Source organism: Barbus barbus, assembly GCF_936440315.1.
Source record: "Barbus barbus genome assembly, chromosome: 24".
NCBI lineage: Eukaryota > Metazoa > Chordata > Actinopteri > Cypriniformes > Cyprinidae > Barbus > Barbus barbus.
Window position 1 is genome coordinate 20,736,836 of NC_136752.1, and position 113,271 is coordinate 20,850,106.

The window sequence follows — 113,271 nt, forward strand, 5'->3', positions numbered from 1 at the left end:
AATGTGAATTTATATCATTACATAAATGAAGAAGGTAAGATTTAGAGGTTTTATTACAATTAGCCTAATTTAATCAACCAATGGAAGTGTTTTACAGGCTCTTGTGATGAACATTAGACATATTAAATATATTAGATTTAAGATGTGCCATTTTAGCCTAGACATCCTTTAAAGAAATAAGAAAACGTATATTAGTAAAACGAAACACAACATTATTTTGTTTATATCTCCAAAACAGCCTTAAATTGCTTTGACATAACGTTACTTCCGGGTTTCCCCAGCCGTGTTTTCTGTCGTACCGCTTTGGCGTGGGCGTGGTTGTATTTTTGTATGGGCGTGGCTTATGACGTACCGCTTGGATGTGGGCGGGGTTGGATGTCCACCGCAGGATGCAGCGAGCCTTACTTGGCTCAAAGAAAACGGCGCGAAGTTGGTACTTGGGAGCGATACCAATTTCACTTTTATAGGGGGATTCGTAAGCGCTTTACTGTTATTGACCTACACTCGTAAAACGAATACAAACGTAATGAGGAAATTTGTATATTGTGTAGCGTTAAATAGATACAAATATCGCTTAGGACAGTCATCCAACAGGTTTTGTTTTCTTAAAGAAACCCCATGCAGTGCTGGCGAATGAAATCGCCCAGAAGAAGGAAATGTGGAGATCTCGAACAGAAGATGAAAATATGTATACAGGATCTCATTATTGCCCATAATTATCACAAGAACGCGTTTATTAATCGCCATTTCCCCCCAATTTGAGTGAGCCGGTAAGTTCTAAATAGATAATAGTTTTGAAAAATGTGTATGAAGCTAGTTGAGTTACGTTAGTTTAAGCTTAAGATTGAATGAATAAAAAACTGTCCCCTTTTAACGTTACTACGAAAACATGTTTGGACATTGATTTATTGGCGAGTTATTTGTTTCGTAAATATACAAAAGTTACAACTTTGTTGTCAGTGCAGGTGTGTTTTGAAAAAACGTGACCACAATGTCTCAAGTGACCCTTTTGGAAGAGGTTTCTCAGTGGAACCAGGAGACCTGTCAACAAGAGCTCAAAACAGTCCTGCCCAAACTAGTTATATCCTTTCCTGACGTCCTTCACAAATTCATTTCACTTGTAGTTTAAGGCAATGTATGAATGTACATACACATGTATTTGATTGTTTAGGACTACCGTAGTGTCATTAATGTAACCAAATGAGTAAGATTGGCCTTGACACTTAAACGCCATGCATCATGACACTGACAGCTGGGAAGAGCACACAAGTAAGTCTGACCTGGCATATCTCCCTACCTTTGGACCTCCAAACATAAGCTTTTTTATGTATGATATATATTAATCTCTAAGTTAATTTTGAGGCATATCTAAGCAATAAGTTAAAGCAAACGTATAAAATAAGATACCACATGACCATTTAATTCAATTATCTTCAACAGGCTCCTGTTTTTAAATTCTGGAAGCTTTCATTGCTTTTCTCAATAATGTTTTATTTTTATTACCTACTTTGTTGATTTATTTTAAATCTCCACAGATATTCTTCAAATAATCACAAGCAGGTTCCTCCCTCATCTTTCTTTACCTGAATTAGAGACAGCGTGTTTCTCCACTGTCTTACCCAAGGTTTGAGATTTAAATGTTGGTTTTATAGTTGGGCTGAGCTTTTTTTTCTTTTTGAGTCCTTGATAGCACATTTAAACAAGTATTTGAGTACACAAGGTATCATGATGATAATGAAACCGTTTTTAAAAACCTTACTGTTAATGGAAATATTATTATAATTTTTTTTAAATTACACCGCTGTAATTAATACTTTTTTTTAAAAATGCAACAGCTGAAAGGAATAAGGTTGTTTCATACAACACATTTGTAATGAATTATGTCACGTGTTGCATGAGCTAAAGCTGAAAAGTGATTAAACACCGGTAAAAAAACTACAGAAGATATTCTATAGCCTGAAATATTTAACAGGAAGCCTGTTTATATGTGTTGTCATGTATGATACACAGGTGGTAAAAGTGTTTGCCAGTCTTTTGGAAGAAATCAGCAAGCAAACTGGAGGCCTCTCTAGTCAGAACACAGAGCTGCATGGGTTTTTGAGAAATATCTTGAAGGTTTGAATATGGCATATTGAAATTGAAATCAAAATTTCTTCATTTGCTGGTCAAAGTGATTTCTGCTCTTGTGTTTTTGCCAGATGATGGTCCAGACCCTGGAGTCTCTCTCTGGCTTTGTGCGTCGTGTCTGTTCCTTTGAAGAGCCTGTCTCATTTGATGCCATTCGCTCTTTGCCCTCATGCATTCTCAGCATCCTAAAGGACACCTTCCAGCACTGCAAGGTACCACATTTTTTATATAGTGCACTGGACATACTTTTACACCATCAACCATTGATTGTGAGCACACCTTTATAGGGTTTTGCTGATAAGACGAATATATCATGTATCGACAATAGTCAGAGATATCGCCTGTGGCTGATGCCTTTGACAATATCAAGATTATTGTTATTAGGTTAGTATTATTATCTAATTATTATTAGGGCTTATTTGTCCCATCATATTTATTTTTATGTGTTTTTACTGTGTTGTGCATTATAGCCAATAGGGTTGTGACAGTGAAGAAAATTTCCCACGGTTAATTGGCTGTGAGAACACCAGTAATACAGGTGTCATGGTGGTGGTGGTGGGGGTCGAGTTTTCCCTCTTTTCCTTGATTTCCATCGCTTTTAAATAACTTGATAAAGCATTGTGTGCATTTTACTTTCACTTTTAAATTAGTGGCAATTCTGCAACAACAAACATTCCATTCAAGCAACAACAAAAGACAACATAGAACTTTTATTAACAAAACGAATAAAAATACACATGCTATATGCCTAATATAAAATAACAAATAACTTACACAGTCTAAATAGGTAGCCTATACAAAACTGAAAGTTAGTAAACAACGTGGAACCAAATAAATAAGAAACTTAGAACGTTTATAAAAACGTTTAGAAAAAATGTATTTCGTTACCACTTGTAGTACACCTGAACCCATCTTTCATACACTAGTTCACTCAAGTCACGTGTACTACAAGTGGTAACGAAATACATATTTTAAATTGTATGTTAAAAGCGCATTTTAGTTCATATTCATGGTGTCCCAAAAATAGCACAGTTGAATACACTTAGTTGATCTTGAGTTTATCTTAAGAAGTACTAAAGAATAATTTTTTGTATATTAAGTACAAAATTAGTGCGTGAAAAAATAGAGCACTTTAAGTACATTATGGAAGTGTACTTTTTTTTTTTTTTTTTTTTTTTTTTTTTTTTTTTACCTGGGCATCATGTTATAGGGACTACTGAACAGACATTTAGAAGTTGATTTTAAAATTCAAGGTATTTAAAATAAAAATAAGGCTATGCAAACCCTTTCTTTACAACACGTTTACCACACTATAAGTGTGTCCCATCAGGTAATGAAAAGTTTCGCACACATTTGTGGTCTTCATCCTCACTTGAACACTTGAACGTCAAATACAGGAAATATGTCATATAAGTGGTCAAGTGCAAAGACCGCAAGTGTGGGTATTTGGACAAGGCATTTGTAAATAAATAATTAAACAAATTAGCACAATGATATCGTGTATCAGTGATCTCACAGGCTGACTGTAGGACGATATATCACCCAACACTACTGCTTTAGTGTGTTTGTGAACTGCAATAGTGGTTATGTAGAGAATTTTATTTTATTGAATTTTATTACAAATTTCAGTTTGATGTTTATGTGTTTGTAGGACAGTGAGGTCATGTACAGTGGAAGGCTGTCATTGGTAGGTGATCTGCTTCAGGGCCTGTTTAAAGAGGCCTATTCCTTGCAGAAGGGCTTGATGGACCTGTTGGACAAAATTAACTTGGAGGACACTGCTTCTGAGGAGGAAGTGTTGGATATTGTCACAGGTTTGTGGTATCTGTGCGAGCAATCTCAAGTGAAAAGTTGGATGCACTATTATTTTCAATAGTTATTTTAAATTTTGCAGTGATTCACAGTCTGCTGGACATATGCTCAATCATATCCAGATTGGACATTGCGCTACATGCTAACACATGGAAATTTATCATAAAGTGAGTATAATGTGCATCATGAAACCTTAAATCTGCTTTTAATAGAAACAGATATTTTATGGCCACGTTGCATTATAAAGAGGAATTCTATGTGCTGAAGTAAAAGGGAAAATATCACTTTTGCTGCATGATTTAAATGCCAGTAACAAGAGTCCAGTGTTTTTTATTAACTAGAAAGTTACAAGGCCAAAAAAACGTTGTGTCCCAAACTTTAGCCTTAGAAATGATCAGACATTATAAATTGCACATAATACTTAATTATTCAATTTAAAATCTCTATGAAAAAAAATAATATAAATGTATGTACTGACAGTTTGTGTTTGATTTCAGACAGAGTGTGAAATACCAGTCTCTTGTAGAAGATCGGCTTCGCCACACTGACATAGCCTTCTCGTTGTGCGAAGACCTATGTACATCTGTCCAGAACTGTCTTGAGCTAGCTCAACAGATCCAACAGGCAGCCCTACAGGTAGAATCATCAGTTCACATTTTTAACAGAATAGGGTATGTTTTTTTTAATTAATTTATTTTTATTTCCGTTCAGAGATGGTGATTGTTTTTATCGCTTGCTGTGGTATTTTTTTTATTGCAATAATGGTGACCGAGATTAATTTATCAGGGACTTTTTGATGGACAAGTAAAAATAAGAAAGAATTTTTATATAAAAGGTCAGCTCATATCTGACTTCCTCCTTTTGTTTCTCATAGGAAGTTGTGCACTGTCCAGAATACAAGCTTTTCCAAAGAGCAACAAAGATGTGTAGGTTTTTTGCCAACACATTAGTCCACTACACAAAGGTAACTGAAGGGAAAGTGAAAGTTAAAAAACCTCAAAACTTGTTGAAATGTAACAGTCTGAAATAGTTATGTTCTGTTTTTTTGTCATGCGATAGGAATTTAAACCATTTCTTGCCAAGTCATGCTGTCAATTTCACCAGTTGTATCTCCAAATCCACAGGTAAATGAAAGATATATTGCAAGGTCAACATTCATAACATGGGGATTTCAAGCAACATGATTTTAAAATCATGTCAAAGTTTCATATTTTTCCCCTCTCAGTTTTATCTATTATGTCTAATTAAGCTTGTGGTTTTTCCCTCCTCAGCAAGTTCCCTCCCTCTGTGTGTGCCCCTTCTGTGCCCTCTGCCCTCAGTGAGGAGTTGAGAGTGGCGGTTCTGGTTCCCATGGATGTCATGCTGACACAGCTGCTCTCCTTCCGACCCTTTGCAGAATCTGTCCTGGACCTAGATCACCGTGAGCTTCTTCTTGCAAACTATTATAACAACTTCCAGGGTCCTCTTGAACCCTGGAACATTCCTTTAACATTTCCTTCAAGAAAAAAACTATTGGCTTGTACATTGTAGGTTCATAGATCACTTAACCTGGTCATTGACGTTTTTGTTCTGTTTGTAATCTGAGTGGTGGCTCAATGTCTGCAAAATCACAGGAGGGTGAAAAGAATTGTTGATGAATTTATTTCTTTCATGTCAAGGACATAGTTACATAAAAATGCAGAGAGACTGACAGTCCATGACACATTGCTGACTGTATATCCTGTGCATTTCCAGGTCACTTAAACTGAATTAGTGCCCTTTCATTATTACAGGCAGTTCATCCAACATTGCAACATGTGGAGTTGCACTCTCTGTCTGACAGGTTTTGGATTTTTGCCTGATTCAATGAAGCTTTCGAGAGCCACTTTAAAGACTATACTAATGTTAACTAGTTAACAGTTATTAGGAAAATGCAGTTTGATGGTTTCAGATTAATTACAGGCTCATAGATAAGGGAACATCATTCAGTATACATTTCGTGCTGTACACTCTAGAGCCGATCACATGAAATGTGGGGGGGATAAAAACAAAAATGTATTCCCACTAGGGGTGTGCGATATGACGATTTTTGATCGTGGACGATAAAAATGTCTCCACGATCTGCTTTTGAAGAAATATCGTAGTATCGCGCTACCGCGCACATTGTCAAATACAGTTCTGGCGCCGCCGTCTCTATGTACTGTACAACACGACATACAGCAGTAGAGTTACTCTGACAGGACACTGCACTTATTCGCGATCGCAAAAGTACATTATTTGCACACAAGCCTTGCTGGTTAAATGTTTAATTCGCGCGCTGGTCTGACGTGCGCTTGTTCTGAGCGCATACACCTGAAGCACGCGCACTAAAACGCCTGTCTAACAGCGCCTGATTACTCAACTAAGTTATATTTTGCGCTAATACTGTCAAAACACACAAGGTTTACATACAGACTGAGTTGGTTATCTCTAAAATGAAAGTAAATAGTTAAGAGAGAAACGGATGCGTGCCTGAACTGTATATTAGATGCGTGCAGCTCTTAAAGGGACAGGACACTAAACATGCTGTCGACTGTCATTAAAGGGATAGTTCACCCTAAAATTGAATTTCTGTCATTATTTACTCAGTGGAAAACCAAACAGTTGCTGGTCTACATTGACTTTGATAGTAGGAAAGAAAAATCCTATGGAAGTCACTGAGGACCAGCAACTGTTTGGTTTTCCACCTTCTTCAAAATGGCATTTATAAATGTTCAGCAGAAGAAAGAAACTCCTTCCGGTTTAAAACAACTTTTGAGTAAATGATGATATAAAAATACAACATTATGACAGAATTGACAGACAGATGACAGAATATTAATTTGTGGGGGAACTATTCATTTAACGTTAACAAAACAACAAAACACAGAGAAAAATCCCTCACTATTCTTGACTGAAAAACTTTAATACAGTTGCTTTAGGAATCAGTCTATCTAGTGTTTTATTTTTATATTTGTTCATTCAATTTCATTGAATGCTCTGCTAAATACACCTATTGTACCTGGAAATAAAGCACTGTTTGTTTTATTTGTATATTATGTGTATTTGTAATGTGTATCTTTGTTCTTATTTTTTAATAAGAAAAATAAAATAATGACAAAGATTTTTTATCTTCACCCACTTTGGCCTAAATATCTGCCATGCATCTTTGTCTTTCTAGTTTGGCTGTAATGCTCAGACAACTTGTAAAACCAAAATAGTAAAACTAACAAAGAATCGGGATAAAAATCGTGAATCGTGATATTTCTATAAAAAATCGTGATATGATATTTTTCCCATATCGCCCACCCCTAATTCCCACAACATTTTAATTTGTTTCCTTGTTTTAGGTAAATTATTGCCATCTTGTACTAATTCATTCCGTTGTTTTAGTAAAATCATGCCTAAAATGTAACTAAATTACAATTAAAGAACAAATTAATAAAACATGACCACAGTTCAAACGAGGTAGCTAATAAATGTTTGGAAAAATTTTAAATTTAGATTTATTAATTTAACTTTTTTTTTTTTTTATTTCCTTTTTTTTTTTTTTTGTTGCTTGTGCATTTTAGAGTACAGTACAGAGCTTTGTCTACCACAGTGTCTGCTACTGGTGAATGTTCTGGGTAAACTCTCCTCTCAACCAGAAGAGGTGCTGCCGCTGTGGAGTGATGGCAGCCAGTTTTCGGAGGAAACCCCCAGGTACTTTACACTTGTGTAATTTAGCAAGATGAAATTGGCAAACTAGTCAACAGTGATGCAGTTGAGCATCATTTTGAGTTTTAGTATCATTAATTATACAATATTCCCTGAATTGTCTTTGCGTTTATTGATAACACTGGTGCCTACTTAAATTGGGATTTAGTTATTTCTAGGTGCAGCATTTTTGGCTCAAGTGCATAATGCCAGCTAAAACTGTCTTTCTACAGATTGTCCGTCTTTGAGGCAGTGTTGCAGAGTTTTCGGCGGTGTATGTTGGAGCGTGCCGTGCCAGTGTGGTTGCCGGGGGTAATGCTGCGAGGGCAGGCTCAGGGTAGAGTCAGTCTGCACCAGCATGTGTGTGTGCATATGTGTGCTTTTGTGGCTGTTCTGCCCATTCAGCACTTCGCTCCATTGGTCAGTCATCCCTTTTATTGAGTTTGTTGAATTCTACTCGTGTTTGTTTTTTTTCTCTCTGAATGTTGTGAAAAATAAAATGTACTTAAAATCATGTTTTGAAAAGACAAGTTGCATTTGAGCTTGACACAAATCTTGACATAATTATATTCTTATGCTATTCTTGTGATTACTAAGATTAACATGATTCTCTCAAAGAAAACATTGAAAGAAGTTATTAATCATTACTTTCATTATTAGCTTTTAAATAAATTTTTATGCTCAGAGTTGCGTTAGAAATTGAATGCTGAAATTCTGACTAAGTGACAAATAGCTTGTACATTTCATCAGAAAAAAGGAAAAAACATATTATCTTGCTGTCCTCTGTTTCCTTCTTTCAGGAGCAGTCACTATTAGCCGCCGTATTGCAGGCAGACACGCAGACGGCTGTCTTGGCCACAGATGTCTGGTGCTTCCTGGCACGGTAAATGTAGATACACACCCATGAGTGTAGACAATCGGACTTCTATGACTACTACTTTCCAAAGCTGTCACAGACCATACCAAGCATGAACAATCAGGGGACATTCCTGTTTTTAATCTTTTTAGAAGTATACATTTCCAAAGTTTTGTCATTGTGGTTTAGGAGTCATTCAATAATTTCTAAAACCCCCTAAATAATATTGATAACCATGCTCTGCTTAGACACGTGTCTATACAAGTTGGAAAACATCTACTGCTCTAAAGAATGCAAGAAAAGCATGCTTATACACAATATCAGAGTTGTTCTTTTGGTCTCTCTTCAGGTATGGCACGGCCGAGTTGTGTTTTCATCATGTTGTCCTTATTGCTCACCTGGTGAGTGGAATGTGCAGGGAATGTGACCTTTTTAGTGCTCTTGTGGTTTTCTGGAAACCTGTCTGGAATGAGGGACCACAGGGGGCCCTTTTTCTTTCTTACACCCTGACTGAGCTGACAATTGGTGTCAAAATGAGCATGGGGAGTAACACACCTGTCAATCACAACAGTCTTGTTCTATTTTTCTTGTGTGCTTGGTATTTTTGTAAATGTTGTTAAGTGTTAGTTAACAACTTATTCTATGGGTTCTATATACAGTATGTGTATGGAGAAATGCACACAAATGCACAAAGTTCTCATATGCTTCCCAGGTCTCCATTTGGTTGATCAAAAATTACAGTAAAAACAATCATGTTTACTTAAACTTTTTTTTTAATGATTTTGAAAAAAGTCTTGTTTACCAAGGCTGCATTTATTTAATCAAAAATGCAATGAAACAGTAATGCTGAACAGTAATGCCTTTTAAAAATATAGTTCAAAGTATAATCTCTTTCATGAATAGAAAATTGAAAAGAACAGCATTTATTTGAAATAGAAATCTTTTGTATTGTTAAAACTGGTTTTACTGTCTTTTTTTAATCAATTTAATGCATCTTTGTTGAAGAAAAGTATTATTTTCTTGAAAAAATTAAGTCTATACATTTGTGTATGTGTGATCTTTACATTTGACAATTACAGAAAGTCCAAATACGCTTGTCTTCATTTAAACCATATATCTACGTTTTGCTTCAAGACTGTATTAATTTTTCTGTTAAACATGTCCAAATACTCTTCTAACCCATTGTAATTCAATTTTTGGACCGTGTTTAGAATTCCTTTTTTAAGTTCTCTTGGTTTGAACATTTTGTCTGAACAAATTTCTAGAAAATCTCAGGTTTTTAGTAGTCCACTAATTGCTTCCATGACCTGTATTGTTGTTGTACTTCCAAGATAAGGTCATGTCCTGGTGAGGGTTATCAGCTGTTTCACTTGGCCCTGCTGCTTAGACGTCTGCTATTTCTCATGACACCAAAACACCAGGTTAGTTTCTTTTTCTCTAGTTCAGATAAAGAATATTAACACAACTCTGCAGAAAAAAAACTTCCTCAGAGCATTGATGAGTTTGTAAAATAGTTTATTTCTGTTCCCACAGTTGTTTTGGTTTTGTAGGTAGCAAATTGGTACATTTTAAAAATGTGATGGAGTGTTTCTTGTGACAGGTGGAGTTTGTGGAGCACTTCCCTCCTGCTCAGGAGAATAACCTGTGTGTGTGGCGCCACATTCTGCTGAGGTGTCTGTGCACAGAGGGACGTATGCGGGTGGAGAAAGAGGTGCTTTCCGGGGCTTCTGTTGTGCTGCAGGAATGGCAGAATAACAGCTACAGGATGGGCGATATACTGAGACTTGTGAGAGAAATAAAGTGACATTGGCGCCACTGAACACACAAACTTTATACTTAACAGAATGTTTGCCATCTTTTTGAATTACACAAGGCCTTGATTTTTAAAAACATCAAAAATGTTGGCATATTATAAAAACAACTTCACCACTAACAGTTCATTACCCAAGACATAATTGGGTAATGAAGAGGAAACAGGCAGTCTTCGATAGGGGTGGCTCGATACCACTTTTTCAGAAACAATCCCGATCCGATACCAAAAATTCTGAATATCGGCCGATATCGATCCAATACCGGCGCAGTTTTTTTTTAATCGGTGTAGAATTTCTATACCTCAGTGTGTGTTGAACTGATCATCAATCTTTTGTGTGTTACACACAATATTCTAAATATAGACAACTTTCTTATAAAAAAAATAAAATAACAAATGTAAAAAATATATATATAATCATAATCTGACTATTATAAACTTGGTTAGTGGATAATTCATTAGCAAAAGTTACTCTAGAAAAATCATGAGTGCACAATTTTATAAAATCTAAACTTTTAGTGAAAAAAATATTTAGTGGGGAACAAATAAAAGGGAATAAGTGTTGGTCTAAATCTGGTAAAATGTTACACATTGCTCTTTGTATGGTTGTAAAATACATTCATTAGAAATGTAATATATATTAATATATAGAGCCTACTATAAAATTAAAATACATTTCTTTTAAATGTATAGCACATTATTGAGGTAGCAACGTAATAGATAAGATGAACAAGAAAGGCTATTAATAATTAACTAAATCTGTCATTAATAATTAACTAATCATTCATTGTGCAAAATATTATAATACGACAAGCATACATTCAGAGCATCTCTTATGCAGAATGATGCGCTTGAAGCAACACGGAGTCACAGCACTCTGAAATCTCAGTAACTTTTAAATCTCAGTTACTGTGCTCGTGAAGAACAATTCATAGTGTTCTCTACTCCAGTGTTGTGATCTAACATGGTAGAAATTAACACGATTTAGAAACAAAACGAAACTCCAGCAAGAAAGCCCTTTTATGCAAAACCATTTACCTTTATTTGCAGATCAAGTATAATATTATGAACATTGAATCATCTTGGAGAGAGTTTCATCGTCTTGACTCATAATTTAACGCGACACACCGTTTGAATGCTGAATGGAGGATGACAGACAGCTACAGCGGAGAGAAGAGTTTACGTGAACTTGACTTAAATATTCATCTGTAGCCTACCTCACATTAAACTGGAACAGCTTCAGAACACTTGGAATATAGTGCACAAAAACGTTATGGTGCTTTATGATGTTGTTGTGATTTTCGTGGGGCTTAACTATAACACAGAATAGTATACGCAGAATATCGGATATGGATCGGTCTCTTCTGACCGATACCCTGATCTGGCAGAAAATGCCAGATACTCAGTATCGATACTGATACTGAATATCGGATCGGAGGACCCCTAGTTTGATCCACATTCAAGTTCCCAAGGCTATGAATGTGTTTTATGACTCAGTCTCACCCTGAACAAATTCTGGTGAGGGTTGTTGTAGATTAAGGTTTTGATTATGGACACAAAACAAACCATGCACTTATTGTTTGACCATGGAAAACTTTGGGGGGTTTCCTTGTTATTTAAAGACTTCAGATTTTATTGTTGTAGATTGACATATCAACAGTGTGTAAACTCTATCTGGTACACTGCCTCTAAAAACCAGACTGGCCTTTATAAATATCTAATATTTAAAATAAATATCTTGCCCAGGCTTTGTTTTAAACTTTGTTTTTTTCCCCTTGTGATTCAGAACCGGATACTAGGCTGTGTGCTGATGTTGATGGGAGGAAGCAACCTACAGGCTGAGTGTGTGATCTCTTCTGTGAAGATCATCTCTCAGCTATGGAGTCGCATGAGTAGCAACCAGGTGATCAGATTTCACATACGCATAACTGTTCAAAGTGTTTCTGACAGTACAGGGGACATCAGATGCAAAATTCACGTTTACATAGTGTTTGAACATAATGTGTGTTGGCAGAGTGTATACACAACCACCCTATAATGATTAAAAAAAAATCCACCTAGTGTTTTTTTTTTTTTTTTCCCAAAAATCATAAGAACTGTCTCAGATCAAGCCATTCACAGATTCTTGGCAACCTCCCATGAGTATTGACGAACACTGCCATTTTAGCATTGACCCGCCCTGAGTGAGCTGGAAACAGTCCGCCATTGTTTTGATGCCAGAGCAGGTGTAGACAAGAATGTCTTCTAAGCAATTTAGATGTTCTGTTGTTGGTTGTAATAATGAACATAGCCGTCATCATTTATTCCCGACATCATGATTGTTTTTGAAGGGAATGCCCCCCCGATCTACCTAAATACATTTGTTTGTGCAAATCATTCCTGATCCAGCTTCACCTACAGAAGAAGTGATTGTTTTTTTTTACAAATCTTTGCAAATCACCTTTCCTAATAATGTGCTAGTTACAGGGTTTCCGCAGGGTCCTAAAAAGTCTTAAATTTAGTTGTCAAATTTAAGGCCTTAAAAAGTCTTAAATTCTACAAGAAAGTCTTAATTATAATTTCAAGAGGTCTTAAATTTGGGGGAGGAAAGACCAGAATTGCGATTATGGCTGAATGTGACGATTAAACTTCAAAAGGCTATGAAACATGAGCGCTGCACGTTCAAAGTCCGGTGCTGCGCTGCTTTGTGTACAGCGTTACCGGAGAAACAGTTATATTTCTACCAAACGCGCTACCTGCTGGCAGAGAATGAATGTGCAAGTTTCAATAAAACTGTTGTTTTGATCAGAGTTCAGACAAATGTGAAAATCCACCCCATGTTACACTGCAAACACGCAGAGCTTTAAGTGTGAACTAGAGGATCGATAAGAAAACAATACATTTTAAAAATCTATAGGGGTGTGCGATATGTATGGTCTGCGATAATAATATTGTAGTTTTAGCGATGTGCATTTTGACAGAGTATATTGTAAAAAGCAAACAAAACACACCTACAGAGTGCACACGTACATTACGTGATGAAGTCTAGTAAGTTAACATAGGTTAAACTAGTGCACGTACGCATTTAGAGACTTTCACTGCATGATTCGGTCTATTAAAATGCATTTAGAATTATCACAGAACTCAAGATATGGGGGCAGAAAATGTATATATTTGTCATTTCATAGTTAATATCACATGAAGAGTGACGATTTTTTTTTCTCAAAGTCAGCATGCTTACAAATGTGATATTGATTTTATACAACAGATCAATAAACAAGAAGTTAATATTAAGAGACTTACGTTTTAGACCCTATATTGCCTGCATGTCCTCTATTTCGCCAACAAAAATAATTCCAGACAAAGCCACAGCACTGTTTTGTGTCTCTGAGCAACATGAAGGTGTTTCATTCCTGAATGAATCAACCGTTTAAATTAAATGATTTGGTTCAATCGCAATGACTCACTTATTAACTGTGACTTGCTGCCACCTGCTGGCGCTTTTACTTTCACATTTAAAGTATCTTTTAATTTTTTAAATAATTACAAACATCAGTTTTGAATGTATTATGTTTAAAATATCAAAACATTATTTATGCATTTGTAACTGCAGGTTAAAAATATTGCATGTCCCTCATAGCTGCATTTAACAGTGTAAATGTATCTAAATACCACTTCTGTGTTTTCTCTGCAATGCAAAGATGAATTCTGTTGATACTGATTTAATTTGCTTGGTAAATGCAAATATTTTACTCAAAAATGATGCACACTTTTAGAAATGCCCATAAAACTCGTTGGAAAATATTCATTTCTATCACCGCTGTGAACTGACCACACAGAATTTGAAGAATATCAAAAATTCAGGAATTAGCTGAATTTTGAAATTATCGTTATCGATAAAATCCCAGAAAATAGAATTTTTTGTCAGTATCGCACACCCCTAATTTATAATAATTTATATAACAATTTATTCATAATAATTGTTTAAATTAACATAATTAATACTTTTGACTCATCCATTTTCTTAAAAATGGTTTAAAGGCTAAAATGTAAAGTTTATCATTTGTAAAACATTTTTTGTTTTTGTGAAAACTTGTATCTGAACTGTAAATTATGCTTTTTACAGGAATTTGACAGTTTAATATGGTACTATAGACATTGCCCTACCCCGCTCATATGGTATTACATTTATTTGTGCAGGCCTTAAAGGTCTTAAAGTCTTAAATTTGAGCTTAAAAATCCTGCAGAAACCCTGTAGTTAGCAAGTTTCACGACAAATGTGGCTAAAGTTTACAGTCTCGTGAGAATGGCTTGTCACCCCACGGAAGAGAGGTGCGGGGTGCGCAGAGCTCATTAGCTTTTAAAGAGACATGCACGGAAACGGCTCACTGTGAATAGAGCCGTTTTTGTTAAAAGGGTGTTGTTCTACTCTACCATTGAGAAATTTTAACCAAAGTATGTTATAGACTTTTTCATGAAGACCCTAAAGAATCATATCAACTTGTGGAAAATGGGCATCTGATGTCCCCAAATGTTTTTGAGCAACAAATAAGCATATTAAAATGCTTTCTGAAGGGTCATGTGACACTGAAGACTGCCAACTCATAAATTAATTTTAACATTCACAAAATTGAAAACAGTTATTTTTAATTTAATAATATTTTGCAGTATTACTGTTTTTACTGTATTTTTGATCAAATAAATGCAACCTTGGTGAACACAATATACTTTTCAGAAACATTTCTTAAGAGGCTTACTGACTCCAAACGTTTGAGTAGTACCACTTAAAGGGGTGACACATTAAAGTAAAGAATCTCATTCACATGTAAGCTGGTTATTTTTTTTATTATTATTTCTTTTTTTTCCCCCTCTATTCATCTACTATTAGGTGCAGGTTCATCGTCCTCTCCAGTGCACTGTAAAGTTACTCCTTTCAATATCAGCTGTTCTGATCAAAAGTATAGAGCCACATGTCATTGTTCAGGTGATATTTTAACATTTACTGTTTTCTTAGGGCCTTCATAATTCTATTTCTTTTAAAGCTTTTTAGATCTTAGTTCATTTTGATGCAAGTTGTTTTTTTTTGTTTTTTTTTTTAAATAGGCTGTTTCCTGTTTGAGTGGGTTGACTATCCAGAAATGCCCTGATGACCTTCTTTTAGCTGCTTTGGAGTTCCTTGCTTCCATCGGAAGAGTATTTATTTCTCCCAGTATTCAGGTAGAAGTGGAATATGAGTCAAATTTTTTTTTAAAAAGACTGGAAATTAGCTCTCTCATTGGTAATTTCATTGTGTCTGCATATGTATATGTATGTGTATGACTGCAGTGCCAGGTTTTGCCAAGAATCAGCGGTCTGTTTACTGGTCTCCTGACTCACCCATCCTGGCTGATCCTCCATCATGTCCTGGAGGCCTTTGGCCTCTTTGCAGAGGTTGGAATTTCCCCATTATATAACAGTTTTTAATTTTTTTTTTTTATTAAATAACAGACAATATCTTCAATTGTTAAATTTGTATTTGAGTAATTCAGAAGTTAATGTATAAGTTCTTGAACGAAAAAACTGACTCAAAATAAATACTAATAATTCTGATTATAAAGGGTGCATTTAATTTAAGTATAGGTGAGTCCTATAATGTAAACCTAAGTTATATTTTTCTCTATCAACTATTTTTTATTATTATATTTATTTGGTAAAAAATAAATCTCAAATCACATCCCTCTTTATCAATGTTTTTAATCAACGGTTTTGTAATCTAGCTCAAATGTCTCTTTTGTAACTGAAGATAACCAACCATGAGGAAGTGATTTCTCAGACATTGACATCAGAGGAGATCAAAACCAAAGTGTTAAACTTCCTCAGTAAGGTATGGAATGAGAGATACACAGACTTCAAAAAAGAAGTGTAATTGTCATATTTAAGTGCTTGTTATATCGATTTATGTAAACTTTCTACAGACCATCTCACACCAGGAGTCTGAGGAAGCAAGACTAGAGCGTCTGAAGGAGTGGAGGAGTATAATAGAGAAACACTGTGAGCAAATGGAACGTGAGACCATCTCACCTGTACACACAACACTTACTGAGGAGGTAAGTGAGAGGATGGCTTTCATTATTGTCTGACACACCTATGGAACAAATTTTTACAAATTCTACAATTCTTTACCTGTTCAGCCATGTCCGAAGAGGGCAAGACAGGAGACGGAAGTAGAGGAGGAGTTCGAGCGATACCTCCAGACAGCAGAAAGTGCCTTGAAATCCCTTCGGGCAATAGTGGGGCCAGACCACAACCTGTCCCCGCCACAGTGGGTCAGGACCAGACTTGAGGGCTTACAGACACTGATAACTCAAATCAACACCACTGCAATAGAGCAGCCCTGATTCAGCTACAACACCTCTACCTATGGCTGCTTTTAACACAATGCTGTCTTTGTTCCATGTCACTACATTTATTAGTCACCCAAGATATTTGTATAAAAGTTGTATTTTTTAAGTTTGTATGCAAAAGAGTCACTCCAAAGACCATTAAAGTTCATTAAAATGTGTTTTGTGGATTTTTTTAGTCAGTGGCTTTATTGTGAGTGATTGACACTGAAAACTTAAGTCTAAAGCTCTGCTTTTAATGGTGCATTATTGTCATAATTGCTGTAATTCCAAGATTCCAAGTATGTTCAATAGTTACAGCCCTGATGTTTCTGAGACCTCCAACTTGAGCTTGCAATTGTGGTAATTCCAACATGGAGCACTGACTCACAAGTTCTTCAACAGAACACACTATATTAATGCCAACATCCTATTATGCCAATTACGAAGTAGCATTTTTATTTTTGGGGGGTTGTGCATGAAAATGAAAAAAGTAGGGTGCAGACTTGAATCTATCCAATGGTTGTTGAGATGTGGGTGTAACTCTTAATGCATGCAGAAATAGAAAATGTTTGTTGTTGATTGTAGATGGGTGGCCTTTAGGGCAACAAAATGTTAGGGACATTTTCACTGGAAGATCATGATGTTTTGATTAAACATAATGGAGTCCAAATAAAACCACAAGCATGAATTGTTTACAATAAGATGTATAAATTGCATTTACAAAAAAAGAGTGAATTCTCATCTCATGCCAACTTGATAAAAAAAGCCCCATTTTTATTTGGTATGCAAATAAATGCATTAAAAAGACTCCATTGCAGTTAATTCTTTAAATATTACAATGGCATCATGGCTGCCCATTAGATTTTGAATTGGGAACGTTCTAAAAGCTAATTCACACTGCACCAACAGACACCAGCAATTACCAGGTTACATCAGTTTGTTAGAAAATCATAACATACTGTCCAGACATTCCTGACTTGACAAACGCTGATTAAATGTTCAGTCGGTAAAAACAAACATCGACCAATGGCAACAGGCCTAACACACAGTTCTGAAATCCATCAAACATGTCTGCTGGCCTCAGTTAGTGTCTGTTGATGCCATGTGACCTAGCCTCAAGTCAATGGGAGATTTTTTAACCAAATTTCAGTCAGTATTAAACCAAAAATGAACAAGCAGGTCAAATACCATAAAACCATTTTATTTAATCAGCAGCTGATAATACAAATAAATTATGTCGGGCTCTCACCCAATCTAATGAACAAATTAGAGTCTATATATTTCTTCTCAAGTTGAGGCTGTCTGTCCTCTAAGGCTCACTACAAAAACAAAAGCTGTATGGCACAAATAAAAACTGACAAGTGGATGTATTTCCAGGTTATGTACCCCTCCTCGGTGCAACATGACTGAAGGACTCCTAATAGGATTTGGCATGTTTAGGTCCATCATACCATCTTGAAAAATCTAAACAAGACGGAACCTTTTTCTGTAGCCGATCAATTTCTATGGCGACAGTAGACTGATTATCTCATTGGACTGGGTGGGGGAATCTTAAAATACAAACTACTCTTTTCACATTTTTATGTTGGTCTTTAGTGATAATATCATGATGGCATATGTAACAGTGTTCTTGTAATGGAATCTCTCATATAGCTTTCTGTAGAGGACCACACTGATCACCAGGCGTTCTCATCTTCCCAGTTGAGGTCATCGCCCCATCCTTCTGCCTCCATCTGTGAAGGCAAAACAAAAGTACATCTCATCAGTTCATATAATTACAAAGCCATGAAACAGATGCTTGGTTGCATAGATAAACTTACCTCAGTCAAGTCAGCAGCAAACTTGGTAGTGAGGCTCAGTGTATCTATTGATGGGTCTGATGTTGTGTGTCCTGTGATGGGTTCTCTGACCGAACTCTCCACAGGGAGCAGAAGAGATGAGGAAGACAGTTTTATATCTGGGACCATGTCTGCAAAGAAGTCTAGTTCTGGATCTGGCTCTGGCTTCTTCTTCACTGCAATTGTGAACTCCTCCCCGAGACATCCAACTTCAGAGCTTTTGATTGTGCTTTTTGGCTTGGGCTCTAATGCTAAACTTGTTTTGCTGGGTTTGAGGGTGTCTGTTGCCTGGTTCCAACCAGTGTCCCATGATGAGGTATGGTTATGATCTGGAGCGCTTTTGACACTAGAGTTCAGTTTGAGTGATTTTGACTGCCTTGAAGATCCGGCGCTAGATTCAGTTGGAGATAACACCTTGCTTTTTGTTGATGTCTTTGGTACAGAGACTGGTAAAGGAGTCGAGGGTGACTGGTCTGAGGTCACTTCTGAGTCCTCAAAATCATCCCAGGGTTCCTCGCTTTCATCCTCATTGTCAGCAGAGTTTCTCTGACCTGGGACATCTGCTGATCGAATGCTAATCTGGACTGACTGGGTCTTGTCCTTTTCTGCTTCCTCTGTGTCACTCCAGTTAGGCCAGTCTTCGTCAGATCTCACCGCTCCGTTAGTTTTCGTGTTGTCTGCAGCTTGTGTGCCCATTCTGTACCCATTCAACGGGAATGACATCTCGCTGCTAAATACTAAAGAGACCACTTGATTCAGAAGGGTTGTACATTCAGACACCAAGTAGGGGCAAATAAATGCAATTCAAGAAAACTTCAGCCTTTCTTTTCAAATTATTGCTCCAAAATAAACAGTTAAAAATGTTACTGTTAAGAGTGACTTAAAAAATCAGTTGTGGTATACCTGCTCTCTCTGCTGTGGTGTGCTGGGCACTGGTCTTTTCAGTTGCTTGGGAGGAGTACATATTTTCTAAAACCACCTTTTTGTCCTCTGAGCCCTTAGAGAACAGATTTAGAACCTTTGGTGGTTGTGAGACATGGGGATGTGATGGCCCAACAATATGCACAGGTGATGCTGCAGAGGAAAAGAGGTTTGGGATCGGTAAGATTTTTTTAATGGTTGGTTTTAATTAGTGCTGTCAAATGATTAATAGCGATTACAAAATAAAAGTTTTTGTTTGCATAATATGTGTGTGTGTCCTGTGTATATTTATTATGTATATATACATACACACATACAGTATATATTTTGAAAATATTTACATGTATGTACATATCTATATTTATAATTATATATATATATATATATATATATATATATATATATATATATATATATATATATATATATATATATATATACACACACACACACACACACATTTTTCTGAAATATATACATGCATGTGTGTGTATTTATATATACATAAACACAGCACATACATATATTATGCAAACAAAAACTTATTTCGAATGCGATTAATCGCCATTAATCATTTGACAGCACTAGTTTTAATGGATATTTGATGAAAAATGGAAGTAATATTGCAAAATATTATTACAATTTAATATAACCGTTTTCTTTTTGAATGTATTTGAAAATGTAATTTATTCCTGAGTCTTCAGTGTCACATGATCCTTCAGAAAATATGCTGATTTGATGCTCAAAAAACATTTCTTATAGTTATTGAATGCTTAAATCAGTTCTGCTGCTTAATATTTTTGTGAAAACTGTGGTATATTATCCTCCTGGATTTTTTTCTTTGATGAATAGAAATTGTTCAAAAGAAGAGCGTTTATTTTAAACAGAAATCAATGTGTGAATAAATGTCTCCACATTAGTAGATGATTAATAGACAAATAATTATCTTTGTCAGTGTGGTTAATTTTAAATATTTTGTTTAATATATATTAGCATAGAGTTACTTTCCCTAAAAGAGGAACTGAATGCACTAATAGAAAACAAATATATCAATTGTATATAAAATGATGCAGCAGCGTCCTCCAGTGGCCTCAAAACATAACATTTACATTGAATACAGGTTAATATACCAACTTAAGCAGCCTAAATGTTTTTTTTTTAAATAGAAATTAATCTTAGTTAAATTTAGTGAGTGTCAATCAAGCTAACTTCTTATGGTCATTAATAACTTATTTAGTAAAATAAGCAGAGAATTAGTAAACTCATTATAAAAGTGCATTAACAGACAGTGTCTTACTCTCTGGGGTGACCTCTGTGGACTTGGTGAAGTTTGGTGTAGTCCGTTTAAAGACTTTGGTCCTCTCCCCACCAACAACCACTTGGGCTCCCAGCAACGGGACAAGCACAGCCAAACTCTGTAGTGTCATAGCGACGAGCGAGTCATTTGTATCTCTCATTCCCAGCAAAACCTGCATGATAAAGTGTGAGAAATAACTGACACAATCCCAGTATCGACTTAAAAACATCCTCACTTTACTCAAAAGAATTCAGTATTACTAGGCTGTTGATACAAACCCAAACATTGTCACAGTACCTGAGGAAGAATCTGATTTTTCAGTTCTTCACGGGGAAAGAACTCAGCATAGATATGAATGTGGGACAGAAGCACGATTCTGACGTGCTCCTCGTTCACCTTATAGAGCTTAAGGAGCAGAGGAACCACGTATCTCCCATACAAAGACAAAGACAGAAGACACTGCTCACCAGCGCTCACACTCGAGTCTGGACATCAGAAAACAGTCAGTCAACATCATAACTGAGACTAATGCTACTAAACAAGTGTACAATAAGCATCTCCTAAAGCTTTACTGACTAGTTATACCTTGCCTAGGCCGTAAGAGGTGAGGAAGGAAGCTTTTGACAGCCATGGGCTCAGCAAACACCAAAGAATTGAGCAGTTTTGGAGCCAGACGTGTAGCAATTAACTCCTCTGGGAGGTTCTGAACTCGGTCCAAGAGAAACCTACAGAAGCGGACTTAGTTATTTAAGCACATCACCCTTCTAGAGTAATAAAATAATGTGTTTGAAAGGGAAACTTACTTGAAGAATTCATTCTTCTCCTCTTCATTTTTCAGGGTCAAACTCTTCAGAAAGTTCATGATATCTAAGAAGTCAATTCTATAAGAATTAAATGTTGCAAAGTTTATTGAAATTAAAATGGATTTCAAAAGACCACTATTGATCAGAAAAATTTGAACAAAAAAGTTTTTAAAAGCCAACCTGAAGAACTTGTGAGTCAGCAAACTGCTGAGAGATGGGCGAGACATGGGGTCAGGGGTCAAGAGGCTGGCCTGCAGCATGTTCTTTAGACTCTCCAATAAATCATCTGAGACTGAGACAGAAAGTTTGGGTGGAGGAGAACGTGGAGGTTACAAAGATGGGGAGTGGACATGGAAAAATAAATAAAAACGTGGAAGACACAGGGAATGGAAAAACATACCACAATTTAGTGAGTGAGACTAAAAGAAAAAAAAGATAGCACAAAAACAACAGAGCATATGTTTTCAGTGAGGTCCTGTTCCAAAAAACACAACAACATAAAAGCCAAAAGGTTGCATCACCATTACAGTGCTCATATGGATCATTTTGTTCTTTGAAGACATCCGGCATGTAAAATTGTTTTGCACGCGGTTGTCAGCCCATTAACAATTATGTCACAATGTCTATGCAGTAAGGGCTTAGCAACTGCCACAACAGGATGAATCCTAGACACACTCAGCCTGCTTTACATGCGTCTGTTGAATTAAGAGTGTTACTAACCATGTCCCGTCAGAAGGGGAAGAAGGGCCTCCACCATCACCCCGAATGAAAAAGCGTCTCGGGAGTGGGCATGCTTGTCGGGAAGACTTTTAAATCCTTCAAGCTAAAAAAAAAAAAACATTATTATATTGCTGAGACATAATGATCAGGACTGTCGTCAGCCTTTAATTTTGTCCCAGGCCTGGTAAATTCTGGCAACAAATCTGAATATAATTATATATAGACACTACCATTAAATTAATGTTTGGGCTTGGAAGGATTTTTATAATGTTTTTCAAAGAAGTCTCTTATGTTCACCAAGGCTGCATTTATTTAATTAACAAAATACAGTAAAAACAGTAATATTGTGAAATATTACTACATTTAAAACAGCTATTTTCTATTTGAATATATTTGAAGATATAATTTGTTCATACGATGGCAAAATTGAATTTTCACTTTATGTTGTTTTGATACATAAGTTACATATCTTTTTATCAATGTTTTTGCTTACATAAAACAGTTATGCTGCTTTGTTGTGCATTTGTTTTCTCAGGATTTTTTGATAAATATAATGTTTACAAGATTAGAATTTATTTGAAACAGAAGTCTTTGTAACATTATAAATCTTTAATGTCAATGTCTTTATTTCTTAAAAAAATACAAATATGGTTCCTACCTTCTCCTCAGGAGGAATGGCCCCATTTTCCCTTACATTCTGGATACTTTTGAGAAACTGTAGAGGAAGTGGCACATAAATAGAGTTACAGTACTTAACTCTGTATATATTTGTTATTAATGGTATTTAACCAATTGTAACAGAACCATGCCATTAAAAATGTCATTTCCCTTCATCTTTTGAAACATCCCAGAGGGTAAAAAAAGATTTGCACTCACTTTAATGTATGTATAAGGCATAAATCAAAACATAAGCAGTTACGGATTTGTCACCTCTGGTGTTGCCTCTGAAAACTTGCAGACAGTTTCCATCCCCGCAAGTTTCCAATGGCCATCTTCACTGACAAACACTGAGGATATGCACACATTGTTGTGACTTGATTTGCCCTAAGAGACAAGAGAAATTATTTAGTTGAAGTGCCTAAATATTATTAAACATATTTAAAACAATAATTAAATGCATCTTACCCTATCATGTAGAAAGACTAGTGCTTGCAGCAGGTCATAGAGGCCTGCACAGATCTCCTCTGGAGTAAGATTGTCTAGCAGCCGTTTTAATGGTTGAACTGGTTCTGTCACTAAATGTATACCTCCATCCTGCACTGAGCATGACAGGAAGTGAAGAAGACAAGGGTGCCTTAATGTCTTCAAATGCTGTAAAAGAATCAGGTAAATTTATGACAAATAGCTGAGACATTTGGAGATTTAAGTGTGTGTGTTTTTTATATAATTTGTATTAAGTGACTTTACTATTATATACAGGTATATAGAGAATTATGAGTAGGTGTGTCCAAAGCTTTTACATACAATGTATGTCATTGGTGGGGTTACATATCAACTGTTTACTTTTACCTTGGCAGCTTTATTGACTTTATCTTCATTGTCTTGCTTATGCACAAAGACGGAGGCAGGTTTGCCATCCCGGAGGAGGGCAGAGTACATGGTAAGACCAGACGGCAGTGTCAGCAACGGCTCTTCCAGCACACAGCTTGGCAGGGCACTGCTCTCAGCACCCATCCTTACACTGAGGTGGTACGGTCTGCCTATCACACAGTCAGTGAAAAACATGAGTATATGTCTGCACAACAAAAAACACCCACATCTAGAATATCTCCTTGACATGTACGCTGATGATAGACAATGTCAATCAAGACCAATGTAATAACCTTTCACTTTTGAAAATGGGTAACTGAGTATTCATTGACATGATATGACAAGCAGCTGAATGTTAGTTATAATTTTAATTCAATGCTCTAACCTGGCTTTCAAGTAACTTACAATCAGACTAAGATGTCACAGTTAATGACTGACATATGGTTGCAATCACATGCAATTTTTCCAATCAACGTGTCATTTTAGGGATTCTCGAGAGAGCTGTATATACTGTTTATACTGTATCAACCCTTCAGAATCACACTGGACAAGCTCTCATCGTCATTAGATTGATTTGCTTCGCTGGTTGATTGTTACTCGGTATTCGGGAGAAATATTTTGTGCGCCGATCTATTCCTTATACAGGACAGCTGTACAGCGAGCAGACTAACGTTACCTGTATGGCGGTGTCACCTCGCAGGAAGCGAATAGCCTAAAAAAAACTGTTTTCCTTTCCAGCAGACACCATTATTGCAAAAAAAAAACTCAGCGTTTGCTTTCCGTTAACTTCGACCAAGACTTTGCGCCGCAGACAAACACTTTAAACTCATTTTTTCTACAACAAATCAGTCGATTTGACAGACTGCATCGATTATAGCACGACGCACAACTTCCTGTTCTCAAACGGTAAACACCGGCTCTTCCTGTTATAGATTTGGACGAAACCATCTCGCTGTATAGGGGTGACACTGTCTCTTAATAACGAAAGGGGAAACATCTTTTAGGACTGCTTTTTCTTTCAGCTCAGCATTTTACTCTCAAAATTCCATATTTTAAAAAGCAGTTTTCCACTCTCTTACATATGAAGGTGTTTAAAGTGCACTGTATGTATTTAGTCGATGCGCATCCACCGAAATACTGTCAATGGTTTTCCCCGTCGGTGGTGTGAGACAACGCAGGTTGAGGAAAGTGGGCATGAGCGATTTTATTGCTGAATGGTTTTTATTTGCTTATTTGCTTAAATGTGTTATTTATAAGTAGTTATAGTTGTAGTAGTAGTAGTAATACTAATAATAAATAAATAATAATAAAACTGGTCTGGAAGATGGATTAAGGAAAGAAATAGTAATAAAAGTGTGAGTGCAATGTAAACACGATAATTTTTATATAACAAAAAAGGAAAATATTTAAATGTAAGGAATGTTTATTAACTGCAAATAAATAAATAATCACAAACAGTTAATAGGCTAAATAAACAAACAAATAAATAAAAAATGATCAAAAACTAGTCTTTAAATAGTAGGCTAGTAGTTAAATGTCTAAATATATTCAATCTGGCATTTCAAGAATTTTGTTTGATTTCTGTTTCGATATTTATTGCTAGAAAAACAAAATGACATAAATCAGGAGCAGCTGAGGAAGAGGGAAAAAAGACTGGAGGGTTCCCCCTCGTAAAAAATAAAAATAAAATAAAACATGTCCCAGGACTCCTCGCTTAAATCTTCCTAACCTCCAGCTACAATTTACAGTGCTCCTGGACGAGGACATTACAGGTGCATCTCGATAAATTAGTATGTCGTGGAAAAGTTCATCATTTCAGTAATTCAACTCAAAATGTGAAACTCGTGTATTAAATAAATTCACTGCACACAGACTGAAGTAGTTTAAGTCTTTGGTTCTTTTAATTGTGATGATTTAGGCTCACATTTAACAAAAACCCACCAATTTACTATCTCAACAAATTAGAATACTTCATAAGACCAATTAAAAAAAACAGTTTTAGTTAATTGTTGGCCTTCTGAAAAGTATGTTAATTTACTGTATATGTACTCAATAGTTGGTAGGGGCTCCTTTTGCTTTAATTACTGCCTCAATTCGGCGTGGCATGGAGGTGATCAGTTTGTGGCACTGCTCAGATGTAATGGAAGCCCAGGTTGCTTTGATAGTGGCCTTCAGGTCATCTATATTGTTGGGTCTGGTGTCTCTCATCTTCCTCTTGACAATACCCCATAGATTCTCTATGGGGTTCAGGTCAGGCGAGTTTGCTGGCCAGTCAAGCACAGTAACACCATGGTCATTGAACCAGCTTTTGGGACCTTTGGCACTGTGGGCAGGTGTCAAGTCCTGCTGGAAAATGAAATCAGCATCTCCATAAAGCTTGGAAGCAGAAGGAAGCATGAAGTGCTCTAAAATCTCCTGGTAGATGGCTGCGTTGACTGTGGACTTCAGAAAACACAGTGGACCAACACCAGCAGATGACATGGCAGATCATCACTGACTGTGGAAACTTCACACTGGACTTCAAGCAACATGGATTCTGTGCCTCTCCACTCTTCCTCCAGACTCTGGGACCTTGATTTCCAAATGAAATGCAAAATTTACTTTCATCTGAAAAGAGGACTTTGGACAACTGAGCAACAGTCCAGTTCTTTTTGTCCACAGCCCAGGTAAGACGCTTCTGACGTTGTCTCTGGTTCAGAAGTGGCTTCTCCAGCTTCAGTCCACTCCTTGTAAAGCTCTCACAAGTGTTTGAATCAGCTTTGCTTGACAGTATTCTCAAGCTTGCAGTCATTCCTGTTGCTTGTGCACCTTTTCCTACCCAAATTCTTCCTTCCAGTCAACTTTGCATTTAATATGCTTTGATACAGCACTCTGTAAACAGCCACACCTTTCAGTAATGACCCTCTGTGACTTACCCTCTTTGTGGAGGGCGTCAATGTTCGTCTTCTGGATCATTGCCAAGTCAGCAATCTTCACCATTATTGTGGTTTCAAAGAACAAGAGATACCTGGAATTTATACTGTAGGGATGGTCATTAATTGAAACTCAAATGTAAATATTCTAATATTTTGAGATACTGATTTTTGACTTTCATGATCATCAAAATAAAAATAAAAAAATAAAAAAACTTTTGAAATGTTTTACTTTACATGCAATGAATCTAATATATATGAAAGTTTCACTTTTTGAAATAACTTACAAGAAGAAAATGAACTTTTTCACGACATTCTAATTTATTGAGATGCACCTGTACATTGACAAAACATAAATAGCCTAGGCTGTTACCATTATCACTGTATTTATGCATTAACTATGCATTATATATCGCATGTATATCGCAGCAGCTTTCTCGAAAGCTTTGCAGTATTTGAGATTATTTGGATAGAGACGAAAAATGCACCAAGAAAATCTTATTGACAGAAAAACATTTCCTAAAAATGTTGATAACGATGTATTTTTATGTCTAACGTTTATTTGTCCTCCTGGAAGTTGGAACATTTTACTTGAAATAGTCTGTGATGTCACCCAGCGAACTTTGTAAATGTTCTCGACATGCTCACAGTGAGGGGGAATGTGCAAGTCTGTTTGCTCATGTGAATCACCGCACCCTTGCGAACGAGACGATTACTAATTCAGCACTGACTGTATAATTGGACCGACAGGGGAACACCAACGCATTCTGCCTCTATATAAATGTGAAGATTACTGCAGGTGAAAAAACAGAGGCTCTCTTAGGTGATTCCAACAGTGAACAACCGAGATGGCCACATATCTGTCCTTACTGCTGCTGTTTGCATGTGCCTCCACAGGCTCTTCAGATCCAAGTAAGTCAGCAGAATATTGCTTAATATACACTGCCAGTCAAATGTCTGAAATATTTTTTTTTTAATAAAAACAAAAACGTAATTATTCCAAAATTTGTCTGTCTATCCATCTATCCATCTATCCATCTATCTATCTATCTATCTATCTATCTATCTATCTATCTATCTATCTATCTATCTATCTATCTATCTATCTATCTAATTCTGTAAATATAACTGTTTTTCTCATGCACTGATTTGTTGACTATAAATAATTAACCCTCCTCTTGTTGTTTTTGCCTGTGTCCAGATGTGTTTCTCAACATACTGAATTCTCAGTCAAAGTCTGTTCTCTGTAAAGTAAACACTGTTCTCTGTCCAGGTAGCTGTAGGGGTCGTTGTGGAGAAGGCTATTACAGAGGAAGTTTGTGCCAGTGTGACTACGAGTGTCTGAGCTTAAATGAGTGCTGTACAGACTTTGCACAGTTGTGTACTACAAGTAAGGTTTCATATGAACTGTCATCTGTGGCTTTCTTTTCAAATTGGTGTTGCATTTGATGTGAATGTCGTAAGCACTGGTGTAGTCTATATTCTTTGTAAGAGTCTGTAGAATCATTTTGGTGAGACTACACTGCTATTATTTCTGATCACAGAGGACTCATGCAAAGGACGCTGTGGGGAGCCTTTTCATAGAAGCAATCCATGTCACTGTGATATTGACTGTGTCTCATTCAATCAGTGCTGCCCTGATTATGAGAACATGTGCTTGGTGGAAGGTAATAATGTAAACTACAAAGAGTTTTTGTGTGTAGTAGATAAAGGAACTACAGCATATTTGAATCAAATAATACCTAAATAAATTATCATTGATAATGCTGCAAATGCATGTGTGGTTGTAAATAGATTTGCAATAACTGATACTAATTGTATCTTTTGATGTGACTAACATACACTGATTGCAAAAACACTTTGGGGTCAGTAAAATTTTGATTTTGCACAATAAGATTTTTGTTTTTGAAAGAAGTCTCTTATGCTCACCAGGGCTTCATTTATTTGATCAAAATACAGTAAGGACAGTAATATTGTATTTAATATTATGATTTATTATTACAATAAATTTTTTCAATAACAGCATCATTCCTCCAGTCTTCTGTCACATGATTCCTCAGATGAGAATGTTGAAAAGGGTTTTGCTGTTTAATATTAGCATTTTTGTTTTACAATAGCAATCTTTTATAACAATGTAGAAGTCGTTACTGTCACTTTTGATCAATTTAATGCTTCTTTGCAGAATAAAAGTCTTAGTTTCTTTAAAAAAAGAAACTCATACCGACCCCAAACATTCATTCAAATAATTAACAACAGAAATGTGGAATTATGTATCCTTTCATTTGCATGCATCTAATTTTGCCCTGACTTTACGCTTATATCTCTGTGACTGTCACAGATACTGCCTTAAAATCACAAAAAACTGCCACCGCAGCTCAGAGGACTGCTAACTTATGCCTAAACATAAAGAATAAAAAGTCTACAGGTATCATTGCTGTAGCTTTGTCACAAATAACCAAATCAAAGTGTACTGATCTTTTGCTTCATGTGACTTGATTTTGTAGTAACATTACTCTTCAAGTATAGCTGTGACATCTTTTTTTTTTTTTTTTGGTAGAAACCTCTAATGAGGAGATGACCAATGATGAAGGGATTGGAGGTGAGTCTTTCTCTTTGACTCTCTTTATCTTTTTTCCTGTAGGGCTCTTGTTGAAATGGGAATCATAATCTAGGTTACTTTGACATTTGATTATGACAATAGAGAAAGCAGATGACTACACAACAGACAACATTTTTTATACTTTTGGCAATTTGGCAAGACACACCTCAGTTTTAGCCAATACGGTTTTGTGACCACAGGCAAAACCATTGTACCCAGTTGAAATCACTTTGTTTTCTTATGCCGAGGCAGAAGAGTTAACAATCCCTGAGGAAGAAAGTGAGTCCACACCTTCTGAGGGCCTTGGTGAGCAATAATAATTATAAGCTTTATTTTTCAAGTATGCAAAACACCACAAAAAGCAACATTTGTTCACAAAGATATGTTGATGATTACAAAATTAAACATTTAACTTTTATTTTGTTAAATATTTTAAATATAAATTTGTCCCAGCGTAGACAATTTTTCTTGTGCATTTAGTAGTTTTGTCCTCTACAGATGCAAGCAGCATGCTCCCTGGTGATGAGAACCCAACAGAAGGTCCATCAAGCGCAGAACCAACAGAGGGTCCTACTAGTACAGCGCAAACAGAAGGTCCATCAAGCGCAGCACCAACAGAGGGTCCTACTAGTACAGCGCAAACAGAAGGTCCATCAAGCGCAGAACCAACAGAGGGTCCTACTAGTACAGCGCAAACAGAAGGTCCATCAAGCGCAGCACCAACAGAGGGTCCTACTAGCACAGAACCAACAGAAGTTCCTCCGAGCACAGCACCAACAGAAGTTCCATTAAGCACAAAACCAACAGAGGGTCTGTCAAGTGCAGCACAAACAGAGGGTCCTCCAAGCGCAGAACCAACAGAAGTTCCATTAAGCTCAGAACCAACAGAGGGTCCGTCAAGTGCAGCACAAACAGAGGGTCCTCCAAGCACAGCACCAACAGAAGGTCAATCAAGCACAGAACCAACAGAAGTTCCTCCGAGCACAGCACCAACAGAAGTTCCATTAAGCGCAGAACCAACAGAGGGTCCGTCAAGTGCAGCACAAACAGAGGGTCCTCCAAGCACAGAACCAACAGAGGGTCCGTCAAGTGCAGCACAAACAGAGGGTCCTCCAAGCACAGCACCAACAGAAGGTCCATTGAGCACAGAACCAACAGAAGTTCCATTAAGCTCAGAACCAACAGAGGGTCCGTCAAGTGCAGTACAAACAGAGGGTCCTCCAAGCACAGCACCAACAGAAGGTCCATCAAGCGCAGAACCAACAGAAGTTCCATTAAGCTCAGAACCAACAGAGGGTCCGACAAGTGCAGCACAAACAGGGGGTCCTCCAAGCACAGCACCAACAGAAGATCCATCAAGCGCAGCACAAACAGAAGGTCATCCAAGCACAGCACCAACAGAAGTTTCTTCAAGTGCAGTACCAACAGAACATTCCGTCACTGAAATTACTACCAAGGCACAGAGTGAAGACCCAAAGGAATTGTCATCTCTCAAGGATCCTAGAGCTACCCCTGTCCCAAAGAAGACGCCATCCGCTCCTGCTCCAGTGAAACCAACAAAAAAACCCATTAAACCTAGCATAGACAACAATGACAAATCCGAACCAAAGGAACCTCTCAAGGATCTTAGTGGCATTGTTCCAATCAAACCAGCGGAAAAAAACCCTAGCTCAGACAATAATGGCAAACCACATAGTATTAAAGATTATCAAGCTGGTAAGAGCTTTCATGCTTTATAATTATTGTATATTTATTGTTCATGCTCAATATTTATTGTTATTTTGTTTCCACTAAGAGCCTTCATGCTTCACATCTGAACACTGTGCCGACACTCTAATGCTAGCATGAATATTTCAAATTCTAGTTATGCTTCGATTCTTAAATAATTTTATTACTTTGTTTTTTTTAAATAATTAAAACGCTTTTTTTCTTTTGCAGATGATTATGACACTAACCTCTGCAGTGGGCGTCCAGTTAGTGCTTTGACTACTCTCAGAAATGGTACCATTGTGGTGTTCAGAGGTCAGTACCAGATGCACGCTCGCTTTATAGCAACACTTCATTTATTTTGGTTCAAAGCATTTTCTTCTCCATTTTCAGCTCTTAAACATTAGAACAGTGTACAAGGGGAAAAAAAACACATTTCATTAATACAAAATTAAAATGGAAAGATTATGTAGGGTAATGAAGGGCACTGTGAAACCAAATGTTATTTGTGAATAAAATGCCACTTTCCCTTTCTTATTTACAGGACATTATTTTTGGACACTGGACAAACAGAGAAATCCTGATCCTCCTCAGTTAATTACAAAGGTGTGGGGAATCCCATCTCCCATCGACACGGTTTACACCCGCTGCAACTGCCAGGGCAAAACCTACTTCTTCAAGGTCGATACATAGTCATTAGGACAAAACACTTCAATTCACTACAGATTGGCAATCACAGAAAATTATAGCAGAAGTGCTGCTCGACAACATCTGATATATCCAGTTTGTGCTTATTTCACAGGGAAGGAACTACTGGAGGTTTGAGAACGGTATGATGGATCCTGGCTTTCCCAAACCCATCAGCCAGGGCTTCGGACAGATTGGCCATATCACAGCTGCTTTATCTATACCGGAGTACAGAAGCAGAAAAGAGTCTGTAATCTTCTTCAAAAGAGGTGAGAACTGAAAGTAAAATGTACATGTACATTCTGTAAGCAGGCTATGGGTGCCCATTTTTATTAGGTGGGTGTCAGGGTCTGTCGCTCCAAGACTTTCCAGTCTCTGACTTTAAAATTTATTTCTGCAGGTGGAATGGCACAAAAGTACACATACCAGGTTACTCCAAGCTGTGGGAAAAAGCCAAGAATTTCTGTCTTTACACGGAGGACGAGAGCCAGACGACAAGCTGGTAAAGAATCACAAGTTTTAATAGAAAATAAGTCCATTTCAAACAATACAGCATTAGGTTTAAGAGATGAATCACATTTAAATGACAAAATACTAGGGAATTAGATATAATTAATAATTAGATATAGGGAGAGGGGAAGGTTGTGTGTAGCCAAGCATTTATGCAAACATGCAGAAACGTGGAAATACCACATATAGTACTTCCTAGAACAGATGTTTCACCAAGGCCTCAAACAAAACATTTTGTTCCAGGTGAGGCCTAACAGACCAGATAAATGACCTTAAACAGTTTAACTGAAACAGACCTCTGAGCATTTTGGTTCATTTTAGGATTTCTTCTTTTCACAGGTGCAGCTCTGGGGGAAGTGATCAGAATCTCAACGACCTGGAGAGGATTTCCGACCATGGTGACCTCAGCCGTGTCTGTACCCTCAAGGGTGAAAGAGGGATACAAGTATTACGTATTCTCTCAAAGTGAGTATTTTGTCATTCATTAAAGCTGCTACTGGACTCAGTCCCAGCACTGTTTCAGGTTACAGCTGAGTTCTTAACCAAGGTGGAGCTTTGTAGATGTCTGAATGTAGCTAAATTTGTCATGGATTGACAATTGAAAGCATGGCTAATCGCTCAACCAGTATTTTAGTATTATTTATATACTATTATAGTATTTATTAATATTTTGAATTAGCTTTTATTTTATGTATTTCCAATGTAATTGGAAAAATGTAATTTTTCAGTCAGTTGCCAATGCAACATTTCTAATTTTCTTAAATATTTAATCTGATATTTGTTTTATTTACCAATAATATCTTTAACAAAAACACTGCTCTCAATGTTTATCTAATTATATCAAGAGCTGATAAAATGTAAAAACTTTAACTTGAATGCAATGTAAGTCGCTTTGGATAAAAGCGTCTGCTAAATGCATAAAAATGTAAATGTTGCATTTCTGTTCCTTTCTTTCACAGACAAGTATTACAGCATGAAAATGGAAAGAGAAAAACCAGTTATCCTAAAACCTGCTACTGGTCCAAAGGAAAACTCCGTAACCAGCTTCTTTAAATGCCCAGAAACCCAGAAAAACTGAGTCATTCATGTCTTTCCCTCATGCCATATATTGTAAATCTATATTTCTAGTGATGCACTTGTCTTAGGTTCAGTGGAAAACAACATTTCATGGTAAAGCTGCATCTTTGGAGACAAAAGATCTTTTGGACAAAGAAAGATTTCCTTCAAAACAATTTTATTGTACTGATGTAAAATCATCCAAATAACATCGATGGACTGCTCAGAGCATTAAACTAACAACCAAAAACTTATAATACATAGCCTTAAAGTAGAGCAAAGGTATGGCTGTGTTCTTCTAGAGAGAATGAGTTGCTTCAGAGCTGCTTCACCTGGCAAACCGTCCCCTCACACCCGTGACGCCATCTACAGCAAGAAAGTCAAGAAAGCTGTCAAATCCACTTGATGATGACTAAAAACTAAGTGTATAAAAAAATAAAGATATTTGCCACAGTTGGAGAAAATTGTACATATTCTTACCCCTCCTTACAAAGCTCCTAGAACCACGACCACTTGTCCACTGTCTCACAGATCCCGTTCTGACTTTAGGAGGCTGAGAACTGCTTGTGTCTGAGAGAGAGAGAAAAGACACAGAGTTTGTGAAACCGATAAGAGATATTGGAGGTTAGTGTAATTTTAGTGTTTATTTTTACCTGCAGAACTAGATGAAGGTTCCTGGCTTGTGGAAGGCAGACTGGCCTCATCTGAAGGCTGGGCTGGTTCCTCCACCTCAGTCTGAGACACAGCCTCAAGTGAAGCCTCAGCACTGCAGAAATATTTATCAGACACAGTTATCTTAATATACACACATACTGCACCTTCTGCTCCATTATGGAGTCCATAATCTCTCAATAAAATAGAAAACTTCTTGTACAACAATGGAAGTAAATTGTGATGCCAGTGTCTCGTGTGGGTATATTTAAGGGCTCATGTTTACCTGTCTCCTGCGTCCATGAACATGTCATCTCTCTCTTCCACTCCACTGGGGCCTGTACTAAGGCCGGGTGTGGAGGTGCTCACCATGGGCACAGACTGAGAAGCATGCTCAATTGCTTCAGATGCCACGGTTTCTGATAAAATTGTCACTGAATGGATTAAAAAAAAAAGATTTAACTGATTGTAAAATGGTAGAGGAGAATTAGGTATAAAATGGGATACTAAAACTATTTTGAAATAGCTAGTCATCTCTCTATGTGTCTCTCTCTGCCGTTTTGGAGGGGCATTTGAATTCTCAGTAAATTAAATTGCACAAGTGGCCACTGCATTATCCTGCACTCTTCCAAGATTATCTTTGACTATTAGGATGCATGGTTTTGTTCGTACCAGGAGCTGCAATCTGTAGTGGGGTTGTGGGCACACTGCGGCCACCTGACTCCTCCTCATGAGCTCCAAGGTAAACAGAACTCTCATACATGCCTAAACCTGCAGAACACACAGAAGACAGCATTAAAAAGTGAACCAACCAACATCTGACAGAAAGAGCAGTTAATGAACAGTCATTAGTCTGAAAAAGAAAGTAAGGTAATGTGCTACCTTGTGATGGCAGCTGGCCAAGATCTGAGTAAGAGGAGCTGGTTTGCGGGAGATCATCTGAAGGACCGAATCGAAATCGTGACACACCTGCCACCTGTGGAGAACTTCATACAACAAAGAATAAATCAGTTATTTGGCTAAATAAAAAAAATTACAACCACAGCAATGTGTAAAGGCAAAAACACATACTGGATTGCTTCAGCAAATCCGTCTGATCGAGGAGGAAGAAGTGTAGGGGTACTAGGAACCATCCTGTCATCATCCTCATAGAAATGATGCTGTTGGAAAACCAATAAAAAAAAAAATAAAAATAAAGACTGACACTGATTGACAAGCATTCAAGCTCAGACGCAAACACACCACACAACCAAACAGCGACTCACTGCACTACTGGCCACTCCAGAAGAAAGCTGGAGGCCTCGTCCCATTGACGGCCGTCGAACCGGGAGCCGCTGCAGACACATGCAAGTTATTTTTTTAAACACACATTCCAAGCAATGCCAAACAACAGCAAACTAAGAAAAAGCTCCTCAGGGTGTTCCACTCAGTATACTGAGACCTTTGCACACACCTGGACTTGAGCAGGGGGTCCCAACTCCTGAGCAGGTGGGGCCAAGATGTTTAGACGATGTGGAAGAGGATGCTGAGGTCTCCTGGGTGATTGGGGGTGAGGTCGAGGGGCAGAACTGGTGACAGGTGCTTCAAAAACATCCAATGTGCTAGTTTCAACTGAGATGTCACAAAGATGAAAGGAAAGGGGAAAGTATTTTAAAACACCAACAACTGACTTCATGAAGCTTGAAAGCCTCAATTCTATTCATTGTAAATACACGGAAAGATCAACATGATGGGCGGTACCGCCACAGTCACCATACGTCCTTTCAGACAGATGGTTAGGTCACGCTCACTTACAGCCTTGAGAATCTGCCATGCGTTGGGTGGAGTCTGTCGCTCCAAGACTTTCCTCTGTCTCGGTGCCTGGATCTGTGGGATCAGGGCCCTTGGAAAGGATGGTGTGGAAGAGAGGTAGAGCGGGAATTAGCAGGAAGAACATTTCTATTTAATTTCATGGGCATTACATTTTGATTCATACATAAACCGGGAATGTTTGTCTGAAGCTACTTGAAGCAGAATGGATTTTAATGACTTATCATAAATCGTGTGTAAAGGCTGTTGCAACAGCTATTCATAAATACATTGCATAATGGCAAGTTGCGGTTTGATCATTAAAATGGCATGAGACAGCTCACATTGGAAACTTGTGCTTACGTAAACATCTCTGATGTTCAGTCCAAATGTATGTGTTTATGCTGCACAAAAACCACTCATGTCTACTAGGGTTGGGCAAACTGAATTGAAGAACTGACTCACTTTCAATTCAATGGCCGCATCTCAAAAGATGTTTAATTGGAATGATGGGAAAGAGAACTTACTGAACAACACTTCATTCACATCTATTCACATGAAGGAAATTTCATTAATCCAGCACAAGCTTTGCAACAAAAACCGGGAGAGAACATGCAGAGAACCTAATTTTAGACTGATTATCTATCTGTTCAAAAGTATTTAAGAATAATTAGTACTTTTATTCAATTCTTGATCAAAGTGACAGAAAAGACATTTATAAAAGGTACAAAATATTTCTGTTCGTTTGAACTTTTATTTCTTTTGTTCAAAGAATCAGTGTAACATTTCCACAAAAATTAAACTGATAAGAACATGTATAAGAAATATTTCCTGAGCACCAAATCAGCATATTAAAAAGATTTCTGAAAGATAATATGACACCGAAGACTGGAGTAATGGCTGTTGAAAATGCAACTTTGCCATGACAGGAATAAATTACATGTTAAAATTCAAGATCTTTTCAATTTTACTACATCTCACAATATTGCAGTAATTATAGAAACTTTTTATTCAATGAATTGGTAAGACAGTGCAAGTTCAGACTTCAAGCATCTGAGGAGACTGGCCGGTGCCTGGAGCCTGCTGGATCTCGAGTGCAGATGTGTCACCGAGTTTGATGGGTCTGATCTCTTCATGGTGAAGGAAAGTACTTTTTTTTTCGTTTTTACTGCTGGTTTTTAAGCTGTAGCCTGATGTTTTAGAGGCGGCTGGCCTTGATTTTAACTTTTTTACCCGCAGCATTGCTTCACTTGCCGGGATTCCTGTTTACGAGTGAAGACACGCAATATCATCGGTCGCCGCGGATAACCCGTACTGGATTTTTCCGTCGCTGACCTGGACTGTTATCATACCTAGGCCTGTTTTTTTTTTTTTTTTTTGCGATGGGCATGGAGAGAAAGAAGTGGTTGCTCCTTGCCTTTCTCCGTTTTATTTTTTATTTGTCCTTATTTATTCCTGGGGGCACCAACTACTGGAATGGCTACTCCAGTCCAGTGCTCCCAATACCAGTTTGAATCAGTTAAAGGCACGTGCGCATTTGGCTGTACACTTAATGTCGCATCATTTCCTCTGCCCCTATTTTTCCCTTCTGATACTGTTGACTTGGTCTGTCTGTCTAGTATCATGACGTTATGTGACAACTTTACCACTATCTCTTGTGTGCTCCAAGACTCCAATTTTGGTCGGAGAAGCAATGAATCGTACAAGAAATCACCTAAGCTAAAATATTGAATTGCTTTATTACTGTTGATGTCAGGAAATGTGCAGCCAAACCCAGGCCCAGACACCTCTATAGGTTTTAACACCCCAGCAGGTCTGGTCTTGGTTTCTTTCATTTGAATGTACACAGTCTTGTTCCTAAAATGGACATGTTGCGTATTTGGGCTCACTCTACAGATACTGATGTAATTGTCTTGTCTGAAACATGGTTAAGTAAATTGGTTTCAGATAAAGAAATTAATATAAGTGGTTATAATGTTTTTAGGACTTACCGCCCTAATAGAGGTGGGGGTGTAGCAATCTACATCAAAAACCAGTATCAAGTTAATGTATTACGATCAATATCATTAGTTAAACAGTTTGAATTTTTAGCCTTGGAGCTCAAAGTCTCTAATTCACTATAACGGTCGTTGGTTGTTATAGGACACCTTCAGCTGTTAGCGGTGCTTTGCCCTCCTTAATGCAACTCCTGTCTGATTTTAACTAAGGAATTAGTAGCCTTTGGAGACCTAAATTGGAACTGGTTACAACCAGTATCTGATGTTTCAGAGCTTATTGTGATTCATTAAATCTTTTTCAGATTGTTGACAGTCCCACACGGCCAAACTTTAAAAACCCGGTAAAAATCATCGCTAATAGATGTGATTTTAACTAACGCTCCTCATAAGTACTCAACCGCTTCTATATTTGCAAACGACATCAGTGACCACTGTGTCGTAACAACAGTTAGAAATACTAAAATACCTAAAATTAAACCACGCATTATAGTCAAACGTAACATGAACCACTTCTCAGAACAAGAATTCCTCCATGATTTATCTAATTACGACTGGGGAAAAATGTATATTAGTGCAGATGTTGATAGTGCCTGGAACCTCTTTTATGAGGGGTTTACCAATATAATTAATAAGTATGCTCGATTAAAGAAGCACAGAGTTAAAGGCCGAAACAATGCTTGGTTTTCTCCTGATTTAGCCAATATCCTTCATGAGCGCAACGTGACATGGGTAAAAGCCAGAAAATCAAATCAGAACTCTGACTGGCTGGTTTTCAGGCAACTACATAATGCTTGTACTCTAAAAATTAGAAAAGCCAAAGCTAATCATTTTCTTTCTCAAACCACTCATAACCTGAATAATAATCCATCAAAATCTTGGAAAACTATTAAATCATTATCAGAAAACAGTAAGGGCTAGGAGCTTCCTTCAAGCATTGTGATAGATTCTCAAAAAATTACTGATAAAACCAAAATACTTTACTGTTTCAATGAACATTTCATAGCCTCAGGATTTTTATCTGAGTCACTCAACATGAGTGTTCCTCTACACTGTGTAGACTGTTGGTTTGGATTCTTCTAGTCAGTCTTTTAGTTTCAGTCCTATTACAGTTTCAGATGTAAATAAAGCCCTCAAGCAATTTGGCACGACAAAATCTGCAGGCCCTGATAAACTGGATCCCCACTTTTTAAAGTTAGCAGCAAATTTTATTGCCGTGCCTTTAATATTTTAAATCTGTGCTTGAACACAAATGTTATTTCTTCCATTTGGAAATCAGCCTTTGTGGTTCCCCTGTTAAAAGGTGGTGACCCTTCTATCTTAAATAATTACAGACCGATCTCTAAATTATCTGTTCTGGTCAAGGTTTTAGAGTCCCTAGTTAGAGATCAATTAAAGGATTTTTTTTAACAATAAAAAATGTTTTATCTAACTTCCAATCGGGTTTTTGAAAAAGGCATAGCTTTTGATAATGCTTTTCGGTAGCTTTTAAATGACTTTATTGAATCTATAGATAACAAGCAGCTTTGTGCAGCCCTTTTTATTGACCTTTCTAAGGCATTTGATACAGTGGACCACACAGTGCTTAAGCACAGACTGTGGTTGGACTCTCTGAACAAACTGTCAGCTGGTTTGATAATTATCTTACAGACAGAACTCAATGTGTGCAGGCGGATGGCAACACCTCTCGCTATCTCAAAATAAAAAAAGGTGTGCCCCAGGGGTCAGTCTTGGGGCCTTTGCTCTTTACATAAATAAAGGAAAATTTCATTTTTATGCAGATGACACTGTACTGTTCAGCACCCACCGCAGACCAGGCCCTCTCCCAATTACAACTTGATTTTAACACGCTTCAACAGAATCTTTATGATTTAAAACTTGTTCTAAATGCTAAAAAAACAAAAGTCATACTTTTTTCAAATTTGAAGTCCAAATCAAATCTGTCTTCAATCCTCACTCTACAGGGTACGAGTATTGAATGGGTTTCGAAATACAGATATCCTGGTATTTTAATACTTTCTTTGACCTTTCATATTCAGCAGCTAGCAAAAAGATTAAAACTTAAACTAGGGTTTTATTTCAGAATCAAATCCTGCCTTTCATTCATTTAGTCATTTGGCAGACGCTTTTCTAATCTAGAAAGAGGCTGGTTGCTGCCACTTTTATGTCTATACTTGACTATGGTGATGTTTTATATATGCATTTACATTTATTCATTTAGCTGACGCTTTTATCCAAAGCGACTTACAATTGCTATACATGTCAGAGGTCGCACGCCTCTGGAGCAACTAGGGGTTAAGTGTCTTGCTCAGGGACACATTGGTGTCACACAGTGGATTCGAACCCGGGTCTCTCACACCAAAGGCATGTGTCTTATCCACTGCGCCATCACCACCCCATATGCACGCTTCGTCTCAAAGTTTATATTTATTGGACACTGTATACCATGGAGCTCTGAGGTTCATCACTGGTTTTAAAGTCCTCATTCACCATTGTGAACTGTATGAATGTGTTGGATGGCCTTCTCTATCAACGCGGAGACTTCAACACTGGTATATCTTCATATACAAGGTTATTTTAGGTCTACTTCCATCTTACCTTCTGACCTACATCAATGTAAATAATATCTGGTCTTACAATCTTCGTTCACAGGATCTTTTCCTTCTGTCTGTTCCTAAGGTTAGAACTGAATTGGGAAAAAAGGCGTTTAAGTATGCTTCTCCCTCTACATGGAACAAGTTACAGAAATCCATGAATCTTAATAAGCTGGTCTCATTGGTCCCTTTTAAGAGGATGTTGGCTGACTTGGAGGCAGCCACATCTAGCTGTAGATGTTTTGCCTGATGTGTTATGGATTGTGGTTGACTTTAAAGGATTTGCTTTTTCAGTTGTTTTATGTTATTATTATTTTTGTGTATTTTGTGTCTGTATGTACGTTTGTACTCTGCCTATCTTGGACAGGACACTCTTGAAAAAGAGATGTTTAATCTCAATGAGTTTCTTCCTGGTTAAATAAAGGTAATAAAAAAATCTTGCCAACCCTAAACTTTTTTTACTGTAAATAATCAAGAACTAATTTCAATAGATGCCATTTTTATTATTGATCAATAATATCTAAAATGTTATGCTTTATGGGTAATTCAGACAAAAACAAATGTATTAAAAATATACCTACAGCAGTTTCTTTTAATTTTACTTCTTAAAATTCAAAAAATATATCTGCATTAGGTTTTCTACCTCAATTTAAATTCAGGAATTTACATTCTCAGTGTAATTCTTAATGGTGCACATATCTAGTGTGTACCTCTGTGTCGTCCCCCTCGTAGGCCTCATTGCCATCTCTGCTGCCGCTCCCTTCATTGCTTTCTTCTCCCTCTTCCCCAATACCGCCATCCTCCTCTTCGTCATCATCTTCCTCCTCCTCTTCCTCATCCTCCTCCTCGTAATCCTAAAGTGGTAAAAAACAGTTTATAATATGATAGTATTAAACATCACTGAATTTCAGCTGTGATGCAACTACATACCTGCTCCTCTTCCTCCTCCTCCTCCTCAGATTCCTCTTCATGGTCTCCCTCACTATCTGTGTCACTAACAATGACTATGACATGATGATCAGGCTCCTCTGGGCTTCGATGGGTCAGAAGTCGGTCTACAGGGACAGACTGAGACGGTCCTGGTTCCTCATCCATCTCCTCCAAAGTAGCGTAGCTCTCCAACTCCTTCATACAGGTATGAATAGAAAACACCCATTTCTATTGGTTTCACACTTCTGCTGTCAGAATACAAACAGAAAGTTCCTATCCACATCCTCTTGCCATTACCTGTCCAGCGTCAGGGGCCTCTTGGCTCTCACCCGGTACAACGCTCTCAGCCTCAGTACTGTCTTCAGCCAACATCTCTTCCTGCAATGTATAATTTTGTTTTATGTTGCGCACTGATTTAATTATTCTTTAAAGCAAGAAAAAAAAAGATGCAATCTTGACTTACCTCCAGACCTACTCTATGAATGCGAACCCTCTTGCAAATGGGAGTGTCATTGGGCTCATCCTGGGACTGCGTGTCAGCAGACATGCTCTCTTGTTCCTCTTCACGGGGGCGTTTGCTCAAGGCACTACTAGGAGATGCAGACACTATAGGAGGAGGACACATAAGAGATCATCTTTAGAGTGAGGTGCCGTAAACCTGTTCAGCTAATCTGGCTGGGTATAAACGATATTACCTGCACTGGCACTGCTTGTGCTAGCGGTGGCACTCCATATCCCTGTGGATGTAGAAAGAGGCCTGTCTAACTGTGAGTTTGGGAGCATTACAGCAGCTGGAGGTTCCTGATTGGATAAATCAGCAGGGGGTTGGGTTTGTTGCTGGGTGGGCTGAATGAACGCAGTGGCCTGGTTCTGCTGTTGAACGTTCAGCAGAGATTGAGCCAGGGTGCTCTGAACATTAGGGCTCGTAGACCGCACTGAACCGCTGGCACTGCCATACACAGTCACGTGCTCAAGCGGGCCCTCAGACGACTGCATAGCTGCAAGGTCAAAGGGGAAAGAAAAAATTAATTTGTTTGCACAGTGTTATTGTTAAGTAAAACTATTAAATTATCCTTTTTATTAAATGAAATGAATCCAAAATTAAATATTAAATGAAAACAGATTTAGAATATTTTTTTCTTTGTAATTAACCGAAACATTTAAGTAACTAAAATTACTGAAGTTACAACTGTAACAAACAACAACAAAAAACAACTAAAATATAAATAATGATCTATTATGAATAATGATTAATATATAAAACTGCATAAATAAAAACTATTAATGCCAAGCACATAAAATGGCAAAAAAATAAAATTAAAACAAACTGAAAAAACTAAAAAAAACAAATTCAGAATATTAACAAATACTGAAATTAGCACTATATTTATAATTTTTTTCATCACAAATATTTCATTTCAGCAAATGTTTAATTCAAAAATGTTTTTATGGTTTAAGTTTTAGTAGTTAATGATAGTTTTAGTTTTAGTTAATGATAATAACCCTGGTCAAAATCCTAAGCCAACACTTACGCTCTTGACTCTCCACCTGCGTGGTGGGCATGACTGTGGCAGTGGGTGTAGGGGTGGGCACTGGGGCAGGCGTGATCATGGGTTTAATGCTGGCCCTTGGGGTGGATTTGTTTCCTGGAATGGCTGGAGGCTTGCTGGGCGTTGCTGCCAGTGGCGTGGGCTTTATGTTAGCCGTTGGAGGTTCTGAGGTGCTTGCACTATAAAAGCAACAATGTAAAGAGGCTTGACTTGAAGAGAGGCTATTTTTAAATTTGCCAGACAATGATTACAAGTTAACGGTGTAGGTGAATGTGAAGTGCCCCCTCTAAAAATACTGTACCTTCCTCTTTCTGTCACTGGTGTGGACTTCAGAGAGATCTGTCGCTGTTCTGTTGTCCTTTGCGGTTCCTGGGTCTAAAAAGAGAATAAAATCTAGATAAACACTTCAACTTGTTCAGCTATAGGTTTACAATGCATGTCTATGTGGTGTTACCTTGCTGGAGCCCTGCTCCGGAGGCTCATCTCTCTGTTCTCCATGTCTCTCCTGCTGCTCGCGGAGGTCTCGCAACTCCCTTTCCTGTCTGCTCAGACGCCCCTCATACTGAGACTTTAATGCACTCACTCGCACTTCCAATTCCTCTTTTTGTTGCTTCAGCTCCTCATTTTCTTTCTGGAGCTGGCCTTTTACACCTGGAAGTAGGGCAAAGTGTCAAATATCAAAAGGAAAGAGCAAACATGGACCAAAAACCTCAGTGTCAAAGCAACTAGTAGAGAAAAACTATTAATTTTAAAACGGGGTCAATTCTTACCAGTAAGCTGGCTGATCTTCTGCTTGGCCATTACTATTGCCTTCTTGGTCCTCTCCTCCTTTTCAGTCAGCTGCTGTTTGAGTCGCTCCTCCTGAGAAGATTTCTCCTGAAGCTCCTGCCTGAGACGTGTCAGCTCCATTTGTAGACGAGAGGCCTGTTCCTGTGCATTGCGTGCCTCCGTTTCCCGCTCACCTACAGTCTGCAAAGGACAAAAGAAAACTCACACCATGAGAATCATTTTTCTAAAAGGTACCCAATCATTTTAGTCTGACCTTAAAAAGGGGTCATATAAAAACTTAAAGGGGACCTATTATGTAAAATTCACTTTTACATGTTGTTTTCGTTTAAATGTGTGTTGGCAGTGTGTGTACACAACCACCCTATAATGATAAAAATCCACCCGTTCTTTTTTTTTTTTTAATCTCTATAAATCATGAGCAGTCTCAGAGCTTACTGATCACAGAATCCATAAAGTGTGACATCACACTTTACCAGCCCCACCCACGATAGTTGACTGACACAGCCGTATTAGCAGTGACCCCGCCCTGAGTGAGCCGCACACACACTATCTGCCCTGTTGATCTTTACTCCAGAGCATTTAAGCAGCATTCAAGTAAGAAATGTCTTCTTATTAGAGCTATAGAAGTTGTTCAGTCCAGAACTTTGATTTTCAGCTTTTATTTTATTGTTTGGGTCATATTAACAGGGTAGACCCAAACAGTGGCCAGTATAGGTTCTGTGTATTTTGCTGCAACACAATATACATGTTAATCAAAATCAAGTTTCTGCTTCCACTAAAAATAGCCATTTTCAAAATGATATAATAAATGACCTGTGGGGTATTTTGAGCTGAAACTTCACAAACACATTCTGAGGACAACTGAGATTTATAATACATCTTGTAAAGAGGGACATAATAGGTGCCCTTTAAACTAGGCAGTGAACTTACCCTATTGAGATTCTCCAGATGGCCTTCCAGTTCTCTTGTCCTGTTCTCTGATTGGTTGAGGGACTCCTTGAGGGCCTGAAGTTCTTGAGCTGATGCCTGCTGTGCCTCTTGATCCTGAGCTGGTGCAGATGCTGCTGCAGTTACCAACTGCACAAAAACCCAAATAAATCAGACGTCTACTCCAAACACACCTTTGCAATTTCAAACCACTTTCTTAGTCATAAACCCTGACACACCTTGTCATATTCAACCTTGAGCTCTTCGTACTGGGTTTTGTAACGTCGACCAATCTTTTTAACTTGTGTGATGGTTTTTAGTTTCTCCAGGATGTCCAGATTTTTGGCCTCCTGGTCTTTCTTCAGGTTGTCCCTCTCCACAATCACCTTCCCCAAGTTCTCCTTTAGGTTCTGCACCTGAGACTGCATTATAGTCAAAGAGCCACTGTTCCTGCAGAGAGCAAGAAAAAAGGGATATGCATAAAGTAGCCAAGACAAGAATGAAAAGATGGTTTTTGCCAGTGAAACTTTGGTGCATCCAATGAAGGTAGAGAACTCCTTTAACCTGGAAGCTTCAGCTTTGAGCCGACTAGTTTCCTCAACAAGCTGCTGGATGCGTTTAAGATGCGCTTCCCTCTCCGAGTGCAGTCGCTTGTACTCTTCTGGGTCGGTGTCCTTCTGCTGGCTCACCAGGTGCTAAACACCATAAGAAAGTGATGACCCAGTAATTTTCACCAATGACAAATACATAGTTTTTGAAGGCAACACCTCAAGATACACACAAACTTCTGACCTGAGTGCGAGCTTTCCAGCGTTTGATATCTTCTTCCAGAAGCTTCTTCTCTGCCTGTAGCATACCACTCTTCTCACTCAGCTCTGCATTGGACTCCTGCATAGGCAAGTTGTCTGACTCCAGTTTACGCACCTGTGAAGCAAATCAGATATTATGACTAGGAGTATGTTATTTTCCCCTTTAAGCATATACATGTTACCTTTTATTAAATTTAAGTGTAGGCCTATATCAATTTCTTATAATAAAATTTATAAAAATTATCAATACACAATCAAGTATTATTTCTTTTTTTTTAAGCTGTATTTAAACTAGCAAATATAATTGTTGACTATTTTTTTGGTGGCTTGCCTTGGCTTGAGTATCCTGCAGCTCCTGTTCCAGTTTCTTTTTCTCCTCCCTCAGCAGCTTATTGGTCTCCATTAGCACATTCATGGTCTCTGTCTTCTTCATCAGCTCATCATGCTGGGCCAGAGTCTTTGCAGTCACCTTTAAACAAAAATTAAACAGGCTGAGTAACAGGTACAGGAAAATGGAAAGTACAGGGCTGGTAACTACTACAGTTGATCAGTAATAAAATAGTATGCATCTGGGTTCTCCAAACCAACCTGCATCTTCTCTCTCTCTGCATTCAGACTCTCCTGCACATCCTTCAGCTCTCTCTCTAGATGTTCCTCTCTCAGCCTGTGCCTCAGACTCTCACCCTGGATCACCTCAAACCGAGACTCTGCGATCTCCTTCTCCCGTCGCACAAATCTGCAAACCATGAAGAAATGAGAGACTGCTGTGAATAAGGAAACTTTCTCCTTGACACATTTTCTTTGCAAAGTTATAAATCACTTAAATTGATAACATAAGGGGAAAAAAAAGACCTTAGGATCTCCAGGAGCTGCTCCTGAGACTTGCCCTCCTCTGTCAGAGAGACGTTGAGTGGACTCTCGCTGGTGGCTCGCTGCAGTTGACAGGCCATTTGTCCACTCAGAGTCTGTATCTGCTCGTGAAGGATTGTGTTCTGCCTCTGCAGATTCTCACAGCGAGACTCCAACTTAGACTGCTCCTCCTGATGTGGAGAGAGAAACAAAAAGACTGAAAATGCTATTACTACTTCCAAACAGCAATTTGTTTCACAATTTCTTTACCTTGAGAATCTTCTCTTGCTCCTCCCAAGAGACACGAGCCTCTAGAAGCTGTGCACTGGTGCTCTGAACTTTCTCTTCCAGCTGCTGTCTGAGATGAGCTGCCTGCAGAGCCTGTGCTTTGACAGCCTGCAGTGCTTCCACATCAGCTGCATGCAGCAACATCTCCCTCTCATACTTGTCCTGCGCCTCAGTTGCCATCTTAGCCTGCTCCTGACTGTCCAGGATGGCCTGCTGCTCCTGTGCAGCAGCAACAGCAGCTCTCTCCAGGGTGCTCTGGTGCTCCGCCTGCAGACTACTTAGAGATTTCTTCAGCTCGTTCAGCTGGGATAAAGGATCAAGAAATGTCAAATTCACAATACTGCATAAATCACAATACTGCTCTATTAGAATGGATAAAAAACATGATTATAGAAATGAACACAATATGACAGAGAAAACAGAATGAGTTACATTAACACCCATTCCCACCTAGGTAAACAACACTGTAAACTACTGTGATGGTATGCCATGAACCTCCAAATATGATCATCCTTATGCAATGGACCTCCATCTTACAATTTAAAAGGCATGTTATTTATTTATACCTATAACTTACAGTATAAAAATTCTTTATTTACATTGTTTTTACTCACTATAACACTCCGTTTGATGCATTTGTTGTTGTTTTTCTTAAATTTAATTTTGATAATTTTATTCATTTAGTTTATCTTTGTATTTATTTTTTACATTGTTTTTGACTAAAATTTTCCATAGATCCTCTAGAACTCCTTTGTGGCCCCCAAAGAACCCACTTTGAAAACCCAAACTATTTTAGTGCAAGATATCTTGAATAACATTTGTGGACTTTAGGAAAACGTAAAAGAAAAGAAAGTGTAGAGTGTGCTCTTTAAATCAGAAAGGTCAAAGATCTAGTGACCAAAGATAGTAATCAGAGGAAATTCAATACCTCTTGCTCCACAGCAGCAACAGCTTTGCTTTTCTCTTCTAGCAAGCTCTGCTTCTCCTTGTCTGCTTCCAGAAGTTTCTGCTCCAGCTGTTTATACTGTTCCTGAGCCGCCTCCACTTGGGTTTGCACAGATGATCGCACCTGCTCAGTTACCTAAATGTGGAAAGACAGACAAAAAAACTATTTTACAAAATAAATGAAAATATCAAAATTAACTCCATTTACTTCCTTAAACGTTCATTGTTGTCTTTATTTTATGGCATGTAATGGGTGTTAGAGTAAAGCATATTATAGTGATTTTCATCATGCCACAAACCTGTTTCTCTTTATCCAGGGACTCCTCTAAGCTAAGACTCGTGGACTTGTACTGTTCCATGCTTGCAGTAGAGTTCTTCAGTCGTTCAGCCAGCTCTTCTACCTTGCTCTCAGCCTGCTTCAGCTGGGCACGCAGAGCCTCCATGTCACTTTCAGTGCCCTGCAGGCCTGGAGAGAAAAAACAGCAACAACTTCACAGATAGCCTTTTCCATCAACAATGCTCTGGCCTTTATAGCTAATGAGGTTGAGCAACCAAACATGAACAAATAACTTAAGGAATGTTAGATAAAACAAGCAAAAATAAAATATTAGAAGTGCTATGATACCATGAGGGCTTAATCATGAGCAGTCTCACCTGTATGTACTGTGGGTGATACCAGTCGGCTCTCCCTGCTACTCATATGCAGCTTTAGGCTGTTAAGCTCAAGTTGGGCAGCACTAAGCTGCTCTCTTGTTCTGTGGTACTGGGAAGTCTGTGTTTCCAGCTGCTTCTTAACATCCATCAGCTGCATCTATAATGCAAAGGAACGTCAAAGAGAAATAAATGAGCACAAGTACCAAACAGGGGAAATAAGAGAGAGATTGCAAAAGGAATGTGGCCCTTACGTCTTGATTGCGTGCCAGCAGATGCTTCTGTTCCACCTCATTCTCGAGTCTCTTCTGGAGCTGAGCAATCTCTCGCTCCTGCTTCTCAGTCTGAACAGTCAGCCGCTGTATGGTCTCGGTCTCAGATCGCTCTAGAGTTGCCTGGAAAATTAATTTACAGACACACTAAGTTCTCAAAACATCCTTTTGGGAGGCTTAGATTGTTTGTTATTTTGTAAAAGCACTTGTCACCTGTATTGATTTGAGGTTGGTCAGCAGCATGTTTTGGCCAAGATGTTGGGCCTGGAAGGACTCTTTCTCCTGGATCAGTCTGATCTCCACCATCTTCAACATGTCTCTCTCTTTACGCAGGTTCTCTGCTTCAGACTGAAAGAGAGACATAGATGATTAATTCAATTTAGACTGAACTCTTGAACTGAACAGAGACACCTGCACTTGAGTGAATGGATCAATTAGACACCTCGGCAATGGAGAGTTTCTCAGCTGCTGCTCGGAGGTCCTGGGTGAGGGTGTGTATGGTCTTTTCACCCTGTTGAATTGCTGCAGCCTGTTTCTGACTCTTCTCATTCAGAGAGGCAATCTCCTTACGATAGCCCTCCACGTTATCCTGGAGCATCTCATACCTGACATACACACCACATAAAATTAATTAAGGATTCTATATTTGAGAAAACCATGAGGACCAAAGGAACCGTATGACTGGATACCGTTTGGAGGTGAACTCCAGCTGTGTGGAGATCTTGGTGTTTTCAGAGCGGAGTTCAGTCACTTGATCCTGGAGTTTCTCACTTTGCTCAGTCAGGGCTTTTTCAGCCTCAGTTTTTTCCTTCTTATAGACCACAAAGACTTCCTGAAGCTGATCAAACACACAGGAATAATACATTATATTTTCAAATACATCTAATAGATAAAAATATTTGCAGGAAAAAAAAAAGTAATAATTTACAATTTTACTGTTTTTAGTGCATTAAGCAAATGAATGAATTCTTAAACATACATAAACTTTTTTTTATTAATGAAGCTCTTAGTCTCAATGTCACTGATGGAAAAAATGCTACAAATGCACAGCCTGCTCTGCCTACCTGCTTCAGTGCAGCCTTGGCCTCTACTGACTCAGTGGATTCTATCGTAGTGGCAACCAGTCCTGTAGGGGTGCCTGCTGTGGGTGTGACGGCTGGAGAACGACGGGGGGTGGAGGTCAGCATAAGCTCCTCATTACCAGCACCTGCCACAGTAAGTTTATAAAACTGTTCAATCATCATCATGAAATTTTCTATTAAGGTGTCTCATAAAACCTGGCAATACAGACTAGAATAACAGACTAAATATAATTACCCTGTGGGAAGGTAACTCCAGTGGCCTGGGTCAGAAGCATGCGGAACATATCCCTTTGTCGTGCCACAGCATCAACCTTCTGCAGATCCTGAGCTCTCTTTTCCTTTAGCTGCTCCAACTCACGCTGAAGCTCCTTGAGATATTTCTCCACCTCACTCCGTCTAAACACAATGAGCATTCTGCTTTTTCAGTCCATATTTAATCTGACATTAGGTTGACAGATCCACTTAAATCTCTCTCACACACACACGTTGGTTTTTGTGGTTTATGGGGACTCTCCATAGGCGTAATGGTTTTTATACTGAACAAACTGTGTGTGCTATTGCCCTACACCAACCCTACACCTAAACTTAGCCCTCACAGGAGACTTTGTGCATTTTTAGATAAAAAAAAACAAAAAACACCATTTAGTATGTTTTTTAAGCCTTTTGAATTACGGAGACATAGGCAGTGTCCTCAAACCACCTTCATATTGTAATACCTCTGTCATACCCATGTCATTATACAAATTTGTGTCCTCATAAACCACATAAACATGCACACACACTCACTTCATGGTGTCTCCCTCCAACTCATCCTTTTCCTTTTCCTCACTGAGGTCTCTGAGTGCCACTAGGAGTCGCTGGTTCTGCTGCTGCAGTTCTTCAACACTGCGGAAGGTGACCAGGTGTTGAGAAATCACCTCTGATGTGCTGCTCACATCAGTAGAACACACCTCATCCTCCTCACGCATCACATGGTTACCACGCGCTTCCTCTAGCTCAATAAGGAGAACCCGCACCTGAGATAGTTATGTTAAAGGAACAGGATATCAGATTCATTTTTCTCTCCCGTAAGAGACTGAAGCCTCAGTTGTGCCATCTGGTCTCACCTGTTGAGACATGTCAGCCAGCTGCACTTCAAACCTCTGGTTATCTCTCTCCAACACAGATGCACGTTTATTGCTTTCATCTGCTTCTTTCTGAAAGCGGTAGACCTCCTGAAAAACCCAAGAATAATAATTTCTAGATTTGTTATGCAAATAGCCATTAGGCAGCATGCACTGGAAGTGGGACATGCAATGAGGCTTTGTATATCTGCAAGACTCTTCGCTCCTCACCGTGACAGCTTGCTCTAATTTAGCAGAGAGACTGGAAACAGACTTCTGCATGCGCTCATACTCCTCTCTCTGTCTCTTCAGGATGGGTGTCTTTGCTTCCATCTCCTGCACAATGTCATCCAGGTACTTGTGCAGTCGCTTGTTCTCTAATTTCTCTCGTTGTAGCTGTTCTTGGGTCTCAACATAAGCTGTATATATCTACACAAAAAAAGGTGGTATAATAAAACTGAAAAAGTTTCTGTGAATATGTACAATGCACTTGCATCACAAATCAGAATGCAGGTCAGTACCTCTGTAAGTTTCATGCCTGGCTTGATGATTTTTGCAACTGCAGCTGCTGTGGGAGACATTGTGGTCACCTGCTCCTCTGATAGAATTGAAGCAGCTCCTGGAAAGGCAAAAAAGCATAAAATTTACAAGTACTAATTCACAAGCTAGAGGCTAAGGAAATAAGGTGATGCTAACCTCTGTGTTTGGTGTCAGACAGCAGCTCATTTGCATTATCCAGCTCTTTCTCCTGGCTGCTTATTTTCTCTTTCAGTTGAGCGATTTCTTTATCCTTACAACTCTCCAGCTCTGCCATCTTCACTTCTAGAGCTTTATGTGCTGCTCAGAGTAGACAAGATGTTATCACAGAAATATGTAAATACACAAAGCATGTTAGTTTTCTTAAATGGTACTCATGACTGTCAACATGCATGTGTCTGACCAGGAGTGTGGCTTACCCTCTCCAGCCTCTTTAAGCAGCCTGTGAAGCTCATCAACAGCTCTACCGAGCTCCTCACTCTTGGCCTCTGCATCAGCTGCAGCTCCCTGTGAATCATCAAAAGGATTTAGAACTAACACAAATTCTTAGAGATAACAAAAAATTATACTTGAATGATTATTATAATATTCTATTTTATGCTTCCCTTTAATTATATACTTCAATTCATAAAGTAATTAAAGCTTACCTTATACAGATTTGAGAGTTTGATGTTGGCATTGAGCTCATTACTGAACTTCTCCTCCAAACTGGCTTGCTGTTCCTTTGCCTATAAGCACGGCACATGATTATAAAGCATTATGAAACACTATTCAGCTGATAACTTCAGCGATGGATTACAATGGCTAACCTCTCTCATCTTGGTGATCATCTCCTCTGCTTGCCTCTGAAGGTTCTCATTGGATGCCTTCAGACTGGTGACCTGATCTTGGAGACGAGTGATCTACAAAGGTACAGAGATTAGCACATGGACTAAGAATTTAAATAACACATTTCAAAGCAGATCAGACATTATTCATGATGACTTAAAATACATATAATACATAGAAAAAGGTTTAGGCAGTACTTCATCCTCCTTGTTATTAAGGTTGCACTGGAGCTCCAGGATCTCACTGCCTTTCTGCCGGGAAAGAGACAGCAGCTCTTCAGTCTTTGCCTTAAGCTCAGTATTCAGCCAGGTCACCTGATTCTGGAGTAGATCTTTCTCCTGCTCCATTCGTTTCTCTTTATACTGGAAAATGAACAGCATATCAAAAAACAGTGTTTAGGGGCCTAATATAAAACTGCAAGTGTGTTATAAATAAAGAATCTGTGGATGACAAATGCATCAAGATAAAAGGTCAATATTGAATTAAATTAAAAGGTCAATACTGGTGCAGATAATGATACAGGTATCAGATCAATGCATTCCTATGAAAATAGTTTGATTTCACTCAATTTTACCTTGATTGAGACTTCGGTGGCTTCTGACTCATCCAGCTTTAGCTGAAGCTGCATCTTCTCTGAACTGACTTCCACCAATCTATCATTAAGACGCTTCAGGTCCTCTAAAAATAAATAAATAAAATAAGAAAATTTGAATATTATACACTACCATTAAAAAGTTTGGGTTCAGTACATTTTTTGTACAATTCACCTGAGGACTTGTTCAGAAAAACATACTGAATTTACCAAAAGTGACAGCAAATACATTTCTAACAATACAAAAGATTAATTCCAAATAAATGCTGTTTTATTAAACTTCCTTTTCATCAGCAAACCCTGAAATAAAAATTTTATGAAGATATTTGGCAGCACAATGACCACTTTTCTTTTTTACTGTATTTTTGTTCAAACAGTATAGGTAAACAAGCTGGTCAAAGCACAACCTGGAAATTCCAAATAATCCATGAAAAATTAGTTTTCAATGATCATAAAAGAATGCTTATTAAATACCGCTTTGTTGTTCCATCTCATGGGATCTTCTTTCCAATGTCCGAACAAGCTCTCGTTTTTCGGCTTCAAGCTCATCTTTGGCTTTGGAAAGTTCATTCTGCATAAAGGCGGCACAATTTTACCTTTTCAATATGACAAAATTCAAGACAAGACACAGATGTTCTCCTCTATCAAACTGTTAAATGATCTGTCATTACCTGATGTGATTCTAGTTTGGTGTTTGAAGACACTTGCTCCTTATTTTTCTCTCGTAAGCACTTCAGCTCATCCTCTATAAAAAGACGAGTACAGATACAACATTAACTTTGTTATTTTTAATCAAATAAGAGGTGTTTGACTCCCACAACCTTACCCAGTTTGCAGTACTTTTCTTTCAGTGTCTGATGCTCTTGAGTCTGGGACACAAACTGAGCCTGACTCTCTGCAAACTTCTTCTCGATGTCAAAATACTGTTGTTCTATATGAGAGAGAGAGAGAGAGTAAAAACATAATATAACGCCTAAAAATCCATACAAACAAGCCTATGATAATTATAATACAGAAATAAACAAAACGTTTTCTGTTAAACTGAAAATTTATTAAATAATTATTACATATGTTCACTACATACAGTTTGCAGAATCATATGCCCAAGGGGAAAACTAAAGTTTAAAACCGATAATGAAACCCAGGCCTCGTTCGTGGCTATAAACAGTTTACAGTTTATCTATTAAAACCGCAAACCTTACCATTATCCACACGATATTGCTCCTGTTGTGCCTTCAGACAATCAACTTCACATTGCTGTTCAGAAATATACTTCTCTAATTTAGTCAAGACAGTTTTTGGGAGTTTTGATATCTCCGACCGCTCCAATATCTGCTGCAACACAGCCGCCATTTTTTCGTTGCAATAACTCCGCCTCCTGTGCGTCAAACGTAAACGTGCTTATTACTATTTCCTGTTATTAAAATCCGCCCCGCCAGGTGGCGCTGAGCGGCTCAATGAGCCGCTTTCGAAATTCAAGTCATTTTAGAGATATTTGGACGCTATAACTTTATAATCATTCAAACGTCTACTGATTCCAAAAGGTGTATTAATAAAATACAAAAGAAAATCGATCTCGTAAGTTCTCTAAAATGTGTACATAAAACGCACCTAGTAATCACAAACGACTGTGATTGGTCAAGGCTGACCAGCGATGAAAAAAGTAACGTGAAAACCGCGTCCAAGTCACAGAAATAGGTCTGTCTGGAAGATAATTAAACTTAAACAAGACACAGTTAAGAGTTAAAATAGTAAAAATCTTAATAAAATCAACAGTGATGGCAATCAAGCTGATCTAAAATACATTTATTAATTTGAAAGATGTTCTGCGATAATGACACTGATAACCCCCAGATTATGTACATTCATGGAAACAAAACAAAATGCTATAAAGTATGATGTATATTCATCAAGTGGCAGCTTGGTTCATTCAAATAAATCAGAATCAGAATGAGCTTTATTGGCCAAGCACATACGAGGAATTTGTTTTAGTGACAGAAGCTCCACAGTGCAACAGAAAGACAGCAACAGGACAGGACACAGATAATAAAATAATAATATACAAATAGGCAATGTACAAAACAGCAAAAACACAATATATAATATAGACAATTATGTGTGTACAGGTCTGATATGTGCACATTTGAAATGAAAAAAAAATAAATAAATAAGTGTGTTGAATAAATAATGTATAATAGCTGATCAGCACAGGTTTTCAGCACAGGTTTTTAGGCAGGCTGGTGACACACTGTCTGGGCCTGGTGCTTTCCTTCTTTTGTTCTTTCTGAAGACCTTTTCTTCTTCACTTATCTGAATTGTAGGTGTGGGGGAGAGGGGGGTTGCTGGAGGTGTGAATGGTTGTGTGGAGAGGTGTTCGGGGCAGGTGTGGGGTGATTTTTCAAACCGGCAATAAAACTTGTTCAAGTCGCCTGCTAGTTGTTGATTCTCCAAAGTGCTGGGGGTTGGTGTCTTGTAACTGGTGATATCTTTCATACCTTTCCACACTGAAGCAGAATCACTGGAAGAGAATTTGTTCCTTAGCTTGTCAGAATAATTCCTCTTTGCCACTCTGATCTCCTTTTCCAGTGTGTATTTGACCTGTTTGTACAAGACTTTTTCCTCCTTTCTGTGAGCATCTTCTTTGGCCTGACGGAGCTGTCTGAGTTTTGCAGTGAACCATGGTTTGTCATTATTGTAGGTTAAATGAGTCCTGGAAGGAATACACATATCCTCATAGAAACTGATATAAGATGTTACAGTCTCTGTGAGCTTGTCCAGATCGGTGGCAGCAGCTTCAAAAACAGTCCAATCAGAGAGAGAGGATCAGGCTTGTAAATCCCACTCTGTTTCATTAGTCCAATTTTAACAGTTCTTAATACAAGTTTTGCAGACTTAAGTTTCTGCCTGTAGCTTGGAATAAGATGAACCAAACAGTGATCAGAGAGTCCTAAAGCTGCTCGTGGAACAGAGTGATATGCGTCCTTTATTGTTGTGTCCTTAACAGTGATCCAATATATTACTGTCTCTGGTGGGACATGTGATGTGCTGTCTGTATTTTGGCAGGTCTAAATAAAGTGAACACAAGAGGGAGATGTCGTATCATACATGCACTGATAATTCAAGGTCAATCACATAAACAGAGTGAGATGGGTGGTTGAATAATAGTTTGTCAACCTTTTTCATTAGTTTGCCATTTTTTTTGTTATCTTTGTTATATCACAATAGCTTAAACATTTTTAATGCGGTAAAATCTACATAAACGTGCTTTTAGTAGCTACTACTCTGTCTGAATTACATTTTCATCTTTTTTATTCTTCTTAATACTCTGATCACTTTCCATTAATTTGGATGATTATCATGTTAAAACATTCCAAAAGTATAACGTTTTTCTTGCTGATTTATGGATTGATTTAAGGTAATAGGAATAATGTGTACAGTTATAATTAGCCTATTCATTTTTTATTTGTAATTATGTTGTTACATACCTTCTTTTATTGTTTTTGTTTTTTTGTCATTCATACTTCAATGGCCTTATGTTACACATCCTGTTTAAAAAAATAGTTGATAAGAGATAACTGAAACATATGTGTTGTGTTACCTTTTTCTCATTTCTACTTGGCTCATCTTATCCTATACAGTCTTGGTATTCATTTGATGAACAGCATTACCTGCCTTTGCTTTCTCTTTCTTGCTTTTATTCTTTAGCAGTTTTCCATTCCTTAGACCAGTCATAACACATATCAGTATGACCACAGATGAATAATCAATATGGAATTTTCAAATGGAAGCAAAAAACCATATAATAGTTGTTAATGCCGTTAGTTGCCCCTTAGGCACTGGATAATATTTACAGTAAGACTGTCTGTATGGAGAGATAGTGTAACCTCGCCTCTCTTTGCTATGCAGCCTTAAGCTTGAATAAACCAAGCAATGCTCTCTTTTTCACCTCTTCCAAACATCAACACACTCTAAAAAACAAAGACCTATGGGAATGTCTCAAACCTCACACACCTCATTTCATGTTTTGAAAATGCTTTGTCATTTTGTTACTTGCTTAGTCTATAGGGTCGATGCATTAATAATCACTGCATCACAAAAGAATTAATGTAAAGTCTTGCTTTTTTAATGATCTAATCAGTGTTTATGAGACATTGATGGTTAAACGTGGAGTCTAGTTTCCTGTTTTCAACATCCAAAGGAGGTAATAGTTGAGCCCGAATAAGTGCATGTGTGGTTAATGGAAATTTTTATGTGTATGGAATTTTTATTCTGTGATTTATTGTGGGGTTTTTTTTATCCCCAAATCCTGGTTTCCATAGTGACATATGGGGAAAATAAACTTGACTACTACTTCACCTTTGCGTGACAAAGCTACATAAGATGTTGAGTAAGAGGAGGGTAGGAAGTTTTCAAGTATGTGTTTGTGTGTGTGGGTGGTGAATGCTGCTGTAATTTTCACACAAAGCAGTGTTAAAAAGCCCTGTGACCTCATATCTCCTCGATGTCAACCCCTGACCCCACCTCCATCCAGCCCTTCACTATATGATCTCATTTACACTTGAAATTCACATCCATCGTGTCTGTCCACCCACTACTTCTCCTGTGCCCAACGTCACTCTCAGAAGGCCTTTGCCACCATTATATGCAAAGTTCAGGAAACCCTTCAATGGACAGAGTCGTTTAGTTTACCATTTTCTGGACATTTTGCCTTCTTTGAAACTGTATTATACTCTCTTCTATAATTCATCACACATTTGTTTTCTTTCTGGTCCAATTCTACACTATTTTGTTTTACTGTGCCATTATTTGTTTCATTCACATGCATGATTCATTTTGTGAGAGGTTGCTCCTGTGGAATTCCTGGGTTTTGTCTGAGTTCAATTATTGCGTACCTCACAGGCTATTTACACAAAGCTTTACGTTTTTAATTAGACCACAATGATGATAGAAATACTGCTATATATCATATGTTATCTTGAGGAGCCATCTATTGTATTATTTAATTTCATTGTTATGTTTGATTTGAATACCATTTATTGCACCTTATTGTTTACTATAAAATATCATCATGGATCATCTGCATTAAATGGAAGGAGTAAAATGTTTACAAATGTTCTTTAAGCTATAAATGTAACCAATAAACCAGTGCTTTAAACTTAATAGCTAGAAAAACAATCCTGGATCAGATTAAAAACAACAAATTAATAACAAAACTGATTTTTGACTGTCGTCAGCAACTCTAAATGTTTTTATATTTTCAAACCACTTACAGCTTTGGCTAACATAATAATAACAGATTCACATCCCATGAAAGCCTGTAACATATTAGCCACGTAGTTTATTGATTATGTGTTTATTTTTTAAGTACAAAACACTTCTTATATTACAGTACAACATGACTAAAGTCCTTCCTAAAGATCTCCAAGCTTTATGGTTGGGTTTTTACATCAGCTAAATGAGAGAGGTCTTTATGTGTGATGTTCCTTGTGAAAACAGAAGAAAATGAACAGAACTGAACTGTGAACTCACCGCTAACATCTTGTCACTGTCCAGCAGTGGTCAGTAAATTCACTCCCCTTCACTCCTCTCCCATCTGGGAGACGTTATAGGAGTCTTCGCTGTTGCACCAGCAGACTCAGAAACAGTTTCTTTCCCTCAGCTGTCAGCCTACTGAACTGCAATCTCAAGCGCTGAACACTACATCCAAGATAGACCACCTAATGAAAAAAAAAAAAAAACTGCACTGTTCAATAACCTGTCTGCACTCCTCACTCACAATGTTCGTATTGTTTCCTCTGTTATTTTGCACATTTCTGATATTTTGCACATTTCTACCTCCAGATGCCGTTAAGGTCATTGGCCATATATAAACATATGCTACTTACATACCTCACTTTATAATGCACCTTCTGTTTATACTTCCTTGCAACATAAGTTGTATGTACAGTCATTTGCACTGAGCTAGTCTCTCCCCCTCCACCTCATAACTTGCACTATATGTCATAAAACTTAATGTATATACACATTTTTATATTTATATACTTTGTTATTTGCACTTCTGGTTAGATGCTAACTGCATTTCATTGGCTCTGTACTTGTACTCTGCACAGTGACAATAAAGTTGAATCTAATCTAATCTATCTAAATATTTGTTTCAGATCGAAGCACTGCAGTCTAAATGAAAGTGTATTAATTTAGATATGATTAAAATCCATACAAACCATATGTAAGATACTGTAGATATAAGTTACTTCTCAGGCCAGTTGCTTAAGAACTAGTCTGACCAACTAGCAGTTGATGGAATGAATTTGGAGTAATCTATGTTTTTATGTAACCGAATTTAAAAATAAAAATACGATTAGTCTTAAAGAAACAATTTATGAAAAACTTGTAAGAGTAGTCTAAGCCTGTTATATACTGTATATATTTTTTGTTTTTATCAAATACTTTTGAACATTTTTATTATATTTTGTTTTTATATTTAATTTTTTAATACTATAGGGGACAACATACCTTTATATATATATATATATATATATATATATATATATATATGTATACGTATATAGCTCATATATATATATATATATATATATATATATATATATATTAATACTTTACTGTCTTACAATACAGTATCCATAAAGTTTTTAATCTGTCTGAGCTATGAACCCGTGACAACTTGTCTTAGGAATTAAGTCCAGACGAGGACTTGGCTTTTTGGGCTACTCCTTCACGCATGCAGAGAGGATGGAGGCAAATGTGGTATCAGGTGCAGATTTTGTCAGAACATGTTCGCGTGAAGCGAGACGACCTCGTCGCACGATATATCTAGAGCTCGGCGTGAGACACACAAAACATTACCACAAAATCACCAAACCCTGCAGGCCCTCAGTGGGTGTGCCTGCATGGCTTGGCCCTCAAGAGAAAATATGTTACTTTCAATTTGGTTTGCATGTCTTTTTCAAATATGGAACAGATGAAAACAATTGCGTCACGACCCCACAAGCTGATGCAGTTTTGTTGCAATTGCTGTTGAATTTATTCTGAACTATGGTAAGATTAAAAACTTAGTTCTGGGTAAAGTAACAATCAGGGCCCAATTATAGGATTCAAGCATACAGTAATATAGCCTGTATTCATCAGTACTGCATGTTCAAATTAAATAGGTCATTTAAAATAATTACTCTATAATAGTTTTTCAAAAACACTAATTGTTGGATTAGAGTGAAAGTGTCCTGCATGATGACAAAGTCTCCACTCAGGGCAGCCTGTATTTTGACACTAAACAAAATAAGATTTTGGATTTAAATCCAGTAGATTTAGATTCCAGACTAAGCTGATCAGAAAAAGATCACATACGCAGCTCATAAAAGCATGACAACATGGGCATATAGCCACTTACTGCACTGATTAAGCTTGCTGATGACACGATAGAGCTATGTTGACCTATATTTGTTTGTTTGTTGACTTTACACCAGCTATTTCAAGACAGCAGCAGATTTTAATCCTTCAATATGCAACTCAACTCAAAGGAAGATTCCCATAAATACATAATTATAACATGTCAAGTTATAGGAAAATGATTGGGAAAATGCACAAATGTGCAATATCTATTCTTTTCATATAAATGGAACTTTTGAACCTGCAGGTCACGGTAAAGTCAGATGCAGAGATTGTGTTTCAGCAAGTGCCGTCTCGCTTCTCAAACCACATTAAAGGAAGGCACAAATTCTCTGGAATTTCACTTTATTGCTCTCTTGATTGATTCTGTTCTTCAAATGCTTTCTTCAGGGGTGACATGTAATTTGTGTGCAAGTGGAGCATGTGTATATATAATAGCTTTAAAAAAAAAAAAAAAAAAAAAAAACTAAATCTACAGAACAGGCATGAAAAGTGTTTCCATTTGCATTTATTTATGTATGCCTAAAAATACAGTTTACATAAAATCTCCTGGTTTATGCTAAATTCCAGCCAAACCATCTCATCATGTTAGCTGGAAGAATAATGAAACTTATTCTTGTCATATTCAGAAAAACATTCCTCCCATTAATTTCATCCATTCTTATTCTCTGCCATCTTTTGTCACTCCACATCTGCTTCATCCTCATCAGCTCCAGGGCCACATTCCTTCTCTGGAAGCAGTCCATACTCATTGAGGAAGGCCTCTACATCGGTAGCAAAGAACTCCTCACTGAAATGCTGCGTAACAGCCAGGAAGTTTCCCAGAAGCTCTCCAGCCTTGTACACTAATAAGGCAGGCAGCACATCATCTGAGAAACGCTCGCCAGCTCCAGTGGCGGCGGCGCTAATGCGGCAGAATTTAACGCTGGGATATTCTGAGGCCAGGCAATTCATGCAACTGTGAAGCGCATCACACCCCTGCACTCCATCTTTGAAGATGTGCACCACCACCACTGTGACCCGGTGCTCCTTCTCAATGACCTCCAGGAAGGCCTCGCCACTGTCGAGGTCATACACGCCCTCAAATTTGGGCCCGAAGCTCAGGCGCTCGTGTATCTCCTGCATGCACTGCTTGCGGTACTTACGCAGACTTTTCTCATCATCTTCCTTTATCAGCTCATACTCCTGAGCGCTCATCTGAGAAGTGAAAAATAAGCAGGAAAATTCAAAGCTTTTAAGGCCAATGCAGATTTTTGGGAGAGACAACTGAATTTAAGTTTGGAAGTTAATCCATTAAATCATGTTTTGATGTAAAAGACCAACCAAATATGATGACCTCTTTTAAGGAACCCCCTGCTAGCATAAAGTGTAAAAAACCATTTATACTGTGTGAGAAACATATTATGCATGATATAAAGAAAATATACTGTTTCTGAAATAAAACGACTGGCTTTTATATGGTCATCGTACTGAATATTCGATAAATATTTTAACACAAATTTTTACCTTTTTTTTTTTTTTTAAATCTCATTTTATACATTTTTTTGTCATCCCTATGTAGCCCATAGGGGATCCCTGGTCCTCAGTTTGCAACCTCTAAATTCTTTATGTGCATACAGAATACATGAATTAATTAATTAAAACGACCAACACAATAACTAGAGCAATGCTTTAGTATAGTTTGGTGTTAGTTACTTTTGACCAAAGTAACATAATAGATACAGAATTATCATCCATTTTTAGAATGCACTTTTTACAGCCTAATTTAGAAAAGCATTGTTTTTCTTCAAAGAGCTCATTTTTATTTTGAAATCATGGTCAAAAGAGGCAACCTTGCGATTGAATCCACCCACACAGGAGTCTCTGGGTTTGTGGGGGGAGGACATCTGTCTAAGCAGCTCTCTCTTGTTGGGAGGCAGAGCCTCCTGGTCCATGCTCTCCAGTTTAAATTTACGCCAGTCATTGATGACACCCTTTGGTCCTAGAGATACCATAAGTGAATGAATAGATGAGTGAATTACGTCAATACATATACTGTAAAAAAATGATTGCTGCGATTAATCACAACTTAAAATTCGACATTAGAATAAGTAATGATGTTTTGTTTGAAGTTTGTGCTTTACTTAAAATTATAAGTTTAGGTTAGTTAAGTTGGATATTTAAGTTGAACAAATTTAAGCTTAACAAATTTAAGTTGTTATAACTAATTGCAGCAAGCCAACTATAAATCAAAAGACAAGCAATAGCCTACACTGTAAAAAATAAGTGCAATTTTAACTGTACAATTTTGTAAAAACGCTACTGAAAAAACTGTTAATAGGTTAACAGTAAGTTCCAGTACTATATACAGGGAAAAACTGTAAAATATCTAACCAGACATTTCATATAATTTTACAGTAAAATGCTGTTAATTGTACAGTTTTTAGAAGTAAAAATAACAAATCAATGTATAATTTACAGTCAAAAATTGTAAACTGATATTCCCAGAATTCACTGCGTGACACGCCATATGTGAAAGTATTTTGATTAAATAATCATGTTTTTAAATAGTTTAAATAATCATGTTAAATAGTTTTTGTTATCAGTTATGTACATTTGGGCTTTATGTTACATCTTCTGTTGTTTACTGAAAGTTTATTGCATTATTTAAGTATCATGTGTGTTACCATGATGGTGTTTTGTGTTTGCATTAATGACTCTGTGCACCTTCTATATATTAGTATATACTTCTACTTGTGGTGAAGCTGCCTGTGATGAGCTTTGATTCTCCATGTGGCTTTCTCTTTTACCACCTGCATTATTATGCTGGTTGTCAGTATGTTAAAGGTTAAAAACAGATTTTAATAGCTGAGTGTGTTGTTGAATTTAGTGGTTTACATTCAAATTTCCTTGTTTGTAAATTACAGTTTTATACTGTAAATTTTACAGTTTTGTTCTGTAAACGTGTTTACAGTTTTTCCTGTATTTTTTATTTTTTTACAAAACTATTCTGGCAACCACAGCCGCCAAAATTATTTTGTAAAAACTACTGAATTTTTTTTTACAGTGTACCATAGTCAGTTCACTTTCAGCGATGGATGATATCAGTTCAATTCAGGTCAGACATATTTTATAGAAATTGATTTTATCTCAAATATCCACACACTGATGTTGTTTCTTCAAAATTTGTTCAATAATTAAAATTACAATCGGGCCTCAAAATTTCCTGGTTCCTATCTCAGGGTTGAATGTGTTTCTTTAATTTCTTCACAAGAACCCCAAGTTGTTCACATTGGGAAGCTGGCAACCATAACGCAAGGATTCAGGCTTTGACCAACTCCTTTGACCTAAAATATTTCCTTGAAGAACCCCTTAATTAATTTCAGTCATCCAGCAACACATTCATAAGTTCATGCACATGGTTCGCTGATGTTGGTAATGTTCATGTGGCATGCAGGCAAACAAATACAATTTTTATTGTTTTCTAGTAATTTTATGATTTAATCAATTAATTCCTTTTCATCAATTTGCAAACTCTGTTTCATTATGCATGCACTTAATACATTAGATCAGTTTCCCTATATGACCCATTAATTTTACAGTCTCACAAAACAATAAGAACCATACTGACCTGTGTGAGTGACAACCGCTGGTTCTTCATCTACGATTCTGTCAGACATTTTTATTTGTTGATTATCTGTGGAAAAAGTTCAAACCTTCATCTCACATATATATGTCAAAATAAATAAAATTCTCTTATTGGTTTCAGCAAAAGTAACAAAAGCTGTATCTATGTCTCTGAACGACTATCCAGTTTCAAACAAAGAAAACAAAAGAGTTTTTTTTTAATTAAATTTTCAGGAAGGCAAGATACATTCAGTCGAACAAGGTATAGCATCAAATCTTCATTGAAATGTTGGCACGTGGACAGTGTCTCTGTGTTACTCGATCGCTCTTTCTTGGAAGATATTAGGTTTATTAAGAGTAAGAAGATCAGATTACTCCTTGATCCAATTTATTTGCACAAGTGGGCGTCATCGATATGATGTCATGGAATGACAAATGAACTGTCCTCAAATAATTTACAATATGCAGAAATTCCCATTTCAACCCAGATACTTTAAATCGGCTTAAGTCAGTTGAATTTTCATTCTTTTTAATGCACATTTCTTTGATTCTATTTGATTCTACAAGCAATACCATTGCAAATGCATAAAACTTTATCACCTTAATGCCAACATTAAAATCAACAATGCAGACCATATTTGGTTGCGTTCAGGTCAGTCATTTAACTGATCTTTTTCATATGAGGTTGAGGCCGAGATCAGATAAAGTCCATGCTGCAGCAGATTATCAGTTTAATACTAGAGCTCAGAGTCTTCACTTTGCCCCGCTAGCCTCTGGCCTCAAACCTCCTCCATTGTACCTCTCACTACTCTCAGTAAATCACTGATCGCTAATTGAGATTACAGCTATGATGCAATGCCTCAGCTCAGATGGCAACCAATGAAATCCTATATGACAGCTTTGGGGGTTGCCTCAGTTTTCTTTGGTATTTCTTTACAATTCTGATGCTTGGTTTGTGCACACAGAGAAAAAATACTCTATTAAAAGCATGGTATTATGAACTATGACTATTATGAATAGTCTTCCATTTCAGTTTGCTTCTTGAAAAGTGGTGTTTTACGATTTGTATTTTTATAATGATGCAGTTACATGATTATGGCTTTGCTTTACTGTTTTTAGCTCCGTTGAGTCTTTATTCATTTGTCAAAGTCTTTTTGAATGTTTTTCATTCAGTCTGATCTGAATCTTGAAGTCTTGTTGAATCATGCAAAATAATAAACATGGCATGAACGTTTGCATAGTTTGCTGAGATAAATATACCGTAGACAACACTACCGCTATCTACAGTACATCAAAGTATCTGAACAAACCACTTAAATATGCAAGCTCCAAGGTTTGCTTTAGAGAAAAACAGGAATTATGCTGTTACTTTAGTATGCAAATCAAATTATAGTAGACTTTGTTTCATGCAATCCATTCATCTGTAACATCACAGCTCATCAAAAGTATAATCAGGCCTATGATTACATAGGCTTTAGTTAAATAACACTGCGACTCACTTAAAGCTGTAAAACAGAACGAACAGGAAAAGATGCATTAAAGCATGAATCTGAATAGACTTTAGGCTTTCGTTAAATAACCCTGTGACTCACTTAAAGTTGTAAAACAGAAAAAACAGGAAAAGATGCATTTAAGCATGAACCTGAAATATTTTTTTACAGCATGAGTAAATCAGTCTGGTCCTACAGAAACCTGTTAAATCAAACAGTTGCCTGCTCACCTTTTTTACGGTCCGAATATGTCCCTTCAGTGAGCTGTTACGTGGTCACTATCACCATTAGCTTGTCCTTCATGCTTTTTTGAGTGTGCATGGGGAGGGCACAAAGAAGCTTTCTTAAGTCAAGACACATTGGACAACTCTGTGCTCCAACACAGAAATAGCACAGGGCACTTAAGAGGATTTAAGTGCAGTAATTAGACACTATTCAGAACACAACCAAAGACAAAGGTAACATAGCTGTGAGAGGAGAGTGGTATACAAGATATTGAGGACATGTAGACGGGGATAATAGTTGAAAAATGTATGCTAACATGGAAGAAAAAAGTTTTGGTTTCTTACATGACAAGCTTCATCAGATCTTCTGCTTGCAGAATCATTTATGCGCAGAGATTTGAGCAATGTGAAATTGCTAACAGTAAACAAAATCTTTAGACTGCATGGCTAATGAATTAAGTGTTTATCTGTGCACAAGTTTAAAGTTCAGACTGATTCAGCATGTAACTCTGTACAGTTGGTAAAAAGAATATCACTGGCATCTGATGGATGCCATTACAGGAGTAGATTACATTTTAAAATACAAAGTAGAAAACAGTTATTTTAAATTATAATATTGAACAATATTACTGTATTTTTACTGTATTTTGAGCAGGCTTGGTATGCAAAAGAGACTTCTTCCAAAAAATATATAAAAATTTTACCGAACCTTTTCTGGAATGGTATCAAGAAAATATATTTACATTTATACATTTCAGTTTTTATTGAAATATGCATTGTAGTTACTAAAGACTGGGGGGTGGAGAGATGGATAGATAAATTAAGAGAATCTGGGTAAGGCAAAGAGAGACAGAGACAGCAGCACTGACCGTTCTGGCTCAGTGAATGTAAATGCACAGATGGTACATAAACAGGATTGACCTCATTAGTGTGAAAACACTCATCTTTTCAGTCGAACTATTCCTCGCTGTATCCTTCCTATGTTATATCCTGACAACACAAACACAAACAAAAATGATTTACTTAAATTAACCCGTCACTAATATGACATCTTTTTACTGTTCTTAAAAAAAATAAAAAAAATAAATAAAAGATTTTGTCCATAAACCTAAAATGATATGTACGTTTTCAAATGATGTTTTAATATTTTAAGAATTTAGTCAAATATGCAGATTTAATAAAATATGAGAATTGTGTTCTGGCATTATTTTGAAAAATGACAAGTCATGAATTTACATGTTGCTCAAAAACTTGAAACATTTCAGTCTAAAACAGTGATTTTGGCCATAACAATCTTTCAAATGGGTGAAGAAGAACGGTATATTTCTCATTTATTGGAACCTAATGCTTACTTTCTAGGAAGATAAAGTGGAAGTTGTGGTTAGGTTTTTATTATGGTGTAGTATGACATAGCATTATGACTTTATACATTGTATGACTCAAGCTTTGTATTTATAACATTCTTTGAAATTAAACAATACAGTTTATTGCAAAATCCTTACTGGAACTACAGTTAAGAGTTTCTTTCATTTTCCATTCCTTTAGTTTTTGCACTGAATATCACAATGTTCCATGGAGGTATATGATTTGGAATAACTGTATGAATGTACAGCGTGAGTCAACAGAGAAATAGGATTCTGTTTTAATCAAAAATGGTGCCATGCAATGGTGATACTATATGTACTTGCCGTTCTATATCTGATTTTTACAGCTGATCAAAGAGTGGTTTGACAAACCTGAGGTGTGGGAGGTGAACTGTCAGTTATTAGTCATGTGAGGTAAAAAAAGCGGATTTATTTGTCCTGCTCATGGATACACACCCATATTGGGATCACCAGCAGGTGAGTGTGCGCCTGCCACCCCCTCTCTGTAGTTCAAACGAATTGTCATTAGAACTGGGTGTGGTGCAAATGTAGGTAAACCCCATTAGGATTCCAATCAGAGGTTGCCATGGCACCATCATAACAACAGAGAGTTGTGACCACAGGTTTCAGGTGATAGCTACCTACATTATTTTGCAAAGCTATTCTAGGCTTCTGCTTTTGAACTGATTTTAGTTAACATACAGTCTTTTCTACACAGGCAAGACATTGCATGACATTGCATTCAGTCACAATTATTTCCTTAACAGGACTCCAGATTAAGGAATATACAAATTAATCTAAATATATAGCATGTTGATTACCACAAAATATTATATTGACTCGTTTCCCTTTTTTTCATTTTTGAGAGAACTATCCCTTTAAAAATGATTAAGAATGTGTTCTCTTTTGAAACAATGGACAGGAAACACTCCCATAGCCTTTCTACACGTATCTACATGCAAACTAAAGGCAGTATGTGCTTCAAAACATAGACTTGTTTTGAGACTATGATGATCCACTTTATGAAAACCACTGACTCAGGGCTTGATGACCACAGTGGAGTTTCTATTTTTGACCTTTCATATGAATGAAGCTGCATCACAATGATCCACAAAAGATTTAGTTACACCTCTCTGTCCCATCATACGCCCACGTTTCAATTTACAGTGAACAGGACATATCTGAAAGTCCGAGATTGCTTTAAAGTAAAGTGGCCAGAATTCCTCAAGAGCTTTTCATTTCCACTGGTCAGACTGAGATAACACTCATTTATGCACGTTAGTATGTGTCTGATAATACGTGTCTAGCAGACCCATGCTGGCTGAACACTGTTTTACAAACCTCAACTCTACCAGGAAATTATGTGCACTAACTCACCATCTCTCTATTAGTTTTCCATGGCTCATAGACAAGCAGAACTTTATTGATGAGAAAGTGTTTTATTTTATTTTCTGTCTGGGACTAATTCCGGCTCCTCTACTAATTTCTGCATTATTATGTTGCAACAAGAGGAAAATATGCATAACATGAACTTTTGAACCATCTGTAGATTTAGTAAAATATGCAGATCATGGTTTGAAGGGAGGTGATGCTCTGTGGACATAAAATATTTATAATAATAAATAAAAATTCTAAATAATTCCTTTGTTGTCATTGTAGAAATTAATTTCCTTGAATTTCATTCCATATGAATTTTGAAATACATTTAGGTAAATTAATAATAAAATAATAAAAAGACATTTTGCTTTATATTTACATTTAGTCATTTCGCTGACGCTTTTATCCAAAGCGACCTTCAAACACATATTCAACTGTACATTACACACAACATACAGTAAACATGATTTCTTGATTATGCCTTAAATTTGATGTATTTGCTAATTTTATGCAGCTTTCAGTAGATTGTATCTTATTACTTTTATATTTAATCTTTATCAAATAATGAAACAATTGAAAAAGTTTTCTTATGCTTATTAAAAAAACAAACAAACAAAAAAAAACAGCTCTTATCTTTGCTACTATATAATCAGTCACCATTGTGTGTCTGATCACAACCATACAACAGTACAACAGTACGTTGAGGCTCAAACTACAGGTGCTGGTCATAAAATTAGAATATCATGAAAAAGTTGATTTATTTCAGTAATACCATTCAAAAAGTGAAACTTGTATATTAGATTCATTCATTACACACAGACTGATAGATTTCAAATGTTTATTTCCTTTCATTTTGATGATTATAACTGACAGCTAATGAAAGTCCCAAATTCAGTATCTCAGAAAATTAGAATATCAATTAAGACCAATGCAAAAAAAATGATTTTTAGAAATGTTGGCCAACTGAAAAGTATGAACATGAAAAGTATGAGCATGTACAGCACTCAATATTTAGTTGGGGCTCCTTTGGCCTGGATTACTGCAGCAATGCGGCGTGGCATGGAGTCGATCAGTCTGTGGCACTGCTCAGGTGTTATGAGAGCCCATGTTGCTCTGATAGTGGCCTTCAGCTCTTCTGAATTGTTGGGTCTGGCGTATTGCATCTTCCTCTTCACAATACCCCATAGGTTTTCTATGGGGTTAAGGTCAGGCGAGTTTGCTGGCCAATCAAGAACAGGGATACCATGGTCCTTAAACCAGGTACTGGTAGCTTTGGCAGTGTGTGCAGGTGCCAAGTCCTGTTGGAAAATGAAATCTGCATCTCCATAAAGTTGGTCAGCAGCAGGAAGCATGAAGTGCTCTAAAACTTCCTGGTAGACAGCTGCGTTGACCTTGGACCTCAGAAAACACAATGGACCAACACCAGCAGATGACATGGCACCCCAAACCATCAATGACTGTGGAAACTTTACACTGGACCTCAAGCAACGTGGATTATGTGCCTCTCCTCTCTTCCTCCAGACTCTGGGACCTTGATTTCCAAAGGAAATGCAAAATTTACTTTCATCAGAGAACATAACTTTGGACCACTCAGCAGCAGTCCAGTCCTTTTTGTCTTTAGTCCAGTCAAGATGCTTCTGACGCTGTCTCTTGTTCAAGAGTGGCTTGACACAAGGAATGCGACAGCTGAAACCCATGTCTTGCATACGTCTGTGCGTGGTGGTTCTTGAAGCACTGACTCCAGCTGCAGTCCACTCTTTGTGAATCTCCCCCACATTTTTCAATGGGTTTTGTTTCACAATACTCTCCAGGGTGCGGTTATCCCTATTGCTTGCACACTTTTTTCTACCACATCTTGTCCTTCCCTTCGCCTCTCTATTAATATGCTTGGACACAGAGCTCTGTGAACAGCCAGCCTCTTTAGCAATGACCTTTTGTGTCTTGCCCTCCTTGTGCAAGGTGTCAATGGTCGTCTTTTGGACAACTGTCAAGTCAGCAGTCTTCCCCATGGTTGTGTAGCCTACAGAACTAGACTGAGGCCGTTTCTCAATACCAAGTTCGCAGAGTCTGGACTTCCGTCCTTTCGAGTTTGGACTTGCCAAGTTCGACTCAGAAGAACGAACTCTCGAGGACGGGAGGACGAACTGAATTCTGGGTTATGGCCCGTATCAAGTCCGCACAAGTCACCTCTCGATGCATCCTCGGTAAAAGGGGCGGATCAAGAACACATCCGGGGATTTGAACTGGACTTGGCTAGATGTGAACTTTGAATTGGAACAGTACTTCGGCAGCGACTGATGACGTTTCACAAGTCCACAAGAACACAAGTACAGACAAGTACGCATATTGAGAAACGGCCTGAGAGACCATTTAAAGGCTTTTGCAGGTGTTTTGAGTTAATTAGCTGATTAGAGTGTGGCACCAGGTGTCTTCAATATTGAACATTTTCACAATATTCTAATTTTCTGAGATACTGAATTTGGGACTTTCATTAGTTGTCAGTTATAATCATCAAAATTAAAGGAAATAAACATTTGAAATATATCAGTCTGTGTGTAATGAATTAATCTAATATACAAGTTTCACTTTTTGAATGGTATTACTGAAATAAATCAACTTTTTCATGATATTCTAATTTTATGACCAGCACCTGTATGTGCGGATGTGCATGTGTGTGTATTGTGCAATCCCAACCTGTGCCTCAATGGGCCTGTGCTTACGCAGGGGACCAGTGGGGATTTCGACTGCAAGACTGCAAGGGAAGCTCGGCTTCCCCTATAATGTCAAAAATAAACAAGAGGATTTTCACATTATTTTGAAGCAAAAATTCTAGGCTACAAGATCCAGTTCTCAGAAGTCTTGTGAACAAATGTTCTGTATGGTTTTTTATGGCCTTATTTCAGTGACTTCAAAATGTTAGTTTTTCACTAACCATGCATAAACGTTGTTTTCTCAAAAACAAAATCAAGTACATAAGTGCTGCTAACATATTATTGTAGCCCTGTTTTTGCTGTTTACAGTGTTATTAGACTTTAGCCATTTATATATTTATAAGCAACTGAAAAAAGCACAAATGTCAGGGCATGTCAAAACTTCTCCAGGCCCCCAAAACACCCTCAGACCCCAGAGGGTTAAAGACATGGAGTTGGACAGTGCAATGCCTCAGCTTTACAAACTGTTCTCATTAGTGGCAACAATTGGAGCTACATCTGCAGGTGTAGAAAGGAGCTTCTCCTGTTTAAAGCGGCTCAAGTCCTACACCCGTAACACAGTGGGCCAAGACTGTTTAAGCAGCCTAGCTCTGCTGGCCATTGAGAGGACACTGGTCAAGTCACTGGAAAAGACGCCTAGTTGGTACGACAGCGTCACAGAGCATTTTCTTGAAAATAAATTTTTCAAGAAAACAATTTTTATGATGTAGGCCAAAAATGAGCTTCCCCTCTTTGAAAGACCAGCAGCCGCCACTGCAGGGGTCGTGCTATGGCTCTCTCTTTCCATTCATTTATTTTCATAGATTACTAATGCTCATTCATAAGCATTTTTTTCCCCTTCTCTGTGGCCCCTTTTCTCCCACTGCAAGAGAAACGATGACTCACGTAGGTTCTCCTCACAGCCACCAGGTGATGGTACATACACAGTAACCACTTCCTGTTTCCTCCTAAACATAAGAACACAAATAATGACACCATAAGAAGTAATTTTTCAGTTCTTTGTGACATATATTTGTTAGAAAAATAAATACTGTCATTATGTACTTAACCCTCATATTGCTCCAAACTCATACTACTTTATTTCTTTCGTACAGCACAAAATCAGAGGTTAAAGAGTTAAATATCTTTATTGCTACTTTTGTGCAAAGACTAGGCCTAAATGTAAGTCGTTATTCACCGAAAATTGACAGCTTGACATCAGCTCAAGCGCTCCTTGGAGCGTTAAGAGAACTTGTGAAGTTGGATTCCTTTAGTGAATCGCTTGATCCAGTTCACAAACAACTCTGAATGATTCTTAGGAGAAATTAGAGTTGCTTAGTTCGCACAATGATTCACTGTAAATGCAACGTGAACAGCCCAAACGTGCATAAAGACAAAGGAAGTGTAATCTACAAATCATTAAATCAGTCATTCTTGAGAAGTGGGACAAAACAGGGTGAAAAATTTAAAAAATAAAACTTTGTACTCAGACAAATTAAACTACATTTATGTATCTTATATGTACTAAGCTACTGAGCTATGCTTTGATTCAACCTACCAACTTTTCTCTTTTTTTAACAAAATGTGCTTTTTACCTTGGACTGTGTAATATAATTTCAACTTTATCTTTAACAGCATTCAAAATGTTTTTAACATTTCAAAACACATTCTCATGTGACCAACCATTCCACAAAAAACATCATAAAATATCATAATGAAATATTATCAAAATATTCATCTGACGGAGGTGACACATCTGACGGTGGTGACGAAAACCTGAATTTGTAGTCACTTTAAATATCTAATACATTGGATCAATCAATTACTGTGCTAAAACAAACAGTGAGTATGTTATTGTTCATAAAGCTTTTATTCAAGAGTCACATTGAAGTATTTTTGGAACACCAAATCTTATGGTGGTGACATCTGACGGTCATGTAGTAGCCATTTAGTTGGAACCTGCTTCAGGAGAATAAAATGATCTAAATATTTCAAAAAATTTCCTCAGAAATTGGAAGATGGTGTTGACATATCATGGTTGTGACCAGGAAATATTAACATTATTGTCAAATATTCTAAAACTATAAAACTTAGCAGAGCCTGTCTGACAGTGATGTATGCTGCAGAGGATGATGATGCAAGGGGGTCCTTTAGAGTGACAGCTGCCCCTGATATTCCCTGATTTTATTACATTTTAATAAATGTCTTATAAAAAAGTGGGGACACAACTTTGAAACCTTATGAAACATGCATGTGTCACCGAAAAACAACATTGCTTTGATATGAGACATTATTTAAGTGTTGCTTTTCATAAGACAAGCTCTTTTTTATCATTAAAAAACATTATCCATTTTATAGCATATGACTGATTGAACCCTTCTCTGTGGACACACTGTTTTAGATGTAGTGAGAAAAATAAGGGGCTAAATTGAAGGGGATAATTGTGTTAAATACATTCTATTATTAATCCCATAACATTTACAATTGAAAATATTTTTTATTTTTAAACCTAATAGCAGTTACAATTGCTGGACATGTTTTGTCATAGAATGACTGACATACCATTTAATATGAAGTGTCTGTATAATTTGTCATATCATTATTAATTTGCAGTGCTTGTTTTCTGCGTTTTTCAAAACTTAAAAATTAATTAAAAAAATTTATTAAAATGTAACCACATTACAAAACTGACCCGAGATCAATTAAAACCAGACACATTTTCATGAGTTTACTAACCATTAAAATGTATGATGTAAAGAAACCTCATTTGCTGACATCACATGATCTGGCCAATTTGATTGGCATTCCAAAATTCTGATAAAAAAAAAAAAAAGATTCCCAAAGGTTACTAAGCTTGATAAAGCAGTGTTTAGAGAGTGCCCATCACTACATTCTTTGTACAGACCACCGTTTTGTACTTTTATGGTCCTTTTGTGTCCTTTAAACATGAATACTCCTCGTCGTTCATGGAATGAAAAAGAGCAATTTGGGTGAACTATTCTTGAACTATCAGTGCTTAAGGGCACAATGGTGACACCTCATGTCTCACCCTGTTTGGGTTTCAAACCTACAACTTTTTAGCTTCCAGCCTAGATCATTAACCAATACCATGCATTACTAGAGCATCACTGTCATGAAAGTATGACAACACTTCCAAAATGATGCACTTTCACAGGTATTTAATGCCTGATTTACCCTTTTCCACCACACCCTCAGGGGAGACATGAGAAAATGCAGCAATTAGACAGCTGTCACTTACACTTCTAGAGCTGTGCAATAATATTTCAAAAACATCCCTGTCATATCCACCTGTTAATATCATGGTAAGGTCTTACTGCTATTTTTAAAATCAACTAAATGAATAGCTGTAAGTAAAGAAAAGTATATATATATATACACATACTTTTATAACTTTATATATATATATATATATATATATATATATATATATATATATATATATATATAATATGATTTTTTTATGGAAGATTGATCTTGAGCCACACCCAGTCACTTTCATTAGTTTATACTTAGTCTCTCATGATCTTAACAGGATAAGAAAAATCTTATCACTAAAAACAATATGTCATGCTTGGAAGAGAGCTGTGTGACGTAGGCTCCTGTTTATGTGTACTTGTGTTTACATGAGCACAAATGTGTGTGTGTGTGTTGACCTTTAAGAAGTCTTCACAACATACTAGGGTTGTTTTAGTGTTTTGTGCACATCTTTGGTTGTGTTTGCAATGATAAATAGACAAAATAAATCAAATTTGGCCAACCATTTGCTTCAAAATGTCTTCACGCCACCTGCTAAACATATCGCTATCTCTCCTTTAAGTCTCCTCAAAATGTTTACATAGTCAAAATCAGGTTAGTCACCTTGTTTGGTGTAAACAAGTGAGTTTAACCTGCTTACCTGATCATAGTTCAGTTTTACAGACATATTAAAACAAAAATTACCAACATTTTCAATTAAAGTAAATATTAAATTAGTAGGCTAACTGAATATTGCTGTATTATAAGGAGGAGAGCTACAATTTGAAATATTTACTTTCCAGAATTTGGTTCTGATAACCTCAAATGCTATTGTAGGCCTACATTGTTATTTTTTTGCACTCCAACACCTGCTATTTAGAGAACATGCCTGTTGACACGCATTTTTATATGGAAGCTCAAGTTATGACTATGTTAGGATGGTATGTTAACCTGTGTATAAGTGTCATGGAAACATTCCCCTCATACAAACAGAGTGCAGGAAGTATCAAGGATGTTAGAGCTATCATTGGGTCTCAAACAAACCTTTCTGTTTGAGGGTTTCCTCTCTATAAATAAGATATTGGTTGTATCAGAGATGCAGTATGTGGGAAATCTCCCAAATTACTCAATTAAGGTATTTGTGGCACTTTACAGAAGAGGGGACCAAACAGGGTGTGAAACTTTTTTTTCCCTTCAGAAATGGTCACTGAAAGGAGTTCAACCTTCAGAAATTGTTGATTGTCAACCTCAGGAGGTTGAACTAAATATTCTGGCAAATACTTTCTGATAATTTGTTAATGGTGTTCTTTTAAAAAATATGATTCAAATGGCTGCAAATGGCTGCACATTCTGGTTAAGGGGAATTTAATGAGGGGACGGCTGTGTTCTATCCATTTGTTGTTAACTGGATGGAGGAAGATCTGAATGTAAAGTTGATTTTTAAGAAAGGGACAGAGTTTATGTGGATTAAATGATTGGAGAAATTCGGCATACGTCATCACTCATCAGAGAGAAGTGTGGAATTTTACTGAAAGATCAAGTTATGATATTTTAATTGAGGATTACAAGATCAAAAACAGGATCAATGACGTGGATTTAAAAATATAATATTATTTTACACTGATTTTAAAATTCTGATTTGTGATATGTGGGTGCTAGTTTGAGTTGTTTTTTTAGTTACAGTTACTGCATATTCCCCATTAATTATACAAAAATATTTTTGTGTTTAGCTGTTTTACAAGCTTGTTTGTGCTTGACAAATGCGGTCAATACAACATGCAGAACTAAATATATGTGTTGACCTAAAATGAATGTGACATGATTGTTCTCCCAGTGACTTCTTTTCCAAATTGATGTATGAATGGGGATTTCCTTCTCTTTGTTTTAGTCTAGAGATCAAAAATTCCAGTTTCAGGTGACTGATCACAAAATTGGAGATACGAGCCAACTGTTAGCAATTAAACAGTCACAATCAGATCTGAGTTTGTGTGTGTGTTGGAGGGTGTGTGTATGTATAATGGTTTGAATGAAAAACCCAGTACAAGAACATTTTAAATTCTAATTAACAGTTTTTTTTTTCTGTACAGTCATCTAAGGTTCTGAGCTGATCTGCCAGATCTGTTCAATTGTTCCATGAGAACAGACTGCAATTAGACAGAAAGTTTCTTATTAGATTGAAAGGAATTCATTTGTTTTATTAATATACATATATCTGAATGCACTGATCATCAAAACTGTTATATTTGAGAATACTGCACTATCTTTATGTTTTCCATAGTAAATACTCATTTGAAGTTGGTGAAGACAGAAGGCTTTTCTGTTATGTTTAGTTTAATTTAGTTTTATTTAAAGTTTGACATGACAGGATATTGCAGCACAAATCCTGAAATGTGTCAACATACTCCAAGGCAATCATTTACCTAGTGTACAACGAGTAAAAAATAGCTGATATGCAAGCATAATACATTAATATACAAGCAAAATAAATAATGATTAAAAAAACTAAAATATATAACACAGACACACAGAAAAGGCATCCTAATCAAGCACCTATTAAGTTATATATACAACAGTTTTAGAGCACAGGAATAAAGGAGAGTTCGTGACGTTTAGTTTTACTCCTGGAACAGCAAATGTCTTGTGCCGCTGAAGAGAATAAGTAGGTGTTGGAGCCATATAGGCAGGAAACAATCCCGGAGCATGGCCAAACATCACCACCACGTTGCGGAGGTCCTGAAACGCCTGAGGGAATACCACCTCTTCCTCAAGGCCGAAAAATGCTCATTCCATCAAACCTCAGTGCAGTTCCTTGGTTATAACATCGACCAAAATGGTATCCAAATGGACGAGGGGAAGGTAGCAGCCATTAAAAACTGGCCCATTCCTACCACAATTAAAGAACTCCAGCGCTTCCTAGGTTTCTCCAACTTTCACAGGAGATTCATCCATGGTTACAGCACCATTACCAGGCCTCTCAATAATCGTCTGAAGAACAAATCACTGTCCTGGGCACCATCTGCCACTGAGGTCTTCCACAAACTCAAAGACGCCTTCATCAGTGCTCCGCTCCTCATTCATCCTGATCCCAACAAACCATTCATCAAAGTCGATGCTTCTACTACCGGAGTAAGAGCTGTTTTATCTCAGCAGCAGGGGACTCCAGCCAGACTCCATCCATGTGCCTTCTTCTCCCGTAAACTCAGCCTGGCGGAGAGAAACTATGACATTGGATATCGAGAGCTTCTCGCCATAAAACTAGCTCTTGAAGAGTGGAGACACTGGTTGGAGGGTGCCCAACATCCCTTTACAGTCCTTACTGACCATAAGAACTTAGAGTACATCCGAGAGGCCAAAAGACTCAATGCACGTCAAGCCAAGTGGGCTCTATTTTTTTACCCGCTTCAACTTCTCCATCTCATACCGACCAGGGTCAAAGAATATCAAAGCGGATACTTTATCCTGTCTCCACGCTCCAGAAGATAACAATGACCAACCAGAGCCCATCTAGCTTCTGGTGGCCCAACATGGCCCGGGATGTATGAAGGTTCGTACAAGGATGCTCGGATTGCTCCATCTCCAAGAGCCCTCGCCACCTACCATCTGGCAAGCTCCACCTGCTGCCCGTTCCAAATCGCCCCTGGTCACACCTAGGAGTGGACTTCATCGCCGATCTTCCACCTTCAGACGGTAATACCTGCATACTGGTAACTGTTGACCGATTCTCAAAATCCTGTCGTCTTCTCCCTCTCAAGGGACTTCCAGCTGCTTTGGAGACAGCCAAGCTCTTATTTAACCACGTGTTCCAATATTATGGAATCCCAGAGGACATCGTATCGGACCGTGGACCTCAGTTCATATCCCTGGTATGGAAAGCATTCTTCTCCCTCCTAGGTGTGTCAGTCAGTCTCTCCTCAGGATACCACCCTCAGTCGAACGGGCAGACGGAGAGGAAGATCTAGGAGATTGGTCGTTTTTTACGAACCTTCTGCCATGGCCACCAGAACTCTTGGAACCAGTTCCTGGGCAAACCAGTTCAGAGAGAGCGAGAGGGTCTGGGACGCAGCTCACCACCAACTACACAAGACAGCCTGATCCACATCCCGGCCAATCTCAGTGCACCTCATCACCAGAATACTGATTACCCACACCTGTCACTCATTTATTAATTCATCAAGCCGTCTTCATAAGCACTCATAGCACCTCACTCCAGTGTCCGGTCTTGTTTACATGTATTGAACTCCTACCTGACGCAAGTTGATTAATCCAAGCTATCTTCTTCAAGTGTTATCTCCTGTACTTACCTCCTGTGTTTTCTCCAGAGTGTCCTTCTCGTCTTTGTCCTCCTCCATCTCCTGTTCATCCTTGTCTCCGATCTTGACACTGGTGTACTCTCTTATTCATCCACGATCTCCATCTCCTGTAAGACAAGTCATACCATCACTTACCACATCAAGAAACCAAAAGTATCATTGCCCTGGTTACTCACCTGATTCTCCTGCTCATATTGCTGCGTTTCAATAAACCATCTAACCGTCTTCTCTGTGTCCTGGCATACTTCCGTAACACTTGGTGGGCCAATTTCCTGAATTTGGCAAGATAGTCTGATGGTCAGAAGAGCCAACAGGAGGCAATTGCTCTGGTGACTGATACATGGAGGAAATATTGGTAAATATTGAGTCTAGTTAACTAGCCTTTCTTGTTGCTCCAGCCACGATTTGTTTCAAACCATGTCTGCTGCAGATGGTTTCAGACTTGTACTTATTTGTATCACCAAGTATGACAATTGCAGCCTGCTGGTAGTTACATTCAATATATCTGAGGCAACTATCCAAAATACTGTGTAATTAGTAAATCAGGTTGGGCTGTTGCAGAAGAGCACGGTGGAAAATATAGCACAGCAACAATAATATAACTTAAACCTTGAGGAAGAAGACTGGGATGTAATCAGATCCACAAAGCTTCATGCTCATCCTCTCCTAGATGAGTCAGTCGAATTTGTTTGATGGTGTTACAAACATACAAGGCAGCTCCTCCTCCCCCACCTCCTTCGTGATTCTGCTGATGCATTGTATATCCAGAAAAAGATACAATTGAATCTGGGATACCAGCCTTTAGCCAAGTCTCTGAAGCGGTGACAATTGCTGAGTTATTATTCACTGCTACACTGTGCAGCTCATCACATTTGTGGAGTAAAGAACGTGTAAAGAATGTTGTTTACTAGATATTTGTTAAATTTTATATATATATATATATATATATATATAATGAATGTGTGTGTGTACATATATATATATATATATATATATATATATATATATATATATCTAGTGATAACATTGTCATTGACACTCCTTTTCCTCATACTCTTTCTTTCAAGAAGGAGTGTCAATGACAATGTTATCACTAATTGTAAAGGAAGCAAGACAGAAACTATCCAGTCAAGTCAAGCGGTCTCTCTTTGTAGTAATGCCTCATACGGGCCTAAAATACTATAACACCTACATACAATCACTGATGCATAGACCACACACACACTTAGTCATATTACAAGTATTTTACAGGAAATGTTTCATGCCTAGAGGAAAAGAGGCCTTTTAAAATATTAATTCTTGCTGTTTGAAATTGGAAGTCGGATGTCAGGGTTCTTTTCAAAAGATATGCTGTTTATTTAAGACTTAATGGATTCCTTAGAAAATGGTTCATAGCACTGGTAAAAGGTATTTGTGACTAATCAAACAGTCATTCAGATACAGCTGTTAAAAGACTCTAAGTGCTAATAATTCAATACTTCTTTGTACTAAATGACATCATTTCCTTTTACATGCAAACAGACAAGTAAGAAAATTCTACCTTCACTTTGTTGCCGTGTTGTAACCAAGCCATTGTGACATTTCTCTGTCATACCATTAATGGATTTCTGGTGCACCTGCCTGAGAAGAATTACATTACAATACCAGTAAAGATGTTGTAAAATAACTAACATGAACATCTTAAGTTAAACCTGAGAGTCTTAATAGATTCATTAATTGTGTTATAGGCCTTTCTACTGGCATGATGTGGTTAGCCAACAAGAGCTGGAAAGTAGTGATGTGTGATGTGACGTAAAGTGAATGTTGATACAAATGGCAAAAGTGGTTCCTCTACTGATGCTATACAAAGACTGCCTGGAATAGAATGAGACACCGACCAGTTGCTCTAGCAGGAAATTTTGAATAGAGAGGTCCATCAGTAGCCTTATATGGTTGTGGATGAACTTAGTGTTAAACTGGGGAGAGGGGGTCACGATGCTGATGCATCCGGATGTCATACTTAAAAGCTACATGGACTTTATGACCAGATTGTCTCCAAATGACTTATGGCATATGAAATCACAACTTGCATGGAAAAAAATGTTCAACTAGTAATGGAGGAAGACTTTTATTATAATTTTTTTTACACTAAGGAACCCCTCATCTCATTTAAGGTTTTTTTTTTGTTTTTTTGGCTGGGTTTTTCCTGTCTGACTGCAATAGCCTCATTCCTGCAGTTTCTGACTCAGAATGTTAATCTGAAACAAGCTTCAAATAGCACTGCAATCGAAATTTGTACAACTCATGTACTATAAGCCGGACTAACTGAAATTTAATTCATTATTCACTGGAATCTTGCAAATTAAAACTTGCCACAGTTAGGAAACAATGTTTTTTTTTATTAATGTATATACTGATTTCATCATGGTTTGGTTCCTGTTTGCCCATATTTGGTCTTGTTCTGGTTCTTCTAATTAGTTCATTATTAGTCTATCATCGTTCATTCGTATCACCTGTGTTTATTAATCATCTTGTTTGCTCCTTTGGTCCCATTCCTTTATAAGTCCTCAGTTCTCCCCTTTTCGTTGTCTCTGCTTAATGCTGATTAAAGGTTTAAAGTGTGTTGATGCTACTTCGTTCTCCTGATCCTTTATTTTATTTGTCTACAATACCGTAACAAATTTCTTCAGGCAGCAATTTATGTATGCACATGCAGAGGACAAGATTTTCAGATTAAAGGACTGAATTTGATCATTTGTCTCAATAAAAAATAAATAGAGGAAAGCACCAGGAAAAAATAAAATTTATAAATGCAGTTAAAATGCATTTGTATTTGGCTATGCAAAATGCAACTGCATTGTTCAATGTATTTAATTTATTTGTTGTTTAATATGTGTACTTTGTAGAACATACCACTTACACTATATTGCCAAAAGTATTGGGTCACCCCCTTCTAATGAACATGTTTCACTACTTTAGTCATTTCTGAGTACAAATCTTAATGTTAAAGCATATAATAATATTCTACGGAATTGTGTGCTTCGAATTTTATAGACATTGAGTCAAAAACTCATCACCAAACACCAATGACTTGTATAGACACTATAAGGACAAAAGTGTTGGGAACAGAAAAAGGTCCCTTCTTTAGAACAGAAAAAGGCACTAACAAAACTGTGGCATCAAAGATGGAAACATAATTCATGTATTTAAAAATTATATTTCCATCTCCGTTGCAACAGTTTTGGACGTGTCTAAAATGACAGTACACTTATGTACAAGTCATTGGTGTTTGGTGATTGGCTCAAGGTCTGCATATAAAGTCACACCAGAGGTGTTCAGCTGGGATCAGGACTTGGCTTTCTGCAGACCAGTCAAGTTCTTCCACACTGACTGAATCAATCATGTCTTTTTGAACCGTGCCTTATACACAGAGGCACTGTCATGTTAGAATAGAAAAGGGTCCTGTCCAAACTGTTGTTATAAAATTAGAAGCACGCAATTCCCTAGAATATCTTTATATGCTTTAACATTAAGATTTGTACTCATACTCAAATTACTAAAGTAGTCAAACATGCTCATAGAAGGGGGTGACCTAATACTTTGGCAATATAGTGTATATAGTGTATATGGCTGAAATGTCAATAAAGCAGAGTAAATTTAAACTTTGCATTGTTAGGTCAAGCACATTTTTGGCAAAGACTCTGGTTTAATGTGTTTTTATATTCATTATCTTCTGTTGAAAGGAGCACACAGACAACAAGGTCTGGAATTTTGTTTGTAAAAGATAATAAATTCTGAGGAAGTTCAGTGTGAACTTCTGTTTTGTTTTTCATATAAAAAGTATAGAATTTCTTCCTTCAGTTTCTGCTGTTTTCATGTAAAAAAAAATAATAATATCATATCTGTATGTTTCTAAGATTAATGGAATGGAGTCTATTACTTTGTAGGACACTTATTGAATGCCAACTTCCTGCTGTACACAACTTTCATTTCTTTTTTTTTAAGTTAAATATATTAAGGTTCTGCAATATATAAATATATTGTGGAAACTTAATTTCCTGTAGAGCTGCTTTGCAACGATTTGTATCGTAAAAAGCGCTATACAAATAAACTTGAACTTTTTAGTTGTACTAAGACTCTTGCTCAAAACTAAGGAAGCTTGTTTCCGGAAGCTTATAAAGTCACAATTCTGAGTGTTTTATTGTAACTCTAAGTTTACTGTAATTGTGAGTTTTAAACTCAAGAGTTGCATGAAAAAAAAGAAACTAAAGGAAAATAAAGAACTGTGAGATAAAAAGTCACAATTGCTTTTTAATTTTTTAATTCACACTTTCAAATATTTATTTTTTTTAATCCCAGGGTGAAAACAAGCTTCATCTGGACATCAAATTTATTATTAAGACATTATTCATCTTTCTGTAAAATGAGACTGAATTAATCTGTAAGAAACAGAATAACTTGGAATTGTTCCTTCTTCCTTCAAAGAAAACAACATCATTTACAATTTGAGAGATAGCCACGTGCAGATACAGGAACACTCTCCTATAAACACAGGCATACAGGGAAGTTCCTACTCTGGGTCTTTCTTCACTGTCCTTTCCATTTGTAAACAGATATATTACAAATTCAAAACCGCAAAAGACAAGCAGTGTCTTCTGACCTGATGAGGTACATGAGGCCAGTGGCAGATTCTACTAAAGTTGTTCTACATTTATCTCTCCTTTTATGGTCTGAGAATGTTTAGCTTACAACATTAAATGGAGGGCCACAGGCAGAGTGGCACAGTGTAGTTTCAGTATTGATGAGTTACCGCTCTGTCATCTTGCTCCAGGACCCAACTGAAAGGATTTTTTTGTAAGCATTACCTCATATGTGTCAAATGCTGCCATGAAACACATAATGGCAAGTGGTGACAGATTTATAGTTTTCCCCGAATATGTTTATCTACATTCCTCTTTGCTAAAGTGTGTGCATTGTTAAAATGATAATAACGAGATTCTATTCAGTCATAATTTACAGATGTATGTAAGCTTTTAATGTTGAAATTACAGTTTCAGAATTATGCTGATGGTACTGGCTTCTGATAAGGCGACAGACTTCTGTTTATTTCCCATGCTCACCCACAAGCGTCTGTTCAACGGTGCGTGTCGACTGGTGCGGAGCATACAAAGCAGAGTGTGTGTTTTCAGATATCATGATTGCCACATATAGCCTACACGTGATTACAGTTGATGCAACTGTATGCAAGATCATGCAAGATTTGTTTCCGAAAGCCCATCATAAATATATTGTCAGTTTTATACACTTTTGTAAACCCAGCTATAATAACTGCATTATTAACACACACAAACAAACACATGTTGGTTTTTGTGGTTTATGGGGACTCTCCATAGGCGTAATGGTTTTTATACTGAACAAACTGTGTGTGCTATTGCCCAACACCAACCCTACACCTAAACTTAGCCCTCACAGGAATTTCAAAAAAACACCATTTAGTATGTTTTTTAAGCCTTTTGAATTACGGGGACATAGGCAGTGTCCTCATAAACCACCTTCATATTGTAATACCTCTGTCATACCCATGTCATTATACAAATTTGTGTCCTCATAAACCACATAAACATACACACACACACACACACACACACACACATAAATACTTAGGGCTGTCAAATGATTAATCATGATTAATCGCGATTAATTGCATCCAAAAAAAGTTTGTGTTTACATAATATGTGTGTACTATATTTATTATGTATCTATAAATACACACACGCATGCATGTATATATTTAAGAAAAATGCTATATTTATATATAAAACAATTATATTAAATGATCAGTTATATAAAACTCCTGCCGGCTGCCAGGTACGAAATTCCACGAAAAGGGTGAATTGCTTTATGGCAGGAATAAAAGTAATTACGACAGTGAATTACAAACTGCAGCGGGCTCGAAAGTCGCAAAAATACACAAAATGATAAAAAGTTGCCTTAATTGTTCATACAATGAATGTAAGTGGGGTCTAATGATGTTTTTGACCCCACCGACATAACATTTGAAAACAGTTTCAAATTATATATCTTCTTTTTTGTTCCACAAAATAAATAAAGCCATTCAGATTTGTTTTGCAATTTAAAATTTACTAACAATTTCTACACAAAAATTTTTTTCAGTGTAAGATTGTATTCTGTGTTAAAATGACTGTTCAGCTGTGCTTTTTCCTTTGAATCTATTTCTCTCTGCCAAGTTCTCACACTGGAAAGTGACCAGGGTTCAAGTCCAACTGCCCCTTATTTTCATCACTTGTCAGATGGCACGTATCTCCTCTTGAGGCTCACAGCCACACAGGCTTTCCCGGCGGCACGTCCCCTGGCTTATGGCTCGCAGTGCCAATTTCATGCCAATTTATCACAGAGAAAGGGAGACTGTCTTTTAGTCCACCCGCAGAAGTGAGCTAGTTGGAGCTCATACAGTAAAGCTTTGGAAAATCAGAGCCCCTGCAGGGTCATTGATGACCAGAAGCACAAATGCAAAGTCCTAATCACTTGTACAATTACAGGGCCTAATCGGACAGTTCTCGGCAAAAGCTTTACTCATGGCCCAGATCTTTGCGATGCATCTCTTTACTTTGATGTGGTCAGTGGTTTGGTTTTATGAGACGTGACCTCTACAGCTGTAGAAACAATGTGAAAAGGGCTGGATGGGGGCAATTACTAAAGCATGGAACTCTGTAAAGTATTGATCATTTTCTAAAATGTTCCTCTGTTTATGTTCATCATAAATAGATCATAAATATAAAAAATTAAACCAAACCATGACCCCGTAATGTTGCTGAAAATCTGCGGAAATTATCATATTTTTCTACAGGATTCATGCATTTTGATTTTTTTATTTTCCTTTTTTTTTTTTATCCTTTAACATTTGCTGTTTGTTAAATTAAGCGAATTTGCATTAACTGGTTGTAGTATCTTGTTTTATGGACATATTTTAGAAAAAAATAATATTAAGCAGGCCTACTCTTGTTAAATTCATCTATCGATCTGTTTATCTTTTGCTGTAATGAGGTTTGTTCCAACTGATTTACAAAAAACAGTCTTTGTTCCATTAATTGTAATAATCCAGTGAGATTTTTGTATGCACAAGAAGTCTGACAACAGCCAGTGCTGAAATCATTATTTGCTCAACTGAAATCAATTGAGAAATTATTGTTTCTGACCTACCTGAATGAGCTGTAATTTTTAATAATGACTTGAATATCACTTTAGTTCACTTTGAATTTGGACTATGTTGTAATACACTCAAGATATTTGCATTTTTCACTGTTTGAACAAGTCAGCGCCCTCTCCAAATTTTGTTTCTACATGCTGGTTCTAACATTTGTGTGTGTGAAAACACCTCAAGCCTTAAAACATTCTCCCTAACAGTAATATCATCTGTCATCATGAAGATATTTATTGCCTCGGAATTTGTGTGGATATTTAAAAAAAAATTTAAATTTAAAGTTTTATGTGCTCACAATTTAAACCAAATAAAATAGGATAATGTATCTTGTTGCAATGTTATTACAAATCTTTTTTTTTTTTTAAAAGGGCCATTAAGAATGCACACACAGAAAACAAGGTAAAAGTATTAACCTTATTGTGATTTATTTCAAAAAGTCATATTTCAAGTATAAAAATAAGCAAATATCAATACTTTTTAGATAAAACATAAGTGTTCACAAAGACAAAACAGTGTGTGAGATATTTCGTTAGAAAGAAAACTTTTGTTTAGTATTCTGAGATCTTTAGATGTTTCATTACGGAGATTGAAGGAAACAAAGGAAGAAAAAAGGCAGACGTAAACAAACAACACAAGTTAAACCATTTTAACATTGTAAACAACTAGAAACGTGATTCAAGTAAAATCATGACAAACTATTCAGCATTATAGCAATGCTAAAATCTGAGTTCTAATGTAAACATTTTTACAATACATACAATGTACATATTTAATAAATAGTTAAAAACAAAGCATCAGATTTGTACAAAAACCATTAAAAATGCAAAAATATTAATTAAAAGATCATTTTCTCAGTACAATAAATAAAATAAATAACCTATAAATAAATAAATAATAAATAACTTTCTTACAGAATAGATCTATCAGAGTTCAGATGTCCGTTCTTTCAGTAAAACTGTTGGGTTGACGTTTTGATCCGAGTGGGAAGTACTTGCATTAATGGTGGTTGGTACTGAATCTTTTACATTAGGCACGTAGAAGGACGCCATAGGGCAGGACCCACTGACATTATTGCAAACCAATTTCTGCAGAGAGGCAGTATTGACAATCTCAAAGCCCACTTTGCCACCAAAGGTGCTCGGTTTCCAGTACTCGGGGGAACAGATGGGATTTCCCATAAGTCCTTTGAGGGAGTAGGGGGCACCCATTTCCACCATGGTCTCCCCAAAGATGGCGTTGAGCCTGGGCTTCTCAACCAGCAGCCCAGCATAAAGCTCCACAGCATCGACATCCCCGTACAACTCTTCAAGTTCAGTAGCCATCTCCTTTTCTCCTAAAACATAAAACAAGCTCAGTCAACTCAAACTGTTGTCTGAATTACCACTGATTTTGCAGTATCGGGAGGCTATGCTTTTAAAATACAGGTGGACTTAGGAAAAGTTTACATGTGATATTGTAGAAAAACATCCATGTTCAGACCTGATAAATGGAAATATATTAACCCTCACCTGTCATTTCTTCGAAGGATTTGTACGGCTTCATGTTGAAGCGTTTCCTGTAGGCATTGATAGATTGGTAGCGCATTTTCCTGCTGTCTTCAATTGACTTCATGGCCACCTTTAACACAGCTGGTGCAACATTACGCCCTCCAGCCACCTGAAGTAAAAGACAAGATTTATAATTCACCAAACCCTCACCAAGGGCGGTACCTTGCAACAGTATCTACAACAGGCTAATGCAAAACAAATCAAACTAAACTTCTTTTTCTTGTCTTAGAATGCATGAACGCTTACCCTTCCGGCAATCTGTTTGGTGAAGGACTCAACCAAGCTGTTGACGCCATGGTCTGTCAGTATAGATGTGTTGAAGAGAAACTGCTTATAATTGTAGACTTCATCCTGGACATGAAATTCATCAGGCATAAGGGGGTGCCAGTGGTAAAGAGTGTTGAACTCCGAAGAGATCCTGTTCTGGTACTGGAAACGCTCGTTGAAGATAAGTTCAGGATCAAACTTGAGCTTAAAGTGGTATCCACTGAGATGTTGCACATAATCTTCAATGACAATTTTGATCGTCTCGCCTATAGAGTCAGAATATACAAAGGTTAGAACCATGAGAGTTCTTGCAATTGCATTTTGAGGTACAACTACTAATAGATCCTTGAACCCATTCTGCAAAATATCCAATTTACATTATATACTTGTCCACTCGTAGCCAATCTAAATTTCCTTTTGCTACGGGACACTCACCAATAAGGATGAGCCGTGCGGTCTGAAACAGCCTCTCATCATCCCAGTCAGGATGCTGCTGCTTTAGTATATCACACACTCGGTTGTGTTCACGCAGCCAGATGGTGGCATACATCATGAGCCCGGGAACCAGTCCAAAGGCTTCGTGACCAACGGCAAAGCGATGGGACTCAGGTACATGAGGAGGGTAATGCATGTCTACTTGAACCTCACTGACTGTCGGAGGATAAACCTCACCATCCAGAACCTGGTTAAGGCAATGAACAAGAATTTTCAGACATGAATGCTTGCAATATGAAAGAGGTACGTGAAAAATAAGTAAGTAACAAGGCAGTAAAAATAGCAAAGTTGCCTAATGGAAGGGAGGATTAGGTAACTTGGAGTTCAGTGAACTGGAGGTTATTTTTGTTATTTTTGGGGTGGAGACATTCTTTACCTGATATCTCAGCTTGCCGTCCTTGAAAAGTCTCAGCTTGTGTTGGCGTTCAAGGTCCTCTCCGTATATGTGTCCCAAGTCAACCTAAAAACATCAGGCAAAGTCAGTCAGATGCTACAGTGACTGTGAAAGGACTGTTAATAAGTTTGTGTCACTTAAAATGTCCTATCTATGAGATACACACCCCATGATTCAAGGCTCTTGTGAAGGCTGGACCTTTCTTCATGTCAGTTTTGAAGAACTGGTGTGTAAAATGTTGGGCAAAGAAAGCGAACATAAGGCTGGTGCGTTGAGGGTCTGGGATGAACTTCCTCCTGAGAAGCAGCTTCTCAGCCAGAAGCTTCACGTCTGGCAGCTCTTTCTTTCCTGGTAAAACAAAAGAAGAATTATTGAGGAGAAGACATCCACCATATATTTACATCTCCAGTTATGAGTGTTAAACACCAGCCCAAAACTGTTACAATAAACCAGGAGTTCAAGCATTTTGTGCAACTATAAGTTATTTTAGCCTCTAACCTCAGTGACTTTACTTAATGGAGATGAATCTCGCAGCAATAATGCTGTAAGAACATTATATTTATTTAAGCTTTTCTCATCCACACACCCAAGGCAAGCAGGCAGGCAGGTTGCGTCCGCAAGCTTCCTGTCTTGCTGTGATGCCAGAAATGTGAATAGTACGAAATGTGAGAAAACAGGTCTGAGAACAAAGAGGCTCACCTGCGACTCCCATTGGTGTTGGACAATCGTGCGGGACAGGAGGCAGCGTGCGAGTGTAGTAGGAGAGATTTGAGTAGGCTTCCCAGCTTTTGTAACCATAGTCAGCATTGAATATAGGGGGGCTCTCAATCAGATGGGCACGAGCTGGTTTAGGAGGAAAATACATTTTTTAAAGTCAGTTTTAATTTTGAGTTGCATTTATAATTTACATAATTGCTGTAAAGAAACTTTAAAAAGTTGCATTTTTAAATAAAAGTGTATGAGTTACTTAATGATATTTCAGGAAAGAAAAGCAACACCTATAACAACTTACATGTTAGCACATATCTCATTATGCCGTTTCTCAAAAACGACACGTTGTTGAGAATATTCCACAAGCTTTTGAAGTGTGTGAGAATATAATGCACCGTGTTGGGAGAAGGCTTCAGAGAAACTTTCACCCATGTGAGAAACTCAGCTGTAAAAACGACATCGAAGTACAAGGTTAGTCAGGTATTAACAGAGAATACGAAGCCAATTCTTTTACAGAAGTCTATACAGTTTACACTTACGTGTTGTGCAGTTTTGACCGTGATGTCCAGTGCGTGTGCAGTCACATTCATACGAGTCTGAGCCCAGTGCCGTACAGACACCTCGATTCTGACATGGCTGAGAGCAACAGGGGTTGGCTGCATCACCAAAAATATAGATTATTTTAGACAGCTTTACTTACATCATTTTGATCATTCTAAATAATCATAATAGATGTGAATAGGAAAATGTATAAATGAAGAAATGTCTTACCTCCTTGGCAAACCATGAACCCCAGGTGCAAAAGAACAAATAATACCAAACTATTCATTCCAGTGGCGTACAGTACTAGATGATTGGGTCGTTCCTCACCAGTTCAGATCAGAGAATGAATGAACTTCCGAGTGAGAGAGGTGCAGTTATAAGAGCAGGGGAGTGACGCAACATGCTCGACTCTCATGCTTGAAATGAATTCCTACATGATTCATCATTCGCGCGTCTACAGCAGTGCAAGAGAATAGACAATGATATAATCGTTTGTTATTATGGCGTAGGCCTGATTATCGGATGTCATAAAATAGCCTAATAGCCTTTTTTTGTCAATAGGAATTACCAATATGAAGCAAAAGAAAACTATTTCTAATAAACTGTAATAATAATAATGATAATAATAATTTGATACACCCTCTGCTAAGTGATCACATTAGTTTCTCCGGATCAAACAGAAATGCATTGTAAATCAATTTTATTTTAATTATTTTTAATTCGAGTCAAATTCTAAATTAAAATAGCCTACATTTAGATCTTATATATATAAATATTTTTTTTTTATTTTTTTTTTTGTGGGACGCCTGTATATGGTGGTTTAACCCATTTGTACTGAAACATATTCTTCACGGAAAATGAGCCAAGGCCAATGAGTCTGAAAAAATAATTAATAATATAATTTTTCTTTTGATAAAAAGTGAAAACGGAACACCATACAAGGGTTAATCTCGAGATTGTAAAAAAGGGGGAAAGTCTCATTCAGTGAAATTTAAAAGGAAAATAGGACAAAGTTAAAATGTTACCACAAGTCGATTGGAATACAGTTTTTTATTAATTCTTAAAACACAAAAGCAATACTGTTTAATGAGAAGCACTCCTATTTTAAACATTCAGTCCATTTTAAACAGATTAATCATCGTTAATGCATTAGTCCTACATACAAATATTTGAAACCAACATGAATACACAGATTACATTTATATAAACGTAATGTGTGTTTTGAACGGGCCTTTTTAAAGATTCGGTTTTTTTTGTCATTAATCTTCTTTATTATCCTCGTTTTCTGCGATCACCTGTTTAAGTTCATATTGCATAAGGAACTGCCACCTTGTGGCAGAAATGAATGACTCAACAGCACATCCAGGTCCGCTAACAAGACAAACCTGTTTTCCTCTTCATCTCTGTTGACTGTTACCTCGGGAAAACATCACTCTTTCTTTATGATTGTTAATCATAAAGCAAACATTTGAAAGACATTTGCCTTTGTAACTTTTTCAGTCTGTATAATAATACTTTATAGTGCTTTATAATAGTGCTTTTTATAGCCCATAATATAACAAATTTACAGTACTCTACAGTCAAGTAAAGTGTAATCTGCCAGCAATATGAAAAGCAATGCACACAGAGCAGGACGAAGATGAGACTTTATCATCATAGGAAGCCTGTTGTAGTACCTCCTCCTTTTTTCTGCGGATAGAAGCGCACTCTCTGCACAGAAGACGACTGATTTTATTTGTCTTTTTTCTAGATTTCTGGCTTGTTGCGCACTCCAGCCCAGAGTAAAATGAAAGGTTAATTACTCAGTATGTTAGTTGTTTACTGCAGGTAAGCTGTAGTTCATATAACATTACGTCACGTGAAAATAGCTGTGCTAAACTCGGGGAAAACGTCAGCTCTTTAAGTGTAACCTACTGACAGTTTAAGGGCAACTGCGTGTTTTAAAAAGTTTCCATTAGTTTAAGAATACGCTGTATAAATGTCAAAAGCACATCACTGTTCATCTAGGACTTAGAAGTTAAACTGCATGACAGCTGCAGCCTGCAGGAGTTTTGTGATAGATAACAGCACTGTTGACAGATGATCGATCTGTCTCAGATCTTCAGTGTTGAGAACTGTCCTGCAATCAAATAAACCTTTTCTTGGCAAAATCAGAATGTAGCTCATGTGCGAGATCGGAGTGTAGCGCGTTGCAGTTTTAGTAATTTTAACAAATGACGGATTTTGAGGCAGTTTTATTTCATAAAAACTTTTATTAATAGCATCCTACTTAATCCTTTTATTAATAGCATCTATAAAATAGACCAGTACGCATGTAATATAATACATTGATTGTTAATGAGAGTTTCGAGGAAGTGTGTTATTGATTTGATTTGTCTTAATGTGTTTTTGTCATGTCTACGTGACCATGTCCACTCTGCAGTGAAGAGAACGCGCTCTGGCTCAGTGTGAAAATTACACGCACGGATGAGCATCAAAAGCGTCGTGCATCACCCAAGGTCCAGTCAGGTCAACGACTGATGTGTATTCGTGCTTTTTGTTGCGAAGTTTTTTATGGACCTGACATTCTCCGTTACGCAATTTTAGCTTCCGGATTGCACAATATTCACTCTACATGCAATTTTAATGCTGACTTCTAAACACATGCTTATAGTGATTTATATATAGCCTAACTGTTGTCGTAGTCATTGCAGTTAACCAGACTTTGTGCTCAGTGCGTGTCAGAATGCCGAAACTGTTAAAAGTCAGACTTTTAACAGTTTCATCCTGCCACAGCCACTATATCTTTGTTGATTCACCGCACACTTCCCGTTTTTAATATGCTTATTTTGTCTTCGTTTCAGTCCATCTGTAAAGCATATCACTATTCCTTCCTTACTCATACACAAAATGCCAATACACAACATGCACACACACTTGCAACAATACCCTGCTCATTTGGTTCTTAGTGCAAGGTAAGGCAGAATAAATGTAAACATTTTTGTTGCTATTTAGAATGTGTAATCATTCTTTACAATCCTAACCATGTCTTTAGTGAATATAGTGTTAGTTGTATTAGAATAACAAATGTCATTTATGTGTGTGTTCTTTAGTCTTTGTGTGTTGTATGTTCTTTGTGTGAGTGCATAACCCTAAACCTCTCTTTTGTAATTTCATTTTAGTTTTGTCCCTATTCACACCATTAAAAATAAAATTTTCATTGTTAATCTGATGTCAAATAATTCTCTAATTAAGTAACAAATGTATTAAAACTAATCTCTAAAAACATAACTCAAAATAAAACAATAAATTGATTATTAAAAACAACATATATAATAGAGTTTTGGTAATTTCACAGTAAAGTATCCCTGTCATTGAAAAATAGCTCTTTTAATTTAATTCATTTATATATATTTCTTTTCAGTGCATTTAGATGTCCAGTGGCATAGACACCTTCTCTGGGAGCAAAGTTCTTTGAGGAATTCTGGATAACAATTTACACAAATGCTGATGTGCATCAGTGGGGATGCCATGATATAATATTCATAGCCTTTTTTTTTTGGACAGTTTTTTTGCTCTAGATAGGCCAATGCTGGCTTACAATTAAAGAGCAAAATTATGTGGACACATTATGTAAACAGAAACAGAGAAATTATATGCTACAATCCATACATCAAACTTTGTTTTATGAAGTCAGGCTCCACATAAATTCTCTTAAATATCAAGTTTAAGGGAGATATTTTTATGCTTCTGGCTAACCACCTCAAAGTGACAATATATTGGTGTAAAAAAGATATGTTAATCACACCAACCCCCAACAGTGCACTTATGGGCTTTGTCTCTTTTATTGGCACTTCTGTTTTCCCCTAAATTTAGAGTTAGATGTAAAGATTGTAACGGTGTGTGGCTGTAGAGATGTGCATGACGCAGGAGAAATCCAAAATAAACAGTCTTTAATTCAAACTTAAACTCAGGAGACAGGAGAATAACCAGGAGAACATCAACTAAAGGTAATACAGGACAAAGGAACTCAGGAGAGCACATAGGTCTTAAATGAACAGAGACCAAAGAGAATTAATTAGACACAGGTGGATATCAATGAACTAATCAGGGAACACAAGAAAACTAGGTCAAGTCAGGTAGAACAGAAAACAAATAGACTCAAAACACATTGAACATGTGACAGATAGAAATGCATTCAAATTTTAAAAAGGTAAAAACTATAAATATTAAAGGGCTAGTTCACCACAAAATGAAATTTCTGTCATTAATTACTCACCCTCGGGTCGTTCCAACCCCATAAGGCCTTCATTCAACTTCGGAACACAAATTAATGACTTGTAATCCGAAGGTTGCGGGTTCGAGTCTCCGGCTGGCAGGAATTGTAGGTGGGGGGAGTGAATGTCCAGCGCTCTCTCCACCCTCAATACCATGACTGAGGTGCCCTTGAGCAAGGCACCGAACCCCCAACTGCTCCCCGGGCGCAGCAGCATAAAATGGCTGCCCACTGCTCCGGGTGTGTGTTCACGGTGTGTGTGTGTTCACTGCTGTGTGTGTGCACGATGGATGGGTTAAATGCAGAGCACGAATTCCGAGTATGGGTCACCATACTTGGCTGAATGTCACTTCACATTAAGATGTTTTTGATGAAATCTGAGAGCTATCTGACACTCCATAGACAGCAACACAACTGAAATGTTCCCAGGTCCAGAAATGTAGTAAATACATCGGTAAAACAGTCCATGTGACATCAGTAGCTCAACTTCAGTTTTGCGACGCTATGAGAATACTTTTTTTGTGCAAAGAAAACAAAATTAACAATTTACTCAACCATTCTTCTCCCCCAAGTTACGTCTTCCGCCATTTTAGAGAGTATCACAACGCATACGCATGCTTTCCCCTAAGCGTAAACAATGCTTACTACGCAGATTACGTTCATGCGTACGCTTTTCCCCCGAACGTAAACAATGCTGATTACGTGAAATACGTTCTGAGGTACTCTCCAAAATGGCGGAAGACGTAACTCGGGGGAGAAGAATGGTTGAGTAAATTGTTATTTTTGTTTTCTTTGCACAAAAAAAAAAGAAAAAAAGTTGAGCCACTGATGTCACATGGACTGTTTTACCGATGTATTTCCTACGTTTCTGGACCAGGGAACATTTCGTGTTGCTGTCCATGGAGTGTCAGATAGCTCTCCCATTTCATCAAAAACATCTTAATTTGAGTTCTGAAGAGGAGTCTTACGGGTTTGGAACGACATGAGGGTGAGTAATTAATGACAGAATTGTAATTTTGGGGTGAACTAACCCTTTACGTCCATGAAAGATTTTTCTGTATACACTTATCAATGATGATAAAGATTATTTTTTAGTAGTTTTAGTAGAAGGGGAAGCACTAGCAGCAGTAATGGTGGTGAGCTGAGTGTTCTGTGTATTTTTTAGGTTGAACAACAAATCTCACACAAACTCATAGTGAAAGTGTTGCGAGCTGAAAATGTCACCAAGGGGTGTGAGTACTTATTTTCTGTACTTTTTAAATATGAAGTTTACGTACTTACAGAATAGGCATTTTACTTCACACAGCATAATGAATTGTCTTCATCAGTTTTAAGCTACTAAGCTCAAAGGAATGAGATTTGATTTGGGTATTTTACAGAATAAATCATGACTGCTTCTAACAAACAAACTAAACATGCTTGCAGTGGATACCCCCGACCCATATGTGGAGTTGTTCATCCCCACTTCCCCAGAGAGCAGAAAGAAAACACGACATATAGACAACAACATCCATCCAGAGTGGAATGAGGCATTTGAATTCATCCTCGACCCCAACCAAAACAATGTGCTTAAGGTAAAGAGAAACAAAATTAATTTCTGTTCCTAATCTAAACTTACTTAGCTCATCTTCAACATTACAGTCACTATAATACTGTAATTTGCTATTAACTACGCAACAGAGGAGCAGAAATGAATATAAAAGGTGCAAAAGTGTGTAATTTCTGGCCCACTAGTTTCACCAGATGGGTTTCCAAACAGGTTTGCCTTTGTTTACTATTGTTGAAAACATGTAGTTTACTGTAGCTTTAAACTCACGGTATGTTAGGTTACCACCCCAAAAAAACATACCAATGTTATAAACCTCAAAATGTCTCTGCAAATTTAATAGGGATAGGAGACACTGAATAAATTACACACTTCCTGATTGCAGTACATTGACCTATCATGTTGCTATAATAAGGCCTTGCGATTTCCAACTAGTAATTTGAACCTTTCTTCAATTCTTTTATGTTGATCAGGTTTTTGGAACGTACTGTTCTTAGCAGTGTACGTACAGTCAATGATATGGTTTCTGTCTCTTGTTTCCAGCTGACATTAATGGATGCTAACTATGTGGATGAAATGTTGGGTATGGCTTCATATGACATCTCTAAACTTAAAGTTGGACAAACAGTACTGGTGTCATTTCTTATAGGAAAAGTAAGTTTTATATATTTGAGAAACACTTTCTCTTTAAGAAAGTTTTTAAAAGGAAAATCAATCCTGTCATATTTTTATAGTACAATAGCTTATATATAGATTATTATATTGTTAAAATGTAAGAACTCTCCTCTTCTGCTGTTGTCACATTTGTTTCTATTTTTCTTCTCTCCCTGCCTTCTTCTGTCTTTGATCTGGATTGTGTAATGTCTGTTATTGTCGTTTCACAGATGACCAATGTATACTTAGAGCTTTCCTTGGAGGAGTGTTATGTATAATCACAATGAACAAAATTGGCTTCTGAAGCACCACAAATAGCTGAAGCACCACAAATCTGACTTTTCCCCCACTGTTCGCAGCTCAGCAATAGACCTGAGATTCAATCTGGATCTGTGCCCTAAAGAAAAGCTCTATAGACAATACCGGTGTGACAGAGTCATGCTGGGCATCAAGAAATTGTTAAACATGGAGGAACCTTCCTCCCTTCCTTCCTCTCCTCATGAGGTACCACTCATTCATTGACTGCTTCCTCCACTGGTCATGAAGGATCATACAACCCGAATTCCAGAAATGTTTGGACCTCTTTTAAATTTGAATAAAATGAAAACTAAATGAATTTCAAATCGCATGAGCCAATATTTTATTCACAATAGCTAACAAATAACATAACATAACAAATGTTTAAACAGAGAAATTTTACAATTTTATGCACGAAATGAGCTCATTTCAAATTTGATGCCTGCTACAGATCTCAAAATAGTTGGGACTGGGGCATGTTTACCATGGTGTAGTATCGCCTCTTCTTTTCAAAACAGTTTGAAGATGTCTGGGCATCGAGGTTATGAGTTTCTGGAGTTTTGGTGTTGGAATTTGGTCCCATTCTTGTCTGATATAGGTTTCCAGCTGCTGAAGAGTTTGTGGTGGTCTTTGACATATTTTTTGTTTAATGATGCGCCAGATGTTCTCTATAGGTGAAAGATCTGGACTGCAGGCAGGCAAATTATGTGCCCGAACTCTTCTACTATGAAGCCATGCTGTTGTAATTGCTGCAGTATGCAGTTTTGCATTGTCCTGCTGAAATCCAAAAGGCCTTCCCTGAAATAGACGTCGTCTGGAGGGGAGCATATGTTGCTCTAAATCCTTTATATACCTTTCAGTATTCATAGTGCCTTCCAAAACATGCAAGCTGCCCATACCGTATGCACTTATGCACCCCCATACCATCAGAGATGCCGGCTTTTGAACTGAATGCTGATAACACGCTCGAAGGTCTCCCTTCTCTTCAGCCCGGAGGTCGTTATTTCCAACAACAATGTCAAATTTGGACTCGTCTGACCATAGAACATTTTTCCACTTTGAAACAGTCTATTTTAAATGAGCCTTGGCCCATGGACACGACGGCGCTTCTGGACCATGTTCACATATGGTTTCCTTTTTGCATGATGGAACTTTAGTTGGTATCTGCAGATGGCACGGCAGATTGTGTTTACCGACAGTGGTTTCTGGAAGTATTACTGGGCCCATTTAGTAATGTCAATGACAGAATCATGCCGATGAGTGATACAGTGTTGTCTGAGGGCCTGAAGACCACGGGCATCCAACAAAGGTCTTTGGCCTTGTCCCTTACGCAAAGAGATTTCTCCAGATTCTGAGATTTGCAAAGCCTTTGCAATTTGACGTTGAGGAACGTTGCTTTTTAAGTATTCCTCAATCTTTTTACCCACTCTTTCACAGACTGGAGGGCCTCTGCCCATCTTTACTTCTGAGAGACTCTGCCTCTCTAAGACATCCATTTTTATAGCTAATCATGTTACAGACCAGATGTCAATTAACTTAATTAGTTGCTAGATGTTCTCCCAGCTGAATCTTTTCAAAATGTCTTGCTTTTTCAGCCCTTTGTTGCCCCCGTGACAACTTTTTTGAGACCTGTAGCAGGCATCAAATTTGAAATGAGCTCATTTAGTGGATAAAAGTGTAAAATTTTAAACATTTGTTATATTCTCTATGTTCTATTGTGAATAAAATATTGGCTCATGTGATTTTAAAGTCTTTTAGTTTTCATTTTATTCAAATTTAAAAAACGTCCCAACATGTCCGGAATTCGGGTTGCATTTTGAATTAAACTGATTCTGGTTTACTGTGATGATGTTTTTTGTCACAGCCATTGTTCTTGTGAGCAAGAGGGGTGTGGTTGCATGAAAAACAGTACAGAACATGTTTGATGCAGATGTCACCTCACTGTGATGCACATAGAAACACCTAATGAAATACAGCAGAAAGTTGAGTTGCGCTGGTGACGCAGAATTCCCTCACACAGCTCAGATTTCCACATAACTTTAGGAAAGTCATCATATACCAGATAAGGTATATGATGGCATCATCAAGCAGCCGTGACAAAATATTATAAATATTTGAGCATTAAAGCTCTTAATGAAATGGCTTTAATGGTTTTGTTTTGTGAATGTCTCAGGCGCCCTTCATTATCAAGTTTCTGTTTTCTTTGGCACATTTCTTCTGCCTTTACGGATTCAGTATTGGCTCAATACTGACAATCTATAAATGGACATATCTAAAGAGGAAATGTTAGTTAAGACTTGTCTCATAGGGCTTATGTATTACAGGATGATTTAATAATCAATCGATAAATAAATAAATAAATAAATGAACCATATGCAGGAAATGACTAAAGTTAAACTGCTTTTGTGCAATTAAAGGATTAATTCACTTCCAGAATAAAAATTTGCTGATAATTTACTCACCCCTAAATCATCCAAGATGTTAAGGAAAACATTATAGGATTGTTCTCCATATAGTGCACTTCAATATTAGCCAACGGGTTGAAGGTCCAGATTGTTTCAATGCAGCTTCAAAAGGGCTCTACACAATCCCAGCCAAGGAATAAGGGTCTTATCTAGCAAAACAATCTGTCATTTTCTAAAACAACAACAAATTTTATACTTTAACCACAAATGCTTATCTTGCACTAGGTCAACCTCAAGCATTACATAGTCATGTTGAAAAGGTCACGCGTGAGATAGGCGGAAGTAAAGAGAATGTCGGAGCCGATGTCGGAGATTTTGAAGTTGGATGAGAAAATGAGATGGAGTTTTTTGCACTACCTTACCTTCTTGAACTAAAGTAAACAAAGGAACAACAAATCGCACGTGCCTTTCCAAAAGGATTATATAATGCACATCACAGAGCAGGCCTTTGTGGTTAAACAGTATATATATTTTCATTTTTTAGAAAATGACCAATCATTTTGCTAGATAAGACACTTATTCCTCAGATGGGATTGTGTAGAGACCCTTAAAGCTGCATTGAAACAGCAGTTTGTACCTTCAACCCGTTGTCACCTATTGAAGTCCACTATATGGAGCAAATTCCTGGAATGTTTCCCTCAAAAATGTTTTGTGCATGCATATTTCCCGAGAGCAAACACTGCATCCTCTAGTGGACATTTTGGGGACAGATGCCAGCAGGGCCGGTGTCTGAAGCACATGTGAAAATACTCAAATCCTATTGATCCACGTATCCCGTGACGTCATGGGCAGACACCCGGAAGTATAAAAGGGTACCTACTGAACACATCACCAGCTTAGCTGTCTGAAGGAGATGTAAAACAGGCAGGCCAAAGGCATGGCGAGGGGACCCAGTGTCTCATTCCCTCTTGGGGAACCATGGTTATATACGTAACCCGAGACGTTCCCCTTCTAGGGAACTGACACTGCGTCCTCTAGTGGAGACTTTGGGGAATGAAATGCCATGCCGCTGTGCATGCCTGTCCACCTGGTGGGAGAGCACCAAGGAAGTGACAGACAGTTAGCAACCCTTTCCTCAGAAAGGGGCCAAGCCACTGACGCCCCGGGCCAATCACACACAGTAGCTTGGCTGAAATGGGGAACCCAGTTTCAGATGAAAGAGGGACATCCAAATCAAGTTAGGAACACAGGTATCCACAGCTATCCAGCTATTTACCAATACCTTCCCACAAATCTGGCTAGACCACAGAGAGTGGGCAATCTGCTTACAACCCTAACAGGGGAGATAGCACAGTCTAGGCAAAGGTTCAAGGAGACTCCTACTTAAAAACCCTAAGCACATAGCAATTATCAGGTAGTCATATTCTTAGCAAGGGGAACCCTCTGTAATTGAACCCTCAGCCATCCTCCACTGAAGATTGCCAAGACCACAGAGATTGAGCTATCTACCTAAAACCCTAACATGGGAGACAGCACAGTAGGCAAAGGGGCTCAAGGAGACCGCTACTTAAATACCCTAGTAATCTGGAGCTGGAGCATGGCTATTCTCGAATAGTAGTTCCCTCAGATAAGGCTGAATATTGCCCAGACCACGAGAGTGGGCCATCTATTAAAGCCCAAACAGGGGAGACAGAGTCTAGGAGAGGGGGTCTTGGAGACCACTAATTAAATACCCTAACAAGAGGAGCAGTCGCTAAGCTGGAACAGCGATCCAATTTTATTGGCAAGGATTCAGCACTTACTTGAGAGAGCTTGTGCCAAGGGGACCCCAACCTAGTCATGGAAGCCAGGCTAGAACACAGCTGCCCTTAGAATACAGCTGTCCTCAACTATGTTCCAAAATATATTCATGCCCAGTGAGATTCTCCACACACGATAATATGCATATTAGAGAGGCACAACTGGGTTGAATATGAAACGACTCTGTGCTCACACTTCATCGTCATAACAATCCAAATACAATCCGAGGTGTCTGACACACCATTTAGAGAGGATCTGTAGCTCCGGCATATCAAAGCAATCACCGCAAGCTGAGAAAAACTGTCGTGGCGAGGGGGGATCATGCCGCAAGACAAGCGATTTGTCCCACATCCCTCGGGAATTAGAACAAGCACGAGTGGAGCATTGACATTGTGAATCATCACGCATAACACTGAACGCACATGCTAAATATAGCGCTATCATCGGGATCCGATAACCCAAAAGAGAACCTGTCCACTAGAGGATGCAGCATGAGCTCCCTAGAAGGGGAACTTTAATTTATTTTCGACTGAAGAAAGACATGAACATATTGGATGACATGGGGTGAGTAAATTATCAGGAAACTATTATTCTGCAAGTGAACTAATCCTTTAAATTGAATGAGACGTTCACACTTACATATAATAATAACAGAGTAAGTTTATGCGTATTTGGCGTGCTGTCCAGGGGGAGGGCTCCGAGCTCGGTAATCATTCCCGAGCCCGGGGTACTCCCCTCGACCAGGGAGAGGGTACGAGCTCGGCATTTAGCCCGGACCCAGAGTGCTCCCCTCCGAGTGCTCCTCCCCGTGCTGGGGTAGGGACCGGCTAAAGGTGAGGAGTCGGGGTGGTGGAGGGATGTTGGAAGACGAGAGATAATGATGGTAAGACTGCTTGGTTATTTATAGGGATTCTCTCTCCTGCTGATTGGATAGGTGGTGTAATTGCTGATGATGAATTGGCCGTGTTAATTATCTGCGCGTGCTCCTCCCGAAATTTAATAAAACATCACTTAGTAAATACAATTACATTGCTGTTAGAAACGTTAGCCTAGAAATGCTAAGGATCTGAAGCATAAATATATTTTATGAATTATTACCAGTGTTACCTGGTATGCTTTTTATGTTCTTAAAGACACAGTGTAACAGAATTAGTGACCAATCCTTTCTTCTATGCTGTTCACATGATGTGAAACAGATTATCAAAAAGAAAAATGTAGTGAGGGGTCTTGGTTCAGTCCCACGGAGCTTGCAGCCGACTGCAAGAAAAGGGTGCTGTTTAAGTGATGTCCAGTATACGTCACCAGAGAAGAGTCTTGTTTCACTGGAAAGGTCAAATTATGACTTATTTTAATTAAAAATGTCAAAACGTGAAAAAAGGAAAAGAATGCATGGATAAATCCTTCATAATCAAATCTATAACTGACTTTAAATGCTTTCCAAGGGCATGCAGAAGGGAAGTAATTTATCTGCACATTAAAACAATTTGATTACTTTTTAATTAACTTTAGACAAGTTTTGTATTTTCAGTAACTCTGCAATGATGTGAATATAGCATATAGCATTACTGAAATCCAAGTTGAAGATAATTAATCTCAGATCATTTGAGGACACTCTTTGCAGTAAATTGTAGTCAGTTTTTTTGACTGAATTTTTTAGCATTGTTAGTATTTTGGTAGCATTCTACTTTGTTACTAATATTTGTGTTTACTTGCATGCAGGTTCCAGTGATTGCTGTGCTGGGCTCAGGGGGAGGTTTCAGGGCAATGGTTGGGTTCAGGAGTTATGAAGGCTTTGTATGAGTCTGGAGTTCTGGACTGCATCACATATATTGCTGGCCTATCTGGATCCACTTGGTATGAGGACATTTAACTAAGCTTTTTTATCTTTGTATATTCGTCTTTTCACTTCGTATTCAAATAAATGCTCATTTGCTGTTGTTTGTCTCACTGGTACATGTCCACTTTGTACTCCCACCCAGAGTTTCCCACTAAGGGTCCAGAGCAGATCAACCAGGAGCTGATGAATCGTGTGAGCAGTAACCCTCTCCGACTACTCCTTCCTAAACACATCATTAACTACGTACATGCCCTGTGGAGCAAGAAGGCCACAGGGCAGCCTGTTACCTTTACAGATATCTTCGGGATGCTGATAGACGAGACGCTCATTCCCTCTGTAAGTATCTGATGTTTTGAGGGGGTTTCTTTGTTCTTGCATTTCTCTTATTCAGAAATACACAATGTTCATCTGGCAATACAAAGACTCAATTTCTCCTTCTGCTTTCTCAATAGAGGATGGACACCAAGTTGAGTGAGTTGCAGGAAAAGATAAATAAAGCTCAGGCTCCTCTGTGGGGAAGTCGTGGCCTAATGGTTAGAGAGTCGGACTCGTAATCGAAAGGTTGCGGGTTCGAGTCCCCGGCCGGCAGGGATTGTAGGTGGGGGGAGTGAATGTACAGCGCTCTCTCCACCCTCAATACCACGACTGAGGTGCCTTGCTCAAGGGATGCAAGGGATATCTTCGGGATGCTGATAGACGAGACGCTCATTCCCTCTGTAAGTATCTGATGTTTTGAGGGGGTTTCTTTGTTCTTGCATTTCTCTTATTCAGAAATACACAATGTTCATCTGGCAATACAAAGACTCAATTTCTCCTTCTGCTTTCTCAATAGAGGATGGACACATCCCGCAGATATCCCTTGCATCCCTTGAGCAAGGCACCGAACCCCCAATTGCTCCCCAGGCGCCGCAGCATGGCTGCCCACTGCTGTGTGTGTGTGTGTGTGTGTGTGTGTGCATTTGTTCACTCACTGCTGTGTGTGTGCACTTGGATGGGTTAAACGCAGAGCACCAATTTCGAGTATGGGTCACCATACTTGACAATACGTCACGACTTTACTTTACTTTACTCTACCCTTGTTCAGCTGCCTGCATGTAAAACCAGATGTCTCTGAGCTTAAGTTTGCAGGTGAAAGGGGTTTACTTTTCTGTGCTTTTTTTAAACTCTATTGATCAATTAAAAAAGGGGTCTTTCTTAATATAACAATTTTAACGTGTATTTTAGAACTTCTTATTTAGTATCTGTGCTTGCATATTTATGCCAAAATGTCTGCGATTACAATTTCAAGGGTAAGTTATTATTTTCTTTATGACATCAAAAATCCATTTCCATTGTGCCAACTAATTGTGTAGGGTAATACTATACCTCAGAAATATACAAAGCTACATTGTTGTCAGTGTGCTTACTGAATGAATGGAGGGGGATGCCATGTATAGTAGTCTGACTTGTTGAACTGCCTAGGGTGAACCCAATTGCGTCAGCACATTAATGTAAGAATGTGAACAAGTATGCAAAATTTCTTTTTTTAGTTCAAAGAACACTTGTATTGTTCTTCTAAATCCCCAATAAAGCCCTGAAGTGCCAAACGTTTTAGTTGTTCAAAGGTTTGTCTGGCAGTCTGTAATTGAATATAGGCCATAGGCATTCTCCTAATTCTGTTACAATTGACTGAACAGGTCATACCTCGTGAGATGTTGGCAGTTCTTTCTGGTTTGAGAAGTAAAGAATGGAAACATTTTCTATAGACATTAAAGGGATAGTTCACCCAAAAATTAAAATTCTGTCATCACTCACCCTCAAGAAGTTCCAAACCTGTATGAATTTCTTTGTTCTGCTGAACACAAAGGAAGATATTTTGAAGAAAGTTTGTAAACAGGCTGTTTTGGGACATCATTGAAAAAAATACTATGGAAGTCAATGGTGCCTCAGAACTGCTCTGTTTCCTACATTCTTCAGAATATCTTCCTTTGTGTTCAGCAGAACAAAGACATTCATACAGGTTTGGAACTACTTGAGTAAATGATGACAGAATTTTCATTTTTGGGTGAACTATCCCTTTAAGTAAATAAATTAATCTTACCTAAGAACAGATTTACATCACATTTGAGCAGATTTTAATGCACATGGCTGTTTAAATAGAACATAAATAGACCTCTTTATTGTTAGCAGTTTTTTTCAGACATCACACCTGTCACAGGTATTTTATTTTTGCTATATACATGCATCAGTCCAGCAGGAATACATGCAGCTGAATGAGAGCAACTATTCAGACACTGAGACATTTAAGGGAAGCACCCTCACGTCACATGTCATTGAGGTACTAAAATAATCTTAGGAGACAGTAAGACATCCGAACCACTCCTACATCCACAATAGACTAAAACCGTGGTAACTCTCAGTACCTCAGACTTTGATTAATAATTTTTGTCTGAAAAACCATCTGTCAACTTTCTTCAAGCCCATTCACACAAAATAGCTTTTGTGTTTTTGACTTTTGAGCGTTTCGTTTAGTTGATTCATGCATCTGCCTTCGTCAAAAGTGACATGTACTATCAACATTCTCAGGAAGCTGAAATCTGAAACACTGCTTTCGCACATTGCCAGAAACTATTTGAAATATGCAATTTGTCATTATGTGTCTTGGAACCTAGTTTTGGTCTGTTGTCCAAAATTATATCTTACCTATATATAATTAGGCCTCCTGTTTATTTGTTGTCATGGGCATGTTTTGCAGATTTCTGTTAGTAGTGGATACACTGTGGTTGTGTTTTGATTGGCGTGTTTTAACCGACAGATTGGGTGGAGTTCAGTCCGTATGAGATCGGAATGGCTAAATATGGAACCTTCATGACCCCTGACGTTTTTGGAGTTCTTCAGGTGTAACGTGGTCAAGAAGCATGAAGAGAATCCTCTTCACTTCCTTATGGGTACAGAGTCTTCTTTGTTTTCTGGATTTCTCTTAGTAGTAAGTGGAGAATCATGAGAAGAAGCTGAAATTGTCAGTGTTCTTATGGAAATAGTGACAGCATATAGTTGGAATCTTCACTGTCAGAGTCAAATATCACCTGATTTAAGGGTGTTGGTTCAGTCATTTACAATAATCTCATCCTTACTGTATTGTAATGCGAGAAAAATTATTGTAATTCAATCGCACACACTCAAAATTTGACAGTCACTGTGACCGTACAGAAACATTCTTTGAAAGGTGTACTGCCTAGATAAAGTTTCACAGCAGATTTAAAGTTTATTTTTACAACACTGACGTGAATATCTGCAATGGTATTTGTTTTCTACTGTTTTAGACTCTATATAACCTTTAACAAGTCTTATTTTACCTTTTTTTTTCTTATTTTACAATTTTATAACCTTGAAGAATAAAGACGAACATTAAGTAGATTTTAAAATAAAGGCTAGATCATATTTCATCCTGTTATTAAAAAAACAACAACTAAAGCCTATTGTTAGGACCATTAGGTTAAATTAAATAGTCACGTACATTTGTAATGAACAATTGTAAATAGCCTAATTTATCATTTTAAACTTTTTATTTTTATACATTCAAATGTATGTATATGTTTACTTTTGATTTTGGGGTGAGATATGGTCAAATAATACAACATCATGTTTTAGGATGTGTGTTTGTAAATGTTGGGACAGGTGTGTGGGGCAGTGCATCCTGTTCAACAAAATTTTGGGATTCAATGATGTGTCCAACGGCAGCACCATGGAGGAAGAACTAGGTACGATCACCAGCTTTTTTACAGATCCAAGAACAGTTTTACATTGCTTATCTACCCTTTTTTTAAAAAAATGAAAACACATCCGTTTTCATCTGCATGTCATACAAATGTCTACAGATTTGTATAGAATGTAAATGTCCTTCATTCACGAAGTTCTACATATTCTCCTTTCCTAGTGTGATATATAGTAGAGGAAGAATATGTTGCAGAATGATTGCCTTGTGTGTTTGCATGTCTGAGAGTAACATGGTATGAAACTGTAATGTTATTACTAATGAACTTGTGCATAAATAAAGCAACAGTTGTGAAGCCCACATTACATGCAAACATCCTGGCACACACACCCATACTGGGATGATCTGAGAGATTGTGATATTCTCAGCAGACAACTGTTGGAGCTGGTTTGCAGTGTGGTTTTGATGCTTGTTTGCACATTTATTCCACAGAACAGATCAAACCGGAACACATTGTAGGAGAGGACAGTCTAGATAATGATGAAGACTCACATAAAGGTGAGATTTTACAACATGTACACTACACAGTAAGTAGCTTGGCACAAACATTTTCAAACATTTTAATGCCACGAACCCCCAAAATGAGGAACTTTTTCCAAAAATATAAAGGCAGGTACATATTTGCATGTATAAAGACCAGATTTCTACCAAGGTAAAATAAAAAATAGTTTATGTATAAAATATTACAATAATGTCAAATTTGTTTTATTATTAATTCATTTTATATATGCATGTATGAATTGTATTGTATACAATTTTTTAATTATAATTTTTTCAGTGAGCTTACTATTTGTCTTGATCCCACAGCATCCCGTTAAAATATCAGTGCAAATCCTGAAATATAATGATTTTGGTTTTGTCTTACACCTGCAGAGGACGAGTATCGGGCCAGCTGGATGCAGCGCATGGTTAGCTCTCTCTTCAGTGACTCAGTTCTTTTTAAAACACGAGAAGGCAGAGCAGGAAAAGTACACAACTTCATGTTGGGCTTAAACCTCAACAATGGTGCCACTTTCCTCTTTCACTGAGACCGCCAGTCCCATGGAGGATGAGGATGATGCGGTCACAGGTAAGAGTTTGCGTTTGTTATGGTCATTTAAGTTTACTGAATTATCCTCAAGTGTTGCCTCATTTCTTGTTCTTGTCTAATTTTGGATGCTTTCAGACGTAAAGAGCACGAAAATTCACGTGGTGGACAGTGGATTGACCTTTAACCTGCCTTATCCACTGATTCTAAGACCTCAGAGAGGTGTTGACCTCATGATCTCCTTCGACTTTTCTGCCCGACCGAGTGACTCTAGTCCTCCTTTTAAGGTTAGTACTCGGGCTAATCAATCAATTCAACATGTTAATTTAGTGTCATCAATTTTTAATAAACAAAGAAAGAAAAAAACACAAGCAATTATCTGTATATTAGTTATGTAGCATAAAGAACCTTGTACATGCACAGACAATATGTCTGACACATAGGTTTTGTAAATGATTGTTCCTTTGTAGGAACTTCAGCTAGCTGAGAAATGGGCACGAATGAACGAACTTCCATTTCCCAAGATTGACCCAAAGTTGTTTGATCGGGAGGGGATGAAGGAGTGTTATGTATTTAAGCCCAAACAAGGAGAAAATAACTATTACTATTACCTATTATCCATTTTGTCCTGGTCAATATTGAATTCAGGACGTTCAAAGCTCCGGGTCTGTGTTCTTTGCTTGTGTTTTTTTAATGAAGTAGTCAGCTTTGCATATGCAGATTTATAATAAATTCCGACAAGTTCAGTTTTGTCAAATTCTGTCCTGTGCATATTTGCATATTTGTTTGTGTAGTGATGGATTGTGTTCGACTCTTTAATGAGCTGGTTGATTTGCATTCCTGTTTATGTAATGCATGAAGTGGGCATGATTTATACAATATGAATCTTATATGCTTTGAAAAGTTGATTTGGATGTTTTAATAAGATGTTTTATATAAAAGTGTGGTGTATTTTAAAGGTGTTCCACGTTAGTCGGATAAAGAGAGAGAATTTGCAGACTTTGACATCTTTGATGACCCAGAGACGCCTTATGAAATTCAACACGCTTAACAACATAGAGGTCAGTCCAACTCAGAAACGTTCTGATTTATATGCTTAATTTAGATTGATAGTACTACTTTGCTCTCACAGTTTCAATGGGAAACAATATTTTAAAGAATAATGTTTGTAATGTATTACAATTAGGTGTAGCTGATATCATTTTTGTGTGGGTTTGTTTGAATCAGTTTCAGAATTCTCAATGTTTCTTTTGCTTCAAGTTTAGGCTTGTTTATGCAAGTCAAGTTTTTAAATCCTTTATCACTGTTATTATCTAGGTCATCAAAGAAGGCACAAAGGACAGTATCTCCATCTCGCTGCTCTGCCTCGCTTTCTCTCAGTCAAGTACAAAACAAAAAACACCCGAAGAGGGTGTCTAAAGGACAAGCATGCCAATAAGTATTCAGAGTATGATGGCATTCTAGCCACAGAAAGTTTACACATCTCATCATGGAAACACTTTTTTAAAACAGAAAACCAACTCCACAAACTGTGAAACCAGATGATCTGGTTTGGTTCCCAGAACATTCTCATTTAGCCTTTTAATAATAAAAAGAGAAGTGGTGAGTGACACAGTGAAATTACCATTTACAGTTGTTGACATTAGGTTGTGCAGGTGTTTTAGTTTTTCTAGAAATTGCTGTGTGAACTTCTATTAAGATACATAATGTCTAATTAAAGGGGTCATATGATGCAATTTCAAGTTTTCCTTTCTCTTTGGAGTGTTACAAGCTGATTGTGCATAGATAAAATCCCTGAAGTTGCAAAGACTGAAGTCTCAAAACCAAAGAGATATTCTTTATCAAAGTTAAGACTCTGCCACGCCCCCCCTAAAACGGCTCATTCAAACACGTCCCCACATGTCTACGCCACGATGTGGAAATTTTTGCGTAATGCCGCCCAAATGTGTACACGAGGAAAGAAGGCGTTTCAGTAACCGCAGTAGTGTTGATGCAGCTGCAGTGTTGCCAGATTGGGCGGGTTGCCGCCCAATTGGGCTTGTTTTGATCGGCTTGGACCGGAGAATAACGCATTGGGCGGGTTGACAAAATTTGGGCTGCTTTTAAAAAATTAAAACCCGCCCAAGCTGCTTTTTTCTTCGTTTTTATCTTTAATCATAATATTTTAATATGTTCAAACTCAAAGTATCACAGTAAAATAATGTGTAGCGCAGTCATCAACTCATTTTTCCATAGCCTAACGCAACCCTAATTGGTTCAGTTTAACAGAGACTTGTCAATCAACTATCTTTTATGTTGGTGAGATGTGATGAATCTTGAGTGACAGGGGTTTTGGCGCTATAAAGGGCAAGATTTAAATGTGCAGCTATATTCATTCATTCATTTTATTTAAGTGATTGCGAAGTGGCCTAAATATACACGATAAAGAGAGTGACTCAAATCTGAATGAATAGAAGACTTCTAAATGTAATTGTAACTGAAATAAGAGAACAGTTGAATGATTTAATAAAAATCAAAACTGAATATGGGACTATACGATGCTGTTGTGCTTCAGAACATCTTTTAAACCGTCCAGACTCCGGTATGCATTGACAGCTGCTGGACTTGAACAGTTTTGACTGCAAAGTTCTGCAGTATGTTCCAAAATGTGTACTTCGTGAAATGCGTGCTGTTGAAGCACAAGACAAAGGTAAGCGCATTATTGTTGTTGATTGTTATTATTATTATTATTTATTTTTGCTGTCAGATTATCATACAGTATGTATCAATGAATAACACATTTTTGGCTGTCATGGGTGTGTGCATGAACGAGAGTAAATGCCAGCTAATTTATTGTGTTCTGATCACTTTATTGTGCACTTTTTGCTCAAAAAAATAGATTATTCTTACTGTGGACATAGAAAATGATCCATGTGTTTTTCCGAGGGTTAAAGTCATCGGTTAATTTCTTGATTGCCATTTTGAAAAGATTTTTGGACATTTTAATTTTCTGTCTCCCTTTAACGCATTTGCCCTGTTTTGATCCATATTCCTGTGAAATTGATTTAACCTATCTTTATTTTATTTTGTCATTATTTTATTTTAAGGAGATAAAAATGGTCCTCATCAACCTTTATTGACGTAAAATTAAAACATAAGATAAAATTCTATTACATTATTTTGGCAGTTAAAATTTTGGGCTGGGTTTTGTTGAAGTGGGCGGGTTTTGGTGAGCTTTTGGGCTGGAAATCGTCAACCCGATCTGGCAACACTGTGCAGCTGTGTCAGGGAGATGCTGTGTGCTTTTGTGAAACCAAAAGCACTTTATTTGGCCTTCCGAAAGTAGATGCATTTAGTAATCATTAAGATTACTTTGAACAGAACAGCACAACCCAGATGTTATCACAACGCATTTTATGGATGACCGTTTCGTGAACCTAGGAGAGGAGGTCATTCTGACTCTGCTATGACAATCTGGCGCTTCTGAATCAGCGACTGTATGTTTTGTTATTAGTTTAAGTATTTGCTACTGACTGTTCAAATGCAGAGTTTTGCGCGTTGTGTGTGTGTATGAGAGAGAGAGAGAGAGCGCGAGAGAGAGAGGGTCACATCACAGCACGTCAGCTATCTTAATCGCAGCTTGTGTGTGTGTGTGTGTGTGTGTGTGAGGGAGAGCGAGAGAGAGAGAGAGAGAGAGAGAGAGAGAGAGAGAGAGAGAGAGAGAGAGAGAGAGAGAGAGAGAGAGCGACAGGGTCACATTACAGTGGAGTCAGCTTTCTTAATCGCGGCTTGTGTGCAAACACATACGAGCATCACCACTGTGCCTGTCACGCGACTCTGTTCCCCTCTCTGGCTTGAACTGACGGTAAAACTAAGGACATTATTAACTGCCTTTACTTTTATTTTGAAAGCTGTAGCTCGCGATAATGGAAAGACGCAAGAAGTATTTTCATTAATAGACTTTATCCAAATCGACTCAGACGTCACCATATTTTTAAAGATTTTGACTCAAAGGAATTAAAATAAATTAGAATAAGCTACCTCTCTTTTCCAATCTTCCCAAAAGTAAAAGAACGTCAATTTAAAATAATGAATGATATATATCCATCGAAAGAATTCCTTAGATCAAAATTTCACATTGAGGAAAACTCATGTCAATTTTGTGAAAGTGACATTGAAACCACTGAGCATATTTTTTTTCAACTGTATTCATTCAAATCTGTTTTGGTCTCAATTGAATGACAGATTGTCTTGTGTTAATATCCATATTAACCTTCTTAACTATAAACCAATTAAGTTTGGAGTATTTAGAAAAGATTGTATGCAACACTATTTAGTTAATAACCTTATTTGTTGTGGTAAATTCTTTATTCATAAGTGTAGATTTTTGAAAAGCACCCCTTCTTTACCTCATTTCATAAATGAGCTTAGAATTATTGCTTCTTCTCTACATACACTTGAAAGTAATAAAGCTATTACACTAGCTAATTTTTTCAACCAATTTAGTGACTCATAATATATTGTAACCCCTTCTGTATTTTCTTTTTATTTATTTGTTTTATTTATTAAATTATTAATACATATTTAAAATTTATCATATTTATTATACAAAACATATTTAATTATTGATGTTAATGATGTACAATGTATATAACTTAGTTGTGTCTGCCTTGTATCTGAAATTGTGATTTTTTTCTATGTCTTAAGTTTGTTCAGTTAAAGCCTATTTTGCTTGTACATTTTTTGATTTTCATAAAAAATAAAAAAAAGTTACATTTCCGAGGCAGCTTGTGGTGTTCGGCCAATCACAATGCTCTGTGCCAGTTGGCCAATCAGAGCAGACTGTGCTTGTCGGAAGGAGTGACTTTGTAGAAAACTTAAGTGTTTGAGAGAGGCGGGGCATAGAGGACCTACAATAATGTACAGTATTTGAAAAATAATGTGTTTTTTGAACATTAAAGTATGTCAACATATTCTATTAAACCAAATACACAAAATAATGATCTTTAAAAAAGCATCATATGACCCCTTTAAAGTGCAGAGATTTACTTCTTGTCGTTCGTTCACCCCAAAACAAAGTTTTGTTATCATTTGCTCAACCTTATGTAGTACTATTTAAAATTCTTCTGCAGAGCATAAACAATATATATAAAATAAAAAAGATCATTGGGGTCCAAAAAACATTGATCTTCATTGTATAGACAAACAAACACTTTTCTAAATATATTCTTTGGTGTTCTGCAGAAGTCAGGTTTGGAACAACATGTGGGTGAGCAAATGACTACAGAAGTTTCATTTTTGGTTGAACCAAAGACTACAGAATACCCAAGACGTGTCACTTGTATAGATTTAAATGAGGAAAAATGCAACAATTAATATGGCCGCTCAATCGCAGGAAGCCCCGCCTTCTGAATGAAAGAGCCAATCGCTAATCGGTAAAGTCAGCGCGTCACTGCAGCTGCAGTTAGGGGGGAAAGGGAAAGGGAAGTGGTGTGTGGCCAAGTATGGTGACCCATACTCGGAATTCGTGCTCTGCATTTAACCCATCCAAGTGTACACACAGTAGTGAACATACACCCGGAGCAGTGGGCAGCCATTGCTGCGGCGACCGGGGAGCAGTTGGGGGTTCGGTGCCTTGCTCAAGGGTCTCACCTCAGTCGTGGTATTGAGGGTGGAGAGAGTGTTGGTTATTCACTCCCCCACCTACAATCCCTGCCGGACCTGAGCCTCGAACCCACGACCTTCAGGTTACAAGTCCAACTCTCTATCCATTAGGACACGACTGTTAGAAGTCCCGGTTGCTATAGAAACAGCGCTCTGAGACGCATGCGCACTGGCCGATCTAGCCTGAGAAATAAGCTTTTAATAATGCTATTTGAACAAAAGAAACAACATTTTTGACACAGGTGTTGTCCGATTTCATTGGTGATTTCAAATATGAAATTTAATCGCAAAGCTTAGTGAACAGTTTTGGAGAATTTGATGTTTCCCCATTCAAAGAGATAGGAGCTGCTATTGGATGCCTGAGAGGCGTTTAAAAAATATGGCCGCCGAGTGACATGACTTGTCTTGAGACTTTGGTTGAACTGTCCTATTCAATAAAAAAATTATCCTTTGATAATAATAATCAAAACAATCCCAAGGATGTGACCAAAAGCACCTTTGGGTTTTGTGTTTGTTTGTGTTTTAATGGCAACTGCTAAAACAACATCATATGAGTCCAGATTTATGTTTTATGAACTGAGGGAGTGCCTCAACAAAAGAGCAACATCCTAAGGTACAAAATAAAACATGAAACCATGGCAATGTCACCGCTATCCTACTTTAGTCGGTTGAACGGGTGTTTATTTTACGTTATCGCTTCGATAGTTTTTATTTTGAGCTGTGTCATTTCCCTTTACCCTTAACCACTATTGTCCATTTGTATCTGAGTGAAAGGGA

At 37.5% G+C, this 113,271-nt stretch overlaps 6 protein-coding genes and 1 pseudogene across 14 annotated transcripts; 3 read left to right on the forward strand and 4 right to left on the reverse strand.

Moving 5' to 3' along the window:
- The first annotated feature begins 412 nt into the window (after window positions 1–412).
- Window positions 413–17,439, forward strand: LOC306843613 (FIGNL1-interacting regulator of recombination and mitosis-like). Of its 4 annotated transcripts, XM_079375175.1 has the most exons (26): window positions 413–523; window positions 612–770; window positions 966–1,081; window positions 1,230–1,269; window positions 1,536–1,624; window positions 2,011–2,115; window positions 2,199–2,339; window positions 3,779–3,941; window positions 4,022–4,106; window positions 4,437–4,575; window positions 4,814–4,903; window positions 4,999–5,063; window positions 5,211–5,359; window positions 7,509–7,638; window positions 7,866–8,052; window positions 8,433–8,515; window positions 8,838–8,889; window positions 9,820–9,909; window positions 10,089–10,274; window positions 12,085–12,201; window positions 15,166–15,261; window positions 15,381–15,494; window positions 15,603–15,707; window positions 16,060–16,140; window positions 16,232–16,363; window positions 16,448–16,826. In XM_079375175.1, the coding sequence occupies exons 3-26, from the start codon at window positions 992–994 to the stop codon at window positions 16,652–16,654; spliced, it is 2,736 nt and encodes a 911-aa protein (XP_079231301.1). In that variant the 5' UTR covers window positions 413–523; window positions 612–770; window positions 966–991; the 3' UTR covers window positions 16,655–16,826. The 4 variants fall into 4 exon arrangements, 3 of the variants coding, with proteins under 3 accessions (XP_079231301.1, XP_079231300.1, XP_079231302.1); XR_013781853.1 differs by having other exon boundaries at window positions 413–770; window positions 16,034–16,140; XM_079375174.1 differs by having other exon boundaries at window positions 413–770.
- scyl3 (SCY1-like, kinase-like 3) lies at window positions 17,326–24,669 on the reverse strand. 2 transcript variants are annotated; one of them, XM_079375177.1, is made up of 14 exons: window positions 24,425–24,649; window positions 23,728–23,918; window positions 23,344–23,529; window positions 23,149–23,262; window positions 22,877–22,933; window positions 22,219–22,321; window positions 21,679–21,790; window positions 21,499–21,576; window positions 21,281–21,420; window positions 20,993–21,180; window positions 20,696–20,867; window positions 19,381–19,551; window positions 18,460–19,214; window positions 17,326–18,372 (listed from the first exon to the last, which is right to left on the reverse strand). In XM_079375177.1, exons 2-14 carry the CDS (start codon window positions 23,890–23,892, stop codon window positions 18,316–18,318), a joined length of 2,298 nt encoding a protein of 765 aa, XP_079231303.1. In that variant the 5' UTR covers window positions 23,893–23,918; window positions 24,425–24,649; the 3' UTR covers window positions 17,326–18,315. The 2 variants fall into 2 exon arrangements, with proteins under 2 accessions (XP_079231303.1, XP_079231304.1); XM_079375178.1 differs by having other exon boundaries at window positions 17,396–18,372; window positions 23,728–23,914; window positions 24,425–24,669.
- A 1,606-nt stretch (window positions 24,670–26,275) lies between these two features.
- Window positions 26,276–33,677, forward strand: prg4b (proteoglycan 4b). Of its 2 annotated transcripts, XM_079375683.1 has the most exons (13): window positions 26,276–26,414; window positions 27,411–27,572; window positions 27,934–28,050; window positions 28,205–28,327; window positions 29,218–29,259; window positions 29,512–29,565; window positions 29,758–30,975; window positions 31,198–31,281; window positions 31,511–31,647; window positions 31,769–31,922; window positions 32,054–32,155; window positions 32,503–32,628; window positions 33,123–33,677. In XM_079375683.1, exons 2-13 carry the CDS (start codon window positions 27,509–27,511, stop codon window positions 33,239–33,241), a joined length of 2,340 nt encoding a protein of 779 aa, XP_079231809.1. In that variant the 5' UTR covers window positions 26,276–26,414; window positions 27,411–27,508; the 3' UTR covers window positions 33,242–33,677. The 2 variants fall into 2 exon arrangements, with proteins under 2 accessions (XP_079231809.1, XP_079231808.1); XM_079375682.1 differs by lacking the exon at window positions 26,276–26,414 and having other exon boundaries at window positions 27,272–27,572.
- On the reverse strand, window positions 33,384–53,769 carry tprb (translocated promoter region b, nuclear basket protein). 2 transcript variants are annotated; one of them, XM_079375676.1, is made up of 50 exons: window positions 53,601–53,769; window positions 53,225–53,329; window positions 53,070–53,143; window positions 52,873–52,969; window positions 52,381–52,484; window positions 52,004–52,168; window positions 51,788–51,880; window positions 51,626–51,706; window positions 51,398–51,485; window positions 51,138–51,278; window positions 50,963–51,060; window positions 50,673–50,870; window positions 50,445–50,552; window positions 50,125–50,354; window positions 49,574–49,734; window positions 49,321–49,463; window positions 48,946–49,094; window positions 48,699–48,861; window positions 48,470–48,604; window positions 48,239–48,379; window positions 47,988–48,144; window positions 47,633–47,799; window positions 47,317–47,469; window positions 46,371–46,691; window positions 46,104–46,291; window positions 45,840–45,987; window positions 45,583–45,720; window positions 45,235–45,366; window positions 45,007–45,137; window positions 44,682–44,892; window positions 44,446–44,592; window positions 43,497–43,695; window positions 43,181–43,377; window positions 43,028–43,101; window positions 42,709–42,905; window positions 41,872–42,174; window positions 41,640–41,782; window positions 41,474–41,554; window positions 41,177–41,371; window positions 40,957–41,100; window positions 35,665–35,752; window positions 35,324–35,481; window positions 35,136–35,204; window positions 34,942–35,030; window positions 34,753–34,856; window positions 34,543–34,641; window positions 34,157–34,304; window positions 33,873–33,985; window positions 33,700–33,789; window positions 33,384–33,585 (listed from the first exon to the last, which is right to left on the reverse strand). In XM_079375676.1, exons 1-50 carry the CDS (start codon window positions 53,749–53,751, stop codon window positions 33,548–33,550), a joined length of 7,047 nt encoding a protein of 2,348 aa, XP_079231802.1. In that variant the 5' UTR covers window positions 53,752–53,769; the 3' UTR covers window positions 33,384–33,547. The 2 variants fall into 2 exon arrangements, with proteins under 2 accessions (XP_079231802.1, XP_079231803.1); XM_079375677.1 differs by lacking the exons at window positions 33,384–33,585; window positions 33,700–33,789; window positions 33,873–33,985; ... (5 more) ...; window positions 35,324–35,481; window positions 35,665–35,752 and adding an exon at window positions 40,261–40,338.
- A 6,363-nt stretch (window positions 53,770–60,132) lies between these two features.
- On the reverse strand, window positions 60,133–65,244 carry LOC306843582 (phosducin-like). Of its 2 annotated transcripts, XM_079375113.1 has the most exons (4): window positions 65,129–65,244; window positions 63,413–63,478; window positions 61,635–61,783; window positions 60,133–60,999 (listed from the first exon to the last, which is right to left on the reverse strand). In XM_079375113.1, exons 2-4 carry the CDS (start codon window positions 63,459–63,461, stop codon window positions 60,484–60,486), a joined length of 714 nt encoding a protein of 237 aa, XP_079231239.1. In that variant the 5' UTR covers window positions 63,462–63,478; window positions 65,129–65,244; the 3' UTR covers window positions 60,133–60,483. The 2 variants fall into 2 exon arrangements, with proteins under 2 accessions (XP_079231239.1, XP_079231240.1); XM_079375114.1 differs by lacking the exon at window positions 65,129–65,244 and having other exon boundaries at window positions 63,413–63,742.
- Window positions 65,245–85,720: 20,476 nt separating this feature from the next.
- Window positions 85,721–89,630, reverse strand: ptgs2b (prostaglandin-endoperoxide synthase 2b). The gene is made up of 10 exons (XM_079375097.1): window positions 89,505–89,630; window positions 89,273–89,389; window positions 89,035–89,178; window positions 88,722–88,865; window positions 88,189–88,370; window positions 88,005–88,088; window positions 87,569–87,815; window positions 87,113–87,399; window positions 86,828–86,975; window positions 85,721–86,652 (listed from the first exon to the last, which is right to left on the reverse strand). The coding sequence occupies exons 1-10, from the start codon at window positions 89,560–89,562 to the stop codon at window positions 86,243–86,245; spliced, it is 1,821 nt and encodes a 606-aa protein (XP_079231223.1). The 5' UTR covers window positions 89,563–89,630; the 3' UTR covers window positions 85,721–86,242.
- A 4,943-nt stretch (window positions 89,631–94,573) lies between these two features.
- On the forward strand, window positions 94,574–107,902 carry LOC306843494 (cytosolic phospholipase A2-like; annotated as a pseudogene). Its single transcript has 17 exons — window positions 94,574–94,588; window positions 94,697–94,763; window positions 94,957–95,105; window positions 95,621–95,731; window positions 95,962–95,996; window positions 96,091–96,235; window positions 101,953–102,087; window positions 102,184–102,406; window positions 102,523–102,581; window positions 103,143–103,198; window positions 104,865–105,017; window positions 105,741–105,810; window positions 106,257–106,322; window positions 106,698–106,893; window positions 106,990–107,138; window positions 107,322–107,516; window positions 107,825–107,902. The product of its transcript is annotated as a cytosolic phospholipase A2-like (transcript).
- The last annotated feature ends 5,369 nt before the right edge of the window (window positions 107,903–113,271 follow it).

Coding starts and splice junctions, on each gene's coding strand:
- scyl3 (XM_079375177.1), bottom strand. CDS start 23,892: ATGGGTGCTGAGAGCAGTGCCCTGCCAAGCTGTGTGCTGGAAGAGCCG. Junction 23,263..23,343: donor TAGTCTTTCTACATGATAGG/GTAAGATGCATT, acceptor CTTGTCTCTTAG/GGCAAATCAAGTCACAACAA. Junction 20,868..20,992: donor AAAATCAGATTCTTCCTCAG/GTACTGTGACAA, acceptor TTTATCATGCAG/GTTTTGCTGGGAATGAGAGA.
- tprb (XM_079375676.1), bottom strand. CDS start 53,751: ATGGCGGCTGTGTTGCAGCAGATATTGGAGCGGTCGGAGATATCAAAA. Junction 53,330..53,600: donor GCAATATCGTGTGGATAATG/GTAAGGTTTGCG, acceptor TCTCTCATATAG/AACAACAGTATTTTGACATC. Junction 48,380..48,469: donor CCAACCTCAAATCAATACAG/GTGACAAGTGCT, acceptor TTAATTTTCCAG/GCAACTCTAGAGCGATCTGA.
- LOC306843582 (XM_079375113.1), bottom strand. CDS start 63,461: ATGTCTGACAGAATCGTAGATGAAGAACCAGCGGTTGTCACTCACACA. Junction 61,784..63,412: donor AGCGGTTGTCACTCACACAG/GTCAGTATGGTT, acceptor TGGTATCTCTAG/GACCAAAGGGTGTCATCAAT. Junction 61,000..61,634: donor TGGGTGGATTCAATCGCAAG/GTTGCCTCTTTT, acceptor TTCACTTCTCAG/ATGAGCGCTCAGGAGTATGA.
- ptgs2b (XM_079375097.1), bottom strand. CDS start 89,562: ATGAATAGTTTGGTATTATTTGTTCTTTTGCACCTGGGGTTCATGGTT. Junction 89,390..89,504: donor GTTCATGGTTTGCCAAGGAG/GTAAGACATTTC, acceptor TTGGTGATGCAG/CCAACCCCTGTTGCTCTCAG. Junction 86,976..87,112: donor CCAAACAGATTGCCGGAAGG/GTAAGCGTTCAT, acceptor CTTTTACTTCAG/GTGGCTGGAGGGCGTAATGT.
- LOC306843613 (XM_079375174.1), top strand. CDS start 992: ATGTCTCAAGTGACCCTTTTGGAAGAGGTTTCTCAGTGGAACCAGGAG. Junction 7,639..7,865: donor TTTTCGGAGGAAACCCCCAG/GTACTTTACACT, acceptor GTCTTTCTACAG/ATTGTCCGTCTTTGAGGCAG. Junction 9,910..10,088: donor TCATGACACCAAAACACCAG/GTTAGTTTCTTT, acceptor TTCTTGTGACAG/GTGGAGTTTGTGGAGCACTT.
- prg4b (XM_079375683.1), top strand. CDS start 27,509: ATGGCCACATATCTGTCCTTACTGCTGCTGTTTGCATGTGCCTCCACA. Junction 28,051..28,204: donor TGCACAGTTGTGTACTACAA/GTAAGGTTTCAT, acceptor TTCTGATCACAG/AGGACTCATGCAAAGGACGC. Junction 32,156..32,502: donor GAGAGCCAGACGACAAGCTG/GTAAAGAATCAC, acceptor TTCTTTTCACAG/GTGCAGCTCTGGGGGAAGTG.